Consider the following 134,353-nt stretch of genomic DNA (forward strand, 5'->3'; position numbering starts at 1 on the left):
GGACTTTGACCCATTGGACTTTGACCCATTGGACTTTGACCCATTGGACTTTGACCCATTGGACTTTGACCCATTGGACTTAGTTTAGTCTCTGCCAAAACGTCCACCAGCGACACTGAACGCTGATGGCGGTCATGTTTTACTTGCATGACCCTGAAGTTCATTTATTCCTAGTCCTCTTTATTTTTTAGGCATACCTCGATCATTCGATTGAACCTAACTTCGCTAATCAGTGGTTGTTCTTTCAGTATACGATCCTGAATTATTTAAGCTCTCATTATGCAAAACTATTGTTTTGAGATTTATTCATTTTGTGACCACCTTATTATATATATGCCTTATGTTGTGAACGCAACATTTGCTTTAGAATAGTAGATTAATTATGTGGTCTTGCGGAACATTTTTGCTAATTAGTCATTTGTTAGCTGCAGAGTAAAGACCGAACTATCAGGAACAAATTTTGGTAAGCCTAGTTCTCTTGTTTGAATATTTCTTTGTCGTTTAGAAAGCCATTGTAATTACTTTATCATTTGCGAATGATGTTTATAAATTCAATAACCTTTTTGTTTTTTGTATAAAATTTTGTATTTGTACTGGTTTCTTTCCAGAAACCGTGTCATCTGGGATTATGAAGCAAAAGAGAGTAACCTGATGCACGCGTATTCAATTAATCCTGCCTTAGATAATAGTTGCGCTGAAAAGCACGAAATAGTCCGCAACACCTTATTTCTTCTTTAATTCCTTTAATTAAAGTAGCCACTCCCAGCTCGGGTAAACTGAGCTTGTGACAAGTCGCTCAGTAAATTTATTGATAGATGCACGATTTACCGCAACATTCCTCCTGCCTGATCATTGAAAGAGTAATCATTGGAATTGGAACCCTCGAGAGTTGAACAAGTAATAATACTTCCCTAGGAATCATCGTCTGTTCTAACTAGTAATGGTACTGCATTATTATCACCAGGTGAATAGGTTTTGCAGCTGTTCGATTATTTACTGAAAATTCAGCGCCAGTTCGAAGGGAATTGCTGTTTTAACCTGATTGTTTTTCTGTGTATCATTATCATCACGCATGGTCTGCTTATAGGTATGGATCCTGACTGAGGATAGGAGATATGCTCCTAATTAAGTTGCTATCATTGTCTAGCCAATTGACGGGTAAATTTATATATTCTTAGGTCGATTAATAATCAGTTGATTGGCTTGCTGCTTCTGGATTATTGAGCATTTTATTCATAACTGAGATGATCCGGTGAATTGGTTATAATAATACCGGATAATTCCCATTCAAAATTTTCAACAACGGGGACAGTTGATAGCGTTTACATTAAAAATGATTATCTGTTTAAATCAGCTTTCTCTTATTCGCCATTTGTTTCAAAATGTATCTCAATCTTTATGCAGAAACGTTCGTAAATTAGCCGTCTGTATGATAAACATCAAAGAAGCTTAGGCAGTTAGAAACAGACACGACACTGTAACAGCGTTGCAAATGAAGAAGTTTTCCTCGTTTAAAATAATTCCAACTTCTTTTAAAAAATTATTTTATTTCATCAATTTAATGAGTAATTCATTTTTAATTATTCAAGAATTAAAATACTCATATTTGGAAATGAATAAAGAGATAGTTAAATGTTCAGTGCATACACCGTAGAATTATGTTCAAAATATACCATGACCTAAAATGACAATTATTTGATTCTCAATAAATATGGAAGAGGAATTTGATAGAAAATAACTTAACAAAGTTATTTTTTATATAGCATACATGATTATCATTGTATTAGATATTTTAAACACAACACCGTCAAATGGAATCCATAATGAGTGATGTGCCGCGCCATGAACGAAAACAGTCTTTGAGGTTCAGATAGGTATTAACTAAGTAAATGAATTCTGACTATATTAAACGATATAATAAAAAGAAAACCTCCATAGAAACGATATTAAAAAAACTTTATTGAAACGATCTATTAAAAAGAAAACTTCCATAGAAAAGATATAATAAAAATACTTTATCGAAACGATCTATTAAATAGAAAACTTCCATAGCCACGATCTATTAAAAAGAAAACATCTATAGAAATGATATATTAAAAAGAAAACTTCCATAGAAACGATCCAATGAAAAGAAAAGTTACATGGAAAGAATCTTTTAAAAAGAAAACGTCCATCGAAACGATCTATTAAAAAAGAAAACTTCCATCGAAACGATATATTAAAATGAAAACTTCTATAGAAACGATCTATTAAAAAGAAAATTTCCATAGAAACGATCTATTAAAATAGAACTTCCATCTAAACGATTTATTAAAAGAAAACTTTCATCGAAAAGATAAATAAAAAAGAAAATTTCTGAAGAAACGACCTATTAAAAAGAAAAATTTCATCGAAACGATCTATTAAGAATAAAACTTTCCGTGAAACTATCTTTTAAAAAGAAAACGTCCATAGAAACAATATATTAAGAAGAAAACTTCCATAGAAACGATATACAGTATTAAAAAGAAAACTCCAATAGACACGATATATTGAAAAGAAATTTTTCATTGGCACGATCTATTAGAAAAAAACGTTCATCAAAACGATCTAATAAAAAGAAAACTTAACCACAACTTTCTAGAAAAATAATAGGAATTAATTAATTAAACATTTCTCACTGAGAGAAATAAGTGAGAATTGAAACAGTTTCGTAGTTCTCATGCAGCAACTGAACCCGAAAAACTATAGTTCCCACAGAAATTATACAGATTTTATCGATGATTGGAGAGCGTCTGCTGAGTGGCAACTCATGTGTCATTGACAGTAGCCAATGGAATGTTTTGAGTGAAGAGAAAATGTGTGGATTTAAAACATAAGTATGTAGCATAATTCTAAAAAGTTTTTTTATGACAATTAATTATAAACCTTACGCACTTGGCTTGTCAAAAATGTATAAGCAATTCCTGCATTCATTAATACAAAATGATGTTTCAAATGTTAAAAAACATGCATCGGTAACGTAGTAACCACACAAATTGAAATTTCGTGACGCAAGAACCGATTAATGCAAGCCGTGCGTGGCATGCATTAAATTTTTGTCACCTGGCATTTACACGATCCTCGAAATCCATTCACACATTTCATGCTTTAATAACTATAGCAGGGTACGCTCACTTAAACATTAGTCTTTAGAAAGAATATTTTCCGATGCAAGAAAAATATAGTGCGTCCATTTGAATTTTTATTAGAACGACACGCACATGCAAAATAATCATTTTTGGAATGAATGTTTCGTGTTTCAATGAACGCGTATAGTTGAAATCTGTATGAAACACAACCGAAGTTTCACTACCGCGAATATGAACCTAACATATCGAAGCTAAACTTCGCCCGACCAACATAAACAATAAGATCTTGCAAGTACAATATTCGCTGCGGTGACAGAGTGTGACGATAAAGTTTGTAGGTTGTCAATTATAGACGATATGTTCGAGACAATCTGTCTTCATCAGCACAGAGACACAAAGTTTAGAAAAACGAAGCCTTTTCCACAGTCATGGTCGTCGGTAATTTACCTCAATTATATATTCTCGGATCACGCATGCAGGTTCATCTAGCATTGCTGCTGCACGAATGGTCTGTACACTCAAATAAGTGAGTGGGAGGTGTCCAATATCGATGTTCATTTGGCACTTGTTAGGGTCACCCTTGACCATGCAGTTCAACTAGGAAATAATATGCGTTTAAAAATTACTTTTTAAAAACAACACTTCTAGAGAGGCCAGTGCCTCCGATGTTACACATCTACAAAGAATTTCTTATTTTATTTCTATATATTAAAAAAATTATTTTATTTTTTTAATATGTACAAAAAAATTAAAAATTATTTATTCTGTCACTTGATTCATGCATTGTTTCCGATTTTACGCTCGTGTGCAAAATTTCAGATCGATTGGACAGGTAAAAGTGTGGTAAATATCGATTATAAGATTTGTAGCAGACAGACAAGAAGTGAAGTTAAAGAGAAGTGTTATAAAATTGCATATAAGTGCGACGTCCGCTCTCTGATCGTGTTGCAGGTAGGACGGTGTGTCACCGTTATGACAATTTGACCCATTCTTTTCTCACGATTGCTACAGGCTTACGCGATAGGAGCGGCTGCTGTTCTGTGGGTGAGTTGGATAGCTGTTGATATATGGTAAGTAGATAATTATATTTTGGGAAGAAGTTTCTTTTTAGCGCAATTTCTCATTTATGGAGAAAGGCGTTATTGTGCTCGTCATGTCCGTCCGTCCGTCTGTCTGTCTGTCTGTCCGTTACTTCACGTTTTTGTTGACGATCGAGAAAATTCGCTTTCTTTCTGCATGTCACTCAATGCGGTGAGTACTGAGAATTATATTTTTTGCACATGCTAAAGCTATGGAAATTTTAACGTTGTTATTTTTTATGATTGTGATACGAAAACACTCGACCTTCACTAATAACGAGTGCAGCGACTTCGTTTAATTAAATTTGGTTCCTTCACACTCTATTGTGAAAAGTGAAAGAAATTACACAAAATTGACTACTCTCAACAGAAAACCTTAAAAATATTTATAGATTCTGTAATATTACCAGAAATATTTCTTTGAAAAAATCGAGAAATTAATTCAGAGCGGATACCAGACTATTCCAGAAATTCTATGCTAACCCTATATACTGATATTTCTTATTTAATAGCAGGTTAGCCTAGCGTTGCTTGGGCTTGGCAATTCACGCAATTTTAAAATACCATTTCCACAGTTCCTCTAAAATCCGCAATCCCGATAAAAACAATAAACCTTGGGTACTCTAGTTAAAAAAAGACCGCTTTAAATTTCCATTCATCATAAAAGATCTAAAATTCCATCAATTTAGGTTTAATTCCGAAAACCCCTTTTTGCCTTTTAAAATAATTGTAGCTTTACCAATTGAAAAATTAAATTTCATGTAAAGATCCCATCCTAAAGTTCTTTTTCTCTGATCCTTCCTCTTTGAAGAATAAAATTTTAGGTTCTTGTAATATCTCTACACGATAAGTATGTGGATACGAACCTCAACATCTCCAGCATATTTGGGGTGACAGGCTTCAAATACACACACTTTGACAAATTTATATATAAAATAATGTCATCTAAAATCAAACTCTGATCAAATACGCTATAATTCCAGAGTTTTCATGGTAACATAACTAAATCCAAAATGAACTATATTGTTTGACTAACGAATCCTAGCTTCCGAGCACAGTCTCAAAAAAACTTAGTGAAGTATGTGACAAACTAAACACCAAGATGAGGTCACTTAATATTTTCTTAGATACAAAAACGTATGAGCAAGAAAAACGGCTATTATGACATGTGCAACTTTTTAGTGATAGAGTTAAATTTTTTTGTGTGCAAAAATTTCGCAATGTTTGAGCTGACAAAACTTATCTGTTTTTTTACGTTGACTGCTTCAACTCTGGTTGTTATTCTCCCAAGTTGAATAATTCAAAACTGTTCAAGTTATTGTTTCCAGTTGAGCAATTCAAAACTTGATCGCTGGTTGATGCAAATTCATCGCTTGGAACAAGTTGAATTATTTTTCAAAGTTGATTGCAAAAAACTGGTTAGGAGGTTTTTTGCAAGTTAATCGTATCAGGATTTCTCTAATTTTTAGTTCTCTAAACTCTTCTCTAGTTTAGTTTAGTTTAGTTTAGTTAGTTTCAATGGGCTGTGCTAACCTGCACACATCTTATTATATTTCATTGAATTTTCATGTCACACTGAGTGAAGCAGTCTGAAACTCTATGAAATTTTTTAGAGAACGAAAATTTTCCATTGCCCTGCTGATGTAAATGAATTACGATGAAATAGTCAACATAAACCATGAAGTAGTTTCGGAAAAAATCTGTTTAGACGAAGACGACTCACTGCAGAAGGGGAACAAAATAGGATCAAAAACAAGCGTGACAAAAACGTGGGTGAAATGAACCATTAAATTCATAGTCCCATTGACGAACGCTGGCCAAATGCGGGTTATAGTTTGGCTTTAGATACAACGCGGATGCTTTGTAATTGATTGATTTGTGACGCGTGGGAGACTCCCAGACCAGTTTGTTGATAGCACCGTTGACACAAACCGAACTATTGATAATTGATGATAAGACAGTCGTAAACTTACGCTTGTCATGGCATAGATTTTCAATTACAGCGACGTAACGATGTAGTGAGATAAGACTCAAATTATTGGCCTGACTTAATATCTAGAAAATGGTAACGGGTAGGTCGAAAAATGACTATCAGTGCAGTGAGGTTAAATTGTTACAGATTTTATTGTTTCATAATATGTAAGCAGTGAAAGTACGAAGATGAAGACTATACTGCTGCAGATGCATGACAGAAAATGTCAAGAGATTTTTATAGCGGAAATAAAAAAATACAATAATCGTTATGATGTATACGTGAACAAAGTACTTTCTCTAATTTATTTTAATTTTTCATTTTACTTGACATTTAATATTGATTATTTAAATTGATATTTTGCAAAACAAATATTCTCCTTGCTTTAGAATTTATATTCTGTTCTGCTAATTTATGCTGGTGAAATATTTTTTTGTAGAGATAATATTCCAATAATCATATCACATTATTTTTTCCGAATATTTTCCTTCTTATCACTGTTTTTTTTTCTAGTTCACCATACTACCGAAGCTAGCAGATCATATAAGCTAGGCTTTGTGGGGTGGTCGCCATGTAGACATTGTGGTAGCACGCGTGCCGCAACAACGCTTAAGTTAGTGGCAAAAAAAGTAACGGAAAAATATAATGCAAAACATACAATGAAATAAATAATCAGAGAACAAAAATTTGTCTTTTCGTCTAGCAGCAATACCCCACCTTGTACTGATGCTAAAGTCATGCCAAACGTTTTTTTATAAACTTGACTATGCAACGCTTGTTGAAAGCAACTCCAGATTTCAGCCTATAAATTTCGTTTCTTAACTCTTATGCGATTGACAGTCTTACAAAAATTTCGTGAAATTTTCAAAAAATTGCAAAAACTATTCAATTAATTTTATGGTAGAGAATTTTTCATTATTTAAAAGCTTTTATTTCATTTACGGTGGTTTCGGAGGATTTTTAAAAATTTTGATAACATTACGAGATTTTCATAATAAATTTCAACGCGTAGCTATATAGTCATTTGTGATAGGAAATGGAAGTAAGATTGTGTTCAGCAAATAAGATTTAGCAGAGAAATGATTAATGTCACATAACATTTTCAATACAATGATGGACGAGGTTAATTTATTTGATGAAATATTCAAAATAGAAAGCCTGATTTTCACTAAATATATATAGCGACTCACACTACGTATATCGCAGTGCTGATTGCCAAGAAAAACATATTCCGATCAAATAGTATTTACTTAAAAGATATAGTTAAACTTACGTGAATAATGAGCAACTGTTAATTTGGAAAATAAAATAAAATGAAATGTTTAGTAGCTAGGCGTTTATGGAGGCGAGTTTAATTCTTATATACCCTTTGTACTTCAATCATCCCAGGCATGAGATAGTGAAATGAATGATGAAAAATGATTGTGTTAGTTAAGTCTACCAAATTCATCATCAAGAAATATGAAACTCACTATAAAATCAACCTTAATAAATGCAGCTGAAAAGGTAAATTAAAATTTCAGAAATATATACATGAAGGTAATATTTAGGAGTAGAGAAACATCGAAAAAACTTGGTTATTTCTTCGACGGCCTTTATTCTGTCATATGTGTGCAGATATGCGCAATACATTACAGCTGTAGGTTGATTTTATGTTGAAATGTTGAAAAGACAGGCACTAACTTACTTAATTTGGAAGTCTGTAATAGTTTGAACACTAGGATATTTAGAATACTAGAAATATTTAAAACGTAAATAATATCAGTGATTTCGAAGATGGCGTCAATGCTCGTATACATATAGTAGATATACTGTATATGCTGTGCACGACTATATTAAGAACCATCCGGACAATCCGCGCAAATAATCAGCATTTTCCCAGTACCGAAATCATACTTAGAAACTATTAAAGATTTAATCAATGAATCTACGTTGAAATGTTTCAATTTGAAATTGATTTTTTGGTGCACGAAACTAATCAAGGCAGGAATGCTGCATGAGGAACTATCATACGTGCAATATTAATGAATAAAAGTTAAAATGATTCAAGGTGGACATTTAGATTGAATTAAGTAAAGAGCGGTAATAGACTGAAGATCGACATGAGAAAAATGCGATCATAGCGAGCGCTAAAAGTTTTAGCTAACATATACGTATAGGTTGAAGCTTTGATGTTTAAAAGAATTCCTATACCAACATATAAGACCATTAATTCTACGTTTGGAAGCGTCGGTCGAAAAAATTGTTCAAGAAGCTTATGTGCATGTAATTAACGTGACCCTATAATCTATTGTTGTGAACTGTTGTTGTCTGTAAATTAATATAATGAATGAAACTGATTTTAAATAATTAAAATTTAATCAAGTGTAGAACATGGACATTCCGTCAAAAGCGTTTCTTGATGCACTTAATTATACGCATGTTTGGACTAAACAATCTATTCATTTGCATGAAAACCAGTTTGGTGAACTTTTATCTTAAGTAAGAAAAAGATAATCAGATCAATAATATCTAAATCATGTGAATAAACAATACGTTTATTCACATGAAACGTTTATTCAACAATACGTTTATTCACGTTCCAAATCATGTTATAAACAATATTTATTTTCATTTAAATCTCCCCTGAATTATTCGTATTCGTACATAGACGAATACGTACTCGTACTGTTCGTATTCGTCTATGTTAACGTAACAGCATGAAAATAGAATATTTTATTATTTACAATATATTATGTTCGAAACCACGCTTCCGGCGTAATTTAGCTTGTAACTAAAATATGACAAATAATTGATTGCAAACATGATATTTCTTCGCACCGTAGCGCCCATGTTGCTGTGCTCGATTCCTATCATATCCTGTAATGAAAATTGAAGCAACGTCGGAACTGTAAATTTTATCTTCCCTCGCGTTGTGGCTTGAATAAAAAGTGGAGCAGCATGTAGCGCTGACTTATTATCGAGATTTGGTACCTCGGCTTAATTTAGCATAATGCCCGGACCCTGTTTCGTTTTTAAGGTCATTATATCATCTAATCTGCAGATCACCAAACACCACAATTTTGATCAGAATGTGGCCATGCTGGCGGCCGGTTTGTGGTCGAGGTCGTCCGTAGAAATTGCCTTAAAGGACAGTCAATTATGATGCATAAGTGAAGTTGTGGTCACCAAGAAGTCTTGACTATTGCCATATGCCTAAAATTCGAGCTGGTCAAAAGCTCGCTTGCTAGAGTTCTTAAACTGATGACCGCAAACTCCGCCTTCATCAACTAAATCTATGTTTTTTCTTGTAACATTCCCTCCCTCTTGACCAGTACGACACAATCTGCATCCAATCTCTGACATTATCATCTTCAACTCCTCCCAAAGTTCGGCAGAGACGCTCGTCGCAAATCCTTCGAAAACTGCAAACCATGCCAACCTCTTCACGAGGAACTCCTCCCTTTCAAACTCATGTTTACAGGTTAGCTATTTTAATTTAATTTCAGAGAAAAATCTTAAATTTAAACCATAAAATCGTTTCGGAGTTTTGTTATAAACAAACTATAGCATCAATAAATACGCTTTTACAAGTAAAGGATTACTAAACTTAAAATGTCTTAAAATTTGAATTAATATTAAAAATTTTGCAATACTACTCTTCCATGAATGAAAGGCTAGATGGCCAAGTCTAGTCCAGCCTTTCTAACACATATTCCCGCCTCCTGCAGAGCTGTTCCGCCTTTTGGGCCTTGGTTCCTCCCAGCGACCGTGGCCGAGGGGTAATAAGTTGTTGGCGATCAGTGTAGCTTCAGTGGTGTGGTTGTCGTGGTACCATTGTCGATGCCTAAGTATGGTGATTGCGAACACCACTTGGTAATCAAGCAACCTAACAACTGTAATCACGGGACGAACCCCACTCATTACACTTTTGACCTCTTCTTTGACCCACTCGTTTTTCGATAATATCCATACATCTCGAACCAAGTTGAAAATCATTTCAATCCAATGATAATTCAACCGCCGGTGATATTTTTCACAGCCACAGAGGACATTTTCATGAAATTGCTTAAGTACCTATCGGTAATTTGCTGAAACTTCTACGAGCGCGTAAGCTTACTTACTAAACTTCGTTATTGAGGCAGGCTTCGAAATTTTGAGTGCCTTGATTTTCATCGAAAGTGAATTCGCTCGCGGATCGCAGCGTGAACACGGACAAGAAATTTCACCAATGATGCTTACTGACCTGAACCTGGCGGCGAGGACGGAGCTCTACCCGTCCGATCACAGGGGCACTTCGCTTGTGAGTATAAAATATTTTTATACAGCTCATATATTTGTCGTTATATATGTCAAACAGCTCATATATTTGTTCTTATATATGTCAAACAAATATGAATGCAGAAATAAGATAGAAACAAATACCGGCAGATAGGACCATCTTCTTAACAGGATGGAAGGGTAATGGTCAATAACATCCTTCTATTCTATTCGAATTTCAAATTGGTTAAGTAATCCTTCAACGAGGTAATTATTTTCCAACATAAAAGTTGCGACTTAAAATTAAAACATTCTGGTTAAATATTTAGGATAAAAAACTTGTTCAAAATGTAACTCTAATTTCCAACACTTAAAGGATATGCATCATTAAATGAAAGTAAATAAATTCGCATTAAAACTTCAACTATGATAAACGTATAAATTTTATTTCCAAAATATCGTTTCATAATAAATATTACAACTATTCAGGTGTGTAAACTGATTACGAAATTATATATATACTATACACTAAAGTAATAATTGAGTCGCTAACAGCAACACAAAAAAATATCAAGATAATACTGATTGTGTTCATATAGGATCAGATTATTAGAACAGAAATTAATGGAAAGAAGCAGTGATACTGCAACACTAGCAATTTTAAGAAAAATTTTTAATACACTTAATAACAAATCGCATATAATAGTTGCATCATGTATTGTAGTAAAATGTCGATGAATACTCTAACTATTCGCTTCACAAATTTCTTATACGTGTATTTATTTGATCAAATAGCTTTGAAAAAAGAGCTCATATGTAATCCGTTCGAATTTAACAGTTTCGTTACAAAATAAATATGTTCGTACTATGATAGCAAGCTCACGTATAACTTTTTATCAGTATTAAAACTAACACACCATGTGCCAGGTTATGCAATAACATAATATTGATATATAATTACTACAGTATATATTGAGCTTACTCATAATAATTTGAGTAAGATTAAACTAGATTTAATTGAAGGAGAAGGAATCATTTTCGTTCTATATAAACACAGGCGATACTTTTGATCCTGCATATATAGAAGAAAACACACGAAATGAATTAAATAATTATACTCATTTTCCTAACATCATAAATGTGTTTTTTAGACTGACTCATAGCTTTAGGCTTGCATGAAATAGTGTTATAAACAATTATAATATATACACTACTGCAATTGAATATACAAGGAAATTGGGAGTGTCCTCTGGGGAAAATTTTGAAATTATACTCTTGCATTGCATTCCATTAATAATAAGGGCATTATAGTAATTCATTATTCAGTATAATTCTGATTATGTATTATTCCATTTTTAATAATGGTATTATATTTAACATTATTCGCCATCTGGATGTTTTACAATACTAAAAAATGTAAAAAATCTTGATATTAGATTCTAATGTATATATTAAAAATGATTTTGAGAGTACAGTGAATGTTTTAAGAAAAAGAGGCAGATAACTTTATCCTGAACTGATATTTCCGCTAAGTATATAGCTAAATCATCAAAATAATTGTGACTATAATCTATTGAACTTATGACAAACTGAGGCAGAAACGCTTAAGTCAAAACCAATGAGAGGAATACATATATATAGTCACCCATATGCAGGGCAAGAATACAGCAAATAAATAAAATAATCGGGGATATTTGGCCTCATAAGATTTTGAGGCACAAATATCATCTTTCCTCACTTACTATTGTGTTTATCATGTCCCTTTTTAAAGTTAAAGAAGTTTAAAATGTTTCGGATCAATTAAACACGTCAATGGATAATTTTCTATATCTATATGGATACTGAAAGGATAAATTTCAGTATTTAGACAGTTATTTCAATCCATTTCGTTAATTTTTCAGATATTTAGATATTTATAACACAGAAATCGCGAGGTTTACGCAGACAATAAAACGAGAAATTTTCGCTTAGTTTCAATGATGAAAATATACACTGTATGGTACGCTCTACAGCGCCGTATTTATTGCACTAAAATTATACTAGGCGGTTGATGTTTTTGTAGGCAATACACAAAATGGACTTTCATTTCCAGAGGAACTTTATCTAGTGTTTAATCACAGTAATTTGGAAGAGATATTACAGGCCGTATAAATTTCGAAGAAATCTTCGCAACGATTTTAAGTTTACTCGATAAAAACGTAGAAAATTTACCGCAAAAATTGCAAAGCGAGTTTTAATTTTTGTACAAATATTTAGAGAAGTTTTGGTGCGTATTGAGCGCATCAATTCATCGTAGATATTGCATGATGAAGTGCATGTCAACAAGCCCTCAAAGCTACCAATTATGAGGCTTATTAATGACTCTTGTAGGCCTTTTTGTTCATCCGCACAAATTAATGTAATGAAGTGATGGCCGCCGCGCCATGATACGGCCAGGGGGATTTTTTTCATCAGGCTCGTAACCGGAATTCGAGAAACCTACACCAAAAAAATTCTTGGCTTACGGAAACCAAGTTTCATAAAACTGCTGTCGAAACAGTGTTTTTCCTTAAAAAAAAGTTGGATTCCGGCCATAAACTTTAACATCATTTGATCTTCACTAAGAATTTATGGAAACATCAGTCAGACTTCTACGAAGTTTTTTTTAAACATCAGTTCCAGTTTTTCCATTTCATCAGTTTTTTTTAAACATCAGTTCGGCCATAATTACTAATAAAATAGTAAATGGATTCAAGGCACTGTTCGGTAAATTTTTTCTTAAGTTTAAATCATTAATATAATTTTTCGGATTACCGATGTTTACTAAATTGTTATTGAAGGGTGACGCACGTGCATACTTCATTTTAGTATTAGCTAAATTTGTGATTGTTAATATTGGCATATTTTAGCCTAAATCGCATAGATCGGAAATGAGGACATAGGAATTGACGCAATATATTACAGAAGTGTATAATTTTTAAAATGCGTACAAAAACCTTTATTATTTTCGTATAAAATTATAAGCATCCAGAAAATAATATTGAATTTAAAGGTCAGCTATATAACTACGATTCTGAATATTGTCCAAACTAATCGAGAATAATTGACGAAATGAATGGAAAAATAGAGCATTGATTTATTTCAAGTCATCGCACTGACTAAAGTTCCAAAGGTTAGGCCACAAATTATACAAATTATTATTATACATACGTGATGTGAATAATAAGTTTTGTAGAAATTTGTAAGCATTTTACCGACAAAAAGACTGCTACACCGTAGCTGTGATTGGTAATACACAAAATAGAAATTGAAGCTGTAAATCAGCTCTATTTAATTGTAGATAATTGAGCTTTTTGTATTGTTTTTGTGATAACAAATTAATCATTTATTTTGCATAAACTAAATTTGCAAGGTAAAGTTCACTCGAAATTTTTTGAAACCGGCATAGCAATCTCTGTTCCCGCAATCAATAATATAATAAAAAATTTCACAATAAAATAGAATGTCGTTAAGACATCAGATTGTTCATCCCGTACAATAAATGCCTGAATTGTAATAAAGTTTATACTGATAGCGATGTCTGAATAAAGCTTACGACTTGCCTTAAAAAGTAACAATAGATATCTAATGTGTCCGTGGATGAAAAAATTAGAGTCAGGATGCAACTAATGCAAAAAAACGACAAGAAAATTATTTTAAAACAAAAACAATTGAAACTAACTTATCGATCGCTTACTTGCTAGCGGCTACCAAAAAGCCGAAGGTCAAGTATAGTGAGTATTAGAATCAGTTGAGTAGAGCTATGAGTTAATGCAGAAAAACCATCAACTATATCGACACAGTCTACTCAAAAAGCCTATAAAAAAACTTTGTCAGTATGGGTAGAACAAAAGAAAAAGGCATAAGAATCCAACACCATCGAAATCCCGTGCAAAAATTAAAGGCGATCAGCCGTCGGCCACCCGAAGCTGATATTTCATGTGAATGCGTGCGAGTGTCGAGCGGCCTAGCCGAGCAGCGTCGATAACATACGTGTGCTGCTTTCGTCAAGCCGTCCAGTCTAAGCTATACAGAGCTGCCGTTTGGCAGAGGTGCATGAGACCAACTGGAATGAATATAAGTGGCGCAGCTGCCGCTGCTGCTGCTGCTGCTGACGCTAGTTAAGCAGCACTATGGTAGTCCAGCCATCACAGGCTTAGCAGTTGATGTTGCAAAGCAGCATTACCTACAGGGTGCGACGAGCACACTCTGCCCCGTACCTTGATTTCAGTCTGATCGAACGCCGTCGCCGCGTTGTCGTTGTTGTCTTGTGTTATGAACCTGGCGAGTTTGAAGTGGTTTATGAGTGCGGTGAACGCCACTGTTAAGCGGTCGCTTCAGGAATGTGCTTAAATACTTGGAATTGCGGGTGTGAAGAACCAGAGGAAAATGAGTACAAATGATCATTTTCAAGTCTTTTAAGTAGAGTACTTTGGTTCACGCAATTGTTTGTGAGTTAAGAAACGACTTCGGTTTCCAGTAATTTTGTCATTAAATAATGTTAAAATTTAATTATGATTGAATTATGCCCAAAAGTTAGTGCTGGTGCAGAGATATATAAAGAAGGTATTTTTGTATCGATCAACTAGAATTGAAATTCGATGTCTTTGAAGTTGCTGAAAAGCTATCGAATTTGTTGATGTAAACTCATTTCTAACGAATGAGCTTTCATAAAAGTTTTCCAAATATCGAGTAAACTCTTACTATTTGGACATAAAATTATTTATAAGTGAACACGGTTTGCTAAAGTATTGCAATTTTCTCTCAATGAAACGTGAAATTTTTAACCGGAATGTGATGTGAAATTTACACTATGGATATGATGACCTTCAAATTTTATTCGAATTATCATGAGAATTAACAAGAAAATTAAAAATTTCACAATTAATTAATTAAGAATCTATCAATTAAATGACATGAACTTTATGTTAGTTTTTATTAGATGTCAGAGAAGACATGTGATATTTTTATCGTTCTAATGCAGTCAGAAAATAATTATAAATTTAGAGGCAAAAAAATATCTGTGCCGGATTTTTTTAAATGTTACTGGGTTGGTAATTTTTATCTATGAAAATCCGCTTTATCTAAAATGAAAAATTAAGCATTGGGAGTTATTTATTATGTAACGCATAGACGAACTAAAATTTTTACGCGTGAATTCGAGTATATCAAATTTAAAAAAAATTCGAGCATTGTTTTTCAAGTTAAGAAATTTGAAATCCGCGATGTTGCTCGTATATCTTAAATCATTTTATAATGATCCAAAAGATGATATCCCACAAGTATCTAATCGTATCATTTGTAACATCTCTAATTAAAAAAAATTAGCAACGAGTGAACTTGAGTTAAATTTAAACTTTTAACCAGCTGGGTCAGGTAATATTTTAAAATATCAAAGTAACAGCAATATTGCAATTCGAAAATCATGTAATGCTTCTTTTTTACAATAAAGGATCAATTATGATCCCTGGGAGTTTCTATTACATTAAAATTTATTTAATATATCATGTGAAATTTGTACTGATCTAATTTTCAATTAACATTTTTTTATCTATTTTCGATGAGATATACACATTTCAAAGCTGATTTAATACAATTGGTTATGCAAATTTTTTGTGTCTATTTGCGGTCTCATCTGAACAATCGAAAAAAATTTTTTAACGAAAAAGAAATATTCAGTAATAGGATTAACAAAGTTCTGAATTTCAACTCGATGCAGCGAGAATAATATTTATTTGAACGCGTGAAGATAAGATTTTACCATTTACAATTCAGTGAAAATGTTATCTGATCGTTTAATAATAAGTGGAAATAAATTTTTTACTAAAAAATAAATCTTTTTTATAATAATAAAATTTGGTCATTCACAAGTAAGTGTAGATAATATATTATCGTTCAAATTATAACGAAAATAATTTAAGATCGTTCACATTATTGTGAAGATAAAATTGATCGATGAATAGAATTTTTTTAGCTAAGAAACCTGGATACGTTGAGCTACCCTCTCTTCTTACTGCATTCTCTGCCCAGCATGGAACGCAAGCCCCTGGTGAGTTTAATTTAAAAATTAAAATTTATAGTATTAATTAAAAAAGTAAAATAATATTATACTAAATATAAAAAGTACCTATCGCGAGAAAAAGAAATTAATTGGCAATAAATACAGAATATATCTTTTGCAGTAAGCATGTTCTATGTATTGAGGTCGATATTAAAATTTGGTGATCTATGTTGCATGAATTTTTGTTGAAGTTCGAACCTTTTTGTAAGTAAGGGTCATTTATTTTTGATTATATATCATTAAGTATAAGGTGCTTCAAGAATCCAAAAAATATGATTGGCAAACATGCTGTCTTAAATTCACATATTAATTATGTTTTTAGGATTTACACTGATTAATTCGGTCAGAAAACATAAAAATTGATGCCTTGATTAAAAATTGCGACGGCAAAATTATGATATACCCAAAGTAGAAATGAAACTTGTGGTTCATGTAGCATTGAAACAGTGGTTGAATTATCAACATGATTCTGAAGGCAAAATCCAAATTAATGGACAGAGAAAGGACAAAACTTCTATTAAAATCTGGACGTTTTTTCGTGAATCTCAGGATGCGGAATTTTACTTGAGGTTATAAAACCTGGCAGCGGCTCAGGATTTGAAATTGGTTTTAAATTTGATATATATGATATCGGCTTGCCAGGTACAATTGAAATTCTTAGCTGTATTTTGTTGTTCACAAGATGGCCGATGGAGGGCTTTATCTTTTTCGTCGAGTTTATTTTCTTAGAAATGACATCATTGCCAGGTGCTCGGGGAAGGAAATTCATGTCTCATGAATGATTGCCTTATTGAAAGTGAGAGGAAAACTGAGTCAGAGTGTATCGTTGAGAAATACTTTGTTTAATTCTTCATGTATTTCACTCTACATAGGTGGCGGAAATGACCACAAACGGTAAAACCAAGTTTTCACTTCAATATACAATAATCCAATCTATGAATTGCAGAGGTTAATTAATAAATGTCACCACGAACATACCCGGAAAAATTCAGTACTTTGTGACGTATTTATCAAGCTGCGAGAACATTTCTTCTCAGGAAACCTATTTAAAAAAAATATAACTCAGTACTCACTGCAGTGAGTGACAGAGAGCGCATTTTCTCGTCAACGAAAACGTGAAGTCACGGATGGACATTCGGACGGACAGACGGACATGGCAAGCACAATAGTGCATTTTTCCATAAATGAGAAAATGCACTAAAAACGGATATAGATGGAGAAGAGACCATTTTTAAGCGATTGAAATTCAAAACGTAGATGATTGTCAAATGATTATTGAACCGGGCTAAATCTGAGGGCCAATGAATTTCCCTCAAGATTTTTACGCAAGAAACTTGTGTAAATTAAACAAAGTTTGAAGATAAAGTCGCATCATTGATGGCCAACGACAAGCCGGAAATAATTCCCAACAGGGAAATAAAGGCAAGCGCGTCAAGCGAACTGCGCGATCGACGGCTACTCCATCTTTGGTGTCACAAGGTGTGTAATTAAATTGTGCCCTACCTCCGCTGCCATGTACGAGAGAATTAATTAAATTGTGCCCCACCTCCGCTGCCATGTACGAGAGAATTAATTAAATTGTGCCCCACCTCCGCTGCCATGTACGAGAGAATTAATTAAATTGTGCCCTACCTCCGCTGCTAAGTGTTACGTCGACTTTACACAGTTGTACAAATTTAAATTCCAGGTAGGAGTAACGAAATTAAAATTTGAAATTGGATTTTTTAGGTTATATAGAGGCTAATATCGTGGTGAAGTAAATCCATGCAAATGTATATCAGGTGATGTGATCAGCATGCATCATACAAGTAGTGAGGGCAAAAAGGAAAACATCACATAATTGTGCATATAAATTTCAATTCCGGTAAAACGCGTTCTGTGATTCATCAAAAATAACTGTAATAGATGCGGTTAAAGCCAGGATGCGCAAGAGCCAATTTGAGAGTTTGTTTATGATTTATTATTTATTTATGAGTTTTTTATGATTATGATAAGAAAGTGACTCCATCCATCTGTTAAAAATTCGATTTTACTTTTTTCCTATCAATTTTTGCGACTGAAAGAACTTTATAAAACAAACACAGGGAAATTTTATGCGTCTTAAATTTAAAAGCATTCATCAACAAAGATTTGTTTTTTAAAGACTACAAAATGCTCGTACGCGAAGACTGCAAAATGCTCGAGTTGGAAATATCTCAGATGGAAAGTTTTGAAGTCACATTCGCACCCAAGGACATTGCTCTATTTGGCATGAACGTTTACAACGGAATGAGACAAATGCGCACGTAGATTTCTAGCACGATGAATCTTGCAAATGTGAACACGTACGATAGAGTGATCAATTCAATAGATATAGGAAATGTGGCAATTCGCACTAATTAAGGTACACCGATGGGTGCATGTACGTGTAATAAATTTTCTGATTTGATCACATTTGGGCAAGAATAGCATTCCATATATTATTTATATTGCGATGAAGAAAATGGCCTTTGCATGCTTTTATCATAACACATGTTCCTAAAACCCGTAGGCCATCGGTCGAAATGTAGTTATAAATTTTAAACTATTTTCCAATACAGGGAAGAGCGGTTGTAGCTACTGCACTTTTTTGTTCTCTTTCCAGACGTGTTCATAATGGTTGTCAGTTCCCTTTACCTGCCTTCATGACACGTTTTTGCGAAACTGTTTTTACTCTCGCACGTTTACCGCAGACCCGCGACGCCTTGATTTTATATGTAGCAGCAAGAACAGGCTTTTTCGTGTACAAATTAAGAGACTTCGTTCAAAAAGCGGTTCAATTTTTGCTCTATAATGTGACTCATCTTAACCTAATTTAGACTGGAAAAAGAGCTTATTAGCGCTACGTGCAGTGCGGTTGCAGAAAGTGTGTCACTATTTCAGCAATATGACATTCATTTTCCTGAGTGAACATTTAGTAGACGTGTTTTGAGCGTCTCTCAAAAAGGAAAATGAGTAACGTGACAATTAGTTATGACGACTCAATAATTATTTAATTATCGTCGTGTTTGCAATGCAGACACTGTGAACATTTTATGTGCTTCTGAATATAGTTCATAATATACGAATGCATCTGATGAATTTGTTAATTATGGGCAACCAGAAATCTTTTGAATTGTTGTGTCGTGACCACGACGTCATTGACGGTTTGACGCACTCAAAATAAGCCTTATGAATATATGAATATAAAATTATTATCATTATCTAGCATCAGCTGTAAGCAAATAATAAATATTATTTGAAAATGGGTGATTGGTACTCATGTGAGTAAGTATCAGGAAATAAAACACATTTCAGTTCGATTAATTTGTTCGATGGCGAAAAATATTTGTTTGCCTGTTAAAGCGGCATTCAAAATTTGATTGATTATAGTCAGAAAAAATGCGATGATTATGCATTAATCAATCTCTGCTGGTTATGCACTGGGGGTTAAATTAGTATGTTCAAAGTAGCAATTATTTTCAGTTGGAAATAGGCTTCTACACGAAAATAAATTTCTTGATAATAGAAAATCAATCATAGAAAGTCACTCATGAGCGGGCGAACGATTGCATGGAAATATAGGCAGCGTTGGCAAGATATAATGACCGAGGCAAGGAGGCTATCGTGCGTAATGACGGCGGCCGCAAAACTGGAATTGGTTCGAGGCTGATCATTTGCAGCATAAAGTCGGTGTCATTGGTTGTACAGACCGGATATTCCAAGCCAACCGGAGCCATTTGCTAACCGCTCCCATCCGATCGGCAGGGTAGGGCTGCGCCAACCGCAATTAATATCGACGCTTTTCATGAAAAATATCCCATGAAAATTATGTTATTATCCTACAGATAATTCTTTAATATGAACTGTATGAAAATTTGAACCGCTCAGTATGTAGACGGGACTGCATATTGACATGGTGTATAGAAAAATGATTTTATATATCGTCCCTCTTGACGAAAGTTGCTGAAACACCACTGATGACTTAATTCTCACGAATTATATATCAGTATTTACAAGTATTTTTCAGCAATCGGTACCGCGTGGTTATTAATTTAGAAACAACTAAGTATAAAACGGTTAAATATGGAATTGGGATCCAATTTGTTTTACCAATTATAAATAAATAATTCACTTAAATTTACTCGTAATAAGGAAATTCAACACGCTTGATCCAAAGCTTAATGTATATCGTAGGAAGCGTACGTGCAGTTGCATCTCAATGACCTTTTTACAAATTAAAATCGACCACAAAATTAATGTCTTGACAAACATTAAGATCAATTAAAAATAAGGCATTCACTTCAGAAGTGCATATCAGCATTAAAAGAAGCAAGGTATCAATATAATACTTAAGCGCATTATCGAACATCAAATACAAAGGTATATCCAATGAATGGAGTGTCTAATGAACACAATATAACTTACCTCTACTATTGGCTGGTCACTCCTGCGTTCCATATAGCGTATTTATCCATTCAAAAACTCCATGGCCACCGCCTTTGTGTGATTTGGACCTCAAATAGCCACTTAAATCAATTATAACCAAACTGGCTATCCTCTTTACTTGTCTGCTGAAGTTCTAACCCAAGACGAGTCAACTTAGCCAAGTGAAATTTGCCTACGAGATTCGTTCATGTAACGACGCTGAGAAGCGATGCAGTGAAGATAACTGTAGTAATGATGTTGACTTATGGCCATTTGCATATCCTTAATGGGAAGTTACAAATACAAGCGTTCAATGAGAGCCAATTATACTTGCTCCTCAATTGATGGGTTCTAACAATTGGCCTCTGTTAAAAAAAACTTCTGAATTTGTCGGATAAAAAAAGTGTAGAACAGTAGCTTGGGTTGGCAGTTCTTGAGACCGAGAAATTGCTTTTCCATTGAAAATCATGTGTGATTTATCGCCAGAAAACACTGGCCATTGTATGGCTATCGATATCATCAATGATGAATACATTATTCAACGGTTAAAGATACACTCTATTCTCTCGTTTCCAAGTAACGGGCCCTGGTAGCACAGTGAATTAAGAATTTACACTTTTAATTATTGACATTAAAAATAATATATAGAGAAGTAAAAAATGTATACACCACTGTTAATTGGGGATTTATTAGTGCCTGTTGAATTTAACCACTCGTTGAAAGGCAGAGGAAGTGGAAGTAAGCCAGAAATTTATTGCTCAGGATGCCAGGCAAAACAAACCAAACGTAAGTAAATCTAATTTTTGACAAACATATCGCTTCTTTCTTTCATAGTTGACGTCTATATGATACTGAGGTGACATAATGAGCGGTTCCGGTATAGGGTTTAGAGGGTTTCCTCTGGACCAGTTTTGCATATTAACACAGTGCTTGTACTACGTACAATTAGCACCGTGAAATTCTACGATAAAACCTCTAAATTGACGACTTCCTGTTCAAATAAATCAAACTGGAACAATGCTTATGAAGTTAAATGAATAAGGAGGTTTCTTTATGCTTACCTTCGGGGTGAACTCCTTTGTTGTTGCTACTGTGTTTAGTGGACTTAAACAAAGGAAGTTGCTTTGCTTTATTAACTGCTTCAAAATAACTGAAGAGATTTTGATTGAAAACTTATGTAAAAAGAAGATCCGTTTATTGAGTTAAGTAAAAACGCTGTTATTGCAGTACTGTCGAAATATTCTATAAAACAATAATTCGGGTTTTGAGAATAATAACAATCGTAATAAAAATTAATCAAAATCTCAAACGATTAAAAGAATTAGTGGATGGTTAAGAACACATTTAGACCATATCATAGTGAGACCCAAGATGGACAGACCATCTGTCCATTTTTCATCATAAAAACAAATGAACGATTGAAGGGCTCATCTTGAACAAATTCAGAAGTTCAAGTGCCTAAGCACGATGATGTTCCTTGGCGAACATTTTAGCAGGAGAGGAGACCCAAATAAAGTACCGGACTAAACTCGGCGAATTTTTAGCGGGAGGGGAGACCCAAATAAAGTGCAGGACTAAACTCGGCGAATTGCTTCCATTGACGTCGTGGCACAATCAACTATAGGCTGGACCGACACTATCGCACCGGGTATCTGTACGGCCTCACTCTCTCTCAATAAATAAAATCGGCCTGGGCCAAGAGCCATCCAAAGCTTCAACATAACTCTTTACATGACCATAAATATATTGTTGTTGTTCAGGGCTTTGCAAGGAAGCTAGTATAGGCTTGATGCATAAGAAATATTTGCCAACAGTGCACCAATCTCAGCCTACATACTGCGGACAAATTGTTCCCGCATTCACAATGTTATTCTTACCTGAATTAGATGATAAATCTGGCACAACAAGGTTTAACAGTCCACCCTATAAAAATGATCTCCAAATTTTTAGCGGCCATACAATGGTCATACGTTGGCCGCCTATAACACGCTCATAAACTGTTAGGATGGACGGCGTAAACTTTGGGCCGTTTCAAGCCGACGCTATTTATTATCGAGCGTTATCGTTGTCATATCGAAAATTATTACGACCTGCTTATCTGCATCCAATTATCTAATTACTAACCATTATTTGATCGTTACTTAGCGAAGAATTTGTAAAGAATTTTGCCTGAAAATATTCATTAAATGCGCGTTGGCTAGAGAGATAAATTACTGGATTAAAACCTGCGCAAGTACGCATCCCAGAATCAGACTTCTATCCTCGACAATTAGATGCAAACGACGATGTTGATTAAACTTAATAACTTGCTTTCATAATTTCGAAAACGATCAGAATTCGTGGTACCATTAATAAGGGAGTAGGAAAATTCAACACAAAAATTAAAAATATAACTTAAAAGTAACTATAATCTTAACTTAAATAAAATTAATTTTTTCAACACAATTATACTAGATTCAACGAAGGAAAATTATTTGTGGAAGTTGGATACGTTTTCCAAAAATATTGCATGAACTGGGGAGATTTTTCAGTTTTTGAGTTTATTTGACAATGTTGAATGTTTTAAAACTAAATTAGAATCATATTTTACTGATGATACATGTGTTTATGTATTCATTGTGCACGAAAATATCACATGTACTTCATAAATTGATAAGCAATACTTCAATAAGTATAATTCAGCATGACTGGCTTTACAAAAATTTAATATATTAGATATTAAATGGTGCGAATTATTTAATAAAAAACTAGGCCAATATATCAATACAAATAATTATAATAAAAAGTAATAAAAAGTCGAGTAGAAATTGAATACACGAGTTGATTCGGCCACTATTGTCATCTGCACAATTTAATCATGTACACAATTTAATTATGGACACAATTTAATCATGTACACAATTTAATTATGGACACAATTTAATCATGTACACAATTTAATCATGGACACAATTTAATGATGTACACAATTTAATCATGTGGACAGTTGCATCAGCAGCACAATTACATAATCTGTTACCAATACTATGCAGAATTATTTGCGATAAGAAAGCCAGGTAATGAGCTTAGCATATCTTTAATAAGATGAGAACAAGAATGAAATCGATGAAGTGCATTTACTTTGTATTTTTGAGCCGAATTTTTAATGAAGTGTATGAAGAAAGAAATGGTAAACCAGTCAATTTATAATTTATAAAAAAAGCAGAATACAGCTGGTGCATCAAACTCCAAACAATGAGATATGGGATATGGGCAAGCTATCAAAACCGCATATAATTCATGATAAACTGAAAAATTTTTAGTTGCAGAAACTGTGTATTCAGTGTAATACCAATTTGCTAATAGATCGAGTTTATAGGAGAAAATTGTATAGAACCAGAGTTAAGTCGATAGGGAAATAATCGAAGTAAAAAGTACAGAAAGTTGGTGCAAAAAATGAAGTTCTAGAATTTTAAAAAACTCTGATATAGGCGATGCATTTCAATGAGCAAATTAAATCAGAAGTGAATTAGAAGGCTTAAACGGAGCCTCTCCACACTCTTCATGCCTGTCGGATATCAATGAAATTATTTTTATAAGGTAAAAGTTTGACATGAACATGAAAGTCAAAATGAGAATACAGTTAAAGTAAGAATATATGATAAATTAAATAGAAAAATAAACGAGACAGTGAACTGTGACGTCGAAAATGCAGATCAGGGTGCTGGAGCTGCTGCGATGGCAGCTCACGTACACGGAGACCGCGATTTATTGATATTAATCATCAGTTATTGCACGAGTCTAAATTCTCAAAAATGAAATCTAATTAAATAATATTTAGATTGATTTCAAATCTATTCATTTGAACCTTTTTGCGTCAATTACTGTTAATCATGACATTTATTCACCCTACATCATTACAGTACATCCACCAACCTCTCAAGGCCTATCAAATTTTTGAACTTATCATAATAACAGTCGAAAAACTAAGATTTAAATTCCTAGTAGAACTAAACAAAAGAAATAATATTCCCGTTCTCAGCCATTGATTTACGAGGTGAGCAAAGTCAGGATCGATGTATCTGACATTCCGGGAAATCGTGAGACAGGCAACGACATTCGGACGGATTGTCTGTAATGGCAACGGGCTGCGAAAATAGAGCTTCTCAACGCGCCACTGGTCGCCACAGTGAGCTAAATAAATGACCCAATCATTGCTAACAACAGCGTTTTTTTTACTTTGTGAAGGCCGGGTGTGGTACATACCAGCTAGTGTAAATGTTGAGATCATGGCTGGACTACGAGAAATTAAAATCTTGTAAGTGTTCAATCGGAACAACGACAGCGATGCGTGATTATCGTTCTGGATCCAAACTCCAAGCAACAAATTGCTGAATTTATTATTGAGATAGTTTTTATCTACTATTATTATCTTATTTATTAACTTATTATTGAGATATTTATTATTATAATTGATTAACGTCATGAGTGCTATCTTAAACATTAAAGCCTACATAAATTTCAAGGGATAAAGTATTATAAAGTAAAATGACTGTAAGCAATCATGATTATCGGTATAAAAATAATTTTAATATTTTTGTTAGATTTGCAATTATTAAAACTTATAAATAATAAAGTATTGTGCTCATTCTAAAGAATGGGCATATTTTCCTCTTTATCAGATTTTTCCGATTAAATTTGACTGCTGATAAAAATGGCAATACACAGTTCGTCTGATATAAATGATAGTGATAGTAAATGATGTCATATCGATTGGAAATTTAGTTTCCATTGAGGCGTGATTGCAAGAAAATTTTTAGGTGTAAATTTTTACTCTACATAAATTACTTCCAAACATATAGAATATAAAAAAGTAAAAGTTAAAATCACCAATAAAATAATAAGCATCCAAATGAACTATTATTAAACGTCACTTTCATTTCCATTTCATTTAATTCACATTATTTAATCTTACTTCGCTGTCACTTTTTGTCTACTTTAAGCTATTCCTACCACAGTCGTGGAAATAAACGCACAGTATTAAAGGCTTAACCACATTTTGCGGACGTATAAACCTCAATATTACCTAGTCTTATTGTCTAGCGCATTGCGAGCTCTTTTCATATTCGGTTCCCTATTAATGCCGGGCGAACGAAGACGGCTTATACTGACAGAGTTCTCACGCCCGGCCACGATTAATTGAAGCGAAGCCTCAACCTCCACTAAACCAGAGTTTAAATTTATATTAAACCTACAGTTTAGATAGAGCTAACATAAAATTATTACCTAAGAAATTCAAAGTTTATTTCTCCATCAATGGTGTGACTAAATAAGCAGCTAGAATATAAATTGCTAAATATGTCCGTTGGATCCCTCATCCGCGGAAAACATTACTATTCTCTGCACGAAACGGCATCAGAAAATTTATCCATATGAATATTATGAATATTAGACAGATGCATAAAAATGAATTAGGAAACAAGTATATGTTGAAAACATTCAATTATCAGCAGCAGCTGCAGCCTTACGCTCAGCAGCAGCAACTTCCAGTAGTTCACTCAGCAGCAGCTGTAGCCTTACGCTCAGCAGCAGCAGCAGTTGCTCACTCAGCAGCAGCAGCAGTTGCTCACTCAGCAGCAGCAGCAGTTGCTCACTCAGCAGCAGCTGTAGCCTTACGCTCAGCAGCAGCAAATGCTGAGTAACCGCGACAAAGCGCTGCTGCAATTTAGAGATTATGTATTTCTTTCAATGGTGGAGTAGGGAAGCGCCTTTCAAAGGCACCGTGAGCCGAGCGTCCCATTTAAGGAAAGGGGGCAAGTTTCAGGGACGGTGTCTGCATGGGGTATAGAAAAGAGAATATAAAGGATGTGAAAGGAGACCTGAAAGGGTGGCGTGGAAGGGACCAATAGTTCTGTTCCACATTCGTGTTACATGGCGTGTGTTAGCTGGCTGCTTAAATCAGACATCGTAATAGGAGTGAATGTAGTTACAGAAGCCTGGAAATTAATTATCTCTAAGAGTAATTATCTCTACAGTGTTAGCTGGTTGCTTAAATCAGGCATCTTGACAGGAGTGAATGTAATAACCCAAGTCCAGGAAACTAAGTGCATAATGTCAGTAAATAATTAACGTGAAAAATGAAAGACAGCGTTCTAATTATGAGATTATCTGGCAGCCAAAATCTATGTCTTTGTTGTAAAGCATATTGCAGTGTTATATTAAAAAGACCATAACCTATTTTGATATAAAATAATTTTTATTTAAATTATTTAATTTACATGCATAAACTCCTTTTGGGTTCATACAAAATTCCAATGAGTGTAATATGTTGTAAAAATTAAAATACATTGAAAAATTTTTGATTTTTTCAAATCTGATTTTTGAATCAATAACATCAACAAATCAACACAACATTGCAACGAACCTAGAATATTTTAGTTAAATAGAAAAATCGTCTCATATGCAGGACCTCACAGCCCAGTAATATCTCCTTGAACAGAGAGACTAGTTTTCTAGTGAGTAAAGCTAATCAACTGTGAACTAGAAGCTCTTAAATCTCAACCATTTAAACGCGTTCAATTATATTTAGCGTCCATTATTGTGAACTTCGTACGTAAAATATATCATGGATAGAAAATTTTGAAGTCCCAAAATAATTGAAGCTCCATGTTTTATTTTCATGGAACTTCATAAGGAAATGATCGTGTTTGAGGAAATTGATCGTTTCTGAGATCAAATTCAAAATGAATTCAATAGTCAGAAAAATTATTAAGATCGAATCGAGGCATTAGACTTGCGGAAAAAATAATGGAAAATTGTAAAACGGACGCACGAAAAATATAATTTTTAATCCGATTTAATAAATTCTCGAGATTAAAACGGTATTTAAAATGAAATATTAAGAATTATAAACAAAATGAAAGGCATGCAGTGTTGTAACAGCGGTTACAAATAAGAACTGCCCTGTTTATGAATATATAGTCTTATTTCCTTGCTTTAAGTAAAATTATTATCTCGAAGGATTGGCTGTCTATTTGAACGCGAAAAAAGGTTTTCAGCTACACATGAAACACTGACGCAAAATAAAAACAAATTTATATACAGTCAATTCAACAGATCATACGAATTCAGCTCGAAAAAACAACAAAAAGATGCGATGAAACACACATGTTTCCTATGCAGAGTTCAACAGTTCAAACGAGAAACCGCTTCACTAGCGCACAAAGTATTACAAAAAAACTAGTATTCATGTTTTTGTGCGAAAAATTGTCAATTGATAAGAGTGCATGTATAATTATTAAACATCATCCAATTAAATTTTTATTTCTTTTTCAAATTACATGCGCATCAACAAAAATATCCCAATACCACCATGTCTATATTGCACTCAGATAATCCAAGTAATACGTCAAAAGATTATACATAATTAGTTATCATGATAACATAATGAGTTACGAGATAAGTTCTAAGATTAGGCATGCCATCTAATGAACCGTATGAAGGATGCTCGGCAATCACGTCTGGGAAGCGATTGTGAGACTCCTACGAGTCTGAATATAATAGGACGATGTGACATGTAAGACCAACCGATGATATGGGTCTGCATGGGTACGCGAAGTGAAGAAATGCACATATAGAGGTGTAAGCACACGTACCTACCAGCACGTAGCGGCCTAGGCAAACGTACCTGCTTTAGTACACGTGATGTCTTGAGTAAACATCGAAGACTTAGTACAAGTAACGTCTTAAGTACACGTAACGGCCTGAGTACACGTAAAGTCCTTAGTAAACGTAGCGTTTCAAGTACACGTAGCGTCTTAGTAGGACACGTAGCGTCTTAGTAGGACACGTAGCGTCTTAGTAGGACACGTAGCGTCTTAGTAGGACACGTAGCGTTTTAAGTGCACGTAGTGGCCTGAGTACATCTGCTAATTTCTCGTCTGTGATTGGTCGGCTCAATTTGATAATCCGTTAGTGATTGGCTTTTTGGTCGATGAACGGAAATATTCACGATAATTAAATTGCTTTCACATTTATGAGCCTACCAGAGAATATAGTTTCAATTACACTGGCAGACCGAATTCGTAAAAATAATTAATGTAAAAATGATACGTTTCTAATTATTATAATAGGAAATTTATCTTTAGATAACAGTCTATGATGTCTTTGCTCTAGAGCATGAAACTGGGATTTATTGGCTACATGATTTTAATCATTGATTAATGTATTCAGCCAGAATTTGTAATGCATTAGTCATTTGAAAATAAATACGTACGATAGCTTGGTTCCGTAGAGCGCTTTGATCAATGATGGATTTTCTCCACTGAATAAGTCATACTAGATGCATAGGAAATATAAATTGATTTTAGGAGTAGTAGTCATTAAATAATAAATTTATAACAAGCTCATTAAATGGGGATGAAACCTCCGTTTTATGGACGTAATGAAATAAATATGGAGCATATGTACTGTGGCGATAACCTCAGTATTTATATTTCATGGAAGCTACTATTGAGCGACGGCTACGGTTGAGCCGTTGCTTCAGGTCTTCCGCGAGTGTGGCGCTAAATTATCGAAGTACGGCGCAAAATCGTCCCAGGCAAAAACAGCGACATCTCGCAAAACGGATGCCAGCTTCGCGTTTGCTTCATCCGACAGCTGCGAGACGCTGGTATGAAATACGCCTCGTCTGGAACTACAACCCGCTACAGGGAAATGCTGGAGACGAGGGTATGAAATACGCCTCGTCTGGAACTACAACCCGCTACAGGGAAATGCTGGAGACGAGGGTATGAAATACGCCTCGTCTGGAACTATAACCCGCAACAGGGAAATGCTGGAGACGCGGGTATGAAATACGCCTCGACTGGAACTATAACCCGTTACAGGGAAATGCTGGAGACGCGGGTATGAAACACGCCTCGACTGGAACTATAACCCGCTACAGGGAAATGCTGGAGACGCGGGTATGAAATACGCCTCGACTGGAACTATAACCCGCTACAAGGAAACTACAGGGAAATGCTAGATACGTGGGTATGAAATACGCCTCGACTGGAACTATAACCCGCTACAGGGAAATGCTAGATACGTGGGTATGAAATACCCCTCGACTGGAACTATAACCCGCTACAGGGAAATGCTAGAGACGCGGGTATGAAATACGCCTCGTCTGGAACTATAACCCGCTACAGGGAAATGCTGGAGACGCGGGTATGAAATACGCCTCGACTGGAACTATAACCCGCTACAAGGAAATGCTAGAGACGCAGGTATGAAATACGCCTCGACTGGAACTATAACCTAGCTGCTACAGGGAAATGCTGGAGACGCAGGTATGAAATACGCCTCGACTGGAACTATAACCTGCTACAGGGAAATGCTGGAGACGCAGGTATGAAATACGCCTCGACTGGAACTAAAACCCGCTTCAGGGAAATGCTGGTGACGCGGGTATGAAATACGCCTCGACTGAAACTATAACCCGCTCCAGGGAAATGCTGGAGACGCGGGTATGAAATACGCCTCGACTGGAACTATAACGTGCTCCATGAAAATGCTGGAGATGCTGGTGGAAACATGCAGAATAACCAAGGATATTTAGCTGTTGCATTGAAATGCAAAAGAAATGAAAAATCGCATGTTAGGCAAGAGTTTTTTTATTTCGTGTCTGGAATGTTTTCTCTAAATCATTTGGCGTACGTAATGAATTTCTGCTCTGCACTCCAAACAAATACTGAAGATTGGTTCTCGGAAAAACAATAACTTATCAGCGATTGGCAATAATAAGCAAGTTTACGACAAAGAAATATATGGCAAGATTTTCTCCAATAATCTATGTAGAACATTTGTAGACCCATGGTAAATACGGCAGATTACAAGTAAATCCTGAACTTTATTACATTTGAGTGTTCAATCGAACTAATTGTTCCATACTAGATTACGATTGGAATTCAAAATCTATTTGCATTTATGTTGAATAGAAAAGTCTTAAGCAGAGAGCTTTTGAAGAACATTAGGAAAATAAGTCGAATAAAGAAACTAGTTTTGCTGCAGCGGACTTGCAATCGGAATCCACAAAATTTCTTTCTGTTTAAATCCAATCATGGTCATATTTATAAACGATCGCACAGTTTATAAAGTATTCAATCATATCAGCAATGTAACGCTACTAATTTTTTTTTCTCGTAAAAAAATGGCTTCCTGCTCTTTTTTTGTACTTCGACCACAGCAGCGTTTTTTACTATCTTACTTTTAAACAATAAACCAAAAATCTCTAGAAATAAAATCCATTCCTAAACATAGAAAAAGAATCCGGTGCACAAAAAACCATGAAATGAACAAAGAAAATTGCAGAGAACGGTCAATTAGGAAAAGAAGTTATCATTTGGATCTGAGGAAGAAGAGCTTTGTTTATTGTAAGCGTTATGATAAGCTCGATAACTCGAGCCATCAAAACGGAAGTCACAAAGATTATATCGCTCTGAAAACATGAGTTCAAGCTATCGTACATCAGCGATGTGTAATTTGTATGCTGAATTATAAAAAAAAAACATGAGCAGCGTCGAACACTAACAAGATAACAAAATTCTTACGATGTTATTGCTACGGGAGCTTCTGAACACTTGGATGCGTTCGGTAACTTTACAGTCGGTTAGAATCTGGTTAACAACGAATGTAAAACATTTATATAGTCAATTAAAGAGTGTAAATTGGCATTCTCAACTAATTGGAACATTTGAGCCAACATTTTCTTGAACTTAATAAAACTTAAAAAAAACAAAATCTGCGTAGCATTAATAAGAAGATTTTGCATCTAAGTTTTATTTAAGCAAAACCCTCCGACATCATCTTCGAATTCCTGAAAATTTCGTTGTAAGAATTTAAATTTAATTTATTTTTTTAAGAACCAATCATATCTACCAATAAAAAATGCAATAAATCAGAAAAGTATCATTAGTATTTGCATTATAAATTAAAATTATTATTACCTATAATTTTCTAACAAGATTCGCACTAAAAAATGCAATAAAAAATGCGCTCTGTGCTCGGGCATAATTCGGGTACGCATGAACTTATAATCGCTAATTTATGCGCGCACAATCGCGACTTCATGGGAGAAAAACTGTTTTTTCTTCAGTTGATATTTGCACAAACAAAAATATTTTCATATAACTCTAGTTTGCTACTACTAACGTAATTGCCACTACCTCACCTAAGGAAAACAGCTAAAATTTCCAGAAAATTTCCCCATGAAAAATCGAAGAAAACTTTTCGCTGAATCATAAGCGGCCACTCTCCTGGATGGACGGCCACTCATGATTCGCCCATAATTTCTAATAGGCGCGCTATATGAAAATGAGAGTTTCTCCAACGCATGCATCTGCAATGCATCATTATTACGTCAGCTTGCATGCTACAGCCGTGTTCTTCTTCCTGTATTTAGCAGGACTGGATCATGGAACTGGTTTAGTGTTGGTTAATTTTCTGTACATAAGAGCATATACTGCATACAATGCATGCATTGCATGGTATGCATGCACTGCATGGTATGTATGCACTGCATAGTATGCATGCACTGCATGGGATGCATGCACTGCATGGTATGCATGCACTGCGTGGTATGCATGCACTGTAAAGTATGTATGCACCGCATGGTATGCATACACTGCTTTCACAGTAACTAGTGAATACACATTCAAAATTAGCATGCCTCAAAACACTAAAAAATAATTTGTTCGTTATTAGTATCACTAAAATATTTTTTGTTATTACGATTGAATTAATTTCCCTCATTGATTACATATTGGCAGATCGCTCAGCAACTCCGCATGAAAAACTGTCCTTCTAATTCTATAGTAACAATGGTTCTTTGAAATAACACATAAAATCTGCAGGATCAGCATTAAATTTTTCGATTAGAGGTGTGATATGGGGTAAAAATGTGTGCCAGGTATATAGCCGATTTTTCGTCATATTATTTTGTTGTTCATTTCGTCCACGAAAGGGCAACTAAAACAATCATGAAATCTCAGTTCAAGGTTTTTCATGCTGCAAGATGCACAAGTCACTTGGTCATGGATTGAATCGTAGTCAGAAGTGCAATCTGCATATTATGCATATTTCACCTCTTTCAAAATACAACGATTAGGAATAATTTTTGAAAATGACCATGTAGACTTGATTATCGAGTTCCGAGATGTCTTCTAGGCTTCCCAAATGTATAAAAGAAAGTGATATTTATGGCAGGCAGGGTGGCCCAGTGGTTACAGTTCAGAGTACAAAGATTGGAGCAGAGAGGCGCGGGTTCGATCCCAGCTCTGTGCGCCAGTTTCTGGTCAGAATCGGCGTGGAGGCCGGGCGGTTAAGCACAGCAGACTTATAGCAGTGAGTTGCATATTCGAGACTGCAACAAGCTGTGAATGTTCTGCGGTGTTAAAAATCGATGACAGGGATATATGCATGAACATTATAATATCTTACCCACTTCATATTGGCGTCAGTTACTATTGATATTCAACTGTACCGTAACGTTATCCTCTTACTGCAAGTCTGCCAATGCCCCATTTTGTCACCAAGACTCCTTGGCTTCCGCTATCATTTGACCGAAAGGTAACCATCACATCGTATGAAGCCATTGCATCATGACGTCATCATCAAACGCGTCTCAACTCCAATGGGGTGATCATCAAGATGCGCTCGAGTCAACCTGGTATTGATTTAACCAAGCAAGGACCACACCTCCAAACCCTATTAAAAATAATCAGCGAATAAGTGGCGACGGACAGTCGGCCATCGGCGTGCCTCAGCTACAACATCGCTAATTTTCAAAGGAGGCAAAGCAGGGTTCTCAATCTGCCTCTCTTTGGTGCCACCGCAAAGACTGGGATTGCCGGCATCACGCAAGCCACGCCGAATCATGGGTTCGGCAACGCAACATTGTTACTGTCAACTCACTGGCTCATACACGGCAGAGATGTCCACTTAAATGGCATGCAATTTGCTCTAAGAGGTTTTGAAGCGAGTGCTACACGAGGGTGCACATGTTCAAATGAGATCACGTGGATTTTGTAACGAGAATTTTATTGCTCTTAGGCGACTACTGTAAGATTGCTTTGAAAAGGTCAATGAAAATACACACGTTGGCTTAGAAATCCGCGCGCAATAGTTTGGCATTGTTAAGAATGCATCCCAGTAAATATGTCTGATCGCCTAGTGCTCCTGCGATCTGTTAAATTCCCGATTGTATGTAAATTTGTATCTTGTCAGGTATTTACTGCGTTTATTAATCTACAGGGATTAACATAGCCCGGAAAAATTCCTACTATGGATTGTATTTCCTCTAAAACAACTGTTTTATGAGGATATGAAACCCGATCAATAACCTCAAAATGTGCATTCGTCATTCAGGAAGCAGAAATTAAATAAAATTTTATGACAATATCCCCGTACAGGCAAAAAAAAACATCTATTCACGTAATCGTCGAGATACCGCCTATTATAATCCATACATTTTGCTGTCGGTAAGCTTGCTACGTCTGCAGTCCATGTCCCGCAGCTGCCTCTCAGTGTATGGAAGCTGCCGCGCTATTGTCATTGTACGAGAAGGAAGGTTCAAACGCACGCCGGGAAGCATTTAACGCGAATAATGTACGTAGCGACAAGCTGCTTCTCAAAACAAAATGTCACTATTAACTCTGATTTTCTAAATTATTATTGATGTAGAGATAGTAGTGTAACCGCAGGAGCTGTAAGGGTATTGACTCCATATTCGCACATCCACTCTCAAATTAGTGAGATACGATTCGACATTACTCATTGAAAGACTGATTTGGTGTTACGAAAGCCATTAATGCTAACGATGTCAGCTATACGAATTGATTATCTGTCCTCGGACTCGGAGCTACATACTTATACATGAACATTCATATCTGCGTATATACGCAATCAAACTCGGTGCTGCCTAATTAATTATACACACTAAGACTAGGTGCTGCATACTAACGCGTTCTCAGAATTGTTGCTCCCTACTTACACACACTTGCACTTAGAGTTTATATACGTATACGCGCTTGCACATTGTGCTATACGTATACGCACTCGGACTAGGTGGTACCTGCTAATGTGCATGCTAATGCGCACTGGAATTTGGTGCTTATATACGTATACGCGCTCGGACTAGGTGCTACCTTCTTATTTACACTCGCACTTAGTGCTGATATACGTAAACGCATATTCGGCCTAGGTGTTACCTACTTATGTGCACTTGAATTTGGTGCTTACATTATACGTATACGCACTGGGTCTAGCTGCTACCTCCTCATATGCACTCCAATTTGGTGCTTACATACGTATATACGCATCCAGATTAGGCTTATATAGTGCGTAGGCAATCTAACTCAGTGGTAGGTGTACGCTTTTGGATGGCGCGATGTTGGCCGTGACAGGAACTGGTAATGTAGCGCGTCCCGTCGAGTTACCGTCTAATGACAGACTGCCGACGCTGCAGCAATAGTTCGCTGTCAAAAGCCTCTTCTTGTCAGCTACTTCCTTCCATGTATTTCTCGTATTGTTCTTTATTTTCCTTTTCTATAACATCAATTGAAAGTTAGAGATGATGGCTAAATAGCAGTGGTTCAGGGATCAAGGATACAAAATAGGATTCTCTAGATCAGGATTATACTACATGAAGTTTCCGTTACATTTTACGATATTAATGTTACTTGGTGAGAGAATCAATGTATGTAAAAATAATTAGCAGACGCATGAGTACCTTGGAGGCAATTATTTTCTATACATAATTATTATACACAAGGACATTTCATATACATCATCCTAATTAGAATATTATCTTATTTATAAAAAACTGAGCAACAAAAAACCATGAGTACTGCATTAAGAAAGCGATCCGCTAGTCAAAATTATGCGGGAATATGGATTCAGAGAAGCTGGATTATCATCATACCACACTGTGATTAATGGTCGATCAAACTCATATATGTTGCTGTAAATTTTAAGCTTTTATGATAGACAAATAAGGTTGATATTTTGTACATAAACGGTACGTTTAAGATTGATTACCCTTCTGTTAGTGAAGGCATTCTAAAATTTTTATAATGTTAATCGTCAGGAAAACGATACGAAGGTTAGATGAGGAAGAGGAACAGGCACTTCGTACAAAATTTTCTTATTACTGACAAGAAAGTAGATGCTATATAAAATACAACAAAAAGATACCCTAAAAATAATCAGCAGTATTTTACCAACTACTCTACCAACATAAAACGTGTAAGTAACAAAGCAGGTTTTGCAGGTAATTAACACGTATCACCATCACTCCAGTTATGACGGCCAAAAAGATACGGTAATGACAGGTAGTAAAACAGAAGAGTAATTACAGCGAGGAAGCTGCAAGTTCCAGACGAAAGCTCATCAATTAAAGTATAGGAAACAGAGAGCCATTACCACTCAGTTAAACTAACAGTGTGCATTTAAAGATTACGCGCTGCTCAATCGCGAGCTGAACCCGCGACACTGCACTAGATGGATGAGTTCAGCGAGCATCGCACTGTTAACCTGTACTAGATGGATGAGTTCAGCGAGCATCGCACTGTTAACCTGTACTAGATGGATGAGTTCAGCGAGCATCGCACTGTTAACCTGTACTAGATGGATGAGTTCAGCGAGCATCGCACTGTTAACCTGTACTAGATGGATGAGTTCAGCGAGCACCGCACTGTTAACCTGTACTAGATGGATGAGTTCAGCGAGCACCGCACTGTTAACCTGTACTAGATGGATGAGTTCAGCGAGCACCGCACTGTTAACCTGTACTAGATGGATGAGTTCAGCGAGCACCGCACTGTTAACCTGTACTAGATGGATGAGTTCAGCGAGCACCGCACTGTTAACCTGTACTAGATGGATGAGTTCAGCGAGCACCGCACTGTTAACCTGTACTAGATGGATGAGTTCAGCGAGCACCGCACTGTTAACCTGTACTAGATGGATGAGTTCAGCGAGCACCGCACTGTTAACCTGTACTAGATGGATGAGTTCAGCGAGCACCGCACTGTTAACCTGTACTNCATCAATGGTGAGAATTTAACAAGCATTTTATAAGCACATTATGGTGAGACTTACACGTCATGTTTGCTTCTGCATCAATGGTGAGAATTTAACAAGCATTTTATTAGCATATTATGGTGAGGCCAATACTTCATATATGCTTCTGTTTCTATGGTGAAAATTCACTTATCAACGATCACTACAGGTCAAGTCTGTTTTTGGTCAGACGTGTCTCACGCAATCAATTTTCCAGGTTTTAACCGAATATATGTTCATTCATTCGAAGTAAAGAGAAAGAGGAAGTCATGAAAGTTGAGGTGGCTTGGTGGGTGAATATATATTTTATTCATTCAATCTCTGTTACATAAAATTCTGTCGGCTTCCTATTGAATCAAGTGCTAAGTCATTCATATCCATTTTCATCCTTTCTCGTGTATTTATTTTTCGCTCGCTATTAAATTTACGTGCATCTTGTCCTCGAAGTTCGTTTGAACCGGACGCCATGAAAAAACTGCTTCGTAGAATAATAATAATAATAATAATAATAATAATAATAATAATAATAACAATAATAATAATAATAATAATAATAATTATAATAATAATAATAAATCAATTCCCCATCACTATACACATAAAACAGATAAATTAAACCATTGATAAAAACCTTTGGAAAATAAAAATGGAGTGCACTATTTATGTTCAAATTATTTTATTTTGCATTAACATAATTTCACCGGATAATAATAAATTAAAATCAAACTCGATTAAGATTAATACGTAACACGTAAAAATGAGACATTACACATTTACGCCACCAGTAGGCGTTAAATCCTTGCGCAATAAGTCAATATCTGTTGAAAGGATAACATTTTAAAATGATATAATTTATTTATATATTTATATTTATAAAAATGATAATAATTTTCATAACATTTTAAAATGATATAATTGTATGCATTTTACGGTTGAATGTCAAACAGATATGAAATAATATTACTTTAAATTATATAATTCTTTTACATTTTACGGTTGAAATTAAAAGCAATATAAAATGATGTAACTTTAAAATTATATAATTTTATACATTTTAAGGTTGAAAGTCAAAACAGATATAAAATGATATCATTTTAAAGTGATACCCAAAATGATATAATTCTATATCTGTGTTAGACTTTCAACCGTAAAATGCATATCTTTTTAAAAACAAATTCACTGCATTATTTCTACCATTGTTCGAGTAATAATAATCAACCATAGCGGAATCACCGCTGAAAGTGATGTAGATCATTATAATGTTTATAACTAAATTTCGAATTACTTGATAGCATTTCCAATGTGATGCTTCCAAGCATCGATTATTGGGTTATTCGCAATATGATTCACACTGCACCATATTGACTGGCTTATGAGACTGAACTGTCACCACGTCTGGTATGGTGACAGGTAATTGTCCCCAGTATGACTGAGATGAGTTTGTCACGTAATGAACTTGTCTTGTTAGTGCAAAAGAAAACAATGTTACAAGCCAACGAACGAGGTAAGAAAATATCTGTTTTGTTGTTTCTGTTCCGCATTTACTTGATCGAGGTCGGGTCGTTTCGCAATGAGGGATGATTGTCTTGTTAGCAAAATTATGAAGCATTGTTATTCTTTGTGTTTCAAGGAATGAATAATGAAAAAATTTGCTCACCTAATATTGCATTGGAATTATTTCAAGTTTTAGATGTATGAATGAAACAATAAGTTTCAGACGAAAAGTTCAGAGATAACGACAAAATTAGAAGAGAGCAGTTGTTGCTTACGCTACGAACCTTATTACTAAATATTTGAAATAATTTCTGAATAAGAATGGAGCAGTTTCTTCACAGATTGCTTCAATACACGAATAATTAAACTTTATGTAAGTAAATTAATCAATTTAGAGTTAATTTAAACCTAATTTAGTTACGTAATATACTTACCCAGTGGCATCATTGAGAAAAAGAATTTTAATTACAATTTTGCTTTAACGGCATTGGTTTGGTTCCATTGTTTGTGTCGTACATGAAAATAAATTTAATACACAGTATAATGCCGCGTTCAAACCTTGAGTGTTCATTATGACCTCCGAAAAAAAATTCCCTAAAAAGTAAGTTACAAGGAATTCATAAAAACGAAATACAAAGTATTGTCTTTTTAAATTACTTAAATTCTCTTAAAAAGTTGTTGCGATTAGAAAATAGGTAAAGTTTCAGAATCATCTCATACCGAAGTCAATTTTCCAAGAATACCAAGTACTTTTCTAACGATAACAGATGTACAGTATGTGCGGTATACATAAGAGTATTGAAAATTTTCGTTTTCTGAAACTAAACAGGTTAATGCTACGCCTTTCAGAAAGAAATTTCAGATAATCCACAAGTGAAATACAACCAGTTCGCTAATTTTATTAATCAAAGCTTAGTCATGATATTAATTAGAGTTTCTTCATCACACCACGGCATTAAATAGACGTAGTATTTCACTGGTAACTCGTCCAGCTCATCTTTTAAAGATACTTTAAAGTGTTCTATTTTTTCTTAATTTACACACTGGTAATTTTTAGCAAATATCCTTTGAAATTTTAACATTGCAATCGTGAATCATAAAGTTGGATCAACTGGAGGTTAAAGTTCTCACTATTTCTAAATAAGCTATATACTTCATAATTAATCGAATGGACAAATTCACGCGCCTTTATAATGAATCTACATCGCTTGCATTCGTCATACAATAGAACAACTTATTTCCGTATGTTACAACGTATGTTCTTATAACAACTTACAATAGAACATACAATAGAACTAATATTTCCTACTTAAAATCAGGACATAATTATCGGTGGCTGATCGCTGGCCTCCAATACACCGACCAATATTAATGAAGGATTTTAGTAGGGACCAAAGCAGCAGATAACAATATAAGGAGTGAGGAGATAACCACGTCTGACTCACCAAGGATATAGATGAGTAATCACTGGCACAAGGATTTAATCACCTCTATGCTATCGATGTTGTTGATAAATAATGCCAGAGTTATTAATGACATAAACATCCGGCGGGCGCGGTGTCTCAACACTTACGTGATTATCAAACTTATCTCCACATGGGATATTCAATCGTTAAGATAATCATAGTTTACCGGTCAATATCTGCAACGGTACAAAATATATTGGTTCAAATTTGCAATGTGAATGCAGAAAAATAAATAAAACTTCTACAAATAATGATGCACTTTTTTCGTTCGTGTGAGTTATTCTGATTCGGTTGGGCACGAATAAACTGCGTATCAATGCTATGTGCATAAACTATGTCATTATTTGGACATTAATATCCATTTGTTTTTCTGAGTGATGGCGCGAAATCCGGCGTAGATGACAGACCACATCGCACATATATTACCATATTACCGTGTATCTACCATTCATTATTACTAATTAGGAATATATTTCGCATGTATAGGCTAATTTATGCCATTTGTATATTATTTAATAGGCATATATTATACCACATGCAAAGTTTACTTTTGTAGACATTCCGACACACTTTGCAAAGGATACTGTGAAAAGTTTAGGTTGGATAAATTAAGACCTGTTCACGACAATCCATGACTGCTAGTTCGTATAATTTACCGGTATATTGCAATTTGCAAGTGATATACCGAATTTTTTAAATGTTCCTATATTTCTTTATTTGGAGTCAAGTAATGCAATTTATTTTTTATCTCTTCTGACTTTCAAAAATAAGATGTTTAACATTTTAGATAAAATTAACTGCATTATTGCCACTGTAGTTCATTAAAAAATGTTAATGCATATTTCTTCACTATCAATATAAAATGAAATGAATTTTTAGTGCAGTATTATTCTCGATACATTAGGAAATAATGATTGTAAAAAAAATAAATTTACGTGTGCAATAAATAAATTTTGCAATAAAATTATAAATGTAAATAATAAATATGCAAACAAAGTAATGAATGTGGTAGATGTATCGATGCATGTGGTGACTGAACATGACAGTGTCATGTTTCACAGAGATAATAATTAGTTTAGTAAATGCATCGGTGTACTTGTAATACATACAGCGTTGCCAGGTGCAGATCATTCAAGTTGATAATGACGGAGTCTTTAGAAAAGTTGATTAGCCATTGTTTTCGGCTCACCACTTCCAGCTCAACAATTTACAAAAAACTTTAGCCGGTTTATCAACGGCATTAGCCGGCTTATCAACGGCCATCCTTTAGCCGACCGTCGCTTCCACTAATTTACCCGAGATTTTGTTAGGGAAAGACGTGCTCTGGTCAGCCTTTTCACGACTAATTTTCTTTTGAAGACGAATGCGGTCATTTCCTTCTGGTTTGTAAAGATGGTCACTGGGAATGCGCTCTTAAAGTCTGGCAGGTGTTGCATCTGGCTTTCGTCACTTGTCCTCTTGAAGCCTAACTCGAGAATAGAATATTCAGCGCAGTTACATATGCTTCAAGTTTTCTAACGAACTAAAGGCTGCATTTTACATCAGTTATAACTGCTACTTTGCTTGCTGATGTGAAATAATGCTTGCATTTTTATCGGTTACGATCGCTACTTAGCTGTTGATACGATCGATAAACTGCATTTCTTATCAGGTAATGCAGTATGCGGTATCAGTTTTTTGCAGTATGCGGTATCAGTTTTTTGCAGTATTTATCAGTTAATGCAGCAATGAACTAAGGACGGATTTTTTTATCTGTTACAGTCGCTAATTTGCTCGTTAATACGAACTAAAGAATGTTTCTTTATACATATCAGCTACGGCTGTTATTTGAATTTTTGTTACGAACTACGGACTGCTTTTAGCGCATTTTCTCATTTATGGAAAAAATGCCCTATTGTGCTCGCCATGTCCGCCCATCCGTCCGTCTGCCCGTCTGTCTGTCTGTCCGTCCGTCCGTGACCTCAAGTTTTCGTCGACGAGAAAATGCGCTCTCTGTCACTCACTGCAGTGAGTACTGAGTTATAAGTTGATACGATCGATAAACTGCATTTCTTATCAGGTAATGCAGTACGCGGCATCAGTTTTTTGCAGTATTTATCAGTTAATGCAGCAATGAACTAAGGACGGAATTTTTTAGCTGTTACAGCCGCTAATTTGCTCGTTGTATACGAACTAAAGAATTTTTTTATATCAGTTACGGTTGTTATTTAAATTTTTGTTGCGAAATAAATACTGCGTTTTTTACAAGTTACGACCGCTATTTTACTTGTAGCCACGAGCTTAAGACGGCAATTTTAATCAGTTTCAACGATCATTTTATTTATATGTTATTTTATCCATTTTACGACTAGTGGTGAGCACTAATAGTAGTAGTAGCCTTAGTTCCCTCGTAGTGATAATATTAGTGGTGTATATGTAGGCTTTTTCAATACTCATAAACAAAATAAGATTTACAGTAAAAAGAGAGAAGAAGCCGAGTTATTGTGTAAGTTCCGAATTCATTGACTTTTCCTTTGGAATTCAAGCATAATAAAAAAACAAGTAAGCATGTTTTTTCCTACTTGTCAGAATAAATTCAAATAAATTTACGTGTTTGCTCTTTACAAATATCTGTGAAAATAAAAAAAAATTAGTTATGTTAGCTTGAAAAAATGACTTCCTAATATTTTTTTAATAATCTGATGATTATTTGGGCATCAATAAATAATTTTAGCATTTACGCACCTTGAAACTTTCATATTATGTAGGCACATTTTTAAATCCTGAACTAAGTGTTTCATGCTTTTTGCATTCCGTGTTTTCAAAGTGCAATGCTATTATGGTAAATTTCGTAGTTGAAAATTTTGAGGTCTTACGTATCAGCCAAAAATGCATACATTTTGAAATTGAATTTTTTATCGGACGAATAAAAAAAATGTTAAGTGGCAAGATGTGAAGCAATATTGAGCTAGCACATTACTACTTTTTATGCCTTTCATAACGTTGCACACATATTGATCTCAGAATTCGTAAGAAATTGTATCAAACATAGCACGATAATTCAAAAGTATTGGTGCTTGCTCTTCAATTTCGTTGCCATTAGGCCATTTATAAATCAATCCTGCATACATTTTGAAATTGAATTTTTTATCGGACGAATAAAAAAAATGTTAAGTGGCAAGATGTGAAGCAACATTGAGCTAGCACATTACTACTTTTTATGCCTTTCATAACGTTGCACACACATATTGATCTCAGAATTCGTAAGAAATTGTATCAAACATAGCACGATAATTCAAAAGAATTGGTGCTTGCTCTTCAATTTCGTTGCCATTAGGCCATTTATAAATCAATCCTGCTTATATATTTTGCATTCGACTTCAATTTTTTCCACCACTTATTGGTAACGGTTATCGTTATACCAGAGCGTTTATATACGGAGCGTTTTCGTGTATCAAGTCGCCACCTTGCAAAAGAACGCCTCAAATTTCACCAAATATTATTCTCGACGTAAGCTTCACTTACAAATTCAAGCGGCAAATTTAGAGCATCTCTAAGGAGAATGAAATTGCACGCCAATATTGTAATGCCAGTATTACTGGTCTCGCAAATACCTAGTAAGAAATCTAATTTGTTAATAATGATCAGTTCTTTACTATTCTTGTTTGTCGTTTCAGATCCATAACGCCGGAGAACCTCAACACATTACGGTGAGAATAACATTTAATTACTAATATTTGGTCATTATTTGCTAGGAATATCGCAGAGAGACAAGAAAAATATCTTAAATGAAGTGCTTAGACTATAGGGGTTAATATCAGAGCTTATTGAAGAATAAATCTTAAAACCAGTTGCATAATATTTTAACTCATGCATTTTATGCATTTTCCGATATGAATCACGTAGGAAGTCTAAACAGGATGAAATGGACATTTTTTCACTAAAATACCACATAAATATTCTATCTCGTTCAGAAAATTCGCGAGTCGTCCAATATAAAAAATTAATTATTTTAAGAATCAAATTACTATGAATGAGGTCCAATAAAATGCTTGTGACAGAATATCAAGTTGGATCTGATGAGCCATGTTTTCCACATGTATCACTGACAAATCTAAATCTACAAATTTGACCAGTGATCTCGGAAATACAATAAATATTTCAATATAAATTAATAATTTTGACTAAATTAAATGGTCCTTAAAAGTTTGCAACCTTGAACCCATGTTCTTATCATGCTGTCAACCACTTAATTTTAAGACTATTCGGTACAAGCATTTTAGAGTGGCAACTCGCTACTCTGATAAAGCCCTAACCCATATGAGAATCAAACTGAAGGAGATTCCCTGTCTCGAATTAGCAGGAGCCTTTACGCACAATTTGCTGCCTTTCCCCTCTTCGTGGGCTAGTCTTTAGGGAGCGTTTAGCGACAATTACGGTCTGCTAAGAAAAGGCAGCCAACTGCGCTATTTTCCCCCTAGATCATTTTTATCTCCCACGCAAAATCAACGTTGAACGATCCTACATATAAAACGGAAGGAATGGAGGGGAAACAGGAAGAAAATTTAGGTTGTATAAAAAAGTTAACTGAAAGTTCATGCCTTGCAACGGTAAAATTTATGCTAGAGATCGAGAAATAAAGACAATGTGTGACGGATTTAAAGAACATTTCGTCTGAGATTAACACTGTACTGGAACAAAATAAAAAGAGTACTAGGAATTTAAACCTGGCAAGGCATAAAATAAATAACCAAGAATAAGCGAAAATAAGAAGCAGAACATTTACTCTATCTCTAACCGTTTAATTCTGAATAAATAAATAAAAATTAAACATGGCTGAGAAGCATAAGTGAGTTTTCGTAAAATTATTTATTTTATTCGCGTTTATTCGTGAAATTATTAAATTTATTCGTGCGTATTCGTAAAAATATTTAATTGGTTCGTGAGTATTCGTTAAATTATTTAATTGATTCGTGCGTATTCGTAAATTTATTTAATTGATTCGTGCGTATTCGTAAAATTATTTTATTCTTTTGTGCGTATGCGTAAAATTATTCAATTGATTCGTGCGTATTCGTAAAATTAATTAAATGATTCGTGCGTATTCGCAAATTATTTAATTGATTACTACGTATTCGTAATAAAATTATTTGATTGATTTGTGCGTATTCGTAAAATTATTTAATTTATTCATGCGTATTTGTAAAGTTATTTTATTAATTCGTGTGTATTCGTGAAATTATTTGACCGATTCGTGCGTATGAGAAAATCTGAGCACGAGAGACGATATCATCGACCACCTCGAACGCAATGCTCTACCGAAAGTATCATAGAGCGCTTACTGTTTACATATGAAGTGTACCTTTGAATTGTAGTGTTGATATTGGTTTGGGAGAGTTTCCAACATATTTAGGCTACCCCAACGGGATAGTGTAAAAGCAGGACAACTTATTGCTAAATTGTCAGCCATCAAAAGTTCTATTTGCAAAAGAGTACAAAGGATGAAATGCACATGCATTATTTAATGGCCAATTTTTAAATGACGACAAATAATATGAAGAATAATTCAAGAAGTAATCAAGTGTGGATGGGTAGTTGAAACTCGAGACAATGGGCGAAAGTGTGGTTCGGCTGGGCACAACCGTAAAGGTTGCCGGCGCTTGATCGATAAGAAGTCACATTAATTGGTAAGGGCACGAAGGTTGACAATTTCTTAGGTAGACACAGTAGAAGTTATCAAGGGAGCACTTTAGTGCTGGAAGACCATGAATGTGTTTTAATCCAGGACCGTCCACCCAGTTATTGACTCCCGCCAGGCTGGTCTCATACAGGTGAATTGACATTACGCAATTGTCTTGAAGTCGACGTCCAGACGGAAGGCAGAGCCGATGGTAGAGCCATGATAGAGGCCGATTCTCTAGGACCCCACACGGCCGATGCTTCCGATCCATGGCTCAAAGAAAAAGATTTAGCAAATCAATCCCAAATATAGTCATGGCAGATACTGATCAATTCCAAATATAGTCAAGACAGTTACTGATCAGTCCCAAATATAGACAAGACAGTTACTGATCAGTCCCAAATATAGACAAGACAGTTACTGATCAGTCCCAAATATAGACAAGACAGTTACTGATCAGTCCCAAATATAGACAAGACAGTTACTGATCAGTCCCAAATATAGACAAGACAGTTACTGATCAGTCCCAAATATAGACAAGACAGTTACTGATCAGTCCCAAATATAGACAAGACAGTTACTGATCAGTCCCAAATATAGACAAGACAGTTAGACGAACGAACAGCTGCTCCGGAGGCAGATCCAGGGACTTGTTTTCACAGACCACCTCATGGCGGCTGTGTCCAGTCACTCCCGTTGAGGAGGCTCAACTATACAACGTGGGGTTCAATCGAGAGTCAACTCTGAAGATTCTGTCTTCCATTTCAAGTTCGAGTAATGAGTTGGCAGTAGAAAAGCAAAACCAACATTGTGCAGAAAGTCGGGCCGCTACATTATGAACAATTTGATATAATACTGTTATAAAATTAATTATGCAGACATTTTGAGGCTAAAATCAGATATATCCCAGCTTCTATCTCATTAATTTCGTTTATGAGTCAGCTGCCACACGCAGGAAGACGCCTGCTTGTGCCGCGGTATTTTACTGAAAAATCCTGCTATATGAATTCAATTTGAAAGCCATGAACCAAGTTTTATGAAACAAACTAATCGGTTTGTTCCATAATCCAGGTGCTTATGAAGGCAGACGGCAAAATGCGTTAAATTTCATACAAATGGCCGTAACGTCGCTCCATCGTCAATGCTCTTAATTAAACACAAAAAGAAATTCACGTATCATGCTTTAATAATGATTTTTTTGTGAATCAGAAAAGATAGAGCACAATTTCCTAATAAATATTTATAATTGACATGTTCGTTAGAAATAGCAAACAAATCATTCGGTTCAATTATGATCGCCAAATAAGAGAAATTTTCAATAAGTGTTACTGGGATTCAGTAATGCGGAAAATAATGATAAAATCCCTACTATGCTTGTGCAGGTTTATAATGAAAATGTGATTGTAGACGGAAACTGCTAAATAAGATCCGACGCAAATTCATTAATATTAAATTTGAAGCCTATTGCCTCACAATTTAATTTTCAGTCCAACTCAATGTATTCTATTTTCACACTTCCATCATAGAACATTTAACTGTTTAATCATTCAACATGAATATAGACAATTTTTTTCGGTTTAACTATTATATAGCCACACCACACTCACCCCTTCAGTTCTGAGCAAGTACATCATTTTAAACTTTCCTAAAACACAGTGACACGCCATATCCAATTATAAAACCAGAAGATGAGCAATTTTGTGAGGAACCTTTAGTTTGTTATCTCTAATTGAACGAGAAGGTGATCATGATGGGTGGTCAGAGCAGCACTAATGAGGGTGATTAATGCATTGTGTTGGTGATTAATGCATTGTGTTGGTGGTCACCTGATCATCACTCGTGACTCATGATTGATCATCAAGAGATTGATGATCCTATTGGAATGAATGTCGATGTTGGCGACAATGATTTGGGTTATTTTCAAAGCGATCAAAGCTTGTTCGTTCTCTATGTGAAATATGGAAGATCGAGACCAGCAATTCAATGAATTTCAGAGATAACAATTTTTTTAAAGTTTCTATGAAATATTTAACTATTAAAAGAACATTTACTGTGATAGTGTTATGCCGATGCATAATTAATTAAATCTACAAATTCAATTTCGCTACATAATATAAAAAATTACACAGTTGTTAATCAACCATAATTGTTGGATTATGCCTCTAGAATTAGCGTGAATTTTAAAGAAGTAGCGCCAAGTTTTTATTCAATTCTTATGGACATTAGTAACACGTAATGGTACAATCGAATATAAGTAAATACCAAAGTCCTTTTTCGCCATAAGAAATTACAATGTAAAGTGAAACACACACATAGCGAAAAAAGGATTATTCACTCAGAAGAAGTGACAACTTAGGAGCAGAAAACAAATGTTCCAGTAATGGTTATTGATGTGAGACATTAGGTCGCTAGTTGGCCTGATTGCACCTCTGCATCATTTAGATGACCATTTCGACAGACCTGTAGCGGTACGGCGGCCTACAAGTGGTATACTAATGCAATGTGGGGCATAGTTGAAAAAATGGGTATAAAATGGGAACTAAATAAACCTGTTCTTTTGTTAAATTTTCATCTGTTATGGCAAAACATTCGGTAGATGAAATCCTGTATAATTATGGACCAACATAATTATGGACCAACACACGAGCGGTCCCACACAATTGTTGAAGATTTGTAAAGTAATATGTAAAAGTTTTTCCTCTTTTTTACGAATCAATACCATATATATTGATTAGTGACTTCACTGCTTTCAGCAAACAAAACTAATACCATAACTTTTCCCTGAATTTACGACAAGTTCCTAACGTTACTGCTCTGAAAAGAAAAAAAATTCCAACCATTAGCAGCCACTTTAAATAACGCTTGAGCCACAACATTAAATTCGCATTCCTTTATTGTAAATATAACAGAAATCATCTTTGAGCGCAAGAGAGCCTTTTAGTCTGCGGTCTGAGCAGTGAGCATGACTGGCCAAATATTCAAGGCATCCCCGAGGCAGGCGGCTGATGACGATGCTTGTGGGTTTAGTAGATGGTGCTAAAGACTGCAACAATGACTTCTGACCGACGATGCTTGTGGGTTTAGTAGATGGTGCTAAAGACTGACCGACGATGCTTGTGGGTTTAGTAGATGGCGCTAAAGACTGCAACAATGACTTCTGACCGACGATGCTTGTGGGTTTAGTAGATGGTGCTAAAGACTGCAACAATGGCTTCTGACCGACGATGCTTGTGGGTTTAGTAGATGGCGCTAAAGACTGCAACAATGACTTCTGGCCGACGATGCTTGTGGGTTTAGTAGATGGTGCTAAAGACTGCAGCAATGACTTCTGACCGACGATGCTTGTGGGTTTAGTAGATGGTGTTAAAGACTGCAACAATGACTTCTGACCGACGATGCTTGTGGGTTTGGTGTATGGTGCTAAAGACTGCACCAATGACTTCTGACCAACGATGCTTGTGGGTTTAGTGTATGGTGCTAAAGACTGCACCAATGACTTCTGACCGACGATGCTTGTGGGTTTATAGTAGATGCTTCAGCTGCGTATTTAACTCGAGTTTGGCTGCAACATTGTTGAATTAGAAACATAATTTAGCCGGTAATCTGAAACGTGTCAGCTGAGAAGCCTAACAAGCGCAGCTCAAGATCGGGACTGACGTACGACCCGCCCTCTTTGTATATATGCCGGTCACACCGGCAGCAACGGTTTTAGCAGAAACGGCATATTAAAAACCTTTACAGGTCACAAGGACGGTATTAAAAACCACAGTTCTATAAAAACGGCATTAAAACGGTAAAAATGGTAGTAAAAAGCCCTACCGTTCAAAGCAACAGCAACTGTAATGACAGAAACGGTATTACAAACCTCTACCGGTCACAAAAAGGCATGAAAAACCTCTACCGGTCACAAAAAGGCATGAAAAACCTATACGGTATTAAAAATCAGTATAAAATCGGTAAAAAATGGGTATTGAAAAGCTTTACAGGCTACAGCGGTAGCGAAGGTATTAATATAAACAATAATAATTATGGTGTCATTTACATATATTAGAACTACAACCAATAACAAAATAATACATTCGGTTTTAGGAAGTAAGTCACGTGATATGTCTGTCGTTGGGTAAGTAATAGTGATGTCGGCGCTGAAAACTTGTACTTTTCGTGCCTTGTTCACAGAAGATCTAAAATCTTGTTATTTGACCGGATCTTTTCATGACTGACGATAGTTTGAAGTAGCTACTAGACTCAAGTAGCTCAAGATATATTCAGACTCAAGTCTGAATATATATTTTTCTATAACTTTTATCTAGTCTGTTCTTGAACGCGTTCATACTTGGAGCGCCAACGATGTCATCGGAAAGGCTGTTCCACATGTCGGTGATTCGAAGCGAGAAGAAATTTTGTCGCGTGGATAAGTTGCACCGCAGTTTTTTAGTTTATAGCCGTGGCCCCTGGTGTTGGTTCTTTTTTCTAATTCTAGTAATCCTTCTGCGACCTTGTATAAGCCATGAATATACTTGTATACTTCAATGAGGTCTCCACGCAGATGTCGATAACTGAGGCTTGGAAGCTTCATAATCTTCAATCTTTCTTCATAGGACTTGCCTTTCAAGTATGGAATTATCCTTGTTGCACGTCTTTGAACACTCTATTAAATTTTTGTCCTTTTCGAGTCTCGGTGACCACACGGCGTTTCCAAACTCTAGGTTCGGGCGCACGACAGCAAGAAAAAACTGCTTCATCGCACTATTAACTGCAGTTGCAACGCTAGAAACCTCAAGAATAGTAGTGATGGAAGTGATGACAAGAATCGGAAAATTTTTAGCTTTCATCATATAGCAGGGTACTGGCGGTGACAGCGAAATGGAAACAACTAAAACTATGATAGTAGTAGTATATACTACTATATATTCTAAGGATATCTATTTATATTAAACTATATGGTGGTAGTAAGGTAGTAGAAAAATAATACGACCAGACCATGAGCGATAACAGTAAAGTAAAAAATCTATACGAGTTGTAGGACCTGTAATTGTATCAGAAAAATATGAAAACTATATAAGCAAAATCAGTAATGCAGCTGCAGCAGCAGCCATATTATAATTCATTAGTACTAATAATGAAATTGTAGAGCATCAGGAAGTGTGATAGAAACAAAACATAAGAAATAAACAGACGAGTTGTAATGATAAGGTGAGCAGAAGGAGGGACTGAGAAGGTGAGCAGAAGTAGTGACTGAGCAAATACGAAAGAACACCAACAGCAATGGTAACAAAAAGAAATAAGTATTAACACAACAATACTAAAAATAAAATAGGTACTACTGTTAAGCAAATCAAATTAATTATCTTCAGAAACGAATAAATTTTATTCATACTTGATTGTCGATCGATTTAATTCAAATTATCAAAATGTGATGGTTGGTAAATGATTCATCGGATACTTATTATCTTAATGAAAACTTCTGGTTAATGAGTTATTCAACCTTGGTTCAACCTTGAAGTTGCATTTGACTAAAGTTTGTAATTGATATTTCTAAGAGATAGAGAATATATTACATTTTAGAATTTGTCGAAGATATAATTCATAGTGCGAGAAACTGGAGAAAGCAGTTCCAATATCTGTTAGAATAATTGCCTGAATAAAATTGAGTTACCGAAATTCTGATTCAATTCACGTTTATTCGGCCTGCCAATAATTTCACTATTGACCACGTGCGAATAATGTTGCTAATTACTTCAAATTATAGTGATGTAGTTTTATCAGTTTGTAATTTAGCAGCAGATAATCAAGGTTACTTTCGTGGTGTACTTAATTAATGTGAAGCCATTATGAATTAATGAATGCATGACACTCCTTGCAACATCGAAAATTCGTTCTCATGCATGCATAGCTCATGACATCAGATTGATTGTCAAAATAATTAACCAGTTTGAAATTAGATCTCAAGAACAGCACGATAATAAAAAAACATTGAAACTGAGTAAGAGAATAAAAATTAATTAATAAATTTCTATTCTATTGTCATTTTATTAATTGACGATTAAGGAAATCGAACTGATTAAGGAAATAGTACCTCTATATAGATACCACAATATACTTTTCTGTTTATAGATTGCCACCAAATTTTAATTGTCGACGTTTTGAATCTACAAATTTCGCAATATTACATTTACGAATTTCGTGAATTGATTGATGCATTGCCAAAAATGCCGGAATTAACCACGCAGAATTCAGCATCGGGCAGACAGGCAAGTGATGGTCGATTATAACGAATAAACAAACACTTCGTAGTTTAATAAATGACGCAAAATGGAGTAGTGAAAACGTTACGATATTTTTTCAACAATAATTAGTGATATTATTGATTTAAAGCCAAAATTACGAGGGTTATGTGGAAAACTGGGTGGTATGAACGTTATAATGGGGAATCATGCTAGTCTATTATGTAACGCTAACATCTGACATATATTATATAATATTTATTATATAATATATTACAAAGTCTGACGTTTTTGATAGTAATTACTTCAAATGAATAATTTTTAGGTCTGAAAACTAGCCTAAACTGCGGTCAGAAATTGGACAAGCCTGTTTAAAATGGTACTGATTTATTCTAACTAACGCGCGTACATGTAACGTATGTTGTAATTCTTTGAAATCAAAATTGAGGGAATCTATAATTGATTGTTCCCTACTAGCAAAATTATAATATTATATAAATAAATGTTTTTAATTGGATTCATGTTGACTTTAGATGGAGGGTGTCAACGAATCAAAACATTTGCAAACATTTAATTCAAGGAATAAATATGACCCGATTTATTTAAGTAATGCAGAAAGAAAATATGGTAACAGACCATATATTAGCCTCATTTCTTCAACAGAGAGCTAGCATTCCAATAAAATTTTCAGCTAGAGTCCTAAAGATACCATGACGCAATCTCATCTGACACGCATTAATTTCCAGTTATAGTAAAAGATAAAAAGTATGTCGGTTAAGAGGAATGTGCATTATACAGGCAGTCAAACGCTTCAAAGTTAGGGGTTAGAATTTTGAAATTATATTGAATTTTTAAGTCAAATGAGAATTGATCTAATTAAGATTAAACTTCCAGGTTGTTCATTTATAGATAAGAAGTTAAACAATAATTCGATACTCGTTCGTATAAATATATATTCAGTCATAAGAAGACTTCTCATTTATTTTAAAATTGAAATTTAAAATTAATATTCTCACTTATTTTTGAATGTGATGCATTACCACAGGATTGGAATAGTGGAAAAGGATCGAATAAAGAGAATTTTTCGAGATGATAATGAGATCGTATAATTTTTATGAGAGGAAAATTGCAGGTATATTTCAGAACCGAATGCATTAAATCATTCATCGGAATATTTTTTTACTGCGTTAGCATGACAGATGGACGAAAAAACGCCGGCCATTAGCTTGGAGCAGCTGCAGCTCGTCCATCGATCTTCGCGGGATTATGAATTGCGAGGACAATGCGAGAAATATGAATTTAATATTCGAGATATTTTTAGCGCATTTTATCATTTATGGAAAAAAAGGCGCTGTTGTGCTCGTCATGTCCGTCTGTCTGTCTATCCGTCCGTGACTTCACATTTTCGTCGACGAGAAAATGCGCTCTCTGTCACTCACTGCAGTGAGTACTGAGTTATATATTTTCAGAGAATATGTGCAATTAATGAGCATAAAATGTTATGGAATTTCGAAATATGTCTTTATTCATTTCAAATATACTGAATTGCTTATTTAAATTTGAACAGTAGCTCACTCATCAATGCCAATAAAATAGCTCATCGGCCATGCGAAAATGCACTAGGAGAATAAATCAGATATGCTCGAAAATTAAATGATTTACTCTAAATAAAATAAAACATGATATGAATAATGAACAAAGACACATTCATGAACTCGCACCTAACCCTATTGGTAGCATTGAGGATTGAGCAGCGACTTTCATTAACACATTACCAATCAAAAACGAAGAAATTCACGATTTATCATTAAAATCTTGTAAAGTGAAGCGTTTGAAACGCCTTTATTAATATGTGCACAACCTCCCAGAGAAATAAATATCATCAGCGACAAAAGAACTACCAGTTTATACAGAATTTATCAACTTTTTCATTTTAACGGAGCCTACTGAATTTTCAACATTGATCCATAAATATTTTATTACATTCCCATCATGTACGCAACACTTTCCATATTCCTTCAACCAACCGTACAGTAGCGTGGCATTTTACATTAAAATATGAACCGTCAAGATAACCCTCGAAAATATAAAAATAGGCTCAAAAAGTGTAGTATTGTGGAATATAACAGAGAACATAGAGAATACTTAGGCGAAAATTTGAAAGTCACCAATATTCAATTAAAATTGAAATCCATATAATGAAATTAATTTCACATACAGCTGCATTTAAGCCTGGTGCAGCCCGTCTGATGTCTAATAATCTTCATCACAATGCTATTCCTACCTGAATTATTGTGAAATTTTCTGGGCCAACTTTCAATATTGGTTAGATTGGAGTCCTACAGGTGTCGTGGATGATGGTGTGCATTTATCACTAGCACGAGAAGTGTAATTATTGAGATATGATAGACGTTATGTGCTGCAATGATCTACTCGTACGAGATTCTGATGATATGCGTGTTTCTGAAACGGATATTCTAATTGAAAGGTAAAATATCGATGTTTTATCCAGTATTAAGGAACAGGCGTAGACTGTGCAGTAGACTCGAAAAATAACAACGAGGGTATTTTTCATCGAAAAACTCTCGTTCATCAGAATGACTCGTTTTGTCTCTTATGACATTTCTTTCCATAAATAGAAGGAGTAATATTTAACAAAACAATAAAAAAATATAGGAGTGCGTCATTTCTCTGCAGCAAATTTTAGATCTAAAGAGTAGAAATCAACATAACCGCTGTAAAGCTGAGAGCGAGAAAAGAGCAGCAGTTTACCTCAGCAGTGTAGAGCACCGCAGTAATGCTGAGGGTGAGAAAAGAGCAGCAGTTGAATGCGCCAATAAATTTCACTACATTTCATACAATTATTTACAAATTTGACTGCATTACCATTCAAATGTGATGTGAATAAAACAAAAATATACAATTTTAAGCTAGAATATTGAATAGTGAGACAATTGTGCTGAGACTAGTTAATATTGGAATAATTTAGTCAATTGTCCCAAATTTAAACGAAGGGCGTAATATTACAACTTTACAACGTCAAGATAAATATTTATCTTTTCAAGTTAAAAACATTCGGTAATAAACAGCACAAATTTTTCATCTTCCGCCGCTCATGATAGCCTCCTAACTTTTCCTACCGAATTAACCACAAAAAAATTAAAACTAGCAAACATTAATATTCAAGGTAAGTTTTATTTTGAACTGTTAGTGGTATATCAAACAGTAGATTTGTTTTTCCTAGCGCACGGTTTTATTTTCGCATCAATTTTTGAAATTGAATAGATTTTGCCTGAAACGCGCGGGATGGAAATAACAGGTTTCTTTATGATTGCCCCTTCGTTGCATCGCAAACATGAAAAAAATCTTGAAGCTCAACGCTGAGGACAAATTTATTGCCCGTTATTACGGAGATAACGGGCGATTTTAACGCGAAAGTTCCTTCAGCATCTTAGAATTATTTTTACCGCTTCATCACAGATGCTCCTTCAGTTCTGGGCACCGAAGGACCACATTTGTGTGATTGAAAAATATTTCACATGCGGTTAAAATGTTTAATTTGTTTTGCTGAAAATGACTTACGAGATTTCCAGAAATCAATAAATATTTCATATAATAAGCAATTGTTATGAAATAATAAAAAATTATGACCCTCTCGGAATTCATAAAAAGTTTGATTATTTTATTGTTTTTATCGTCCATTTTATTTTCATTTGCATTTTTTATGTATTAAAAAATATTAGGTATATATAAATTTAGAAAAATGGTCGAACGTGAGAAAAACCTTGATTTTTAAAATGAATTTAAACTTAAATTTATTTTCGATTAGCAATTAACTCGAGTAATAGAGGGGTGATTTAGAAATGGGTATTTTGGCGATAATTAAATGACAATTTTGGTTAGAAATTTAATCGATAAAATGTCAGCTCAATGTAAGAAAAGAAAAAGCCAATTGTGTTCCGGAAATTATTTTCGTAATAATATTCGAAAAATTCTCATACGAGGATTCTTTATTATACGTAGATGGACAATTTCATTAACATTACTGATGTTTGATTTAAAATTGAAAACAAACAATATTAAAAAAACATTTCTGAATATCTTTCTAAAAAGCGTGTGAGTTAGATTTTAGGTCACAAACTTTTGCCCAAGTGCTTGTCATTGTAAAAAAACTTGTTCATCATTGCGTCTACATTCATGATCTTATAATATAAAACTTAAATTATTATATTCATCACTAAAAGGTATGATCAATTGATAATCTTTTTCACGTGGCAAAGTGTCTTCGTAAAAATTAATTTGTTTGAAATTATAATAAATTAAAATTATTATGTGTTTCTCCGTGTAAGATACGCAATGTCCCGTCTCCCAGTACGTATTTCCAGAGCAACAACATGCTCCAACATGCTCCGTCTCCAAGTAGTACGTATTTCCAAAATATTTCTCGTGTAAAATACGCAATACACCATCTCCAAGTACGTGTTTCCAAAGTATTTCTCCGTGTAAGATACGCAATGCCCCGTCTCCCAGTACGTATTTCCAATGTGTTTCTCGGAGTAAGATAGGCCTTGCCAATTTCGATGATTTATCGCCCTTGTATTTCTTGGAGCAAGACACTCAGTCTAACAACCAAAAGAACACAGCGCTGAACACACGAGTGCGGTCGGATTCTTCAGCTCCATTAACAGCCGAAAAATGATTCGCCAACAATGTCATAAATTGTGCGCGATCGTGACCGGGTTTATGACGTCATCTGATCTCGTCGGGCAGTTGAAAAGAACGTACGGAGCGTTTACATAATTTACGGTGTAGATTAAGCTCATTCATTTGCATAGTTTTGTCTTCTGGGCCATTTTTTATAATTGCCGGCACTTATTCCGCTCCATGGAGTCGAGAGAGGACAAATTCAAAATAATTTACTGAATGTTGCTTTTCTCGAGTCTTCATTAACGGAGGTTATTTTGACATATTATACTTAAAATTAAGAATTTTCACGAAATTTATCCAATGATTTTGAACGATTTCATTTTTATCTACGAATATAATTTCGATTTATTAAAATGTATATATCGTCTAAGAAGAGTGTTACGAATTATTATTACAGAAGGCTTGTCACCGATGAGATGAACATTAGATGAAAAGTTTGATTCGCAAAGCAAGCCTATTTACTCCTATAGTTCTCATGCTATCAATAATTCGGTATTATTTTTGAAAGTGCATGAGAGATAGTGATCGATTTTCTTTCCTAAATTAAACAAATAATTTTTAATAAAATACAAATATAAGGATGAACACAAGTAAACAGATGAACGCAAGTTAACAGGTGAACGCAAGTTAACAGATGAACGCAAGTTAACAGATGAACGCAAGTTAACAGATGAACGCAAGTTAACAGATGAACGCAAGTTGACAGATGAACGCAAGTTATCAGATGAACGCAAGTTAACAGATGAACGCAATTTATCAGATGAGCGCAGGTTAAAAGATGAAGGTGTTAGGTTGTTTATTTTTAATGAATTATTATTATTATATTATTAATGCAGTATTCACTATTAAATAAAGCTAACCGCATGATAGATGCAGGGTAACTGTAATTATTTCATCGCCTGGACAAGCCATCCTAGCAACTAACGAATGCTAATTAGTTAGTTAATGACCTAACTAACCGTAAAAAATACATTAAATAACTTTTCATCTTTAGATGCAACCAACATTTCGTAGAATATCGTTTAACACAAGTGCAACAGAATAATAATCAATTCGCTTATCATTATATAGAATATAGATTATCAAGAATAATTCGCTTCGCATATCATTACATCATTATATAGATTATCAAGAATAATTCGCTTCGCATATCATTACATCATTATATAGATTATCAAGAATAATCAACACAAAGTCCGTAAATAGTTTTTCATAGAATCAGAAAAATTTCACTAATAAAATATGGAGACATGATCTGAATAGATTTAGAATGAAGAGAGAATTAATGATATTAGAAGTTGCTTCGCATTTTATACGCAGAATAGACGTAAATAATAACAAATAGTGAATGAACGTATAAGGGGAGGTTGAATCTCTGTCGGCATAGTTGCCGTGTCGCGGTCTTCTAACCGTATTAACAGCATCCGGTGAGGCAAGTGCTGTCGAGTTGGTGACCGTATACCTGCCGTGTCGCGGTCTTCTGATCGACTGTACTATGCGCAGCCGTATAGCTGCTGTGTTGTGGACTTCTGACCGTATTAGGCGCGGCCGTATAGCTGCCGTGTCGCGGACTCCTGACCGTACATGGCGCGGCCGTATATAGCTGCCGTGTCGCGGACTTCTGACCGTATTAGGCGCGGCCGTATAGCTGCCGAGTGGCGGACTTCTGACCGTATTATGCGCGGCCGTATATAGCTGCCGTGTCGCGGACTTCTGACCGTATTAAGAGCGGCCGTGTAGGCAGGTGCGGTAGAGTTGTCGACCGTATAGCTGCCGTGTCGCAGTCTTCTGACCGTATTAAGAGCGGCCGTATAGCTGCCGTGTCGCGGACTTCTGACCGTATTAAGAGCGGCCGTATAGGCAGGTGCGGTAGAGTTGTCGACCGTATAGCTGCCGTGTCGCGGACTTCTGACCGTATTAAGAGCGGCCGTATAGGCAGGTGCGGTAGAGTTGTCGACCGTATAGCTGCCGTGTCCAATCGCGTATCGCGGGCGTCCTGAGCTATTATGCCTAATGATAGGGTAGCGCTGAGTCTGGTCGGCCGGCGTCGCTGGCTGAGTCGACCGGCTGCTCTGTCTTGTGTAGGCTCTCGTGTGTCTCTTATAGCTTCACACTTGTTCAACTATGTGTTAGCACCTCCACGATTTTACAGCATTTGCTTATAAAATTGGACCGCTGAAATTGGGAAATAAACATGTCTTTCTTCAACTTTTTATGCATTTTTCTAGAAAAATGGACAGCTTAAATTGGGAAATAAACATGTCTCTCTTCAATTTTTTATGCATTTTTCTAGAAAAATGAACAGCTGAAATTGGGAAATAAACATGTCTTTCTTCAACATTTTATGCATTTTTCTAGAAAAATCTATGATATTAAATTACTATAACATACAGAGACAATGCTATGTAATTGTCGGAAGACTTGATGTTATGCACTCAAGAAAAATTAAATATATTTCGCATTTCCCGAAAAGTTATATCGTAATATTTTTACACTTATTGACTTACTGTTATTATGCTCTGAGGTCTTACCACGAGCAGATCAGTAATAGATATTTTGATGCTAATTTTTATGTTCACAGATAAAAGAGTGGACATGAAGTATGCTGTTATTTTCCACCAATTGCAGACATGATTCCCGACAAGCAGGATAACAAACACCTGCACATGCAACTTAACATTCGAGCATCAAGTGTTGGCGTTGAGCTGTAGATACGAGAACATTATTTATATCATCAACGTCTATGTCAGGAAACAACAATCGTGCGAAATGCAAAATTCATCAGGATAAGAAATGCAACGTTATCATCTCCATTATATTATTATGGTTACAAGCCGCATTCGTAATAAATTTTATCAAACCTTTCCTTGTAATTTAAAATAAATGCTCCCCATTATGTTTTACACAAAAAAAAAAACTTGTAACAAACCGTACAAGTTGTTTGAATTATTTAATTTGTTGAATGCTAACCAATGATATTTTTAATTTATTGATACTCAATTCACACATTTCCACTAGGAGGTTGAAGTTTTCATAATAGGATAAGCTCATACATTTACATAAATATCTGGCAAATATTTTATAAAATTTGTGAAGTTCGAAACGAAACATTACACGAAATGAAAAAAAAATCAGAAGAGAACGAGAAATTTTTGTCGCATTACACATGATCTCCATTATAAGATATACGAGGAAATTTATGATTAAAATAAGTATAGCTCGAGATTTAATATTGACTTACTCTGCTCCTATACTTTTTTTACTCGGTATACTTTTTCGCTTGTCTGTCAGTGTTTGCTTTATTTTTATTTATGTTTAAAATAAGTGCTTATGCTTAAAAGAAATTTATGCTTAAAACAAGTATAGCTCAAGATTTAATATTGACTTACGCTGCTCCTATACTTTTTTTACTCGGCATACTTTTTCGCTTGTCTGCCAGTGTTTGAATTGCAGACTTGTACGAAATAACGCGCGCGTTACCACACGACGGAACTATCCACACAGCAACACGCAATGCCATGCATATAGAAATGCTTAATTGAGTAGAGTTTGAAGAAAGAGTTTATACAAGGAGCATAGGCAAAAGTATTAAAATTTTCAGGTGCCGCATAATTCAGTTGACCCCAGATATGGATTTAAGTATTTTGAGGAACAACCGGCAACACGCAATGTCATGCATAAATGCTTTATTGAGTAGAGTTTGAAGAAAGAGTTTATACAAGGAGCATAGGCAAAAGTATTAAAATTTTCAGGTGCCGCATAATTCAGTTGACATCAGATACGGATTCAAGTATTTCGAAGAACAAGAGTCCAAGTGACATAATTTGCAATTTATAGAGATGGACATTTGGGTTCGGCACGCTTTCTGTAACTTCGGCCTAAGCAACGTAAGCCTAAGCAACGCGTTTAATATTTAAGCGCAGAATAATTCAGTTCGCATCAGGTAGAGCACTAAGTTGTGAGACTCGTAATACGCACCTATAACGTGCGTTTAAGTTGGAGAAGGTGCCTTAGGATTTTTCATCTTAAGACGTTCTTGAAGAAAAGGTTCTAGCAATTACGACAACAGCCCTTGTAATTAGGGACCCATCCTAAAGGCAGTTACACATCAGCCAGACCAGAGGAAAAGAACAAATCTTATGGGCCAGCCATGTGCTTGAATGCCTCAGCCGTGCAATGTTGTCTCTGAAGGAAGTAGCTTTTCCGAAATCGCATTCAAATTTCGCCACAAATAGATTGACTTAAACACTTGAAATGGTAATTCTAAAGATAAAAATATTTGGCCATACATCGCCGAGTGAATGATTGAATGAGGAATATAAATCAGAAATAAATTTTATGCCTTGTCATGCGATCTAGGATCACAATTTGTGCAAAATTCTACTTAAAGTGCTAATCTCCGTCAACAGAAACATTTAGAAAACTTACTGGCAGTTTGAAAAATATGAGTAATAAATGCGTTTTAATTGATAATTAGTAACAAAACCCATGCGAAACAAGCAAAATCGTCTAATTGGCTTCATATAACATTATTTTTCATTATTGTAATATTCAATGGATATCAAATGTTAGGCATTCTTATAATTTTCTACATAGTAAACATTCGGGTATCCCATGAATTATTTTCATCGTTCAATCTTAGCATTGAATTGCGCAATCGTACTCATAAGAAATCTGGACAATAATTTGGTCTAATTGTTCAGGATTCTAACTTCCAAACATAAGTCCACATTGGGTCAAACCAGTATTGCACAAGCTGAGAACCAAAGTTCAATTTAATTCAGTCTGTAGGGATCTTATTCGGGATTTCTTAGACAACGATATGAAGAAAAAGATTGAAGGGACCAATGTGGTGAATGGAGAATTATAGGAGAGCGGGTTGACGATCCCGTAGCAGTCTGCTAATGCGAACTTGCCTTTGGGTTAAGTGCACGAATTTGTGTTCAGAAACAGCGGAGGTACTCATAATGTTATAGTTTCTTTATAACCTCTACTGTATCTGTTGATGCTGTACTCATGTCTTATCGTTTTGCTTAGGGTGTTATTATTTTGTATTGAGGATTTATTTTCCTATCAGTGTCGTTAAATAGACTTTTCGTTAAATAGACTTTGTTCCTTTTAGGAGTCATCGTTGCTCAACAAGCCGTTATCTACGCCTTGCCGCTCCTGTGCTCTAACTTTAATCTAGATTACTTAGGTTTATTCGAATGTGTAAGCACCAATTAATATTAATGTTCTTTGAATCTGAATTTATTATTGAACCACGGCACGCAAGATCGTTACACAGTCCCGTGATGGAAAGTGGCAAATTTCCGGGTCGAATTTGATTGGCAATAAGGGGGCAAATCGTCGCGAAGAAGAGATGTAGGAAATGACAGCCATAATTCACATCGGCGGTCGAGGCAAAATACCTGTATAAGAGGATGGTGCTCACAGTAAGTCTGCGCCGATCAAGCCCACTCGTCGTGGCTATAGGTATTAATTAAATATAAATGGCTACCTGGCGAGAGCGAGCGCGGGCCGACGAGTGTTCGGAGTGACCATTGCCGTGTTATAACTTAGGTAGGTAGGTACGATGAATAGATAGGATAAGTATGTAAGATAGGTGAGCGAGGTACGTAGGGTGGATAAGTAGGGAGCATGGTTTTTGAGGATAAATGGGAACAAATTACACTGAAACTCAGGAATGTTTTGGTAAGAAGGCGTGGCAACTTGAGGCAGGCAGGTGAAATTAGTGGGAGCAACATTACCTGGACACTAAACACTGGATTGTGTTATGACTGAACGCGGTGGCGTATGTCGCCAGTCTTGTGAGGTTAGGTGTGCTAAGCGGACACAGTGTTCGCGTCTATCATTGATCCTATACATCATAACTCTCAGAGACATAGTTAATCATTGAGATATTAGCCTCAATTCAAAGAGACATAATTATTGTTATAACACTGAAAGATTGTGACCTAAATATCATAGTAACAATAACAAATTCAAAATGTCAGAGTTATTTGTTTAACTTACGGTAGCGAGTTGTGATTTAATAAGTCACTGAAAGTTAAAAAAAGAAAATTTTATTTGGAAACAGTGCGATGAAAAGAGAGTGAAAATTAGATTTGATATTGCGAACAATCCTGAATTCAGAGAGACCAACGTGTATTATTTGTTTACTAGTAGCGCTATAACTGCCACGTATTAAAGTGGTCTCTAATAATAATCACAATAATAATAATTATTATTAAAGTGGTTTTTACTATATACACCAATCATGATGATGATCTATCAAGAGGTAAGCTCAAACAACTCGCATAACCGACGCTATCTCTATTAAATTTGAATTAAAACACAATCGAATTGCAACAGAAACGTACCAAAGCTGAACAAGTTGGTTAAAATTCGTAACAGACAATTTTCCGCCTGTTTTCGTTTCAACATTAAAGTGCAACTGCATCAATAATTACTTTCTATTTCTCATAACATTTCAGTCAATAATAGATTAGAAAAAGATAGAAACCGGCTTAGAATATAGCATGAAGACAAATGGTGTATTCAGTAGACTGATCAGTACAATTCAGTTGTGTATCAATATCCTTAACTAATCGAGCTATTCTTGTGCTGTTTGTTCAAGTTGCAACAAATACAATAAAAGTGAAGGTGAAATTCCCTTTATTCGAATTGCTTTCAAGCTAATCAATATATTTCTCTTTGTTGCAGGATCACCCATCCCTGCGTGGCACTCCTCTAGCCATGCTGGCTGCTCAATGCAACAAATTGACAAGCAAAAGTCCGCCTCCTCTAGCAGACGCCGCTGTCGGCAAAGGCTTCCATCCATGGAAGAAAAGTCCGGGATCTACAACTCCTGTTCCAGCGAGTCCGACAACGGCTCCTCAAAGGCCGCCTTCTGCCGCTTCAACGAATTCCACAACAGCAAACTATCAGAGGACCGCGATAACAACCACAGCTGCGTGCAGCTATCCTCAGGCATCAGATTTTTATCTCACTCCAGCAACAAGCTCTGGAGGACAAGACTTGCTAACCAAAGCCGAACTTCCAGCTATGTCTTCAATGTATTCTCGGGTGCATCCCTATGAGTCGTGGCCTTTCAATTCGGTAGCTTCATCAGCTATAAAACCCGAAGTGTCGGCAGTCAATACATTCAATACTGCAAGCTCATGGTGGGATGTACACAGCGCGGCAGCTGGATCTTGGCTCGACATGTCGGGAGCGGCAGCGTCAGGTTTATCTGGCGTGGCTGGTATGGGTCAAATGAACTACCCTGGCGGCGATTACTCAACTCTATCTCACACTTTAGCTGCTTCCAATACAGCTCATCTTTTATCGTCAGGTCAGCACTTATTTCAAGACACTTACAAGTCTATGTTGCCGGGGCAAGGGATGGGTGGAGGAATGGGAGCTCCCTTCACGTTGGGTCAACCGTCATTACCCCAAGTACCATCTCCGAGGTCGCAACGTCGATACACGGGGCGAGCAACGTGTGACTGTCCCAACTGTCAGGAAGCCGATCGATTGGGCCCTGCGGGGGCACACCTACGAAAGAGGAATATACACTCCTGCCACATCCCAGGCTGCGGCAAGGTGTACGGAAAGACTTCACATCTCAAGGCTCATCTTCGTTGGCACACTGGTGAGAGACCTTTTGTTTGCAACTGGCTATTTTGTGGCAAAAGGTTCACAAGGTCTGATGAACTACAACGTCACCTTCGAACGCACACAGGTGAGAAGCGGTTTGCGTGCCCAGTGTGCAACAAGCGATTCATGAGGTCCGACCACCTGAGCAAGCACGTCAAGACTCATAATGCGTGTGGCGGAGGTGGCGTCGGTGGCAAGAAGAACAGCGATGGCAGCGAAGACAGTGACAACAGCCATAGTGAAGCTGCTTCTGCCTCTTCCCCTGCCTCTATCAGCTCCCCCCCTGCGCCCCCTACTCCCACCTCCCCTTCCACCCCCGATCTGAAACCTTTGGTGTGAGCAAATCTTTGCTGATGAATTTTGCCATTGAGTGCCACCTCATTGTAAAAAGTTAAGCAGACGTGCTACGTAAGAAGCGAATTGTGCCAAAATTTACGTTCATAATGAAGACAGTATTAGATAAGGCATCATCCTGATGATATCAAATTCAAGTTATTTACCCTCAACAATTACCAGACTGTGTGCCTTCATATCAATACAGCAGGGACAAAGCCCTCTGTATTTGATGAATTAAAAGCATAGGGAAGGCAGGAAGGTTGGAGTAGAAGGGCATAGCCAGGGAGGGAAGCACCACAGGCTAAATTAAAAGTCAACACTATCAAGAATCTTGGCAGGATTTCCGGTGACCACTTTATGGCCTATGATCCGCCAACGAAAATCCACCTTATTCTAGTGAAAAATGAAAAATAGTGGGAGGTGCTTGCAGTGTGATAATTCAGATACGTTTGCGTTAATTTACGACACCTAGCGACATCGATACGTGCCTAGCTAGTCTCACTGCCAGTCGCTATTCTTCTCTTTGATTGGTTCATCAGCGTGGTTCGGTAGATCATAAGTCACCCAAGAGCAAGCGGCCGTCACGCACGCAAAGCTAAACCCACTCACTGACACCCCTGGTTATCTTTGCCAAGTATCCTTAAATTATACACTTAAAAAATAAGAGGATTACTTATAAATGATCAAGAAATCAGTTCATTTATGAGTTTAAGTTCATGTGATGTAATTGAATAAATGAAGAGAGACGGTGGGAGGCAAGGGGGCGGTTAGGGTGGTAGCGAGAACAGGCAGGCAACATCGATTAGGTGAGTTGCCCTTGTTTTCCTAACGCTCAATAATATAGACCCTTGTCATATTACAATTTCTGAAATAGTCGATTTGAATCGATATTGATGCATAAAAATTACTGTTCTTGACATAATATATCATTGAGGTAAGTAGCAATACTTGCCGCCCCTAGACAGCTGGAATTGACGTGCTAGGAAATACTTAATTGAAAAGATGGGCAGCTGTGGATTATTAGGCGTCAGGCGTTCAATGAAAATACACTTTGTTAAATGCATTAAAATGATTATGTACAGAAAAGATGATATTGGAAATTCATGATTATAGTACTCGTAAATATTTTTATGTTTAACAACGTATATTTAGCACACACTTACCCCCTTCTGATTCACTTTTGGTTGTTTATCAATATGGAAATTTGTTGAGAAAATTACTCACTAAGACTTGAACACAAATTAACTAAAACTGTAAATAATTTATATTTTCTAGAGTGATACATTAAATGCAATTGTTATAAAACTTTAAAACAAATTCATGGGTCTACGATGGTTCTAAGACTAAAGCCGAATGATTTAGTTACATTCATACAATTATGATTTATTGTACTATGTCAGACATTGAAAAATATTACTGCAATCACATCCAGTACAAATATCTATATTTTGATGGGCATTAAATGCGTCCCAGCAGCTAGTTACAGTTATTTTAATAATGATTGCTTATTTCCCTTGAATATTTCTATTATTTATCCTAGGAAATGATTGTGCAGAAATTCATTATTATGCCTTAAAATAAATGTTAATGAAAAAACTGAAAGATGACATGCCAGACTGTAACGGTAACATTGAGCCAGCTTTGCAGTTTTGTTCAATATTGCAGCACAATACATATAATATTAACTTATACACTGTCCTTCACAATTGAATAATATCGTCTTACTTGTGTCAACTGTTGGGGTATCATATTAGTGAGCATTTTTCTCTATGTTATTAACATTTCAAATTTGTATTTATATTCAATTCTACAGGGAAATAAAGGTTTCAATGTTTCTTTCAAATTTATTTTTTGTTAATAGTAAGACTATCATATTTCATATTTTCTTATGAACATCATCCGTCCCACCGTCTCATTCATATATTGAAAAATGATTTTCGTATGACATAATTTTTTCAAAGTGCATAATTAATTATTTCAGTACCTACTATGTCCAATAGGCTCAGTGAGGCAGTCTGTATTTTTATGAAGTCAAGGTGAAAATTGTGTATTAATTTTATGCAACTCTTTCGCTGTCAGGTATTAACGTAACTACCTCTTTTTTACGGATGTCTCTGTACCATATAGGAACATAATAAGGCCCGAATATCAGAATTTGAATGTTTTGTAAGCATTATTTGATTAAATAGAACTTTTCGTTCCATTAAGTTAGCGGCATTATTAAAGTATTCGAGTTTAGGAAGCTGTTAAGTATAACATATGTAATGAGAAAACTTAAGTTGAGATCACTGATAGTATTTAATGAGATCTTCAACGTAGTATGTCGAATTATGTCATGCTTATTCATCACTTGAAACATTATAAATCATTCTTAAGAGTATGACTTGAGTAGCAAAAAGTGGAGAAAATCGGTTGATAGTCTGTCTTAAAGAACGTCTCAGGCATACCTACATGTTAAAAGTTATTTAAATGAAGTAGTTTTAGGCTAATATGACTATTCCTTTTTACTTTTTTATGCAGTAGCAACTTAAGGCGGCTGAAGTAACGACATTCGACAATGGTATGTAATTTGATTGGATTTTTCGCCCGTGCTGTCACTTATCCTTAATAACCCAGTATTGAAATTGATCAAGAAGGTGAGAGGGGCTGATGGAAACTGATAGACCTCCCTTCGAAATTCAAGTTCAAAAGCTTGATGGCAATTTTATATTCACATGAGAAAGTAGATACAAACCAGTTCTGATGAACAGTCCAAAATGAATGGGGGAGAAATGCTCAGGAAGAACTTTAACAACGCTTTGTGTGAGAGGCGAATAAGGTCGGGGGGCGAGCGACAAAAAGTTATACGATTAGTTGGGAAAATTAAACTTGTATAACAACAAATTTTCGCATTTTTATGGAATCTTGGAGAGTTTTAATGAAGTTTCTATAACCAATCAATAATTAAAGTTATCATTTAAATGACAGGTATTCATATTGCAGATGAAATTCTTCCCGATCACAGCAAATGTCTTAATCGAAAATAATACTCTGACTAAAATACATGGGTTTTCTCCTTCAATTTTGGTGACTGTTTCAAATTAACTGGATTTACTTCCATCTCGCCCCCTCACCTTCAAAATCTTTTTCCATATCGCTCGGCCAGACTCAATAAATAATTTCGTTACTTCATTCGTGCAAATTCATCATACATTACTTTCATAATGAATTGATCTTCTAAATTAGTTCAATGAGACTATTCAGCAAAGTTCACGAATCAAAGATCATTCAGATCATGAATAAGATATTTAAAATACAATTTCTATCACAAAAAATAACAATTGGATCAATAGATTAGTTATAAACCTTCATATCATAATGATAACAATGATTAAAGTCAAAACAATTTTTTAAATTACACAATTGATCCGAATAACAGCTTTTAAAATGCTAATTCCATTAACTAAAACAGTTGAACGTTGCTATTATAAAATTTTCGAAACTTCATTTTGTGTAACCCAAGCTCAATTTAAAAATTTAAAGTTGCAATGAGAGAAAAAGTTAAAATACGCTAGAGTCTGGCGAGTATGGGAAATGTATAACACAACAAAGGCCCTCACTAAAGTCTTGTTACCGTTCCTTGTTACAGCAGCAGCGCCTCCTAGCCGAGGCGGGCAGCGTCGTGGTGGTGGACCAGCCGATAAAACAAGGCCATCTAACAACCTCTCAAGACCCAACTCAGCTCCCGGAAATAATAACAATAACACCACCTTAATTTCTAGCAGTCCATCCCTGAATAACAATCACAACAATAATGCATCTTCACCATGTGCTTCTACTAGTAGCAACAACAGTTCATCTAGTAATTCATCTGCCGGGTTATCTACTAATGCGTCCAACACATCCCACAAACTTACGCTTAGTAAAACTTGAATTCGTTTCATATGGTCAACTTTCATATTTCGTGAAAGAAATTGGGTGTGAATTTTTTCAAATGTCATGGGCAAATACGTTCACGATGCGAAATTTTAATAGCAAACAATTTCAACCTTTTAATTTCACATCAAGTCGCTGACTACGTAGATTTCAATCCTGCCACGTCTAAAAACTGCGGTGAAACAAAATACTACAGGCTCATATCATGACTGTAATGTAGTACATGTAATCGTGCATGAAATATAAGACATTCATTAAAATTTTATAACTTTGAAAACATTTTTGCAACTTTTTAAGATAGCTGAATTCGCATGAAAAGAAAACTCTTTATTCGTCTTTACTTTGCTCAAGTTTGTGAAATACTTCAATTTTCAAAGTGAATATAGGATGTGTGTTGAATAAACTATAGTGAAAAGCACCACGTAAAGAATAAACGGTTATGTATCTTTCGAGTTTTCAACGATCACAATCAGCATTATCTTTATGATTGTGACAAAACCAACATTGTAATGGAACATGAGCGTTAAAGAAGGTAAAAATATCGGTGGATGAAGACGTTTACATTTAGCTAAATATATAATTTACTTGTATATAAATGTACATGAATGGTTAATGGTTATACTCATGTTGATGACACTCAGGATTAATCTGAATGAAAACCGTAAGGTGGATTTATAATGGCTTCGAATAAACTTTGTACCTAGAAAATAAAGTCATTTCCTGTATCTATGACTTCATGATTACCACTAAGGACTTGTTGCAAATATTTTGTACAACAATGAGTATTTTGCAATATTTTTGTTGAGAAAATAGTTGAAAAATATTGTACATATTGTGAAGATTTGGGATCGTAGCTAGAAAGCAAAAGCATACTCCATTTTTGTATCCTTGGTATGTGTTTCGGACGTATAGCAGTTTCATGCCACGCTAGAGAGGCGCCTTATATGTCGTCACCAACACAATCGTTCGTTAGCGCTGGTTTTTAACTAGTTAATTTTTTCATCTCACGGATTCGTCTATTATCGAGAAAATTGTCTATTGTTTATTGTGGTTTGAAAATAATTTATACACATTTTTCCCACTTGTTTTCCGTTTGTTTTTGTGTAAAATAACTATTTTTGTAGTAAATTACATTGCTTGATTTGCCGACCTTTCTGCAAGAGAAACGATAAGACGATGCATTGCGGAAATTCTACGTTAAAAATATTCGAGAGTGTTTTATTATTTGAAAAAATTTGGCGGTGTGTATGTATCAACTCAGTATTTGAGTAGCAGTATTATTTTTGATCACGACCACCATGTTAATCTATTTGTTCTGTAGATAATACATTGTGTACATACTCTGTGCCTTCAACTACCTAGCATGAATTTAAAAATTCCTCGACTTGAGATGCAATTTTAAGGGACATTATAAAAGCAATAGTGCTCGAGCCGAAGAGCAGTTTTTATTGTCACGTGAATATTTTATTCCAAATTATAAAAATTATGAGTAATTAAATTGAGTGTTTGACTCGACATTTGATGGAAATGTACAAATTTACAATTAATCATCTGTGAACCTTTGTGTTGGAAAAAAATTATTAAGTTCCATATAAGTCGAGTCGAGAAGCTACGGATACCTTAACTTCTATGCCTCGAGCAGAGAAATCCAATGAAAGGTAATCAAGAAACAATACTTCAGTTATTGTTCGATTAAGAGTAAGAAATTAAAAAATTTGATTCTAATATGTTTTATTATTCCTTACTACGGATTCTGAAAAATTGCCGCTTGGGGTTAAAAAAATTGTAAATTATTTTGTCAGAGCATAAATTAGAAAAAGGTCAGGAAAGGAATAAATTTTAAATAATGGCTGAAAACTTTTTAATGGGTGGCTATTAGTTAGTAGTTTCAATGCATCATTTGGTGTACTTTTCCATAGGCGCACTTTAGATAAAAGTCAGAAGTCAGTCTTTAGATAGAAGTCTGTCATAACTTGATGGTTTATGCATGCATCGTTGGATCAATAACTGTGACAAATTTCTTTTGATTATTCAAAAGATTAAAAATGCAACTTGGAAACAAAAATGATTTAAGTTGTCTCGAAAGCAACTAAGTTGAAGCTTCGCTAGCTGTACATAACAAAACCATACCTGTGTTGAAGCAATATGATAACTGACTCGATCTTTTTGAGACATTAAATGAATTTCGGTAAACAGATTTTACCGATAAATATAAAATTATTTATATCTAGGAATGACTTGAGGTGAGGTACATATGAAATTGAAACGATTACTCGATTACTGTCTATTTATTTTCTACGATATACAATATTACATACCATATTATGTACTGCGAAGTCAACGATGTAGAATACTTGGAATTCAACGATGCAGAATACTGCAAAGACTTCATAGTCGTCGGCACGTATCTTTAGGTTTCCGGATCGGCGACAATCACCCGTTCCTTATCTCAGAATGGTTTTTATAAGGGGTAGCACGTCACCTGATAGTGAGCCTTATCTTAATCTACTCAAGTCTATGCTACAGCTCCGCTCAAATGTCAGCTTAGTCATTCAAGCTCAATGAGTTTTCAAGTCTCCAGGTTTTTCAATTCATGCTGTCAACATTAGTTATGAAACTCGAGCTTACAAAATTGAGTTCACATGAGTATGGAGAAAGAAATTTGATGCAGGATGTCAATATTTGTACTGCGATATACCTACTTATTCTTAAATCGGACCAAGTTCACTAATAGATCCTTGTGTATTGTTAAAGTGTATCTAATATAACAGGTAAGCGACTTAACATATTTCATGGCATTGCTATTTCTCCCTGCGGTATACGAAATAAGTATATTTTTCACCCGTTTTTCATATCTATTAAGTTTATAAAAAAGTATTCTTCATCGAGAACCCAATAAAAAAATTCTCAACAGTCAACTTTGGATTCAAACAGGTTGTAAATTAAAATGAATATGTTACTATCTAAAAACCTGATATTGGTCGTACAGAGAAAAAAAACCATCCGAGATAAGGAATCTTGAAAAAAACTGTTAACTGGCGAAGAGATCATTTGATTAAAACCGATAAAAAATATGAATTTTTTTGTTTAACGCATGATTTAAGCGAAGGAAAGGGAGGAAGCTTCACATTACGTCAATACAGCCGTTTAACAGTTTAATTGCCAATATTCGACATCAATAAAGCAAAAGTGTTGGCAAGAATGTAATTTCTTCCCACAAAAATGAAATTCACTTAAAGATTTGGTTCAAGAATTCTTAAGCGATTTGTGAAAGTTTTATTCGATTTAATAAACAGCTTGGAAGGCTTTTTTTTCTGAAGATTACAAGCTGATACCTAGTGATAAACGCAAGTTAATTGGTTGTGAATAAGAGGTAATTTTACTAATGAATGAGTTTCACACAATAATGTCATAAACTCAAGCCTAAATCATAATAATAAATGACCGACTAATACATCACATTGAGCATGACCGAAGTTCTGAGTGTGAGGCGCTATATATATACATGAGGTCATTGGATCAAATAATTAGTCTCGCACAATAATGTCATAAATCCAAGACTTGATACTAATAATAATTGACCGAAAAATACATCACATTGAGCATGACCGAAGTTCTGAATGAGAGGCGCATGTTCCGTGGCTGTACATGAGGTCATTGGATCAAATAATTAGTCTCGCACAATATTGTCATAAATCCAAGCCTTAATACTAATAATAATTGACCGAATAATACATCACATTGAGCATGACCGAAGTTCTGAATGTGAGGCGCATGCTCCGTGGCTGAACATGTCATTGGATCAAATAATCAATTTCACACAATAATGTCATAAATTCAAGCCTTAATACTAATAATAATTGACCGAATAATACATCACATTGAGCATGACCGAAGTTCTGAATGAGAGGCGCATGCTCCGTGGCTGTACATAAGGAGCCCGCTGGGCTGAGGTGTCGGCGGCGCGTCATCAGGTAAAGGCGTCCCGCTGGGACAATTGGTGTCCGACGCGCCCTCCCGCTGCGTCCTGTCCACACATGTTAGCCTTCGCCCCAGCCCGCCTGGACAGTAACACGGACAGGAGGCTTCTGCTTAGCAGGCGGAACCCGAGAAGAAGACTTCGGCTCATTGGAGATGATAGGAGTTGATTCTGTTGCATGGCTTCTGCTTAGCAGGAGGAACCCGAGAAGACTTCGGCTCATTGGAGATGATGGGAGTTGATTCTGTTGCATGGCTTCTGCTTAGCAGGCGGAACCCGAGAAGACTTCGGCTCATTGGAGATGATGGGAGTTGATTCTGTTGCATGGCTTCTGCTTAGCAGGAGGAACCCGAGAAGAAGATTTCGGCTCACTAGAGATGATAGGAGTTGATTCTGTTGCATGGCTTCTGCTTAGCAGGCGGAACCCGAGAAGACTTCTGCTCATTAGATGATTGGAGTTGATTCTGTTGCATGGCTTCTGCTTAGCAGGCGGAACCTGAAAAGAAGACTTCTGCTCATTGGAGATGATAGGAGTTGATTCTGTTGCATGGCTTCTGCTTAGCAGGCGGGACCCGAGAAAAAGACTTCGGCTCACTGGAGGTGTTGAGTTGATTCTGATGCATGGCTTCTGCTTAGCAGTGCAATGGGAGGTGAACACTTCTGTTCAGTAGAGATGAAGCATTCCAACGACATTTGAAGTTGAAATAACGTTGGTGCACCGTTATTCCGACGAATTCAACACTTTAATCGACGTTGTTTCAACGTCATGTGGCGGAAGGGATAAGACTTCTGTAAAAGATGGCGTCTTATAACCTCTTTAGCGTGGTGTCCTATATTGAAATATACTCCTCAGATTAGGTAGAGTTGAATACTTTTTCTTGGCGAAATTACAGAAATCGGGGGTTTTTCAGCAACATAATTGGTTGAAGACTAAGTTTCTTTGTATACGAGTGAATAGGACTAATTCTTAGCGCTGAAATGACGGCTTCCACTTTATATTGAGATGAATAACAAAAAACGCCACAAAATGCTTTTGCATACCATAAATATATTTTAAGTAACAGACAATCAAAATTAATTAAGAAAAACTTAGATAAGGTTTCTGTACGCCTAGAGATATACCGAAGACGAACAAACTTGTTAATAATAATTCTCGTTGCGGTTCATGAGGATTATAATTAAGATGCATCTTTTCGGATCTCTACAGGAAAGGCTGGCTATCGATTTTATCGTAGAAGTCAATGGTTATTGTAAACAATATAGCTTTTGACCGTTTCAGCAGTCACTACAAAATGTATACGATTGTAAACACTAAGCAAATATTGAGTGCGTGGAAAAATTAGTTAGCGTGCGAAGGTCAGTTTTTTAACTCAAAGTTCGACACATGGACTATATGATTCAATATTTAATCATTTACAACCGCGCCAATATTAATTAATCCAGGTCCGTAATTAAACATCCTTAATTCATTAAACAAAACCTATTTAGTTTTTTCGTTCTTTTTACAAATTCAAATAAAATGCCCATATATCATTAAAACTTCTTGACAGACTTACAAATTTTTTGTCGCATATTAATCATAGCGCGGTATAACTCGGCATATCTCATGAGCGCAAACTTGAAAAAAAATGCACGCAAAGGCAGCCAGAAAACCATTGAAGAAAACTACACGAAGCTCTCCAGCTGAAATGTGGTCAACACAAGGTGCTTTATGTGAATAGGTGCGGGACATTGCGCAGGACTTGTGGTTTCGCGGTTAACGATCGAGGAGTTGACCAACACTTGAATAGCGAAGCTATAACGGACGGACTTTCATGTAAAAATCATGGATTATATAGGACTGGCCGGCTGTCCTTTGGCCTCGATGAAGGCCAAAGGACGGATATGTAAAAATTATTATTATACATAGGACTGGCCGGCCGCCTTTTGGCCTCAATGAAGGCCAAAAGACGGATATGTAAAAATTATTATTAAAGGAAAATGATGTATTAATATATCTGATATTAATACATCATTTTCAACGGGCCGGCGTGGGTGCATGAAAATGATATCAAGTTCGTGTGCGATCCGAGTTTAAAAAAATAGTTCTTTTTAGAATTGCCACTCGATTTATTTCTGATTTGTTTTGTATTTGTATATAAAAGAAAAACTATTCAAAGCACCAATTGAAATGATTAAATGTTATCAAGAACAATTTCTTTATGCTCTAATTGCTATTCGTATTTTGGAAATTCTTCGTATTGCGATCAAATCAAACATTTCCACAAACATATTTCTGGTAGCAAATCATTCTAGTAAATTTAAAGACCACATATGGTATTATTTTAGTATTGGAAAATTAATGACATAATTTGTTCTTTTCATTTTCTGTGCCAAATTACGGAACTGACGATGTCGGTCCATCTATATAGTTATAGAATAGCTTTCTTCATGTCACGTATGTGCTCGTAAGCATGCAGCATTTCAGTCCGTGCATACTGTGATAAATAACTAATAACAAAATAAAAAATATAGAACTTTCAGGTCTTCCATCAATTTGATTTCCTAATTGGATCCGGTCCTTAGCTGAATTATATAAATAATTAGGGTTAGAAAATAAAATCATTTTTTATTTGCCTAATCGGAACTGAATAACTCCGAAAATAACTTTCAAAAGAATAGATATGGAAACGCTGAACAAGAGAATAATATATAATAATACAAAAGAATAATAAAAAAATTACCGATTTAAATAAATAGTAAAAATGTTCATGATTCCCTCAAGGACTATAATAAATGCTTACTAGCATCAAACCATAAAACTCAACGAAAAAGTAAACCGAAAAAGTAATAAATATAAATGTATATACCAATACAATATGAACAAAGATTTTTACATCGAATAAAATGAATAAAAAATTATGTAAACATAGTTGATAAGTGTTGAAAATCCGGAAATGTTCGTAGTTCAACAACAAACTTTTCCGTACCATAAATGCAGAAATATCAGAGCGCATCATTATTACTTATGAAAAATAAAGTAAATATAGAAGTAAAGTTAGTGAATGATTATTATTCAATTTTAGACCAACAATTCATTAGGATACGTTCAATTATACATATATTTCAAACCTTGAAATACTTGACCGAGATTCCGATGAAAAAAGTACATTATTGTAATTAATGTGAAGGGGTGCAAACGAATGTGAAGGGGGGCAAACGATACGCGACGAGCGGCGTAGCCTAGTTACGTTGTAAGTGAGTGACGTCATCATTTGCATCATTACAGACTATATACGTCAGTCTTGGCCGTCATCACTCTTAATTTTCGTGGCACCATGCAATTTAATTCACCAACGCATAACTCCTCATGCCAAGAATTTGCATTAAAATCCACGGGAAATAAAACCCATTTATGAGGAACGAATTTCTAGAGCGCTGGCTGCCTCGCATATCAAAGTGAAAGATGCGTCTTGAATGGACGAAATTAAAAGAAGGAATTGCACAAAAAAATCAATACAAATTATTTTAAGAAGATTATCATTGAACAACAACAAAAAAAATCGAAGTTCAGGCGGCCAAATGTATAGTAAATTATTGCATGTAATATTTATAAACAAATTACAGAGTATACCAATATTAAGTATAGTAATTATAATATCATAATTTATAATTTTTTATTTATCCGACCAACAAAAATTTCATAAACACAATCGTCTACTAACAGATCAAAATTCTTAGAGGGAAGGGCATTTTTTGAGCATCTTTGTGCAGTCAGGAACTTAATTTTAAAAAATGAATATTTTATGTTCCTATCTAAAGCGAAAAGTAATCATTTAGCTATAAAATTGACGTGAACTTTAGACAGGTGCGAATACAGGTGTGACAGGACACTTAAGACAGGTGTGATTAAATCGACTTCGGGCGTTCTATAGTCAGGCGTATATTGTACATTACTTGTACCTGATACATTTCTACAACTTACTCTTGAAGAATACAAATTGAATTGCTAAAGATGATGCGGTATGGAAATCTTCGGAAAAGTGACGTTTTAGAAGAAAAAGCGAAACACGCTGCTATGAAAAACATCTATGAACCGACTTTTCTGAATTACGCAGCTACACAATTAAATTAAAATAAGAAGCAATAATCGTGGCAGCAATAGGAAGAAAGCATGGATGCTTATATGTAAGCTGAATAATTGGATGGAATTCATGAATACTCTACGATTATGGATAATTACGTAATATTGAGTGAATTACCATAAATCATAGTCTATAAATAATGAAAAAGATTAAAAATATTCTGGGAAGACAGTGTGAATTCATCATTAAAAAATGTAGTGAATAACCGAAGTAGAGAATTTCAGAGCTATAGGCCCTTGCTTGCTGCGATATTCATTGTCTTCAATATAATGGCTTCCAAACATGCAGCGCCATAAGTTCGTCATTGACAGTCAGATTTTCACATCCGGCCTAGCTACGCTGTCTTAAAAGATGGACGAATTTTCGGTGACCGTCCAGCGGCCGACAGTTTTAAGGACATGATTTCTCTTCAGTTAGGCAGCACATGATAATTCTGAGAACGCTTCGGCCTATACGCAGGAACGATGTCATGCAATGGCGTTCATATCTATCGAAAAGTTACGAAGGATTTTGAAGGAAATACTGGAGGCAAATGCTGTTGTTTCGTGGAAGAACTTAGCTCAAGTGATATGTAGACATCACGACCAGCATGCAGAGCCGTTGTCATTTGTGTAACAAATTACGGAGTTGAACAACACTTTAATCCCTTGTTACGAGATGCCGAACATGTAAAACTGCTTTGCGTTCGACAGCTTTTGCTGTTTTTTTTTCAACCATGTGCATTTTTTGAAAAATGTTCGCGAAATCTTTTTTTTTAAATAAAAATTTACGTTCAATCTTCATAATTTTTTGGGGGATTGACGAAGTCGATTGCGTTTTCCCCAAGTTCGAGTTTATTTCTAGGAATATGCTCCATGCATCTTTAAAATTATGGCACCGTAAATTCTTGTTCCAAATAGAAGCTTTTGTCTTCGATAGTGATTAGATTCAAATATCTTATATGCACACGATTTTAAAACATGATTTCATATTGTCAATAATATATTATATTTATTGCCTAATATTATATTGTATGATTTCTGACAATATTATCACAGTTTTTATATTTCTGAAAAAATAATTTATTCATAAAAAGTACTTCGGAATAAGGCAGTTACGTGGCTAGTTGAATTCTGCTTCCAATTAAATTTTAGTACGACGATAAAATTTATTTTTATCTGTTCGGTCTCAAATTAATTTTCATCATAAAATTCATGATAAAGATTGATGTGCTGGCAAAGATTGATCAATGAAAAAAGTGAATGCACATAGCAATTTGATGCTCATCTTATCAGAAATATAGGAGGTTTTTATTGCGCCCGAAATGCACGAGTGAAATTTTTCGAATGATGAAATTTCCAATATACTGCAGTACAAAGGAACCACTGTTAATAGTTACAGAAAAAAGGCTAAAATAGGAACATCAATACCACAACAAAAAAGTGAATCTACAACAACAACGTGCGGTTCTTTAAATTTAATTTAATTTGAATTTAAATGACTTTTGCTCAATGCTGCGCACGAAACACGGTGTAGGGTCACCAAGCCTACGGAACATAAACACCAATTATGACTAATTGCAAGGTCGGTAACAAGTCACAATGTATTTTGTAGTCAGAATGGGTAAAAATTTCTACAGGATTCATATATTACATCACAATATTGTTTTAATTCAGGTTCCACTGGAAGGAAAGGAAGTATCAGCCGAAAACATGATAGCTAGATTGCGATTAATGAGGAATTTAGAGAAAAAGGTCAAGTGATGCAGGATTATTGGAAATAATTTCGAAAGGTTAAAATCAGTTGTATGAAATGAGCGTGCTATATGGCGGATGACTCAGTGAAACTGAATATTTATTTCCCATCAATGAAATTATTATAATAGAATTAGAGGCGACCCATAAGAGTCTCCGATAAAATGAAATTTCTGAAATTGAGTAGATTGCCTAAATTCTATAGATAATTTAGTCAGATACTCCCGATTTCAATCTTCATTCGACGTTATTATCTGGTCTCTTGTCTGTGAGTTAAGTGTCAGTTATCATGGGAACCGACAGAAATCCAAACTAACGACTGTTCCAAACTAACGACTGTTAGTAATTGGACAAACTAACTAACAAAAGCATGTGAAAATTTATTATTATTAGTGCGTTATAGACCCAATTTTAACCAATAAGTTTACATTTTAATTCATCGCATGTTACATAGCACAAATGTGTGAAATTGGAAACTACAGAATATTTTTTTCAGATTTATATTTAGCATCAGTGGCCCATTGTAGGCCATTAAAATATTAATATACACTAAGAATGAAGCAAAACATGCTTAAATTTATAATAGAAACCCACCAACAACTGAATTCCCATCACCACATGGCCCTCCAATGCCATAAATTTCGCGTAAACCCGTTTTCCTATTCACTATGGTAATTACTACCCGATTCTTCAAAGTGATGGCGAGCCAGCCGTATACTATCACGCACAAGCATAACCATTGTGATCTGTCTTCATTCGTAATACAACCGTATCAGACCAACACAAAAACAGGCAGTTTAAAATTTTAATTGAAGTTCTAAATCATGATGCCAAAAATCCGCCAGTAAAAGTAGCTAAGTTTTGTATCATAAATTGAGACTGTAAATCAAAAGTTCATCTCAGCAGTCATGAGATGAGAGCAAAAAAAGCGTTGTTCCGACAGTTGAGACAGGCGCGTGGTTACAAAACGAACTTCAAGAAAGGATGTATTTGTGGAACTCTGTTGCATCGCTACCTTTCACTTACGTAGAAGCTCTACATGCATGTTTTCTTCATTCTAAATTCAACACGCTTGTGCTACACTCCCTCAAAAACAGTCTAGCCTCTGTAGAAAGCATTAGTTCACCATTTGTTCCCAGGAAGTCCATGCAATCGAGAAAGTTTTTGGTATCCCCCAAACTTTGACCGAGGTTATTGTTATGCACATTAAGGGCTCTACTGGCAAATGCAGTGGGGACTCTCGAGGAAGCTTGCTTGCGTCAATTTATTATCATCACGCCAAGGGTCTATTATAGTATCACAGTTCCTTACACTGCGCATCGTTATGTACGATTGCAATACCCATTTTTAACACTAAATAAAATACTTCTTATTTTTTATAGCACCCGTTACATTTTCAACATGTTGTTTGTGTGAAGGTTTTTCTTCGACGACATATGAGCTTTTCACACAAACACCGGAAGCAGTGCCTATGATATTTGTATTTTCTATTTCCGAAGATAGATCTGGGCTCTAAATTCCAACTATTTTCATGGTACCATCAGATTCAACACTCAAAACCTGTCAAGTTTTGAACACCGATAATTATATACCTAAGCAAATGAAACAATTTCTTACACTACATGCCCAAAAGATTTGCATGCTTCCTTCTCTCCCTCGGACAGCTCTATTTGTACGCAGATACTTCGTCCTAACACAGAGGGGAGAAGTGTAAGCCGACTCTCGGCAGCGCGCGGCCACAGATAGCGAACGATAATGTGCAGCGCTAACGAACCTCTTGATTAACGAGGCGAGCCGTGGTCAGTAAAGTGGGAGTAAGAGTGAGGCTTGACGCGTGCCAGTCACAGTCTAATATGCAACCAAAGACTTTCTTACCTACAGGATACTGAAGATATTTCTGAAGACGAGCTAGCGGTATCGCGCAGGTCTAAATAAATTGGAAGTTAGATGAACGTGAGGGCAAGGTTATAAGGGTGCAGAAATATCGGTGAAATTGCTTAATAAAGTATGAACCAATATGAGAAGGAATGAGTAAGTTGCTCTCTAGAGAAAAGTTAAAAGCAATGAGGTATATATATTTAATTATTTATATAAAAGCAATGAGTAATGTATAAAGCTACATTTTATATATTACTTGGAAGAAATAGAGACAAAAAATACAAGTAAAGAGTGTTTTTTTGGTAAATATCAGGCATAAATCGAATTATTAGTTCTTAATTCTCTATAATGAGAATAATTAGCAAACTGAAAATCTTGGGCGGATGGATGAATTTGAGTAGTACTTTGACTCGTGCGATTGAAGTTCGATTCAGTTTGGTAATACGGGATTATTTTTGGAAGGTTAAATACTTATTTGTTTATCAGTGTTGTATCAGAAATTCACCCATTAGAGACGAAATTACGATGATAATGATGGAAACCACGTTAATAAACTCGAGCTAATTCAATAAGAATGCAAGCAAAATTGAATATATGAAGCATTTGGAAGAAAACTCTCCGTAGGTATCAACGAACATCACAATGGCCGTAGGAGTATTTATTGGTTCTCAAATTTCCACACTTTTGGGAAAAATGAGAATATGAAAGTTTTATGTAATTATTCAGGTAATTAAGATAAGATTTTATTTCTAGTCTACCATTCTTGGAGAAGATTTGGCTATTATTGATATTCCACAACCTCTCAAATGGTAATAAAAAATGCTTTGTTTACAGCATTTTTTTAATATAAAATAAAAAATCATTTTGCGTCAATCAGTATTTTATTATTTCTTAACATATCTCATGCTGAGTTTATTCATGTAGTAGTTTTTTCCCCATGCACGATGAAGAAGTTATTACTTAAACTGTACGATACGATTTTATGTCATAACTTAATCTCATACTTACGAAATTCGTGACTACGTTTACTCTCATCGTCAAATGGCGAAAAGATGAAATAGATTTTAAATAAATTTTATTGATTAACTTAATCTCAAACTGAAAATATTCCTGTATGCTCGTATACAAATTCTTCTCTTCACGTCAGATGACGAAGAGAGAATAAGATTATACGGTAAATTTTATTTCTTAACTTAATATGCTTTATCTCATAACGAAAATATTCCTGTATACTCATACAATTTCTTCTCCTGACGTCAGATGACGAAAGGATGAACAAGACAGTACGGTAAATTTTATTGCTTTACTTAATAGGCTTTATCTCATAACGAAAATATTCTTGTATACTCATACAATTTCTTCTCCTCACGTCAGATGACGAAGAGAGAAATAAGATTGTACAGTAAATTTCATTTCTTAACTTAATTTCATAACAAAAATGTTCCTGTATAATCATACAATTTTTTCTCCTCACGTCAGATGACGAAAGGATGAACAAGATAGTACGCTTGTTGTAGTGGTTCACACGAAGACATGCAGGTAGTGGCTGAGTACATGGCTTAAGAGTATGAACAAGACAGTACGCTTGTTGTAGTGGTTCACACGAAGACATGCAGGTAGTGGCTGAGTACATGGCTTAAGAGAAGGCACAATGGCTCAATTAGTTGCTGGATTCAATTAGTGGCAATTACCGAGATAAAAGCTCTCCCCTCTCTACACTTCTGCTCCGGCCAGACAACAAAAATACTGAATTTTTCGAGTTCATTTTGACCACGGGAAATTACGGTTATTTTAATATAGTTTATATCAAGACTAATGTACTTATTAAAGGTTTTTTTTTTAATTCCAAAATCCAATAATTTTTGTGTTCAACTAAAAAATCGATTGTATATTTATTTTTCAGTACACGTATATGAAATCTCATGCATAATTGAAACATTCATCATTTCAAGGTTGGAAAATTGCTTTTTTATTCAAATTTCATTGAGAACAATCACCTAGTAAGGCAAAACTCATAATCTACGAGTCTTCAAGCTTTATTTCTGTACATTTTAACCCGATTTAGCAGATTTTTTATTGATGCCGATCACCCATCTTCCTTCTCATGCAAACGGATTGAAAAAAGAAACTTGTCAAGTTTATGATATTTTAAAGTAAATAAGATCATCAGCTCCTTTAAAATGAATATATAAACAAAAACCGTAGTCATGATTGGAATTTTTACGCTAAATGTAAAATTTTCATTTGTTACGCTGTATTAATTAATGTTACCAGGTTCGTTAAATTAAGGCAGCAGGTATTGTAAGTTGTTACTGACCATATGCATGGCCACACAATTTGCATCTAGAGCCAAGAAAAGAGTTCCGAAAAAGGATCTTTTCAATATAGTTCGCCATTATTTGGTCAGAGGCAATTCTTATCAATGTTATTTAGATAGAATTTAATTAAATATAATTAAATGTAAAAATAATTATTCTAAATGACTAAGAACATCGTTCATTTCTGTTTATATTCTTGCGGTAGGCACATAAGAATTATTTACCATCATAGAATTTAATAAGAAGGAATTAGAGGCTTTTTTTCGACAAACAATAAAGTAAAAAACGTTATCATCACTGCATTATAGAACTGCTTATATTAGCGGCAGCATCTCGCCATAGGCTGCTCTAAGTTGTGAAGAGTAAACATTTAGTGTGGCCACAATGCAAGCACTTCAGACATGGAGGGGCGATACCGATGAGGGATTTACTGGACCATTGGGACACTTACCAAGTCCCAAACACGCGCTCCCAACACTTTAGGGCCCTCAAAACACTTCACAAAGCCAGCCAAAAGACTCGTGAAGACTGAAAGACATCGGCTACTTGAACAACCTTGGTTTAAGGTTGAATAAGCTCAGGAAAAAGGTGGATTTTAACTGAACTAAACGAAACGTTTGTCGAATATGCCCAAAATCAATGGACTTCAACGTAGTCGCCCAGTTATTTGGAAACCGTTCTATGAAGAGGCCTTGGGACTAAAGGAAAATGCCTTTAAAAAAGCTTGAGTGTGTGTCGAAGATTCACTCGATTGCACTCTAGGAATTGGATTAGCTTTGAAGAAATTTCACGGCGAGTAGCGTTGAAGAGGCGCTTTCTGCTTCGCTGGAATTGTTGATCTTCTTAAGGAAATGGCAGCATTCATTGCATTGCTCTGTATTTTGATGTCCACAAATTGAAAGAAATTAAAAATTATGTAACGGTTTACAGTTTATTTGATTATACTTTACACAAGTATTGATCAGCTATATGCCAGTTTAGTTACGAAATGCATGACCTGAGTTAATTGATTACTATAGTATCTAAATATAATGGTAAGTTAGAACATAATATAGAACTATAAGTTTTCAATGACAAAAATTTTACGACTTTAATGAGACTTTAAATTATGTAAAACGGTATAAAGTTTATTTAATTATACTTTACACAAGTATTGATCAGCAATAGTCCAGTTTAGTTACGAAATGCACGATCTGAGTTGATTGATTACTATAATATCTAAGTATAATGGTAAGTTAAAAGATAATATAGAACTATAAGTTTTCAATGACAAAAATGTTACGACTTTAATGAGACTTCGAAAAAATCATAATACTTAACAATATTAATTTTTTCTCAGTCATAAACCAAAGCTGGACCATTTGCTTAATTTTATAACGGTTATTTTATATGACACTCAATGGCGTCAAGTCATCTATGATGCAAAACGGCATAATTTTCACCGGGATTCATAAATAGATAATGAAGTTTAGATTTAATTTTGACGTTTAGATTAGAGCTGTATTGCATGCTGGGAATAATCTTTCTAAACAAATGTCAGAATTCACAAAGAAGATTCCTCGAGACCGTTCACAAGTCAACCCATCCGAAAAGCCGAAATAATGCAAAGATTAAACAGCAGATTCAAACTTATCCGTTCTCATTTCATTAAAACAAATAAAATTCACAACAGGAAAGAACATGAAAGGTACGAACAACTAAAAATGAAATCAAAGTTCGGATATGTGGTTAGCTGCAAAAGAAAATTTAAATGATTGTCATTGAATAAAAGAATTCCACATGCAAGATAATCATCGAACATTATGCACTTGTCTGCTCCTGATCCCAAGCTTGGTAATGGTGGGAATGAGGGCATTTATATTGCACGGACCATTCAATTAATTTATTACGATGGCATGCAAGATTGTGGGAACCTCTGACTCGAGCACAGCATGCTAGGAAAAAATTGTAAATGTACGTTTTAATAGAAAATCAGCAGCATAAAGAATAAATTACCTTTATACTGAATTGTTCTCAGTGAATTTTTAATGGTTCAATATGGTTCTTTATTATTCACAGTTTTATATGATCAAAGTGAATGATCAATCCTTACTGCCAAGAGAGCTAAAGTCTGGTGTCTCTACTAGTTTTGTATTCAAACATTATATAAGTCAAAATTATACAAATCTTAATTTTATTAAATACGAATTAGTTTTCTGAAAATCTTTTGAATTTGATTATATAAAGGCATTCAATGCGAGGCGTGAGATCAAAAGCTAGCCGCGCTCGGGTTGAATTTTGCTTCTGATGAGTCGGTCGGTTTTCTTCACTTCATCGTAAAGATAACAATAAAAGTGCGGGCATAGCCCCCTTCTAATGAACGTGATGGTGACAGTGCAGAAAAAGTGCCTCTTTCACTTTACATTCCAAAGCTCAGGCTTTCTACGTTTCCTTGAGAGTGGCTCAATCCTTCATTGCCTGATTAGGTTTACAATCCTGGTAGGAATAGCATTAGCAAGTGTGAATTGAGTTGCGAGGTAAGAAGCAGGTTGACTAATTATTAAGGTTGCATAAACATACATAATTATCAAGAAGCAGATAAGTCCCTTTTAAAATTTTTGGTCCATCACCAGAATGTATAAGTAGGAATAGCATTATAAATTAGTCTACAAGGTTCAGCCAGGGTTTAAACTGGTAGGTGTTCATCAAGTTAAAAGAATTAAAAATTTGTCATTAAATTATACTGAGTTCACCTACAACAACAAACAAGAATCATAAGCTCCGAAAATAACATTTTCCTCACAAACGATGTAAATTTTATACGTTTTCAATCCTATCAAATTTTGTAGGCCTGCTTTTGGGGAAAATTCATATATAAAATAATTTAAAATACATTTGGAGGGCAAACACACGCTTCCACCACGTTTTATTATCATTATTATTAGTAAATACTACAGTATAGTAAAATCCTATGCCATTTAAATAAGGAATAGTGACAAAGAAGTGAAAATATTAGCTATTCTATCTGTTGGCTGCTACCAACGGGCGCTCTATAACGGTCATCGTCTACAACGAATTCTTGGAACAACAGAGCCATCATCAGCTGCAATGTGTTCGTCTAGTGTTCAATTTTTTGCTCACTGTTCCACTTGTGCTCAGTTAGAGTCGACTTGCACAACTTCGATCAAGGAATTCAGTTAACAGCATCAGCCTTATCCTTCAAGTGTTCCCATCGTATAGGATGAGATTTTTCCGTTGGTCGTTTCTGTACAATGTGTGACTCGTATTCATTGTGTTTAGACTTGTGTGTAGTGCAATAGATTTTCTGGAAATGAACAGGGACAACGCGATGAGTTTAGAAATCTTTGCAAAAATAACAATACTAAGATTAAAAATGTCGCGGAATAGGCTTACGTAGCGTGACTATAATTGTGTCTCGGAATTTAAAACTTTTGTCACGGATATTATGACGATGTAGGCTCGCACCATAAGCCAACTAGGATCAAGCATCATCATGATAGTGAACGTAACTACTGCAGACCGAGATTGTGGTTCAAACTTTTCCATGTTCTTGTGTCAAAGAAGATTTTAAAATATACTTTACCATTTGCTATACTTTAATTTATACTTTGATATTTCAATTTATACTTTAGGATCATGACTCAAAGTTTCTTGTTCAACCACTGAACTTGCTCGCTCAAAAGAATTCTAATCAATAGAATGCTGGAAATAATCACTGAATTGCAAACAATGATAAGTTATTCAACAAATTCATATTAAAATACATACATTACATTGATTTTCGATAATATTTACACATGAAGGTTAAGGCTTCAACGGCCTGTATTAATTAATAACCAGACACTCGCCTCATGCACGACTTTGTACGTAACCAACAATTTATCCCACCTATACAGTACGGACGTAAACGATTAATTTTTCTCTGAAATGAAATTCAAAAATTACAACGTCTCCAAATTAAACCCCTAATATTGCAACATTACGAAACAGATTGATATAAAACGAGATATCTATTCGGGGCAAAGCGATATGTTCTGTTGCGATTCACAATTAAACGGGACATTATTTAGGAACACGCGGATTGAGGATTAAAAGTTTGACGCGCGATTAATAATGAAATTGTGGTAAATTTGGCGACATTTTGTTGGCTATAAAGTTTGACATTTAAATTAATAGGCCGACACGGTGTTGTTTGGCTGGCAAAATAATTTTACCGTTTAGCCAAATGGGTTGGTTGTCCATGCTTAATACTTTATTAGAATTAGTAATATTAGGCATGGAATTAATGTATTTTTACCAGTCGCACTAACATTAAACGTGCATTACAGATTCATATACATTATTGCATCATCATTGATATTCTCTGAAACATCGGCCTCAAATCTCTGAAGTTAACCTACTCGAGCTGTTGACAGTATCAGCTAAATCTCTAGTGCAGCAAAGACCGAAGTCTCTGAAGTCTCTTTTGTTTAGGTACGTGAAAGCACGTAGCGTTACACAGAGCGTAACTTAGTGAGTTCAGTCCCGTAACTAACACGAGTGCCGGACAGTTGCAGGATATAAGTTTAAGACTCTTGCTTGATTTCTTCATCTTACCGCTCTCTTTACAGTAAAGTTTATCACATTTTTCGTGTTTTTTTTCAGTAAAAAAACTCGTTAAGTCTATAAAATGTTATTCAAGATATTGGTGAGCTATTCGGTCACTCATACCAAATCTCAAAACAACTGACGTGGAGACCATCACGACTTACCTGCGCTGTCATGAATTATTTAAGTATAAATGAATTAATTAGGTTAATTAATGAATTAGTAATTAGGCGCAATAAGTAATTGCGCTAACGCAAACTTATGCATTGATAAGGTCCGATTTAGGGCAATAAAAAATTATTCCACTTTCTAAAATATTTACCGTAAAAATTTCTAAAATAATAACCGTAAAAAAATAATGAGCGTAGTAAATTAATTCAATAAATTACATAATGCACACATCACACATAAAAAACTGAAAATGACTTATAGTTAATAAGCACATTTCACGCACAAAAAAAATGAAAATAAATTATCGTTCGTTAATAAGTGTGGTTGTTAAAGGCCAGCCATGCAAGCGAAGCATTTCATGCAATGGCGAGCGACGAGCCACAATTTCCTCAGGTTGACGCCTAATTTTCGGCGCTAATAAGCGGTAAGTTTCAGCCGTTGAAATAATTTTCTGTCACGAATGCCTTATTTAAATGTGTAGCTAATGCTTATGGCTGTCCACGCAGCCATAAATGTTGAGATTATGGTTTAAGAATTTAAATATTTGCTCGTCGAATTTTATGAAGAAGTCATTATCCAGTTCATGATTTTCGGTGTACTTTAGTTTTATGACGACTGAAATAATTATTCAATCGTTTACGTGATCAATATTTTGACAGTGTCAGGTCACCCTCACCATCACATGAGATCAGGTCACTCTCACCATCACATGAGATCAGGTCACTCTCACCATCACATGAAGTCAGGTCACTCTCACCATCACATGAGGTCAGGTCACTCTCACCATCACATGAGGTCAGGNCGCGCGAACACCTCATTCTGCGCGGCGTCCTATTTCAATTAAGACGGCAATAAGCAAACACACTCGCGTGATGAAGCACGTAGCCGTTCGAGCCAAAATTAGAAGCAATTAAGCCGTTTTTAATGTTTTTCAGGGCATTTTCAGAGGCAGGAGAAAGTTATGTAAGAGAATACGGGTCGTATGATACGAAGTTAATATAATTAATTAGCCTGAGAAATGACTAGGAAATTATCAATGGGTTTACGTGATTCAAAATTTGATTTAGAAATTTAGATAAGAGCATTAATAACTCTATATATTAATTAAAGGAATAGAAGGAATTTATTTCAATCAGGTTTCGTACATTTGGGCAGAAATGTCTTTTTAATTGAGCAGAGCGCAGAAACTTCAAAAAAAAAGCAGAGCGCATTTTAAAATTTTCAACTGCAAATGACAATATCATTTGAACGAAGTATTCACGCGGAAATATTGAAACTTGTTTGAATAGATGTTACCCACATATGTCATGAAAAGCTTATGGGAAAATGCATGCAATCAAATTATTTAAATGCCAAAACCACGTATGAGGACTTTTTCAAGAGTCTTAGGTTAAAAATAGACATAGTTTTCCAACTTTTAATGAAAGGTATAATGATGAGCAAATAGTTTTATCCAACTTTGGAAGCTTTGTTAGTGGCAAATAAACGACAACGAGATGAAAATAAAGCTAATCATCGTTCCTAAAATATGGTCATATTTTCTTATGCTGGTTTTCAAACTTTATTCCAAAATATTCTGAAGGAAGAATATTACAAATGCATTAATTATAGTTAAATTATCATATAAATGAAATTATTATACAATCTCAATTTAATGGTTTCTAAGACACGAAAAAAGCATTCATATCATACAGTTAAAAAAAAAACAAAATTAGTTTATCTCAGTATCCAAGTTTAACCTTGTAATAGGAGAAATTTTGGTCTGTTATAATTGATCTACGACTAATTTGAAATACTTAAACAAAAGAGAACATATTAATTTGCCGCGTATAAAGAAAAAATTACGGTCGCCGAGTGTTATATTATTGACAAAATTAATTTTTCGATGTGTATTGAATCATTCACGTAGCTTATATCTACCTTGATGATATACGTTTATTACTGATAATAACTTAATATTATTTATTTATTTAGAAATCAGATTCAGGACGTACAGACCGGAATGTTTCCCAGCTTTACAGAACACTCATGAAGCCTTTTTTGCAACATGTACATTTTTTGGATTATATTCAATAGTAATCAAACTATTCAATTTGATCATCGATCTAAGTGAATTGAACATCGATTAAGTTAATGAAATTGCATTAACCTCTAGAGCATGCACGACTGTCTTTTCTGCAAACTTAGAGCAAAAATAGGAAAAAATTTTTTATCCTGTCGTTATTAATAATTATTGAACTCATTACTGTATACATACGTGCTCATCTGATCTTTTGAGGTCCGCCTATAAAGTTTCTTAGAGCACACAGAACAAACGCAATGCTCAGCGTCGCAGCGTCCTATAGTGCGGAACAGAAAAGACCGGAAGGAAGTCCATATAAGAGGACACCTCCTATTGAAGTAAATCCCTCAGGTGGTAGCTTTCCTTTCAACGAGTTCATAATGCATCTTGCCATCCTTTTCTTAACGGGAAATGTCGGCCAAGCGAACGTAGTAGAGAGAAGTTTACATGATCACGAGATTGCAACATGACAGGGACATTTTTCTATGGTTGACCGTCTTCGTATTTAAAGGAAATGTCGTTATAGTGAAAGTAATTGCGGTATGATAAATGTTTTTAAATTGGAATATGATTGCTTCAGTTTTACTGATCAATGGTTAATCACTGGTTGAGCAAAAATGATGATCTAGTTAACGCTTCATGATTTACACCGAATGTTCTTAATTAATGTACATTCAATCCAGCGTTGCAGATACGCGAAAACATAGCGACTGAATGAACGTATAAGCCCAATGGCATTGCAAAACAGCAATTAAATCATCTAAATGTTTCTCTACATCAGATTGAAAATTTATATAATTAGTTGAATAATTATGGTTGTGCGAAACTCAGACCTGACTAATAACCTCATAGCCAAAATTTATATCATTCCGAATAATTGGACCTAACTAATTTGTTAACAAACTTGTATACACAACATCTTAAAAACACACTATTCCCAAATTATCTGCTTCAAGCGTATGTGATAGGCTCTATCACATACGCTTGAAGCAGATAATTTGGAAATAGTAAGTTTACGCATAATAATGTGATTGTTAATTACCTGAAGGAACTTAGCAGTTAACACAAACCTAGAATGAGTCACAATAGTTACAGGAAATATATGAAGTAAAATTAAATAATAAGTCTCTTCAACAATAACAAGAAAATATATCATGTGATGAGAATCGTTCATGGGCATATCCATGTCAATAAAAATGATTAGTAAAACTTATGATAACCGTACTTTCATCACATCTGAGTTGATGAATGGATACAAAGAGTAAAGAAAAGGACGAATGCAATCACTGCAGAGTGTATCTAATAAAGAATAGGATATTAACAGTTCTAAATTATGACTATTTCACTTAAATAATTAAAATTTGAGGGAAAAGTTACACACAAATATGAAATATAATTGATGTATGGAAACGCATGAGCTGAAGCAACCCTTACAAACGATAGCAGATATGAATGCGAATCCAAATCCTGAGTGCACTCGTATCAATGTGTGGTAATATAGAGCGGAATTTAAACATAAGTAACACAAAAATAAATGATGTTTATAAGAGGAATGGATGTGGTAAAATATGGTATAATCACGGAATTGAAACAAAATTGACACAGAAATGAATGATGTTAATAAGAGGGATGGATGTGGTAATGTGTGGTAATAGCACGGAATTGAAATATAATTAACACAAAAATAAATGATCTTTACACGAGGAATGGATTTTGTAATATATGATAATATCACGGAATTGAAACACAAAGTAACACCAGAATAAAAGATGTGATTCATGTGGTAATATATGTTAATATCACGGAATTGAAACAAAAAGTAACACCAGAATAAAAAATGGTTACAAGAAGGATGGATGAACTCAGATAACGGGTGGAAGCTCCATGCGCCGCTAAGTGGCCGTTAATGTCGGTCCGTTGCGGCTAAGCTTCCTCCGCACTTACCAGAAAATCAGGGTAATCTTGCATGTTCGTGACTTAACATAGTCTGTGATTCAAATGATCTTCTGTGATTGTCATGGGCCTTCCGGAGATGATTGTGAGCTTCATGTGGTGTAGCAATTATGTAAAGCGTTGAACACGGAGTGACAGTGACTGTGATTTCGGTGCAGCGTTGCTAATGTGCCTAGGTGTATTAGAGTCGCCTAGCTTGTAAGTGATATATTGATGACGCTGCAGAATTTAGATCATAAATCTTCGGTTGAGCCTACTGCATGCAAGCAATAAAATGACTAAAATGCCATACTTGAACGTCGGTTTTCATAGCCGAGGATGCGTTTACTAAGGATAGTTTGGACATAAATTTCAAACACAAACAATAAGTTGTAGTTTAGATCCAACCTGGGTTCAAGCTAGGTTTTCAATTTATTTAAAATAATTTTTATCGCGGTTTTTTAATGACAAATTTCAGAATAAAAGTCCCGTGATCATTATAAAAAATTCCCATAACCGTGAATTAAGATAGAGTAATAAAGAAGAAATTAGCACAGATTATATAATATTAAATTCGTTACGCGTTCGTATTATAAGACATTTGGTAATCTTGTTGCGGCAATATACGTTCAAATATACATTAATGACGAGCTTCTTTGTGATGTGAATTAAGAGACGTTCCAAAATAATTAACTAATTGCATAATTCTTTAACCATGATTTGTTTTTCAATAGTTAATCCTTTCGCATGTAAATTGAGCCTAGATATATAGCATTTATTCGAAAATAAATCAAATTTTAATTTATGTAAATATTTGGTTAGGGAATAAATTAAGTTTGCAAAGTATATTCTCATCATGCAATAATACATATATATCTTAGGATTATCATGCTAAGAACTTAGCAAATACAACTTTTCCATCGTAAGCAACAGCAAGATTTCAGAGAGGACATTTTTTTCCCAAAAATTAGAATTAATCTTTCATTATACAACGGAGTATAACTTTTTCAATAAAATATCCAGACTTCATGGGTCAAACTTTAAATAACGCTTCGCATTGAATGATAATAATGGAGATATTCTCATGGGAACAATACAATTTTAATCACGAGGAGATATGCTGCAAAATTAAAACGAATTCAATACAAAAAGAATCCCTTCCCAGACAAGATACAGTCGGCACGCTCCAAGTGAATAAGAGAATGTAATTAATCCAGGATTACAGGAACAATTTAGAGGGCATTTTTGCTGTAAATCCCAGTGAGCTGCAGGATCATCCTCGAACTGTCAACAGATCTTAGGTAAATCCTGGATGATATAGCCATGGCCGTGAACTCTCTGTTCCCACGAGAGGAGCAGATTATTGATAACAATAGATAACAAATTTGTTATTTTTACACCAAAGTATTGTTTGCACCAGATACAGAAAATAATTTATGGCACCGGATAAAATTTTAAATTAGTTGAGGATAAAATATTCTTTTTATTAACATGAGAAATAAACTCTGTGAAAAGTGTTTAAATGCACAAAAAAAAAGTGAAAATAAAACAAAAAGACGCAAAAAAGCGCCACAAAAAACAACACAATATTATAACACACACACAAAACAATAAAAAAAACAATTGAAATCACACATGACAGCTTTCGTTGTCTTTTATGTCATCTGGAAATCTAAAAATAATCTGGACTATTTTTATAAATATATATACCTGCTTATGATCATTATGTAGAACTTGGTATTGTCACGGCATTGTTGAAAGATAGAAGTAATGGAAGGAAACAGTTCATTAAAATAATAACGGTTAATATGGGAAGTTCATTGTACGGTCGATTAAGTGGCTAATGAATGAGTTTTTCGTCGCGAATCAAGAAGCTGCTCTCAACTTTTATGGCTACCGACATAAAACTTGATCTAAGAGCACTACAAAACGGACAAAATATACAGCAGAAACTATTTTGAAGAATATTTCACCGAAATAAAATTTGTCTGCCATTTTCCCATTCTCCTGAATTAGCTCGCTGATCCAGTGCAATAAATGCTGATCATCAATGTAGGCGACGAAAAGATTTAGCGTTAAGGCGAATCATATTTTTTACCAAAGAGCTCTGCTGAATTCATTGGGCAAAATAATATTTAATGTAATCTAATATTAACTCAATGATTGATGAAGAATTCAGATCGATCGTGGAGTTCAAACAGCCGAACTACTCCGAGGAAGTCGATAATGAAACAGCTTTCCCGTTAATGCACATCAGGATCAATGACAAGCTTTCTGATTCTGGTAGCTAATATTTCCTGCAGAAGCCTACGACAAAGAGCTCTGTAAATCTTGGACAAGGTTCCATTACTGCAATAAATCATGATTAGGTTCCAGAAGCTTGGGTATACGACATCTTCAAGACTTCACGGATTCCTCGCCTGGCTTATCGAATTTTGAACGCTAAGTTTCTTGGTCATTCCTTAGGCATTGGTTTCATCGTATCAAGCTTTCCAAATTGCTAAGCTCATTGCAGCCAATAATGCGACTGGCAAAGAACCTTGGTCAATACGTTCTATCATTGTAACCACTGGCAGTCGTTCGTCAAGAGATAAATACCCAGTTTTAGACGCATGTTCTCACTTAATACCATTGGAAGTACAATTATGAGCGTAGTGCTTGGGGCTATACATCAATGGACCAGCCTTCATATGTCTTTGCAATGTCAGGGTAACATAGAGAAATGCGCTATTAAGGGGAAGCGAATTTAGCCCTAATTCCCCTGTACATTACCTCGCCTAAACCGAGGGTAGTTTGGTGCATTAGTCCATCTTTTATTTGTTTTGTAGGCCAAAAATTTAGGAAAAAATATATTTTATAAAGGATCAAAAGGGACTTTGGAAAAGGATTTATGCTCCGAAAAGTAATGACAAAAACATAATTCTACAGGGAAAACCTCCTGAACCTAATAATCCTTTTCTGTTATTCTCTTTTCAAAGTCTTCCAAATCCTAAGCTTATAATTTTAAATAGAACGTAAGTTATAACCTATCAATAATGTATAATCTACATTGTCTGAGAAATATCAACTGAAAATTTCGGGGATAGGTTTGTATTTTAAAGACATTCACAATTAAAATAAATTGGAACCCTAATCTTCTGGGTTCGCTGTTAACTCAAGTAACTAATTTGATAAGAATTTAGAGATTCCAGCGAATATAAAGCACCGAACATACAGTAATATTCCTACGCAATCATTCACATTAATGATTCATTTAATTAGTTCGCCACAGATTAAATGGTCATCAAAATCTGTTCCTAATGAAGAATATATTTCTAGTAAACAATAAAATATATTTTTGCGGTAGACATTCAATTCAATATAATTCAGTAGTTTAAAGTTATATACAAAAAAACAGGAATAAGAAATAAACGAAGGCAGAATATTCGACGAGTTTTATGTGTTGTTTTCACTCCAGAGCAGCGATATAATTAATGAAATTCATCGGATGGAAATAATTTTGTAAATCATTCAGAAATTAACCGTTCAACATTTCTCGGATTTACATTTGATGAAGTATGAAAAATTTTCTATGGTAAAATTTGGATAACGTGTAAGATAATAACTTCGTTATTGCTGATTAATATTTTCGAGGCAACAAGTACATAGGTTTGAAAATATGTAAGTGAAATCGGTGAAATCAAAATTGAATAAGCTTACAAAATTGTACATATCGAAATTATGGGCTAGAACAACAGATCAAGGTTTAACAAGTCAAAAACAATTGAATTCTTACTATTTTATTAAATTATATTCAATTATCCATTTAGGAATGTTCAACTTCACGGACTTTACGTGTCAACTATTTCGGGTGTGGAAATAAAAGAAGATATGTTGATTCCGAAAAATATTGTTCCCATTTGTTCCGAATTCAATCATTAACGAAATAAAAATTTGTTGATGTTCAATAGAGAAATAGTTTAAAACTGAGATCTTATATTGAATGCTAACAAATCGAGACGAAAATTGGATCGTAAATTATTCAGGAAAAATCTCTTATTCATTCTAAACAATTCGAGACCTAAGAATTCTTTGCACAAGATCGCGTCAGAGTAAGAGAAATCAATTATTTTTTACGCCTATACTGAAGATATGGTTAAGTCCGCCAGAGCAGAAAGAAACTACAATTGTGCAGACGTTGGAGAGAGAGACTGCTTCTTTATCAGCAGCCCATTACGAGGTATTTCAATGCTTTATTGACAAAACAGAGGAATTATTAGGACGAGATAGTCCATGGGCGAGCAATCTTACGTACGAGTTCCTTCTTATGGCATATACGAGGCCTCAGGGGTGCAGGCACTTCTTCATCGAGATTACATCTTAAAGCATCCCGGCGAAAATTACCGACAATTCAACGCAACTGATCGAGCTACCTCGTACATCGATGAAAATTTGACTCAAATGGAGAGCCTAACTGCCTTTTCTACTATTCGCTTTTTATGAAATTCGAAATAAATTAATGCTTGGTGGTGAAAAAAAATTGGTCTGGCCTGATTTGAAGAGAGGCGATCTGAAATTGTGAATACATGAAATATATGATCTAATATGTAGCTATTTGAAATTAGTTTATGACCATAATACACGGCAATGCTGATAATATTCAAACAAACGTACAAACTTTAATGTCATTCAAAATCCAAAGTAGCGTGGCTAATTTGTTGCCGGAAAGAAACGCACAATCAAAAATAGGGTAGACCAGAAAATTGACTGAACAGAAAAATAAGCAAGTTCTACCTAAGATCCTGTTGATTCGAGAACAATTTTCCTTTTGAAGTTAAGAATTTCATCGAGCCCGGCAGACTAATGATCACCTGGATAATATTTACGAGACCTGCCTCTTATATTTATACGGTATTTGTTTGATATTTGTCCGTATTTATTGATGGCATCACAGGAGTGTTTTGATGCTATTTACTGCACTTTATTGGCATGAGGCGAGAGAAATTAACTCGTATAATTAGGGAGTAGGAGCAGCAATAGCAAGATGGCCGTGGAATGTCATTGCTGAGATAGCAAAGAAAATTGCACACCGATTTTTGATTAGGAGGCGGGCTCTGCGGTTAGATCTTCACAATCAGGGCGGGATTGGCAACACTCACTGTATTAGGTAAGTCCAAGAGTTTTAAGTTGGAAATGAGGAAGAAAACAGCGGAATATACACGAGGAAAATGACCTTATATAAAATCGATTTGAACACGAGGAAAAACGTTGTAAGTAAAAGTTAGATAGTCGATGTGATTTGAGGTTTCACTGGAATATTTCGAAAAAACAAATATTCAAGACTTAGCGGCATATTTAATTTTACGAACTCAATTTGCAGACTTATAGTAAAAGAACTTAAAAGAAGTGCCAATTCATGAATTAGATTCAGATCTAAAAAGTATCAAAATTATTATCAACATTATTAAAAATTGTCAAACATTATTCAGATCAAAATTATCAAGCAACAAAGGTAAAGTACATCAAGTAAAGCTTTTTCACACAAAATTCGTATATATCAGAGGTAGTCAGGAAAACAGTAAACTATATGAATTTCTTATAAAACAACATATGAACTAAAATTAAGATAGTGAACTAAAATTTTACAATAGGTACACGAAAGTATTAGGATAAGAATTCCGCACGAGACTGTTTTAGGAAACAACTGTTTAATAAAACAGAAATCTTTGAAATCAAATCAATTCGCGGTGGATAATAGTACGGAAATGAGCGGAATTTTCCTATCAATTTCTTGCCAATAAAAGCTTTGAAAATAAATTAAAATATTAGGTCAGAATTATAAAATAATAAAAATTAATGGAACTCCGAGTCAACTGACACTGAATTTGAAAATAGAATTTCTTGGAAATTAAGTCCATGTATCGATACAAAATTTAAACTCAAGGAAAAAGTTCAGTTCAAAACACTAACTTTATTGCATTGCTGAGAAAATCCTAAACTAAGTTTATACAAATTAACGAAACCGCAAGTTTCATATTCGTTTTGCATTTGAATAACGGCTGGTAACAGACACGTTGGAGCAGCTTATGGTCAAATATAAACAAAAAATTTCGGTAATAAATCCACGTTTCCAGTTAGATTAAAAAACATCTAACAGGCACGAAATTTTTGCAGCACTCCCAAAACGACGCAAAACTATAAGTGGTAAATCAGTTAGTCCTCGAAAGAAAAAAACGAATACACGGGGAAAAATTCGAAATCGTAGGTTACACATTCCTAATTGCCATATGGTGACAAAAAAATCATTCGGGAACAAATTTGCACACTTACAACATTTGCGATATCGTACGTAATAAATTCGTAAGGAAGGAACAGCAGCAAATAAAATCGTATTTCTTCGTGAGTATTACAGCTCATATAAAGATATATAAATTCCTTAATTTGAAAATTCATTCGGATCAGAAACAAAACACAAAATTTAGATTAAATATCGTTACTACAGTTAAGAAACATAACGAAACAATAATGAACTTATTAATTAAATAGGATCAAACACAAAATTAACATTGTTCCAGTTCAAAAATAAAATAATATTTTTGAAATATTATAATGAAGAAATTATTGCATTTCTGAAACATTGATAGTTTTTTGTTAACAAATGCGTTCAGAAATAAAATCTTGCAGTGCTCACCATCATTCTGGTGACCGAATTTTTTTGGGTGTCAGCTGCTGTGGCATTCTTAACATAGCTCAAAAATTACATAACTGCAGGCAAGAACGTTTAACAAAATATTTTAACCCGATTTTTTTTCTTTCAATAAGCAGAGGGTTTATCTGGCTGAAGCTAATTACTGAAAAATGCTAATGATATGACTAGATTTTTTAAGATACACAAATATTTTGTCTTGTGATTTTTTAGCATAAAATGAACGTAATAACATGGATGTAGCATAAAAAATGTTTCAAATAGCGGCTTGTGAAATTTGGACTACATCAATCAGAGAAGAAATCAAGAGAAATATTCTTAGATTATAGGTTTAAGTAATCTGTGGGTTCAGATAAGGAAGAATCCATTGAAAAATATAATAAAATAACTCTATTGACCCATCGGGTTGCACTCATAATTTTTCATTCAGTTTGATCTACATTCTACAGAATGTTCTAGGAGATCAAATAATAATTTGATCTACGTTTCCGTATGGTTGATCTCTGATCTATGTCAGTCTGATCCAACATTTGAAACCATTGTTTCAAATGTTGGACAACAATGGTTTTCGCAAAAAAAAACTACAAACCAGATGTAAGCTCATAACTTTTTTGTAATAATAATTTTAAGATTGGGAATGATTCTACACATAATATGATGTCCAAGGCGCCAGTCATTGAAGAGAAATAATTTCAGGTTCGACCGAACCCAAAAACAAACTATTAAACACCGAGGTAGTCTATGCATGCGCCCACATCAGTAGAACAGTGCTCCCATATTTAACAAAGAAGTGCAAGCAACAACATATTGGTAATGTTCGACAGAAAAAATGGAAGATTCTAATATTTCCTACTTAGCATGTCAGCTGGCTTCGAACCGACGCATTCAACGTCGCAGGTCAGAGCCTCGTAAGGGTTAGCAGTTTAAAATGAGACTACCTTTTTCACGTAATCTTATCATGAGCCACTTCACAATATAATTCAATATTGATCAATTTATGCGAAATTTATGAAATAAAAATCACAAGTTCTTTAATCCTTCACTTGCACCACATCGCTTAATATATTGATATTTCATTAAATACATTGTACTATTTACCACTGATGAAGAGTGAATGTTTCTTACCATCGAATTTGTGCCGGATATGCAGAACACAATTGAAACTGGAATCGAGTAGCAACTTATTAAAATAAGCATAGACGCTGCAAGCGAAATTAATTGGAGGCGAAACCTCGCTCTCTAACATCCGCGAATTTTCGCCCGTCTTCATCATCGTCGAATTTTCGGCTGTGATCGAGCGAGGCCAGCCGCGGCAGTACCACAGACGAACGAACGCCAATATTGGCGGAACTTGACTGTACTGCTCAAAGCCTGTGCCACGCTCAGCATCGGATTAAATGTAAAAAAGTCGCAGGTGTCGTTGAGAGGATTTTGAATAGAAGGATGAAAGGAAGATTTCGGGATTGAAAAAAAATTAAACTTCCTTGTACAATTGTACATACTTTACATCGCGGGTGCCGCGGCAAAGACTTAATTGGAACGGAAGGATGAAAGGCAGATTTGGGGATTAACAGAAATTCAGAATTTCAGTACATACATCGCAGGTGTCTTTGCAAATATTTCAATTGAGAAGATGAAATGCAGATTTGGGGAAGAACAAGAATTTAGAATAATTTGTACATATGCATCGTAGGTGACGTGGCAAAGATTTCGAGTGGCAATACTTGTGAAATGGACAAAAACAGTATATACACAAAATATTAGATTAACATTGCTCCAAAATTTATCGGAGAACATTAATGGATCATTTAGTAATTGAACAGGTGATCATAATTGAATATGCAAAGAGGTCATCATCATTCCTACAGCGCATTAGTCCATTTTACGTTAAATTAAAAGCCATCATAATGGCCGGATTATAAATCTGTAAACTTTCCGTACTGACGTGACACAAATTTAAATGAAATTAAGTTGGAATCCACGTTCCCAGAAGACGGTAAGAGATAAATAGCTGCTGAAAATGACCATCCATATTCAGAATAATGTGAAATTCGGCTGCGACAGACCAAAAATGATCCCGTTTACTTATGATGGATTTCAAGACAAACAATCAGTTTGTCTTTATTTTTCTGAAACTTATTTCCGTCCGTACGAGTTTACCAACAATAGAGTGTGAAACATCGAAGATGTACATCACGGTACATCATCATACATCATAGTATATCGAACAACGATGTACCAATGAACATCGAATCTAAGCCATGTGTGTCACATGTCGTAAATTTTGAGTTGGTATATAGTCGTTATTAAACTTTTTTGTTGTCAGTAAATATTGTGTTAGCAGCAGTATTAAAGGTGCTGATCATGTTGAAGATTTCAATTCCTGGATGTCATGCCACGTTTCTTGTCACAAAAATTATTCCATCCTTCATTAGTGTACGTTGCTTTAATTTTTTTCACAGCCTTCTTGGACCTTATATGAAAAATCGAGCAATCTATTTAAACAGAATCAACGGAATTAATTGCGTCTTGGTAGAATATAATATGCGAGCTTTCATTTAAAGTGAATACCAAGTTCAATGAATCTAAGTTCGGATTTTTTGTGTTCGTTAAATTGAAATTTTCAATTTATTATTCGACTCTACAATATCAAGCAAAACATATTAAGGACACTTGAAGATTAATTTATTAATCCAGTCTTTGAATATTGTTGATATAAAATATGTACCCCATAGGCTGTTTTCAAACCGACGGCTTGCAAATTTTTCCCATGTTGGACACAGGTCAAATTCGCAAAAAAATTTCAGAGAATCATTAGGAATACAATGTGCAATTACGAGTCCAGGGCTTTCACGAAAAACATGGCAGATGGCCGAGTTTAAGAGATTCCTCTTCTTAGAATTCTTTGCATTGCTTCTGCATTCTTCAAGGCAATTCAAAGTTGAAAGACAACCTTGAACATGGCGCAGAGTTAAGTGGTCTTAAGCTGTGTGACTGCAGGCAACAGAAAAAGTTGTCTCGTTGTTTAAAATTACAACGTACAGTGAATGTCTCCAGACTTCATTGCTAGCAGATTATTTAAATGTTCAGGAAAAATAGAAACAGTTTGTGGGCTAAAGAGTCAATAAACTTTCAGAAGTAGTCTCAGAATTGAATTAGTTTACAAATTTAACTTCTCCTTACTATGAAAAATCTTTCACAACGTTTATCATAATAATGTTCAATGACTTCCAGTCTATATACTGTGACTTACAGTCATTCAATGACTTACAGTCTATATACATACGAGCAGTCTGCAAAAATTTTCCTATAATTTTAATATTCACGTACAGATTCAATGGCTTCTATATACTATATATATTCTATGGCTTCGATCATCCCACGACTAAAAATATTCCTAGTGTTGTTATATTCTTTACTGAATTTTATGGCGATATCTTCGTTCGTTCCTCAACCCAAAGTGTTTTAGAAAAACATTTTTCGTCGCTGTAAAGAGTTCATCGATGCGACAGCTATTATACCATATATAGATATTTACAAACTGTACTAATTTTTAGGCTACAGTAACAAGGGGAATATTTCTCATATAAAATGTCGAGAAATGAAAACTTTGTGAAATTGAGTAAATCATTTCAAAACAGAGTCGACTTTGACATTGCATTCATTCAATTCATATGTCCCGATAGGAGATATAAATAAGTACCTATAAACAAAACGGCAAGAAACACATTTATCGTACTTTTGAATTCGCCTAACGCAGAATCTTATCGAACCTTTGCATACATAAAAGAAATACAAATAGTTAGAAAAAAATTAGAGACAAGTTTGAGCAACTAGAATTTGTTTGGGATGTACTCGGCACTGAAGAAATCATGATAAATACTTTGAAAAGTTATATTTTTTAATGGGAGCTTTGACAGATTTGACGACTGAAGACTAAAATTTTCTCGTTTACCAAACTTTTGGTAAGTATTTGTTATTTTTAAGAGCTATTCACGAGCACATCATTTGAATAAAAAACTTTCGTGTTCATTGACCATCAAACCGAGCATGAAAAATATAGTTCAAAATGTTACTTGTTCATAAATACGGGTCTTGCTAGAAGGAAATGGAACTATACGTTGAAATTTTACACGTAGTTTCAACGGTTTACAAGTAAATGATGCGTAAGGTAAAAGGAAAACGTTAATTTCATATATGAATTCAAAATAAATTATAAATTATATCAGCCAGTTGTTCTTGAACAGTTGTGAGAAAAGAGCCACGCGACTTCGACGTCTTGCAATTTTGCAATTTGGTTTCTCAGAAAAATATCACTCAAAGAAACGAGTGAAAACTATTCAACAGAAAAACAGTAATCATCGAACTAATGAAAAAATAACATCTCTAGTAGCATGTCACTGCGACACGAGTTCGCATGACTACCAAACCAAGAAAATGAATAAAGCTTTACAACGAAGACATAAAAAAAATATTAAAAAATAAAATCCCAGCGAAAAACGAAAAAGTTAAAATGAATTTAGGCAAGAAAAATCACAATCACCATTGGACTGTTGTCACCGCGCAAAAAAGTTGCCAGTCAGTCGCAAGGTTTAGGAGCGCGACAGCTTCGAAGTGGAGGAGTTTTCAGACGCAGACTATCATTAGGGAATTATTAGTCTCGGCATGATTATCATTAGATCGCTTGGGAACATGTCAGACTAGGAGAAGGACATCGTCGCACCAGGCAATCTCGAGCTGTATGCGGTGCAGTTTAAACGAGTACGGTAAAGCGCTGGCCATTGCTGATGCTCCAAGTCAGGCAACGTTTTCAAAAGATATGCTTGCGCTAAAGGGAAAAAATTATTATGATTTAAAAGGAGCAACTGTTCACTTATTTGACCTGAAATAACGTGGTACTTGCTTTAAATTGTGTATTGAAAACTATTGATTTGAATTTAATAAGCGAGTGATATGTTTCTTTAGAAATTCGCTTCGGAAATTCGAAGGTTAAATTAATTCAAATAAAATATTAGTAATGAAAAAATCCTCATTACAAGAAGATAATAGATTGAACTCAAGTAATTCGACATATATCATATTTATTCGTAGGTATTAGTTCTCTAACTGAATATTTCACCCTTATTAATATTGACTGGGCATCGCTGAATTTTGGAAGGCGATCGTCGATATGTCTCAAGATTTCAAGCGAAATTTAATCATACTTATTCGCGCGAATTGCAGTTCCACAGAAAAAGCGTCACACGTTTTTAGAATCGTTAACTTGAAGTAGGTCAACATCGCGCAACTGTTGTTGAATAAAATACAAGCCTAAAATAGAAATAAATACGCTTCAACAAGTGGGATTTGAAGACAACCGAGTAGGTGTAAGAGTTTAGACCTAATAACTAATGATTATACGCTACGATTTAATGATAGATAATTAGCAAGTTTTAGAACCTACTGGTGACTCTAGCGAGAAAAACTGGCGTGTCACCAAGCTCTTCTTCAAAGAAACATCTCAGCTAATACTTTTTTTTATTTGCTCAGGTAAATTTGTACAAAGAATCATCTGAAAATTCTTAGATTTACTGAAATGTGTTAGAAAGACTTCCAAAGGAACAGCAAAAAAATCAATCCTTCAGGTCAATGACCAACATAAATAAATTTCTAAATTTCTCATAATCGAATATCATCACATTTTAAATTATGAATTATTGATGAACTGGCCATGCTTCGCGATAGTGATGACGATAATTTCGAGAAGGTGATACTAATATAATAACTATAACAAAAAATGTAATATAATAAAATAATAATTTTGACAAGGCGATAATTTTCGAACGTCGAGGAAGTTAAAAAATGACGTGGATTTGTTTGTCGTAGTCAGAAATTTTTTGAAATAATGAGACAATCTGAATAATTTGTTTACTTTCTTACGCGGGTAACGGCGATGAATGTTTGTAAAATTGAGTTCAGGTATATAAATCGGACCCTTTCTCAATGACCTTGAGAACGTCCATAAAAATATTTACAGACAAAAAAGACGTAGCGGACTAGAATGCAGAAATAGCTAACGAGATATTATATTTACTAATATAATATTTATTAATAAAATATTTACTTATATAATATATCCTAATATATTATATTTATTAATGGTAATAAATGCGATAGCATTCATTTATTTATTTTTGTTTCAACAAACGAGCTGCCGCAAAAATTACCTCCCGAATTGTTATGAAATTTGTACACTTTAAAGTAAAAATTAAACATACATTGGAGATGTTAATTTTCACTCGATTCATTGAGCTCATTCATTTCACATGTTTCGGTATCTATATTATAATTATACTGAAAAATAACCATTGCATTATTCCAAACTGAGCATGATTTATTAATTCACACTAATTTGAAACAAATTCTGGGAATACGTCACAGCAACTGAAATGAAAATTCAATTTGATCTCCTGTCCCAATGCTTCCTAAAAAACAATCTTGGCACTAGTACAACAGAGCTATGGTGGGTTAAAGAGACGTCTGACGACAAATCAGTGTTAAATTAAAGCGTATTAAGATTACTTGATTGCTTAAAATCGCAAATTTACCAGGAATTTAAAAGCAGAGAAAATCGAAAAAAATTACCATTTCATATAAGAGAAAACGTTTCGGAGTCCAGCTCCATCGTCAGTTCAAAATCTAGAAAGGTTTTGCTCCTATGTTTTGATCTGACGATGGAGCTGGACTCCGAAACGTTTTCTATTATAAGAAATGGTGAACTTTTTGGCGATTTTCTTTGCTTCTAAATTCCTGGTGAATTAAACGTTGTTTCATTGAATAAACGTTGATTACATATTGCTTCGATGTCATTTGCCTGGTGGGACATACATATATAGCATGCACACCATGTTGGACAGACACGGTGTACGAAAATTTGAAATGTTTCGTGAGCTCAAATTTTAATAGAAGAGGTTGCAACTGCCGAACTGGCGTGAACTGCCAAAGAAATTTTACGGGTAAAATCTTTCTAAATTTTTGTATCATGAAAGGCCCTTAATTGGGCAGCGACGTCACTTTGTTTAGAAAGGAATTTATTTATATTATTTTTCATGCCCGCATAAACGATTTTACTATAAAATCTTGATACATGCAAATTTCACAATAAGAAAAGAAATAGATACGTTGCAATAACTCATGAAATCAACCAAATAACATACATTACAATGAATAAGAAAACAAAGATGATAAACCCTTTTGAAATCCGTAAAGTGACAATGAAAAAGTTAATCATAACATTGCCATTAAAATAAATGCACCAAAAGTATATTCCCTATCAAAACCCATGAAGAACAATCATAGACAAATATTAATGTTACTTACCGTGCGGGGTGACTTCTATAATCAATCGTGGCCGCCATGCATGTAGGTTCGACTCTCATGTAGGATTGTCGCGACTGGAAATCACAGACACTCACAGACTGTAACTTTGCATCGCTTTCCTGCACTTAAAAATAAACGGTTGATTTCTTAAATTTCCCACTATAATTGAATTGAAGAACTATGACTAAACACACACGAACTATCATTTTGCACCGGCACGAATCGCTCTCCTGCACTTAAAAATAAACGGTTGATTTCTCGAATTTTCCACTATCATTGAATTTTTGCGACTAACGACACTCTTGAACTATGACGAACACGCACGAACTATCATTTTGCACAGGCACGAATTTCGCCGTTACTTAGAGATAAACGGTCGAAATTTTTTATTTTCCACTATGATTGAATTATAGCGACTGAAAACACTCTCGAACTATGACGAACACACACGAAATATTATTTTGCACAGGCACGAATTGCTCCGTTGCTTATGAGAAAAACGGTCGATATGTCGAATTTTACACAAGGCCCTTGTGCAGCGAACGTCATTATGATTCGAAATGATTCTATGTATATATTCTGTTTCATGCCCGCATAAACGATATCACAATAAAATTTTGATGCATGCAAATTTCACAAGAGAACAGAAATAAAAATGTTAAAATGAATCGTGAAATCAACCAAATAACATAAATTTCAATATATATGAAAAAAGATGATAAACCCTTTTGAAATCCGTAAATTGACATATTAAAAAAGTTATTGATAACATTATCATCTAAATAAATGCACCAGAATTATTTACCCTATCAAAACCCATGAAGAAAAATCATAGACAAAAATGAACGTTACTCACCGTGCGGGGTGACTTCTATTCATTCGTAGCCGCCAGGCAGGTAGGTTCGACTCTCACGTAGGATTGTCGCAACTGAAAATCACAGACACTCATAGACTATCACTTTGTATCACTCTCCTGCACTTGAAAATAAATGGTTGATTTTTTGCATTTTCCACTATGACCGAATTGAAGACACGAACAATGATGAGCACGCACGAACTATCATTTTGCACCGGCACGTATCGCTCTCCTGCACTTGAAAATAAACGATTGATTTCTCAATTTTTCCACTATGATTGAAGTGAAGACACTTACGAACAATGATGAACACACACGAACTATCATTTTGCACCGGCACGAATCGCTCTCCTGCACTTAAAAATAAACGGTTTATTTCCCGAATTTTCAACTATCAGTGAATTTTAGCGACTGAAGACACTCACGAACCATGACGAACACGCATGAACTATCATTTTGCACAGGCACGAATTTCGCCGTTACTTAGAGCTAAACGGTTGAATTTTTTTATTTGCCACTATGATTGAATTTTAGCGACTGAAGACACTCACGAACTATGACGAACACACACGAAATATTATTTTGCACAGGCACGAATTGCTCCGTTACTTATGAGAAAAACGGTCGATATGTCGAATTTTACACTACGATCCTGCTTTACAGAACATTTCCTGCACTGAACACTTTGATACTTAAATGAATTTTCACCGGATATGGAAAATCACCGTTAGAAGATAATAACAAAAAAAGTATGACGAAATTAGGCAAACTCGTTAAAAACTATAATTTATTTCTGACAGAGACGGAAATTTTTACTCAATTTAAAGTTAATAGGTCTTGTTCTGGCTAACTGTTAAATTAAACAAGGCACTGAAAATAAGACGATTGCTCTCATAAGAATAGAAATTAAAGTAGTAAAAGAAACCTAATGCACTAAACAATGGCACTGAATACTGAATTAACGTTTTAATAACACCAAAACCTTCAATGCGCAAATAAAAATAAACTATTCTGAGAAAAAAATGGTTTTGAAATTTTGCCATGCATATGCGGTATTTTCCTAATCAACAATTTTTGACCAATGGCTATCAACACTGGGTGTGCGGATCATTCCATAATAGAAAATAGGTACGAAATATAATATTCCATAATAGAAAATAACTGCACGAAAAATCTGTCCCTGTAGAAGTTCTCAAACAACTTGCACAAATCTTGCAGAGTCTCTAGCTTCGCGTTTCCAGCTCGTCGTACACTTCAAATTTTCACTTGTGGAACGAAATAGAGTGCATGGTTGATCAAAACCTTTACAGGACGAAGGGAATAAAATTCACGGTACGTTCAAAAGTTTCTCAGAATAAAGTTCATGGTTTGTTCATGGTGTGTTCAAAAGTTCCCAGCAAGCAGGAGGAAAGTTTCAAGCTTCGTTTCAAGTTCACTGGCAGTGAGCACGTAATAAATTTCATGGTTTGAAAAATCGACTAGCCAATGAATGTAAGCCGAGGTCATGTATGTTGTTGTCATGTATGCTGAGGTCATGTATGCTGAGGTCATGTATGCTGAGGTCATGTATGCTGAGGTCATGTATGCTGAGGTCATGTATGCTGAGGTCATGTATGCTGAGGTCNATATCGTGGCGTATGTGCTTCATATCGTGGCGTATGTGCTTCATATCGTGGCGTATGTGCTTCATATCGTGGCGTATGTGCTTCATATCGTGGCGTATGTGCTTCATATCGTGGCGTATGTGCTTCATATCGTGGCGTATGTGCTTCATATCGTGGCGTATGTGCTTCATATCGTGGCGTATGTGCTTCATATCGTGGCGTATGTGCTTCATATCGTGGCGTATGTGCTTCATATCGTGGCGTATGTGCTTCATATCGTGGCGTATGTGCTTCATATCGTGGCGTATGTGCTTCATATCGTGGCGTATGTGCTTCATATCGTGGCGTATGTGCTTCATATCGTGGCGTATGTGCTTCATATCGTGGCGTATGTGCTTCATATCGTGGCGTATGTGCTTCATATCGTGGCGTATGTGCTTCATATCGTGGCGTATGTGCTTCATATCGTGGCGTATGTGCTTCATATCGTGGCGTATGTGCTTCATATCGTGGCGTATGTGCTTCATATCGTGGCGTATGTGCTTCATATCGTGGCGTATGTGCTTCATATCGTGGCGTATGTGCTTCATATCGTGGCGTATGTGCTTCATATCGTGGCGTATGTGCTTCATATCGTGGCGTATGTGCTTCATATCGTGGCGTATGTGCTTCATATCGTGGCGTATGTGCTTCATATCGTGGCGTATGTGCTTCATATCGTGGCGTATGTGCTTCATATCGTGGCGTATGTGCTTCATATCGTGGCGTATGTGCTTCATATCGTGGCGTATGTGCTTCATATCGTGGCGTATGTGCTTCATATCGTGGCGTATGTGCTTCATATCGTTACCTATGTGCTTCATATCGTTACCTATGTGCTTCATATCGTTACCGTCGATTCTAAGCCGTTAAAATTTTACTTAACAGAAATTGAACTTGACAAACACACGGTACGATATCCGAGATATATTACTAATAAAACATAAAACACGATTTCCCTGATGAATTACACTGTAATATGTAGCTAATAACTTACTGGAAACAGGGGCTTAAAGTATTCTAATTCTTTGAAGGTTAGATTCAAGACTAAACAAACTCTATATGGTGACATAGCTTTCCTTGTTTTGCAGGAAACTCGACCTGACTTATAGTAGACGGCATATCTTACCAGTAAGATAATTTTATTGATTGATGGAACAGTTTAACGAATATATGATTACGTGACTCAATTATCAAAAATATCAAATGTAGTAAAAACTTCTTCATCTGGCATGGTTGGCAGATGCAGGTATTATGTAGCTACTAAATTCTTCAAGAGTCAAAGATTTCTTATACTCGTAGTAAATGGCATAGCCAGCATTTTGTTGAATTTAAAGCAAGGATAAAACGTTTTTGTATCACAAAAATCCCTATAATGCCACCGTTTGGGTCAACAAGTAGAAACGAATGAAGAAAACTACGTAGTTCCAGGAGCAGTCTGTTGTCAACCGGAGACGCAACTAATCTCATAGTCTCACCTTGACATTCACTCCACTGCCGACTTCTCCATTAAAATGATAGTTAGCTATAAATTCTTGTTGTCTTACATTTCTACACCTCAGAAATGCAAGGATTTGCGAAATTTACGTCTCACAGGCTGTACAATTCTGTTTTAATTATTTTTTTTTCATTCATATATCTTCTTTTCTGCAAAGGTTCTCTCAATCGGGAAGTAATGAACGATAAAAACACTTGGGTGGAAACACATTCAAAGAGTAAATAGGAAGCAAAAATAACCGATTATCTTGCACTAGTTGTTAGTTAATACCAAAAAACGTGGGCAGCCCGAGCTGTTGAACCAGTCGCCTGTCACACTACATAAAACTACCATATAACTACTATATAACAGACGACGCAGCCTCTGTCTTCTTCTGCTTCTGCATTGGGCTCGCAAAGTAATTTGTAATAAATCTATGCCTTCAATTTTTTTTTACTAGCAGGATATTAGTGTCGTCAAAATTCACTTTTCATATAAATAGAATCGAAAGCACTCGGTATTTACTTGCGAAAGTAAGTTAAGTAAGTAAGTTAAGTAAGTAAGTAAGTTAGCAGAGAGACTGATGTGCAAAACAGGCTTTAATCATCGATGCAAACAAGAGATTTCGCAAGCGAGAATCCTCAAGGTCCGTAGTGCAGAGTTGTTGTACTAAGCCACCAGCGGTAAAGACATCTGCGACATCGCGTTCCAGAGCGATGCATAATTCGTAAGGTTCGACAGTGAGGCCCGAGTGCATGGACCAAGACTCAATCCTTCCGAGAGGGTTGCTGACGGGATTACAATTCGTGTATCCACGCATCGATTTGAGCCCGTTGAGAGGGAGTCTTCCATAAATATGTCACAGAAACCTGTGAACCGGGAGGCAAGCGTGTCACCAAAAATTGCTGATGCTGCTTCTTAGAATACCCGAGTGTAGGTAGTTGCAATTGGTGGTACCGCCTGATGGCCATATATAGGTCCATCTGGAGTGCGGAATGATCTGGTGAGCGCGCTACAATGTCACGTAGTTTAAACCTATTACTTTTCATTGACCGATAAATAGCTTCTGAGGGCGTTGGAAAGCCGTCGTTCGATATCAAGTCCGAAATTTTTGGGGTTCAAAATACTCCGGAATCCATGGGAAATCGGATGCGAAGGCTGGCCTGGCTGCCTTCTTTCGTCAGAAGAGACCTCAGTTTTAGTCAATAGGGTTGATTGATGAATGATTTATATTTCAAAGTTCAATCAGGAAGAATTTTATGAGAGTAAACGATTCGGCATATGAGGGATTTGATGGCAGCACTATACCCGCGATTTCTGATGGAACTGAACTCCCTTCAATTAGAATTTAGGTCTGAGAGAGTGAATCGTCTACAAGGTGCCCGTACTATCGAAATCTTTGGTGTTTAGATTCATTGTCTTTCCAAAATACCCGGCTGCAATTATTAAAAATTTCTGCATTGGTGGTTTTTATCTACGAATTGATGTGAAACAGGATTTCGATTTTTCAGTTTGCACTTGGTCTTATATTCCGTGCGCATATTTAATTACCATTTAGGCAGCAAATTTTAAGCAAGCTTTGACTCTCAACTCCTACGCGAGGATTTTTAGTGTGTAAATTACTGACTTCAGGTTACACTTGCGCGGTTTCATTTGAAATCGTATATATATGAGATTGTCGGGGGGTGACGACATGACGAGATCCTTGTGATAAATTCTTCGAATGAATGGTCTGCCGCGTACAATTTTTCCTGATAACTTAATCCAGTTCAGTTCTTTTTACTGAATCTCAATAGTTTTTATTGCACAATTGTGAATTCACCTCACGACTCCCTCCGTCATCATATTCTTCGCCTACGCAGGTAGGCGGGGCGATCAGTGAGAGTAATTAAGTATTCATTCCGGATATGTATGACTTATTCCTTTAGATCTTGTCTGCATAATGTCTTGTTTTAATATTGTATTACGCCTCAATCCGTCCCTGGTGTACCGCCTTGTGGAACGCTAACCGTGAAACTCACACGGTTAAAGAACCGATAAAGAACATGTTAATATATTTTGTGTTTCTTCTCATAAAACTTGAGTTGTGCCATTTCATGTTTATTGCACATGACCATAGAGATGCCGATACGTTTGCGTTAAATTTATTTCAAAATTTATGATTTAAATTTATGTCAATAGTTATAAATTTATAAATTTAAAATTTATTTATTTTTTATTTATGTCAAAGATTTAGTAAATTTACTTGGCGTGTTCTTTTCTTATAAGTTATTGGTGAACTTACGATTTAAGCGTACCAGTGATACAAGTACCTAAACGGTGGGTCCACATACCATCACTAGTGGTACGCAGAAGTATTTCAGGCAGTTTGCGAACATTTTCGTTTACAGGAAAGAGCAACTGATAATTTATTTCACAAAAATGTGAAAAAATTGTCACAAAAAAGTCGCGACGATCTGCCACTGCTGTCACGCGCCACCCACCCACCAGGTCTCTTCGGCATACAGTTAAATTCAAACAGCACGTTTCCTTTCAGAAAATTTTTTTAATTTTGAGGCACTGGACTCCAATTTAGAGTTTCACTCATCAAAATTTAAAGTTTCATTCTTCGAAATTTAAAGTTTTAGTCTTCAAAATTTAAAATTTTAGTTATCAAAATTTAGAGTTTTTTTTAGTCTTCAAAATTTAAAGATTTAGTCTTTAAAATTGAAAGTTTTAGTTTTCAAAATTTGAAGTTTTAGTCTTCAAAATTTATATATTCCGTCTTCAAAATTTAATGTTCAAGTCTTCAAAATTTAAAGTTTTAGTCTTTAAAATTTAAAGTTTTATTTCAAATTTAAGTTCATGTGTTTAATTCCGCGTCAACAATATTTGAAAATGAAATGGATACGTTGCATACGTGCCTGAATTAAGAACGAAAGACACCTCGTAATACAACGGCTGTGTTGTCTATTCCACTCTGCACTCTACGTACGTCATATGAGTAATGATGTAAGCAGTGAGTACTAATTCAAAGATGACTGTGAAGCCAAGTTTAAAGGTGAGTAAACTTATCCCGAGGATGGAATTAGACTTATATCGAGGACTGTCAGTGCGTTTGCGCTAAAATGCGTTTAACAAATCAAGATTATCGTGTGTTATGAAATATCAAATTAGTAAAATCAAAGTGCCTCAGAAAATACTTGTACAGTCAAGAGTAAGAAGCAGACTTATTTATAGAGGAATAATTTTTTTATTCACTGAGAATTCATTTATAATTCTTGACGATACTAACACGGCGGCAGAATTGAACTTGATCGTTGAGAGGTAAGGCACGAAATATAAATTTCGTTCTAATGATTAACCTGCTCAGACATTGAACAAATGTGGCGTTATCTATTCAGCTGACACTAACGCTGACATCAATGAGGTGAGTTTTGAAGGATAACAAACAGAGTGTCGCGAAAAACCCATCATAAAGGCCGTTAAATCATCTATGACGCGGCCTTAATGGCAAATTCACTGAATTTGGTAGCTTAATTTCGCCCTAAACGACGCATCCGTCGGGACTGAATAAAAAAAAGTAATGGGTTTATTGACATTATTTAAAGCTTGGGCCAGGCTTGAACTACTTTGCACGTGAACACATTTGTAAAGGCATTATTAGATAATAAGAATAAAAGATATGGATAACAGTGATAACAGATGATAATAATAGATAAAAAAGCAAAAGAAAATATCTGCCTGTCATATGGCTCATGGACGTGAAGATAACACCAACATATTAGATCTTATGTATGATTCTTGTTTCGTTGTTTAGAGTTTCAGTTGCTTGTTGAAATTCGAACGGAAATTTACAGGGTTATTCTAAATGATGGACCTAATTTAATAAATTTGTATTTATTTAGGTATAAATCAAAAGGAATAATTTATGTACCAATGGAAAGAGAAAGATTCTGATTTTTTCTACATATATAGAGCAAGAAGTGTAGAGCAAGATCTTCATTTTCTATGTACCGGGGACGTATTGGGGACATAGGAGACAGCACTAGGGGGACATATTGAACATTTATAAATATGTAAAAAAACTTATACTTTCTACTTACATTTTAACTTATTCTTAAATAACTACGAATTTATTAAAAGTGGGTCCAACATTTAGAATAAAATTGTATTTGGAAGCAACTTGAATTCAATAGAAGAGAATTTGAATAAAAAATTTTTATAAAAATGTACATGACAGTAATTATTAATTATAAGAATAATGAATTTTTCTGGAATTCTATCAATAAGTTTTTAGAAATGAAAACTGTTATGAATTCTATCCGTGTCAGAGTCTCCTGTCTGCAATGATGTAGATTAATTCTTCGAATCCCTTTTATATAAACTATTTATGAATAATAATGTAATTTCCAAACTATAAAATAAAATGATGAAAATCTATGAAATAAAAATGCCCGAATTGAATAGAGATAAATTGTTGCTCAGCAGGAATGCATGTCTTAATAGTCTAAAATTAACTATATATTAACATCCAAGCTATTTTCCAAGGTGAAGGTTCAGAAGCAAAAAAATCAGTTTATTGGCGTATATTATATTATTATAAATATAGTATATTATAGATATATTATAATATATTATAATATTATATGATAATTCGCTTTCTGTAAGACATGAGACAACAAATTATGTATAACACAATGTCATTCAGATGAGTGAATTTAGTTTTTTAAACGAGTTTCTTCATTCAAATAAATACCTAGCCAAATTGAATAGATTGCTGCAAAGAAAGGAAACATATATTATGATAATTTTCCTAAAATATTTTATTAAAACAAAATTTGACAAACGAGAAATTGAAAACTTCGAGAGTAAGCTGAATAACAAAAAAAATATTAACTCTAAAACTGTCCATTAATGAGAAATGTATTCCAAAATGGTTTTAAAGAATATTTTAATTTTTGTTCAAAAAATAAGTAAGTTACTTCGTTTGCATTTGTAAGCTAACATTTCCTAGCTTAACAGAGTGGCCGACTCATCGATCAATGCTTGCGACATATAACAGTAAAAATTATCTTTGAAGAAATGTCAACATCGTCTGATCGTTGGCCATTTCTAGTCCGGAAATTAATATCGACTATTATTTTCAACAGGCCTTATAGAGCCTTTCTAGGAACACCAAGCCCAAGTTCATCTAGATTCTAGCAGGACCGCCATTTTGCGTTCGCTGTTTGTAGAACATCGATTCAGACGCTCATTCAGGGGTGGCTTACAAGGCTGGATCCACATGAAATGCCGTCACAATTTTCCTTATTTCATTTATTCTAATTGCAAGTACAGTTTTATACCCTCCTGTTACAGTTGTATACCCTCCTGTTACAGTTTTATACACTCCTGTTACAGTTGTATACCCTCCAGTTACAGTTATATACACTCCAGTTACAGTTAGCCTATATATTCTCCTTTTACAGTTATATACACTCATGTTACAGTTGTATACCCTCCTGTTACAGTTGTATACCCTCCTGTTACAGTTGTATACCCTCCTGTTACAGCTGCAGTTACATCAATCAGCTATTGATCTAACTGGCATGCTCAAGGAAGGTATTACAAATACTGGTTTAGTTCAGAACAATTCGAGTAAATAATTTTCATATTATATAAATTGCTCTTATTTCATGTCTAAATTACCTAAAATTACAGTTTAAAATTCAATGACCTATTGATGCAACTGATATACCCAAGGAGGATTACTAATACTGATTTAGGATAATTCAATCACACAATTTCTACATTATAAAATCAAGAATATTGCGTTCACTCTATTTCAACTTTACTTACAATTAAAGTTTACAGTTTTTCGAGTTGGTAATCTAATTGATATGCTTAATAGGGATATTTCGTATATGCCTGTTCAGGGTAATTTCAACACACAAATTCCATATTATATCAATAAAAACATTTGGCTGACTCTCGAGGTCAATATTTCAGTAGAAATTACATTATTCAGCTCTACGAGGCAATAATGTAACTGATATGCTCAAAGAGGAACATTAAGTATACGAGTTTTATGTAATTTCAACACATAATTTCCCTGGGTGGTTAAATATGTTGATTTCAGTTCAAGTTTAATCAGCCATGTAGATTTTTGAAAAGCGTTTCATTTTATTCCTACTAGACTAACTAGAGAAGCAAGTAATTTGTAAATTTAAATAAATTACATTTACAGAGTTAAGAAATATCGCTATGAATTGCACATGAAAATGTATTTGAAAACTTTCAGTTTAACAACAATTTTTGATAATGAACAGATAAAGTTGAGAGATGATATTAATATGATACAGTATATTCACCATGATGATCTTGTACGTTGCACGTTTTCATTCACAGTTCATATCCCTTTTTCTTTAGAACTGGCTATCAATCTTGATCTAAATAGGAATGATATGTGCTCAGTTCAATGAGAATACGCGAATTTAAATACAAAATAACAAAGTATGTATATTATTGGAACATAAAAAATTAATATCACATACCCTACTAGTTTAGAAAACATCGTATATTTAATTTAAATTTAACGCTGTATTTTAATTCTAAATCTTCAGCTAAATGAAAACTGGCGCCGTCCTATAAAATATCTTAGGATCTATAAATTCTATCAAAATTTGCCCTATATGCATAACTGTATGATTACATATATGTCCGCGAAAGCGTATTTTAAATGATTTATTCCATATGTACGCTGAAATGTATTAGGATTGAATGCTTCCATATGTACGTACGTTGCCTGATATATCACCATATGTTCCTGTTGCACGATTGAATTTTTCCATAATACATGCATCAACATACCTGAACAAACATTATACACTCTTATGCACTCTTAAAAATACCTGGACAAACATAAAACATGCATCAAAATACCTGGGCAAACATAATGCATGCATCAACATACTTGGATAAACTATAATACATGCATCAACATACCTGGATGAACATTTTACATGAACCGCGTATCATGCATACCAATTCCATGGAGCTTCTTAGCCTCTAAGGTCACACTTAATGCCTATTGACAAAATTAATAATGTGCTATAAGCACTATTTATAATATTAATTGTAGGGGAATCATTTCTTTTTGAATACCGAGTAATTTGTAGGAAATTTGAATAGTTTAAATTTGAAATATGATTTCATTCGTGGAGATCTTGAGTAAATCTAGTGTGTTACGTTCAAATTAATTAATTATCAATCTATAGTTGGAAGTATTCACTATCAATGCCAAAATACAGAGCATAGACTTCGATGCTGTATGTTAGAGAAATATGTATAGCTCAAGTATTCTCATGAGAGTTTGAATAATAATTATTGAAAAATTCAGGTAAATTAATACTTTTTCATGAAAAAAATATATTGATAAAGATTATATAATTGATGTACAGAAAAAAAATGCGTGTGCCACTTGCACCATTTTGTTGACAAATGAATAAAAAAACGACCAAATTTAGTAAAGGCCTAGATTCAGTCCACAAATTTAAAATGATCTCGTTTCGAGCAAGATGAAGTTGGTCCACAAGTTAGTGATGTCACTTAGCTTTTCAGCGCATTTTCTCATTTATGGAAAAAGGCGCTATTGTGCTCGTCATGTATATCCGTCCGTCCGTCTGTCTGTCTGTCCGTCTGTCTGTGACTTCACGTTTTTGTCGACGAGAAAATGCGCTCTCTAGCTGTCACCCACTGCAGTGAGTATACTGAGTTATATTTTTCTACACTTGGCAGGATTAAATTTGTTACTTCTGAAGCCCACGCACCATAACAATTTTCATGAATACACATTCGTACATGTAGAACTGCTAAGACTAATAATTACATCGCGCACACTACAGCATGGCAATACACACTACAGCATGGCAATACGCACACTACAGCATGGCAATACAGCAGTGTGGAATTTTTCAAAATAAATAAACGACTTATGAGTTGCAGTGTGGAATTTTTTCAAAATAAATAAACGACTTATGAGTTAAATAAAGAACATCGCAAGCCACCACCACATGCGTGTTGCGTGAGAGTGACATCCAGCGTCAGCCGCAGCCGTGGCACGCAACCCTCTCATCCATCAACACCTCGACGCCTGCTGTTACGGATACGATAAAAATTGTACACGTATACTTGCATATTCTGTGCTTTGTGTTAAGAAAATATGAATATGAAACTGTTTTAAAAATGAAGTTAACAGTGGCTGTGAATGGTGCTAGGTTTGTGCCTAAGAACCCTGGAAGATGTATGATACAGTATAACTGTGCATGGAGGTAGACTTGGATTTGTAATCCAATTCTATATTGGATCTACCCACCATCTATAAAAGCTGGTGAGTGGATCCGAGTCTAGATTATTATATAATCATGCCTATCATTCTAAAACATTACAAGAAGAGCAACATCTCACAGGCGACTTACTGAACAACGGATATGAATTATATACTTTAATGTCGCTTCAATTCGGGCGAGGAAAAATTCCCAAAGAGTCGTCGACCTCCCCGAAGATAATACGTCTATGATTCTAAAACATTACAAGAAGAGCAACATCACACAGGTGACTTACTGAACAACGGATATGAATTATATGCTTTAATGTCGCTTCGATTCGGATACAAAAAAATTCCCAAAGAGTCGTCGACCTTCCCAACATCGTACCAAGAACATGTGATTAGTTAAGAAACGTAGCCACTAAATAAAGTATTGACCTAAGTGCCTACAACGACCATGCATGGACCAAGTGACATTCTCCGCTTCTGAAGTTCATGACTGATCGTGGTCACGACACCACAGAACAACCTTAGAAATATTCACAGCTGTTTCTTCAATAATTGTAGGTTCAATTTGACGCTTAAATGGCTAATAGCATCGACACCGTACATTTTCTTGCTATAAATATTGATAGAACGCAGCACCAGATATTTTATAAGTTAAATATACGAAAGAAAATATTTTTATCAAATAGTAGCAGATATTCGGTAAATCAAACTTGTAATGCATGCAAGTTTATTCAAAGTTAAAAAAAGTTAAAAGTTAAAATTTTCGATGGGAAAATTTAGTCATCATGGACCGAATTTGTTCCCAAGCCTAATTTCGATTTAATAAAATTTCTTTAGAAGGCTTTAGTTTTCGTGATTAATTTCAAAATGAGTTAAAACGCAGAAAATTTGTTGCAGATCTAGATACCAGAACAATACAACCTGATCCGATATATGGTATATTAAAATGGTCTTTGACAAAGAATTTGAACAAAGATATATCTGCCGCATTATCGTCGAGATAATAGATAGTGATTGAATATTCGATATATGAATAACATTAATTGCATTGACGTTGAGATACCATGAAATTTGAAAGTAATTTATTAATTCAATTATGGAATTTTGAATTATTATGAAAGTTAACTAAATGAATTACTACCGATTGAATGCAATTAATATAATCATTACCAATAATATATACACAATTTTCGAGGAAGTCTACTAATCACTAAATTATTCCAATTTTAATAAAATTGCAATAAAATTGTTTTTATTTCAATGAAGAACCGTGAATAGTTACAATCCAACGAGTTCTTAAAACAATAAGGAAATTACATACATTTTATTTCCTTTGAATTAAATTGTAATGCAACCAACTCGCGAAAAAATCACGATATTTTGCAGCTATATGCACAAAATAATTCTCTGAATTTTCCCCGAATAAGACGACGAACTCTTAGCGAAACTTCTCTGAATGGTAAATTGAAGGTTAGGAAGGCAAATTCGATATTTATTACCCTGCATTTGAGGTAAATGTTGTTCCACACATTTCACGATTTCACTTCAAATGACAGCTTTGCATCTCACCGACCAATTGGATTCACAAGAAACGAACATGTCTTCCCGGAATATAAAGATTAAAGCAGGGATTTCAATTTTATTTTCCCAGAATGCCCGAGCGAACCATAATTCACGGACAGAAGCGTTTACTTTAAAATAATGCAGTCAAAGTTCTTTAGTAACAATTGGTAAGAAACATTCGTGAATTATCAACGTGAATTTAAAATCTTCTTATAAATAAATGTGTTAAAAACAGGATTGATGGAAGAATTCGAATTTTCAGCTAGAAGAGTTTTCTATAACTCGTATAGATGAAACTAATACAATGCGGAAAACCTAGCCACATACCAAGTCCAAAGATTACTGACTTACGAGAGACTTACATTATACATCATATGAGAGATGTATGTATGATGTATAATATGAGAGACTTACATTATACATCACAGTTATATAATAATAATCTAAATAGACTTCTGTAAATTAAGTGGTTAATCAAATGAATTCAATACATTCTGGTGTCGCAAATTTAAATTATCTTCATCATTAAACAGAAGAAATATATCGATTGTGGTTAGTTAAATAATTATCAACAAAGAATGGTCCATGCATTCAGTAATGGAACACTCAGCCTCATGCACTTAAATTGTTGCGTTTTTTCTTGTACATACAACAAAACTTGCATTATGTAATAAATAACACCGATGTTCATGCCTGTTAGATGCCTAAAAATTATTCGCAAGTATTAATTAGAAGCAAAATTTCACTTCCAGCCATAAATTAGTTTTGGACTCAACAGAATTCAAGTGATTAGAATAAATTTTTACTTTCACAGTAAGTGCTCGATGGCGTAGCTAGGATACGCACACAAAAGATTATCCCTAAGGGCTAAGTTCTGAACTTCGCTTTCGGCTCCTTGTGCATTAAAGTGTCATCGACATGGGAGAAACCATCTTTAAAATTTAAATGTCGCAAGCTAAAATCTCTCATTATTGTTGGTGTGATCGCTGCTGAGGTTCGTGTATTCCGAGCAAATGAAAAATACTGGCTTCAGACCCAAATGAAAAATTTGGTCAAATGCGTGCCTGAGGGATTATTGCCAAAATCTGCGCAAGAAGCCTCGAATTGTGCACAAATGTCATCGGGCGCACGACATATCAAACAATTGCCGTCACCTAATGTCTAGATTTCCCCTCCAATCCATATTAAGCCGCGGCCGCAGCATCAAGTTGCTGTGATTAACTGCCGGTGCCAAGGCATGACAAGAGGCATCAGGCTCAGAACAAATAAAAAGTTTACAGGAATGCTGGTTTTTAGCGCATTTTCTGATTTATGGAAAAAAGGCGCTATTGTGCTGTTCATGTCCGTCAGTCCGTCTGTCTGTCCGTCTGTCTGTCTGTCCGTCCGCGACTTCACGTTTTCGTTGACGAGAAAATGCGCTCTATCACTCAATGCCGTGAATACCGAGTTATATTTGTTTACCATGGGATCAACAGGAGGTACGACATCATCCTAGACATTTGGAGACATATAGGCGTTGCCATGAGGTTTCTCGCAGCATCCGGTATTAAACTGACGATTTCATTTCCAATATGAGAGAGTGCGAGGGCGAGTATTGTTCCCTTCGCTCATGTAAAATTTGTTGCATTTAAGATTTTTAGGACTGTTTTTAGGGATTTTTGGAGCACAACGAAGAAAATCCTCCGAACGAATTGCATCACATTTCTACTAACTACAACGAATTTTTTAAACTTATTATGTTACTCCACGCAATCGTCGAGTTTGATTAAATTCCCTTGTTCAAGGAAAATAGTTGCAGGAGTTAATACTGAGGATCGATAATTTTGACGTCGCTTTAATGTTTATTCAAGTTATACAAAATAATTAGTTTTCGTCATTCGGTGTGATGAGACTGTTGCCAACACATGTCTGCCTAAACTGAACAGCTATCTTATCCCGCGGTACTTATAGTCGAGAGGCAAGTAATATCATAACTTTTGTAAAAATAATTATAACGAAACAACATGCTGGCAAACATTTTCGTCGCCATTGAAAATTTTGTACATAGGAATTTCGCGTGACTTTCACACACAATTTTCAAATCGCCTCATATCCAGAGCAGAAGTATTGTATTGTATACACCAGTATAAAATATCTTGATGAATCTGGTGAAATGCACGATTGTGATATCATTAGGCAAACTGGTTACAATTTACCCCTCTGTGAAAATCCAACAGGAGTTATTGATGGAATCGCTGGTCTGAAACAGCTCCCTAGTTGTCACGGAAGAAGTTCAGATGCGGGAATAGTAAATGGATTATCAATGACATCCCCGAGCCAAGTATCCTGAAGGAATCCAGCAGCAGCTGCACGCTGCACTACTTAATTCTTCGTAGTTGTCCGCACGCTTGACTGCTAAAAAATTTTTATTTAAGTTTGAAGCTCACTTTTCACTTGATCCTAAATTCTTACGAGCAAGAAGACTTAATAATTGAACATACCAACAGGTAGTAACGAAAATATAAACGTTATTTAGACGTTATGGTTGAATGTTACTGTTGATTGAACTACAAGTCGTTGCAGGTGTACGTGACTGGCTAGTCATTGCACGTAAACATGACTGGCATGTCATTGTCATTACACGTACGCGTGACTGGCAAGTCGGTGCCTCACGTCAGTGTTATGATCATATGACGCTCGCAATAATTAAAAAAAAAAAATTTCAAGAATTTTTCACCATAGAAGTGTTGTGATTTAGACTAATTGGGTTACGCTGATTTGAAAAATCATTACCGTGTCTCTGTATCATATTAGCATTTACAGTTTAATTAAAGAGTAGCAGAGGATGATTCACGAAAATGCAGTTTTGTATTTCGCACCAAGCAACCAGATATTGTAGGAAAAAGGTATTTCATATGAAAGGCAAGGTCATAAAGTTTTGTGTCCCTCCTGGTCAGTTGCCACTATGCATTGGACAAGTGAGCAGCGTGCGTTTGCTGTTGAGGCGTACTTTTTCTAATAACCATTCCATTATTGCTACTCAACGAGCATTCCGTACTCGCTTCCGTATTCGTCCATCAGATCGGCCCCCAATTTGGCTCCGTGTGATTTCAAACCTGATACTAAATTTTCACCTTATTTCACCTAAGATTTTAGCTAATCGACGTTCAATGGGAACGTTTTTCCAATTTCTTGATGCCTGTTAAAGTATTCAATTATACATGATAATGACATTTTAAATCACGTAATTGCCATTTTACCTTCAATGGAATCGTGTGGAATCAGTTTTAATGATGGATTTTTGTTGTGGTTGTGTTGTTACCCAGTCAGATTTTACAGATTCTGAAACTATATTAATTATAATTTACAATGAATTTTCAGTTTCATTTTTCAACTTACCGTTAGGAAACTGCGAAACACAAATTTATCTAAATTCGAGTAGCGTTTGAGTCTCGGGGAAACATTTCTCAATGCATATAAGAATTTTTTTTACTCTATGAAACTTTAGAAAAAACATGTCGATACTTAAAAAAAACATCTGAACACGAAACAAAATTCTCAGTGACAAAAACAGAGGACACGAGGACTTAAATTGTCAATGGTATGTCTTGATGTACGACAAGTTCGTGACAGACATGAAGGTTGGAATTACGTGGTTTTCTTAGCTATAAATCATACAGTAACAAGCGTCCCATGTGATTATAGATCAAGATTAGATTGGCATACTCCAGCGTCGATGAAGCTTTGTCAATTGCTGAAATGAAGAATACATAGGATTGATTTCAGCGTTATACGAGGCAATCACTAAATTCGTTAAGCCAATGGAATATATTCATTGTAACGCTAAAATTCATTGTATCATTGTATTGCTGAGCATAAGAGCATATAAAATCAAATGAATCTGTAGGGAAAAAGAGAGCTAATGTAGGAGTTTCTTGAATAATTAAGAGAAATATCGGATTTGAATGTATGAGTTTAATTGACATAAGTTCCCTACCTAAATCTGCCCTTGCCGCGGAAAACGCTATTTTATTAGGATTAAATTAACTTTTTTCATACAAAGTGCATGGTTCCTTTTTATCATCATATTCGCGTCAATATAAATACTAAATTATAATCTGGGATTATTTGACTGAGATACATTACTCGTTAATTTAGAACTTTTTTATAAAATCAAAAAAAATTTCAATCATAAATTCAAATTTTTTCAAAGACTTCAATGAACGGCGCATAATAAAGAATATCAGTATGTTATTTTTCAAGTTATTAATAGGCAGCGATGTAGATTAAATTGCCGACTCCCATTCAGAAATAAAAAATTGAATATGAAATAAAATACGAATATAGTATATCACAAATAATAAATAAATAAATAAATGTCAAAATTCGTAAAAAAATGAAATTAAAATTTATAAATAGAAAAAGGCACGAAATAAAAAATAACTAATTTCCATGATATAAAAGATATTCGAAAAAATTTAAATTTCTTGCAAATCATGATAAAGTTAGCGCATGGTTGAATAGTTCAATAGCACAGTCGTGCATGTATCAAACATTTTTAGCAAGACACGATGGATAAAATTTTCATTTTTAATGTTTGATTAAACTAAACTGCAGATGGCTGGATACTCATGCTTCTAACTTAGTTTACATCAATATAATTTTAAAAATGTATGCAATTTCAATCGTCTCCTGCTCACAGCGTACCTATTATTAATTGAAGCAAAATGTAAATGAGCAAAGATGTATTGGAGGGCACAATTTCAAATAAGTCTTTTTTGAAGCTATGAAGCTCATTATTGATTAAATGAAGACAGCCATCGTACAGAATTATAATCTAGGGTCAAAATCAATAAATTATATAACATTCATAATTAATTATATATGCAACATAAATGAATGTCTCAACATAATTCAAAATTCAAGTTATTCAATAAAAGAAGGTAGAATTCGCGCGTCTAGACATAGTTTGTATATAACAAGCAAAGATCAATTGATTGAACGATAATTTTCCAAGCGAAGAAAAATCGCATATACGAGGGATTGATTGCCGCATATGGAGCGCCGTGTCGATCCAGACGATTATTACTTGTAGAAATTACGGTCGCGTATCTTATCACAATGGACGGCCACTGAAAAATCGCCGATGATTCGCCGTAGTGTTCACATCCATGCGCCGATTATCAACCCTCAAAATGTCGACAAATTACTGACAATCATCCTTAATAATCCCGCGTAATAACAGCCTACAGTAAAATGACACGAATATAACTTCCTTTGATTGGCGGGTCGCCGGCTGGCGAATTTCTGCGCGAACCGTTTGTATAATTTCTGCGCGAACCGTTTGTATAATTTCTACGCGAATCGTTTATAGAATTTCTACGCGATCCGTTTGTATAATTTCTACGCGAATCGTTTGTATAATTTCTGCGCGAACCGTTTGTATAATTTCTACGCGAACCGTTTGTACAATTTCTACGCGAACCGTCTATATAATTTTCTGGCAATATTATCGTGCAAAAAATTAGTTATCTATCGACGAATAAAGAAAACGATATTTAATTTAAAATTACAGAAAAATTAACGGGATTCAATTTACTTATGTATTGTTGGAAACTAAATTAATAAAGATGATTGAATAAACTTACCGAAAAATTCACTTTTACTGAAACAAAATTTGATAAAAATAATAGGTTCAGTTCCGTGTATCCAGTTGGGCTGAACGTGCTAAAAAATTTTTATGATTCATCGAAGCTAACAGTAAAATACAATTGGTTTGTACGTTTGTTCTGCAATAGAAAAATAACAGTCGCTTGCTTTTTTCGATGTCCACCTTAAACGCATATATGTTAATAAGCTGTCGCAAAGGATGATATCTGAAAGACTTAAAATTGCCCACTCACTGTAAAGGTGCAAGCAAAAATAAAGATCAATAACGGTGAAGATTTTCAGGTATAGGAAAATTCTTAACCTTTCCATGTATACTCAGTCAATACATTCAACATGGAAAGAGCGAAATTATACTTCTATGTTTCTAATTATAGAAAAATGAATATGTTGAATTTGAAATATTCCGATCATGTTACCACATTATTGAAATACTGAAAATAAGTAAGGTTTATTAATGATTGAAAATAACTATAAGGCGTACCGGTATTATCAAGTAACTTCAATTAACTATTATGCTCCGTTTGTGTGAAATGATCATGTTGATAAGATTTAGAAAATTTAGAAAGTGCATCGATAATTTTATAAATTAAATAAAACAATCAAATAGGGAATCGTTGCATATACCAAACACTATAATAGACGTGAATGACGAATCAACCAAGAGGCACAATAACCGTAAAATTGCGTTTCTAATAACATTATCCAATAACAAAATTTGCAATTATTTATATTAGTAATAGCACAGTCAATAATTGCATAACCTTGAACTTAATATAATCAAATAATCAATCTTTATATCAAAATAATGATCGTTCACCGGACAAAAATGGTTAGTAAAAACACCCAGAAAATTAATTGTCATATTGTTCAGGTAGTGACACACTTTCTGCAAATATGCCTCTTTTTCCTAGCAAATCTGGGTCAGGATGACCCACAAAAATGCATAATTAGATCGCTATTTGGACAAAGTTCTAGTAATTTTTTTGAGTGTGCACGATCGAGTCTACCATTTTAATTGCAGTCTCCCCACGCGAACCGTTTGTATAATTTCTACGCGAATCGTTTGTATAATTTCTACGCGAATCATTTGTATAATTTCTACGCGAACCGTTTGTATAATTTCTGCGCGAACCGTTTGTATAATTTCTACGCGAATCGTTTGTATAATTTCTACGCGAACCGTTTGTATAATTTCTACGCGAACCGTTTGTATAATTTCTGCCCGAACCGTTTGTATAATTTCTACCCGAACCGTTTGTATAATTTCTACGCGAACTGTTTGTATAATTTCTACGCGAACTGTTTGTATAATTTCTGCGTTAACAGTTTGTATAATTTCTGCGCGAACCGTTTGTATAATTTCTGCGCGAACCGTTTGTATAATTTCTGTGCGAACCGTTTGTATAATTTCTACGCGAATCATTTGTATAATTTCTACGCCAATCATTTGTATAATTTCTGCGCAAATCAATTGTATAATTTCCGCGCGAACCGTTTGTATAATTTCTGCGCGATCGAACCCTTTGTATAGTTTCTGCGCGAACTGTTTGTATAATTTCCGCGCGATCGAACCCTTTGTACAATTTCTACGCGAATCGTTATAATTTTCCGGCAATATTATCATGCAGAAATGAGCTGTTTATCAACGAATAAACGATATCTTAAAATTATAACAAAATTTACGGGATTCATTCAACTAATTGGAATTGTTGAAAACTAAATTAATAAATATGATTGGATAAACTTCTCGAAAATTTCACGTTGACTGAAACAAAATTTGATAAAAATAATAGGTTCAATTCCGTGTATCCAGTTGGACTGAACGTGTTACAATTTTTTTATGATTCATCGACGATAACAGAAAAATACAAACGATTAAATTATCTGCGCACTGAAAGTGCGCAGATAATTTAATAAATTAAATAAAACTATCAAATAGTGAATGATTGCATATACCAAGAACTAATCGACGAGAATGACGAATAAACCAAAAGGCATTATGGGCGTAAATTTACGCATCTAATAAAATTGTCTATTTATAACTTTTTGAATTATTTGTAATAATAATAGCACAATAGATAGTTAAGTAAACATGGACATATATTATCAAAATAATGATCGTTTAAATGGTTAGTTAAAGCGAACCCATAAAATTTATTGGTCATATTCAAGGTAGTGACACACTTTCTGCACATAACGCTAATGCCCCTTTTTCCTGGCAAATCTGGGTCAGGATGACCCACACAAATGCATAATTAGATCGCTATTTGGACAAAGTTCTAGTAATTTTTTTGAGTGTGCACGATCGAGTCTACCATTTTAATTGCAGTCTCCCCAGCCAATAGGAAGCGTGGCTTTAATTGCAGCCTCGACCAATAGCAGAGCCGGGGTCAGGGGGTCGGTATAGAGGGGGGCGTTCTGCCATGGGGGGTTCACCATGTGTACTGCCATGAGGGGTTCACCATGTGTACTGCCATGAGGCTGTCTCTTATACACATCTAGATGTGTATAAGAGACAGGTTCACCATGTGTACTGCCATGAGGGGTTCACCATGTGTACTGCCATGAGGGGTTCACCATGTGTACTGTCATGAGGGGTTCACCATGTGTACTGCCATGAGGGGTTCACATGTGCACTGTCATGAGGGGTTCACCATGTGTACTGCCATGAGGGGTTCACATGTGTACTGCCATGAGGGGTTCACCATGTGTACTGGCATGAGGGGTTCACCATGTGTATGCTAACTCTATTTATCTCTATAGCATAATATGCTAACTTCGTATTTATTATAGAATTTAATCCTCTACAATTTTATCAACAAAACAATCGAAAAGGAATAAAGCTTAAAAACACTTTTGGGTTATATAATGAAATTTTATGTGGACCAATTTAGATTAAATTAAATAAAGAAGAACAGAAGGAAATACAGATATATATTCACTGAAATACTGATAAGTATTTACTGAAATACTGATAAGTATTTATTGAAATACTGATAAATATTTATTGAAATACTGAGAAGTATTTACTAAAACACCAATAAGTATTTACTAAAACACTTATAAGTATTTACTGAAAAACTGAGAAGTACTTACTGAAATACTGAAAGAATTTACTCGAATGCCATTAAGTATTTACTGAAATGCTGAAAGAATTTACGAAAAAACTGAAAGAATTTACTGAAAAACTGAGCAGTATTTAACGAAAAACTAATAAGCACGAATACGCACGAATTTGGCGTGAACTTCAGCAGCGTCGAGAGGCTTTCTGGGTTGGCTCACTTCTAATGAAGTAGGTAGTAATAGTATAATGGTCTAAATGAAGTAGTAGTAGTATAATGGTTTTAATGAAGTAGTAGTAGTAGTAGTATAATGGTTTAAATGAAGTAGTAGTAGTATAATGGTTTAAATGAATTAGTAGTAATATAATGGTTTAAATGAAGTAGTAGTAGTATAATGGTTTAAATGAAGTAGTAGTAGTATAATGGTTTAAATGAAGTAGTAGTAGTATAATGGTTTAAATGAAGTAGCAGTAGTATAATGGTTTAAATGAAGTAGTAGTAGTATAATGGTTTAAATGAAGTAGCAGTAGTATAATGGTTTAAATGTAGTAGTAGTAGTATAATGGTTTAAATGAAGTAGCAGTAGTATAATGGTTTTAATGAAGAACAGATTGAATTTCTCGCACATTCTCATTAGTAGAGAATACCAGTTTAATACACAATAAAATGGACTGGTGAATTTTTAGCATATTCATTTATAATGAATATCAGTTGAATATTATTTATAGACGAGATCGAGATAGTTGAATGTTATTTATGATATTAATGTCAGTAGAATATTATTTATTGACGAGATCGAGACCAATTAACTCGGCAGAATGCAGTGCGTACATACAATTAAGAAATTTTTATAACGCATTTCCTGTTTTATGCCGCAAATATTGTGATTAAATTTATAGTCACATAAATCTTGAGACTAATCGTTGACTCGATCGATTCACTTATCTGTCAAGGTTATCACAATTTTTATTCATTATTTTCGTAGCGGGAATGCCGTTAAAGTTGAGGGGAAAACGCCGAACATTAACAATTATTTGCAGCTTGTTAGTAACAGTGAATTACATCTGGTTAAATGCACCCTAAAAAAATATCTAAAAGTACCATTATATATTTATATTTATTTATTTTTATATATTATATTTATATATCGATATATATTTATATTCATAGATCGGGTTATATGCACCTTAAACAAAATATTTTAGCCAATATTACTCAATTATTCTAACACCAATTACTTACCCCGGAGTCGTCAATTATATGCAATTCATGAGCTACCTCAATATTGTTTTATATACCTCGGACGACAACCTAAATTGAAATTTAAATCTAAAATTGAATTTAAAATTTGTCATCCTGTTTGCCATACACATTTCACGCACTTGTGTCCAGTCAATACATACACATTTTATATAAAAATAATTCACACAACCCGACAGCGGATCAGCACTATAGCAAGTAACAGGACTGACTAAACACAGCTAAGATATGTATGTATACATTGTACAAGTTCCAGTAATGTGAATAATATGGAGAATGAGTAATTTGTTACAATAAAATTACTTTTGTTATCGGTAATCTATAAGAGATTCGAGAATGTCATAATTAATACATACAAATGACGCTGGGTTAGTTAAAGAAACTACTCTTCAATGCAACACTTGATTTTTCCCAGGCAACTGCCGTTTCAACATTTAAAGGGAATAATTTCTTTGAATAAAATTTTCAGCCGCACTTGATTTTCCACACGCGACTGGCGTTTATAAACACAACGAGATTAGTTTCAAAAATCAATGTAAGTTTTCTTAGCATTACAGTTTGTATAAGAATTTAATTAAAACTTTTAAAATGCCCTTTTATTTCAAAAACACAGATGTGGATGGATCATTGCCATTTACGTGGAGCCATGTCATAAATTGATTGATAATTTCCATTGATCAACAAATTTGGATCAAGGTGCAGAACACTGAAGAGGAAAATGAAAAATTATGGCAAATTCAAATTAATTTATTTTCCCATCAGTGAACTATTAACCTGTGCCCCAGACACATGAAGGCTTGGAGACTTCATTCATCATCGACGTCATCCGTCCTGTGAATGCATGAAGGCTTCATGAATGCATGAACGCTTCATGAATGCATGAAGGCTCCATGAATGCATGAAGGCTAATTTATTATTTATTATTATTTAGAGACACAATAATTAAATGTGGAGTCTCATTGCGCAGCAGCACTGAATATACGAGGCATAAAACTACAATAGCGAAATATATTAAATTATTCATACCACTCCTTACTATGAAAAAATACATTTGTATTTTCAACTCAAATCTATCGTTTCCCAACTCTCAAATGATAATTATGAACGTTATCTACAGAAGATAGATTTTTCTTTATTAATTATCGATGATTAAATACGTGAAGAGTGTAGAAATCCACTGGAAAGTCTAATATCCATTAATTATTGTAGACAAGTTGAGTATCTTCGATTGGACATGGAAACCAGCATGGAAATATTGGTCACTTTAGGAAAAGAAAGAAGAAATTTATTCACTTTTAGGCGAGGCAATTTAATTAAGTTCCGCGCTGGGTGAAGTTACCGGGGTGGTTGTAAAATAGGTAACAAGCTTACCTCTTATTCGTACCACAGACGTAACGAATTCGTACTTAAATTCATGAAACTGAAGGAATGAATTGGTACACTCATATTCGTGAAACTGAAGAAACGAATTCGTACACTAATATTCGTGAAACTGAAGAAACGAATTCGTACACTAATATTCATGAAACTGAAGAAACGAATTCGTACACTAATAATCGTGAAACTGAATAAACGAATTCGTACACTAATAATCGTGAAACTGAATAAACGAATTCGTACAGTCATATTCGTGTCACCGAAAGAATGAATGCAGCTCCACGTTTTAAACCATAAAACGTCACGAACAGTCGTGACTGTGCCAGAAAAAAGTTGTACGTATAGCCATTAAAAAAATTTAAATAGTGAATGTCTGTTCAAAAACAGTTGAATATTAAACTGCGATGCAGCTATGAATTCAGATGGTCTCGAATGTATGGAATGTATGGTCTCGTTGGGAGATGGTTTCATTAAACTTGAATGTCTCTCAGATGAATTTTCTTCAACAACTTGGCCCAACTACTGACATGCCTACATAACCACTTCTTAAATGTACCTTTGGAAACAATCAATAAAAAAATTCATCTCAACACAATCGTTTAATATTTTCGTACATTTTTCCGATTTTTCGCAACAAATTTGGAAAAATTTAGAAATTTGGCTGACTTGAGGAAGGCGACATATGCTACTTAGGAGGAGGAGCGATGTCAGTTGTGTTTACATAACCTCGACGAATATGGCGGATTATTAACGTGTTTATGTTGTTTTGCATTGTGATTACAGCAAATGTGATTAATAATTCGTGGTAATTATTATTTATGAAATTATGGTGGTCTGCATAAACTTGATAATAGTCAATCATGCTGATTTATTTTTTTATAAACGTTTGCTGATTTATAAACGATTATTCGCTCAGCTAATAAGGCGGAATGAAGACATGTTCTAGCAATGCAAACAAAAGAGAATGAGATTACATGTATATTATATTTATTGTTTAAATAATATTCCACTTAACACTTAGAAACGTTTGCTGCTCAAATATAATACCAAGTTTCAATATCGACAGTGATCTTTTTACGTTGTTTTTGTACTGATTTTCTGAAAGATTTTCACAATTCGCGTAAAAAAAGCAGAAACATCAGGCATGATCTCAGGATAAGCAAAATGGACACGCGGGTTAAAATTTAAAATATTCACGGAAGAAATGTTCTATTTAAAATAAATTCCCAAGGTTCGTGACAAACTTACGTTCCCTCCAAAATCTAATCCTATTTTCATTAAATTAACAAAACATAAATGCGGAAGAAGAGTATGGAAGAATATAATATAATTCATGCATAAAAATTTTCCATGCCTTCATTACTTCAGCATGATGTAGGTATAACACACAAGATGACAGAAAAATGAATACAATATTTTCTAATCTGGTGAAATACCAAAAATTAAACTGAAAATACAGACAAAACTTTGTATATACAAAATCTTGATAATTATAAAACATAATTGCGTTGGGAATATGAAGAAACCAGGTCCCAAAGCAGGCACGTTAGAGAATGTAAACAAACTTAAATAAATTGAACATGCAAGGAATATTTATAATTGAACTTAAATGAAATGAAAATAAAATATCATGTCTGGGTACTCACGCATTGACACCAAGGAATAGCTACAAAATAAACTCAATAGATTAAACAAACAAAAAGTGAATAGCTAAAAAACGAAATATTTTTCAATCTAATACTCATTCCATTTTCTTGCTATGATCTTAGAACACTTGCACTTCGCACACATTACGAATAAATGGTTACGCACGTTCAAAATTTCGCCGATGGTCTATAATAGAAGATGATTTTCCAATTGTACATAAATAGTTCATACTTTAACCTATTAAAAATTTTACCATCAGTGCACAGAAGACGATAATTTTTTAAATGCTCATTTAATTTCAGCAGTCCATACTAGAAAATAATATTCATTAACACATTCGTCAATATTATTACTTAAATTATTACATGCCGTGATTGAATTATGTTTATTATTTGAAGTCGATGAAACTTTCCTAACAACTTTTAGACTTGCCTTTATACATTAAGAAATATATATTTGTGGGTACAGATATCTGAAATCAAAGCTAGTACTTTATTACATATTTAACTTTTTTTACATGATTTTCAATTGCGAAAAAATAAAAAAATAGAGTTTCATTAGTCATACTTTGAAAACCGCTCGCTATGAAACTTACATGCAACGAATAAGTCATAAAAAAAACTTCACCTAAACATGTAATAAGCTTGTCCAAAACGTGTCCTAAGACAATCCTGAACATGTAAAAACAAATTAACATGTACAAACAAAATGAAAATTCCTAATAATAAAAATATTTTATAAATGAGCTGCATCAAAATTTTTAGCGCATTTTCTCGTTTATGGAAAAAATGCACTATTGTGATCGCCATGTCCGTCTGTCTGTCCGTCCGTGACTTCACATTTTCGTCGACGAGAAAATGCGCTCTCTGTCACTCACTGCAGTGAGTACTGAGTTACATTTTTTTACATCCACTTCGACGCATGATACGAAAAATCACAATTTTACAGAGAACATCAATCAGCCTATTCCTAAACGACGGCATTTATGGGTTCATTTCACTGTACTGGAATTAAACTCAAATGGGTTTCCGGATTACGTAACATTGCTTACAAAGTTTCATTTACAAAATCCTGACCTCATTGAAGATTAAATTTGTTCACTTCAGTACCGCTTAGCAAGAATTAAACAATAAATATAAAGTATGAACCTAATGATAATGAACAAGAAACATCTTTACGAGACACGACAATACTTCAGTTTACAATTAACACGAGTTCTCTTGTTCACATATTGCAAAATTGAGAGCTGAAGATGGTAAATCATCGTCAAGATTGCATAAAATTTAGCGCAGAAATTCGAAATTTCTTGGCCAGAAATTTAGCGCAAAAAATCAGTCTCAATACATGCATTTCACTGTGCACATTCACACAACTCCATCAAGTGTAAAAATAATAACAAATAATTGATAACTAATAAAAAGAGAAAATAAAAGAAAAATCTTCAGAAAATCTGATGCCAATCGTTAGGAATAAATTTCATGATTATTTTATTAACAGATGACAGATCACTCGGACAGTATGTAGTCAACTAAATATATTTCAAGCTACCACCGAATTAGTATTATAGTAAATCAGGAGACAGTTCGAACAACAAATGTTCAAACCTAACCTTAAAATTTGCATGAAAAGCATTAATGAAATACTACGCAAAATTACAAATTCTATGATTCACGTTGTTATACCAACTGAATATATTGAGAATTGTTATCGAGAGCAGCATTAGCTTTGATGCATTGTTTACATTAGATCTTAGGAGCCAGACGGCCCCTAAATACGGCCTAATACGGCACTTAAATACGGCCCCTAAATACGACCTGATACGGCCCCTAAATACGGCCTAATACGGCTCTTAAATACGGCTCCTAAATGGGGCCTAATACGGCCCCTAAATACGGCCTAATACGGCTCTTAAATACGGCCCCTAAATGGGGCCTAATACAGCCCCTAAATACGGCCTAATACGGCTCTTAAATACGGCCCCTAAATACGGCCTAAAATATCATACCACGCAGACGGTCTTTCAATTTTCATAAAAAATATTTACGATGGAATAAAAACTCTTCATAACGAGAACTACCTACCGGTATTCAATGAATCTAACTTCTGTTTAGGAGGGAAAATACAGCACAAGACTCTGGTCCCAGCACAGCATCACTGGACGCTGATGTCCCAGCACAGCAGCATCACTGGACGCTGGTGTCCCAGCACAGCATCACTGGACGCTGGTGTCCCAGCACAGCATCACTGGACGCTGGTGTCCCAGCAC

At 34.8% G+C, this 134,353-nt stretch overlaps 3 protein-coding genes across 11 annotated transcripts in view; 2 read left to right on the top strand and 1 right to left on the bottom strand.

Moving 5' to 3' along the window:
* Positions 1 to 9,944: 9,944 nt before the first annotated feature.
* On the top strand, positions 9,945 to 70,151 carry LOC108671797 (transcription factor Sp9). 9 transcript variants are annotated; one of them, XM_018159406.2, is made up of 5 exons: positions 9,945 to 10,443; positions 43,604 to 43,636; positions 63,243 to 64,173; positions 64,264 to 64,513; positions 68,143 to 68,217. In XM_018159406.2, the coding sequence occupies exons 1-5, from the start codon at positions 10,372 to 10,374 to the stop codon at positions 68,156 to 68,158; spliced, it is 1,302 nt and encodes a 433-aa protein (XP_018014895.1). In that variant the 5' UTR covers positions 9,945 to 10,371; the 3' UTR covers positions 68,159 to 68,217. The 9 variants fall into 9 exon arrangements, 5 of the variants coding, with proteins under 5 accessions (XP_018014895.1, XP_047738142.1, XP_018014881.1 ...); XM_047882186.1 differs by having other exon boundaries at positions 68,146 to 68,217; XR_001930845.2 differs by having other exon boundaries at positions 63,243 to 65,320; positions 68,146 to 68,205.
* Positions 70,152 to 107,632: 37,481 nt separating this feature from the next.
* Positions 107,633 to 110,155, top strand: LOC108671676 (dynein heavy chain-like). The gene is made up of 2 exons (XM_018159250.1): positions 107,633 to 108,546; positions 109,966 to 110,155. The coding sequence occupies exons 1-2, from the start codon at positions 107,633 to 107,635 to the stop codon at positions 110,153 to 110,155; spliced, it is 1,104 nt and encodes a 367-aa protein (XP_018014739.1).
* A 16,905-nt stretch (positions 110,156 to 127,060) lies between these two features.
* LOC108671687 (ADP-ribosylation factor GTPase-activating protein 1) overlaps positions 127,061 to 134,353 on the bottom strand; it is a 22,518-nt gene continuing 15,225 nt past the window's right edge. The window contains exon 11 of the mRNA XM_018159260.1: positions 127,061 to 127,159. Coding sequence (XP_018014749.1) covers positions 127,061 to 127,159 — 99 coding nt within the window. The remainder of the gene's footprint in view (positions 127,160 to 134,353) is intronic.

Source organism: Hyalella azteca, unplaced genomic scaffold (assembly GCF_000764305.2).
Source record: "Hyalella azteca isolate HAZT.00-mixed unplaced genomic scaffold, Hazt_2.0.2 contig9858, whole genome shotgun sequence".
In the NCBI taxonomy this organism is placed as follows: Eukaryota; Metazoa; Arthropoda; class Malacostraca; order Amphipoda; family Hyalellidae; genus Hyalella; species Hyalella azteca.

What these genes read in the sequence shown, in the direction of transcription:
- LOC108671797 (XM_047882185.1), top strand. Translation starts at nt 10,372, where the DNA reads ATGATGCTTACTGACCTGAACCTGGCGGCGAGGACGGAGCTCTACCCG. An exon ending in ATCACAGGGGCACTTCGCTT is followed by an intron (nt 10,444 to 43,603) that starts GTGAGTATAAAA and finishes TTGTCGTTTCAG; the next exon opens with ATCCATAACGCCGGAGAACC. An exon ending in GAGAACCTCAACACATTACG is followed by an intron (nt 43,637 to 63,242) that starts GTGAGAATAACA and finishes TCTTTGTTGCAG; the next exon opens with GATCACCCATCCCTGCGTGG.